The sequence below is a fragment of the Culex pipiens genome, chromosome 1 (assembly GCF_016801865.2).
Source record: "Culex pipiens pallens isolate TS chromosome 1, TS_CPP_V2, whole genome shotgun sequence".
Lineage (NCBI taxonomy): Eukaryota > Metazoa > Arthropoda > Insecta > Diptera > Culicidae > Culex > Culex pipiens.
Window position 1 is genome coordinate 59,540,095 of NC_068937.1, and position 139,398 is coordinate 59,679,492.

At 39.2% G+C, this 139,398-nt stretch overlaps 4 protein-coding genes and 1 long non-coding RNA gene across 5 annotated transcripts; 4 read left to right on the top strand and 1 right to left on the bottom strand.

Annotated features, from left to right (window-relative positions):
* Positions 1-23,471: 23,471 nt before the first annotated feature.
* LOC120425029 (antigen 5 like allergen Cul n 1-like) lies at positions 23,472-24,807 on the top strand. The gene is made up of 3 exons (XM_039589400.2): positions 23,472-23,806; positions 23,927-24,455; positions 24,520-24,807. The coding sequence occupies exons 1-3, from the start codon at positions 23,785-23,787 to the stop codon at positions 24,743-24,745; spliced, it is 777 nt and encodes a 258-aa protein (XP_039445334.1). The 5' UTR covers positions 23,472-23,784; the 3' UTR covers positions 24,746-24,807.
* Positions 24,808-41,673: 16,866 nt separating this feature from the next.
* On the top strand, positions 41,674-65,092 carry LOC120425027 (homeobox protein slou). Its single transcript, XM_039589398.2, has 5 exons — positions 41,674-42,901; positions 46,672-46,984; positions 64,008-64,161; positions 64,312-64,435; positions 64,530-65,092. The coding sequence occupies exons 1-5, from the start codon at positions 41,978-41,980 to the stop codon at positions 64,746-64,748; spliced, it is 1,734 nt and encodes a 577-aa protein (XP_039445332.1). The 5' UTR covers positions 41,674-41,977; the 3' UTR covers positions 64,749-65,092.
* A 44,258-nt stretch (positions 65,093-109,350) lies between these two features.
* On the top strand, positions 109,351-114,751 carry LOC120425032 (uncharacterized). Its single transcript, XM_052706268.1, has one exon. The coding sequence runs from the start codon at positions 113,742-113,744 to the stop codon at positions 114,243-114,245; it is 504 nt and encodes a 167-aa protein (XP_052562228.1). The 5' UTR covers positions 109,351-113,741; the 3' UTR covers positions 114,246-114,751.
* On the top strand, positions 114,750-121,093 carry LOC120425033 (uncharacterized; the record flags this gene model as incomplete). The annotated part of the gene is given in 3 exon segments (XM_039589403.2): positions 114,750-115,143; positions 115,202-118,207; positions 118,210-121,093. Coding segments are annotated over 3 exon segments (5,118 nt in total), but the record flags the coding sequence as incomplete, so codon positions are not given.
* Positions 121,094-134,023: 12,930 nt separating this feature from the next.
* Positions 134,024-137,821, bottom strand: LOC128093662 (uncharacterized). The gene is made up of 2 exons (XR_008212673.1): positions 136,028-137,821; positions 134,024-134,219 (listed from the first exon to the last, which is right to left on the bottom strand). It is a non-coding gene; the product is annotated as an uncharacterized LOC128093662 (long non-coding RNA).
* Positions 137,822-139,398: the final 1,577 nt, after the last annotated feature.

Consider the following 139,398-nt stretch of genomic DNA (forward strand, 5'->3'; position numbering starts at 1 on the left):
CCCCGCCGGATGTTTTTTCGTTCTGTAAAATAGAAAGTAAGGTAAAATCCCAGTAATCTTATACCGAATAAAAAATACTCACTATTCCTGGATCCATTTTTTTTTGCCATAATATTGGCCTCCACAGAAATAGGCACATTCCAAAACGATTTTGGTCGTTTGTTTTTGTTTTGCGAGCGGTGAGCAGGCCAGCTGATTCTGACACTCTGACAGTGTAACGCATTGTGGCTGCGGCAGACTAAACAAAATTAGGTTTTACACCGTGACGTCATTTGACAGCTCGTGTGCACTGTTTACATGGTCTTCGTCGATTGTCGACGAATTTCCCCGAACAAAATCGACGACCGCATCGAACTGTGCTAAGTCCATGTAAACAGTGCACTCCTTTCTAACCTCCAAATCGAGTCAGCGCAAAACCTAATTGCGCCGCAAACAAGATGGTTGCGGTTTCGCAAACAGTTTGCTTCGATATTGAAAACATTTATTTCAATATCGAAAACATTTTTCATGATGTTGATAACATGCATGGTTTTCGAATTCATCACGAAAAATTTTCGGATTCGCCGACCGGATTTTGTTCCGTGCATCCTTACCCGCTGCTTTGTTGTTCTTCAGCTTCTTGATGGCATCCTTAACTTCCCTCATCGTGGGTGCTGGCTCGTCCTCGCCGTCCACCATACCGCTGAAGTCGTTTTTCCCGTCGCCCTGGTACTCCGCCTCTGGGCCGTTCAGGTGTTCGTCGAAGTGCTGCTTCAACCTTTCGATCACCTTACGCTCGTCCGTCAAGATTCCTCCGTCCTTATCCCGGCACATTTCGGCTCGCGGCATGAAGCCAGTCCGGGATTGACTGAGTTTCTTGTAGAACTTACGCGTTTCGTTGGAGTGATACAGCTGTTCCATGTCCTGGCACTCCAACTCTTCCAGGTGGTGCTTCTTATCTCGGAAGTGATGGGTTTGCTGTCTTCGCAACTGTTTGTACGACTCCTTGTTCCCACGGGTGTTGCGCAGCAGCCACTTTTCCCGCGCTGCTTTCTTCTCGTCCCAAATCTCCTGACATTCTTCGTCGAACCAGCCGTTCCGTCGAACTCGGTCCACGTACCCGATGGCGCTCGATGCCGCTGCGTTGATGGCTGCTTCCATATGGCTCCAGCAGGCCTCCAGAGGGGCTTCGGCAAGCTCACCCTCGTCAGGCAACGCAGCTTCGGGTTCCCCATATCTTAAGCATATAAGCAATAAAAATATTATATAAAAATAATTTATTGTCGTCATGATATCCGTAAGTGGAGACGTGCATCACAATGAAATTACAAAGTGAATTAATTTAATTATGTAACAATAAACAAATGCACATTTAAAGTTTTCTTTTTTTTTTTCATAAACACAAATGCTTATGATGCTCAGAAAAGTCAATTCACCTGCACATCTTGTCTAGTCTAGCACGATATGCATTATGATTGCAGATTTGATTTTAAGTTTATTAAAGGATATGTATGTGGTTTTCTGAAGAATATTGTATAAAAAATGGCATGGCCATCCTAGTAAAACCTTAAACATCCTCATCTTCAGACTAAAGGATCATCGTTTTAAACCACAACTTAAAAATTAAGTAAGGGTCGTTTCATTTCAAAATTGGGATGCGTTTAGATTTCCGGCTTAAGATAACATCACTTCTGGCTGGAACATTGGAATGTAGGCACAGACAGGACGAAACTCAAACTAAAAATTAAGCAAACAAACGGATAAACGTGCCCACCAGAGTATGATGGAAAGGTTACCACCTCGCTGAGCATTATTGTCGCGACCAGTTGCTATTGCTGCATCTAGCGAGGGTAATTAAATTACTATAAGTTCCAGTAGAGATAAGCATTGGCGCGAGCTTCCAACCGGAACCAAACCATTCCACGTGGCTGTTATGTTTTATTGTTTGCTGGCACATGTCAACGCTTTTCCGGAAAAGAACACAAACTTAGTCGAGTGCATTTCATTAGGGGGTGTTAATTACCGCGGTCACGTGCAACGAGTTATTGGATGATCTGTTGAATTTGTCTGTGAAAGTATATTGAATGAGCAAATACATTTGTTCTCATTATAAATAAACTATCAGTAACCAATTTCAGTGCATTGGTTTCGTTGATGCATAAAATAATCTTGTTTTTCTGTCCCACCCTCAAACGCCTGCAAACTTTCTGGTGCAGGAAAGGATGTATTAAATCCTAGACATGCTTTAGGTGTTAACATTCCGTAAATTTTTTTGGCCAACTTTTTTCGTTGTTCTTCCTCGCATTTCAGTAGCACAGCATTATACAATTTCTTATGCCTTGCTCCGAACCCGAGAAAGAAAGAAAAAAATAAGTGAAGGAGTCTTGTTAACGTCTAAAGAGGATTTAAAATTTAGCGAAATATGACTCCGTCACTTTCCACACTTCATTCATAATAAAAAAGCAATTTGAGGCCCACCAGCCAGAAGGACCAAGAGGTTTGAGCAGCCAAAAAAAAAAGCTCAACAAGAAATGTCAATTTAAGGTGAGCACGGCGGCGGCGGAGGTGTCGAGTTTTTCTGCCTCCATGATGATCGCTTTTCTTCTAAATGTTTTTATTTCAACTGTTTGGCAGAATTCCGGGTGTTACTGCTTGGGTGTGTGTTTGTGCGAGTTTTTATTTTTATTTGCCCTCAGGAAAAGTGCATTTGTCAAGATTACCGGTCCGGATGTAACACGACACCTCCGGGAGCGATAGGGAACCTCGCAGAGAACCATTTACCTTGTTATGAGAAAATTGCCGAATTTGTGAGCGTTCTTCATCTTTCACTTCCAGTTTGTGGCACCGAGATAAATTTGGTGACAATACAACTCTTAATATGGCCAATTAGCAGTAAACTGGAAGAGTGCTTTCACGGTAATGGGCTTAAAATTCTCTTTTTTTTTTCAAAAGTTCAAATTGGTTTCTTTTCTATTTAGTGTCATTTTTGCATTGATTTATTGCTTACATGATAAATTGGTGATAATAACAAAACGAAGGTCATTTCAATAACAAATTTTAGTCAGAATATCAAAAAACTGTTATAAAAACAATAGCACTTTCTAGCATCATAATAGTAATAGTTTTTTTTCTTTATAATCGGTGCTCAAATTTTTAAATAAAAATAAATTAATCTTTTCAAGATAAACCAACCATTCAGCATTTCAAAAATTAACATTAAAAAAAGCATCCATTCTTCGTTTCACTTGTTCAAAGATTGCCTTCATTTTCCGCAAAATGTCATTGCGCGCGGTTTGTTTTTTTTCGGAAAGAAGCAGCTAATGAGACACGTTGTTTGTTCGCGCGATTCCATCACAGCCAGTCGGTTGATGAGCAGGATAGTACAGCAGAGTAGCTGATTATGCTGATTGGCTGTTGGATTTGTACGCTTACCGCTGGTTTCGCCTTGTTTATTAATATTTGCTCTGAGCACGGGGCTAATAATACAGCTCCACTAGAAAGGAGGTGCGGTTTGCCTGTTGGCTACGAGCAACGAGAAAGTGGCCGCGGGGGGAAAGACAGGAAAAATCCGCAAAATAATCAACTTTCCTTTTGAAGTTTGATTACATAGATAAAAGCCTTCATTTTTGCTTTTGCGCCACATTTTTTTTTGTGTCGCCGTTCTGGCTGGTTGGTTGGAAAAACTTCACAGGAAAGAGTCATCAAATGCTTTGGCAGAAGCAGCGTGGAAAATACCGCACAGATAATCACCATCAGATGAGGAATGCTGCAGATAGGGATACAAAAAAAAATCTGCAAAAGATTCAAATAAGCATGCAATTAACATAACATGAAAAAACAAAAATGTTCTTCTTCATTAGAGCGATTCTCTCTTTTTGAAGAGAGTGGTTGACGTTGTATCGCTTTAAGAGACTATTCACATTGAGCAACATAAAATGAACAAAAAATGTTGAAGGATTTATATGTTAAATCGTCATATTCGGCAATGAATTCAAAAAGATCAAATTTAAATAATTGTTAAGGTATCGAATAACTGAAAAAACGGAAAATATATAATATTGTAAAGTACGTTGAACCTGATGGGACAACTACAAGTTAAAACTATACATGTAAAGCATTAATACCCCATATGGTCCAAAGAGGCATTTAACCAAGTTCAGTTGAGTGACCTTTAACTTCTATAAAACACACTTCAGTGCATCTAGAGTGGAGGTCTGTAGGATTCCAGTGAAATTATTTATAGCCAGAGATAAAACCAAACCGACTCGTTTGTCAGGATAATAAATGAAAATAAGCGCTGCCCGAAAGCGCACCGAAAATCGTCCTCACCATAATCATTTTCCACTTCCAGCCGCAACACAACTCGAAATTAAGGTAGGGCTCACATGGAGAGTGGTGGATGTTGCTCAAAATAGCCTCGTCGACTGCATCAAACCGGTGCTGCGCGCACCGAACAATCTTCAAATTTATGATTATAACTTTATCATTAAATCAAGCATATTTATCGGATTACGCCAGAAGTTAATTTGATAAACGAAAAAAAGAGGCTCGGAAGCCTCGGGAGTGGAAAAGTGCCACGAGAATGAAATTTTCATTTCCTGGCTTAAAAGCTGGGTATGAAATTTCCAATTATAAGCACATTTAAAAGCAACCCCTCCTGCTCGCACCAACAGCACATCAATGCGCAAAGGCAGCAGCAACAAAATACGGGAAACTACCCCTTTGCAGTCGGCAGTCAGCAGTGGCGCGCATTCACGAATTGCCACCCCATTTGAAGGACGTCGACAGGGTAGAGCGTCCCCTTAGCCGGTTTAACACAGTGGCGAGGGTGAAACTCAGAGCCAGGAAGGAAGCACCCAATAAAAACCGAAAAACATAAAATATTTACCCAAACACCACAAACCGCGCCGCGCGTTGATGTCTTATCAATCTGTTGAAATCAAAATATTATTCAAATTAGTGCCTCATCAGGCGAACCATCTAAATGGTAATGTGCGTAGAGTTGAAAAGGTATTTTATTAGTGATGAGGGATTCCTATAAACGTCATCTTGTTACCTGATTGCAATCTATTTTTGCGGAGGAAATGGTTATTTCACTGCACTCATAAACTGTTAATGATTCGCCTCTTGTTCACATGAAATAAGGTTAAATCATTAGTACACCTTTAAAATAATTTAAAAAAAAAACATAATCAAAAGTAATGAAAATAAAAACAAATTATTTCAAAATGGAACAAAGTGATTGACATAATCCATTTGTTGACGAAACAATGTTTAAGTTCGTGTTGCGTAAATATAAACTTCGTGCATAATTTTAATGTTGAGCTCACAATGCAGGTTTTTGAGAAAGTGTCATGTATGCGGATTAAAACTTTCAACCTGAAAATTCAATATCGATATCGATAGCTAGAAGGAAACCCTGTTTAATTATTAAAGTAATATTAACATCAACACTGAAAGTTTTCAACATGTTTAAGTAATGTTTTAGAGTTAGGTAAATAAATTTTAAGAATGTGACTTAAGAAGATTATCTTAATGTTCCTTGAAGTGCATCATTCATGTAAATCGATCAAATTTTGAAGTATTGTTATGAGCCCACATTTGAATATTTTTTGAATCTGTTGAAGAAAGTTAGATACCGTCAGTCGGGGTGACCATGGTTCAAAAAAAGATACACCTCTCGTAATTTCTTAATAACAAAAACAATTTGAATAACATCGAAAATCTTCTATCGTAGAATTAATCTTAGATAGTTTACTAACATTTTCCCAAAATATGGTGTAATTTGATGGACTCTATAGTATACCTTAAATGGCAATCGTTTGAAAATTGACCCAATCTCACCCCTTTGAGGGGGTGACATTGGGTCAAATGAAACTAAAATGATGCTCAAATACAAAGATATAGTAAAAACAAGTCATTCAACAGTGTTTTTTGTTCGAGGGAATCGTATTGACATGCTTTTCAAACATTTGGGTACTTTTTGATCAAAACCAACAAAAAAATTAAAAAGTTGATTTTTCGAGAGGTCATTTTTGGCCAAAAACGTACCTCAACTTTAGAGAGCTGCTAAAATGACAGGATTTGTTCTAGGAACGATATTTTTTTCAGAAAAGTCATTCAACAGTGTTTTTTGTTCGAGGGAATCGTATTGACATGCTTTTCAAACATTTGGGTACTTTTTGATCAAAACCAACAAAAAAATTAAAAAGTTGATTTTTCGAGAGGTCATTTTTGGCCAAAAACGTACCTCAACTTTAGAGAGCTGCTAAAATGACAGGATTTGTTCTAGGAACGATATTTTTTTCAGAAAAGTCATCTTAAGATGACTTTTCTGACATCTTGTCCCTCGCACAACCCTTTTAACAGAATTTAGTTTCATTGAGAAGTACCTGAGAAATGGTAAAATCCGTAAAAAAATACTTTGACCCAATCTCACCCCCCAGACCCAATGTCACCCCCACTGACGGTACTCTTTACTTATGAAAATTCACAAACATCATCAATAGGGACTGCATTTTTGTTCTTTATGAAGATTGACTGTTAAGAATATATAAATCTCGCTGTAGTTTTCAAAAAGTCATATGTACATAGGAAAATTACTTGTAAAAAAAGTACTTAAGATTTATTAAAACATTTAATTTTATACCTTACGTAAATTTGACTCAACAAAATTTGGAAATATTAAGAAATTTTCAGTAGTTTCAACAGAAAAAAGATGGTAATTTTACATCTGGAACCAGGGGAGGGGGGAGGCGGTGAGGTGACAGATTTTGCGTTCAAATTATATATAATTTTTATATTATTTTAATAATATTCAACCAACCAAATTTTCTACCATCCAAATTCATCACTATATTCTGTGTACACTTCATTTTTTAATAAAGTACGAACATTTCATTCTAAAAAAATCTTCAAATAAATTTTAAGCAAATGATGCTTAAGTGCATCTTATGAATTTCAACGAAAATGACTTGGCAACAAGACAAGAGAATTCCACAATACAAACTAATGTGCCCAAAATGTAGAAAACTAAAAGTAATACATACCTCCACTATCTAACACTTTTACGCTACATAAAAAAAAACAATCACTTCATTGCAAGTGTTTTGTTATCCCCCAGCTAGAAACATTTGCTTTCTCAGGTTAGAAAAGGGATGCGGATTTTTAATTTTCTGCTCCGACGTAGGAAAACAATCACCGACAGATGTTTGAGTCGTTTCTGCTGAATTGGCTAAACTCCTGTTGCTATACAATTTGAGCTTCCTCCGTTGACAGGATGTGAGAGTTGGTGGGGTTGGGTTGATTCAGATCTAATCAACTGAAACCGAATAATGGTACTTTTTTGGTCGAATGCTTTGAACTTTTGCGGGTGACAAAGTGAAGCAAACGATTAGGGTCCAATATGAAGATTTTTTTTGTACTTGCTTTCATAATTTGAGTAAATTGTATTTATTTATTTTGCAATAATGATCAATACCCGTTGAATCGCTTCTGGGCAGAATTTCTCAAACTTTAACTCACAGAGTATGAAAAAGCCCTTTCCTTCCAAAAATTTCAATTATCAGTTTTATACAAATTATTCCTGGCATATTTGGAAATGATGCAAACTTATGGTTACACAGCAGGCTATTATTATCGCCAACCAGCCGGCACGTGCCAGATCAAGATTAAAATGTTTCGGTTCTCAGATTTGTTCATTTTCATGTTCCCACCCACAAACGAAAAATCTATAAACACGCTTTCGAAAAACCATATGATTGCATGGGAAAGCCCATTAAATCAACCACTTGTGCACAGTTTCGTTTGCCATGTGAACCACGACGGCGAAAAATATGTTTGGCCAAACGATCAGAAACTCCTTGACGATTCAGAGTAGGACCACCGCCGCCACCACCGAAAAGCATGGCTATAATTAAGAGAGGAATTATGCTGTACACTTTCCATTTAGCTGTCCCTTTAGCAAGCGTGTGCCACCACTCACCCACTCATCACGCTCATCAAAGCAACCGAATAATGTGATTTTTGATCAAATTAATAGCAACAAAGTGTGCGGTGAAAAGAGTTCGATGGGGTAACGGTGCAACACGCCTTCTTCATGGCTATTCGCATAGTTGACTTATGTAGTAACAAAACGTTGGGTAGAAAGCTTTCTATTCGAAGATCACATTTAGAAGCTATATTTTACTTATAGGCTAGGTATTATACAAATAACTAAATAATTTATTTAAATTTTCAGATATAAATCATGTTTTGCAAAGATTCTGGATATTTCAAACGATTACATTTTAGACATTTCAGACAACATGTTATTTACAGTTGAATTCAGAATGGAATTCTGACATATCCGATTTTATTTGTTTTTTGTTTATACATTAGGCTACTTTATGTAATTGTATAGGTTTCATTTACGTGTAGATTTTTTTTGTTATTGGCATTTGTTTAGCTATTATAAAAACTGTAAATCTATTTAACAATTTAACGAATTGACTCATAGGACACACTTGCTTGCACCGCCAGCACTAATGAAAATCACATCCATGTGACCCGTGTTTTCCCCTCATCATAACGTACCGGCAGAAGATGCGCGTGGCGCTGAAGGACTCGTCGAGTTTATCAAGTGCCGTAAATAGTACTCTCCTCTCGGTTCGTTCAGACCAGGAAAAAAACATCACACGCATCAACAACTAACCAAGAGAGGATTATGTTATTACTCCTTTGTGTGCCTGGCCATGTTTTCTGCCGCGTGGCCAAGAGGGGGTGACTGCAGGCTGATACTTGATATAATTATTGTATGTTTATTTGATGTTGTAATTGATACATTACGGTTACTTATGGTTCCGCGCGCGCAAATGGACACGCGCACGGGACAAACTTGATTTAGTGTGGGGAAAAGTTGAGAGATTTCAGCAACAGCATACCAGCGGACAAAACAAGCACTTCCATCAGAACGAATGAACAGAGCACAACAAAAAATTACGCATATCAATTTTAATATGCGTGTTTTCACCAACTTTGGATACCTCTCCAACTTTCGAAACGATTCCGCCGGGAGTACCACGAAATGCAATTTACACGCGTATTTTCCACGGCAACCGATAGATAAAAGTGAAAATACACATCAATCCCGTGGTCCGCGGGTGGCGGTGATGGCATGTGCCGAGTGTGTATGTAAATTAAGGGTGAGATCTGGCACAGTGGTTCAGAATGTTGAAAAAAAATATGTGGTAAAGGAAAACGACGTTAGATATATATATTTTTTTTAATTTTTGTCTCTCGGCTTGGAGACCAGCGGAAGGCAAAACATTTAAATTGGATCAAAACGGGATCAATGTCTATTCTGTAAACAACAAATTGTTGAAAAATTTCACTGGTAAACTGATCATCCATTGGAACCAATACTTGAACATATAAAAAGTCTTGATTTCAGTGTAGAATTGCAGTGCAAGTTGCTAGCGAATGACTCCAATGACTAAAACACAATGAGCCATTGTTGGCTCATCAAAATCTGTTTATCATTATTTTTTATTTAATTGACACTTGACTAAATTAAACCATAAAACAAATAATGTATACACCCAAATGGCGGTCGCATGATTGTGATGCATGGTGGCATGAAAGTATATCAGAATCTGCATGAAAATTGTCATCATGCATTTTTTGTGATATAGAGGTACGACATTTTTGCCCGTTACCGACAGTTATCGACATTACCGACGGTTTTTTGGTTGTATTTCACAACAAAAACCCTTAACAGAACGAGGATTGAACCACCAACTTCTTGGTTATTAATCCGACACGCTACCACCGTGCCATGGACGCTTGATGAAAAGTGAGTGAAAGAGCACCAAGATATGCTTCTTTTTGGAGTGTTGCTCGGGGACGGGCCAGCCTTATATGTGTTGGTGAGAACTACACTGCCCCTGATCGCATAAATGTCCCATATGCATTTTCATCACTTTTGAGTTATTAATGCAGTTTGGTTCAAAATCTTGTGCTCTTTCAAAAGAGCCTATAACATCCAGTACTTTGTTCTAGAAATCTTGTGGAAATCCAGTTTTTTCGTGAAAAATTAACACGTAGCCTTATGTGTGGGACAAACTTGCCTTGCGTTTTTCTCAGTTTGCTGTTTTTGCATATGGGACATTTATGCGAACAGGGGCAGTACAGATCGCTGAAATATTTACACGCGGGCAAAAATGATCTAGGGGCTTGCTTCAAAAAATGTTATAAAATGTGACATTTTCTGCAGCAAGTTCACTGTAGCAGATTTTGAGATATATTTTTCCTTTGGGTGTAGCAAGGATTTTTTTTACAAAAAAATAGGCCACTTTTAAACTGCAAATCTGGTTTTAATTTGCCCTCCATGCACATGAGACTATTTTCATGTCAAACTGCCCCACTATTATCCTCTGCGTGCGTACAACATTGATTGATTAGGATGGAAAGTGATTCATCTATTAACCTCGTTCTGTACACTGAGTGAATTGTTTTGTTGTAGAGTCTCTTTCTGATCCCACCCTACCTTGTGTGATGTACGGCTTTCCGCTCTAGCACACACACACACGTGAAACATAAAACCATTCTAGAATACAGATCATCGTTAAACCATCAGTCGCCCGTGTGCCTCGTTGTTATCTAGGTTTTCGATTTTGATTTTGACCATCTTACGGAACGCTACGCGGTGTTCAAAAAGGCCTCCAAATGGCACGAAAACAATATATGTAATGGGAAACCTTTTGTTGCTCCACGGACAGATGAGAGAACGGGAAAGTGCACGTGATACGCAAGAAGTAAAATGATCGAAATTAATTGATTTAATTGCTGCAGCAATTGCGGCGAAAGTCCGATTGTAAATCTGATCACACTGTCTGATATTTCACGTTTTTATAATTTCATATAATGCTAAAAATATTAAAACCTTGAAAAACCTACTGTACGTTCAGTGAATATTTAGAAGAACTTTCTTTCAGATATTGATGGTAGGGTAGAGTAGTCATCAATAAGACACGGGGGCAATGATAAAATGGCTCTCACAAGTAGTAGTTTCAACCAATCAGGCTCATATTTGGGGGAAAAGTTTGTGTCTACAGGAAACATGTCTGCCATAAGAGTGGCTTTGGTTAAGGACGCTCCCTTGAAAAGTTATTCATAAATGTTTGTTTCCGGGGTGTAAAAGTAAATTTTGGACAAAAATTACTTTTTCGCTTGTAGGCTGCCATTTACACCAAAAGTAACATTTCTTCAGATTTCAGAATGTGATTTTTGGCAAATTTATTGAGTTTTAAAAAATGTAAAGTTATTTGGTATAAATAAATGGAACAAAATTTAAATACTTTTTAGCATAACTTTTGTTTATTAGAATTTCAAGTTGGCAAAATTGTTTGGTCAATGTTAGAACTCATTAAAACAAAGTAAATGCAATAAAAAGCTCATTAAAACATGCTGATGAAAAAAAAAGTTGAACGATAAAAACCAAAAGTGTCTCATTGATGACTACCCTACCCTATATTTTCTTATTCAAAGGGTCCAATTTTCTTTAAAACATTAAAAGCCTATTCGCCTATGCCAAACAAAAGTACCCGTCAACCCTCAAATAGCCCAATAAACTTATTTAGGTACTCGTTGTCCAAACCAAACTCCTTACTGGTGCCAAAAGTAGTCCAAGAGATTAGAGTACGCAACCATAAGTGACACTTGGGAATTCATCTTTGCTGATGGGATTCACGATCCAATCCAAGAGGGGGAGAGAAAAATCATGACACGTGAAATCTGAAGTGATTTCTCTTTCAAGTCACCACCCCACGAAGCGTCTGCTGGTAACAACCCAATTGAAATCAGTTTTCCAGAGTAAATATTTTCCTTTGTGCCTTTTCGTTTGGCTTTTCAACGTTGACACCGAAAGTCCTTTTTGTCAGTTTAGGAAACCACAACTCAACCTTTTAAATTCAATTCTAATAACTGTCGAATTTCCGTCATTTTCTGTCATAATTTGGCTCTCCGATGCAGTTTCAAACGACAGAATTAAGTTTTAGCAAAGCAAAACAATCCACTTTAACGACCCCCGGGTCTTTTGTGGTCTCTGTTGCAAGTTTCTGCTAATTTCTTCACTGAAATAAAAATAAAAGTACCAAATTCCTAAATTCTAGGAATTTTGCCTCCTTTCCTTATTAAGTAATCCAAAAAACCCGATTACTAAATAAGGAAAAGTGGCAAAATTCCTAGAATATAGGAATTTGGTACTTATTTTTATTTCAGTGTTGGCGTCCGAAGGTTATGTGTGGTGAGTCACTCAAATCCTCTTTTACGCAAATGGACCGACGTTTTACTTCCCCATCCGATAGAAGGCTATGTATTAGGTCATTAATAAAAAAAAAAGCTATGGAAAAAACAAAAAAAAAACGGAATCGACGTAACACCTTATAATGTGGCCCTCTTAAACCTTGCGGTTTCGTCAACGGATCCACAGGTGTATATCGTTCTTTTTGCGACAAGACTCCGCCTCCCGGGTCTCCTAAGTGTGAAGGTATGGCACGGGGAGAGGGCACCGAATACCTATACAGTCATGCCTCGGTTTTGCACGCCTCGGTTTTGCACTGCCCAGTGCTTAACTGAAGCACATAGCTTATGGGTTTTTGGCTATATGGAAGACATTGGCTTTAATCGTATGAAAAATCATGCAAACATAAAAAAATTATAGTGTTTTGGAATCTGGATGATGACAGTTATCCATTAAAATTATTATTTCATGAAATTTTTTACAAAAATACGTATTTTTCCTGTATTTTGAAAATGCATTTTTTTTTTCTCTAAAGAATCCAAAAATATATTGTTATTGCAATATAGGTATCAAATGATCAGGTTTTTTTCATACATTTCGGATATAATAACAACATTTTTAGAAAATACTCAAAATATTCACAAAACTACGTTTTTTCGAAAAAAAAAATACTCAAAATTTCAATTTTTACAATATTGCTATAGAACGATCGGGATTTTTTCATTCATTTCGAATGTAATGACAACATTTTTAGAAAATACTCAAAATTTTCAAAAAAAACTACGTATTTTCGAATAAAATGCTCAAAATTTCCGTTTTTACAATGTGGGTATCAAACGATCGGGATTTTTTCATACATTTCGTATGTAATAACAACATTTTTTGAAAATACTCCAAAAATTTTTATCAAAACTACGTATTTTTGTAAAACTTTTCAAAAATTCAGTTTTGTATGAAAAAATCCCGATCGTTTGATACCCATATTGCAATAACAATATATTTTTGGTTTCTTTAGAGAAAAATATGCATTTTCAAAATACAGGAAAAATACGTATTTTTGTGAAAATTTTCATGAATTAATAATTTTAATGGTTAGCTGACATCATCTCGATTTCAAAACACTATAATTTTTTGAAGTTTGCATGATTTTTCGTACGATTAAAGCCAATGTCTCTCCCCCATATGCGGTGCTAAACCGAGGCATGACTATATTTACACTTAGAAAAAAACAAAGCGCCTCCATTGAATCTCTCTTTTCAAGAATAAATCCATGGAGGCACTTAGTTCTTTGAATGATTGCGTAGCATTTACACTCAAAATTGTAGCAACAATTTTCTGTCCGGAAACTCAAATTTCGTTATGTCGATTGGAACAACATCAAGGAGCCAATCCAAAGAGCATAACATAAATCATAAACTAATGTCTTTTACTTTTAAGATGTTGAGATCAAAATCAAACCATCCACATTAACGACCCCGGGTCTTTTGTGGTCTCTATTGCAAGTTTCTGCTTGAACCTAGGAGTCCGAAGGCTTGAATGAGGAGAGCACCCAAACCTCTTTCTACTCCAAGGAACCTTCCACCCCAGTGTTTGAACATGTTGAGTTATGTTATTTTTATTTTTAAATATTTGTACAGCATTACTTTTTATTAAAAAATTAACTTTTAGTAAACTTATTTTTTCTTACTTCGTAACTCATGAGACTTTTTCTAACCGTAAGCTGCTAAAGTTCTTTATTTTTATTTAAGTTTTGATTTGGAAGTGAACAATTTTTTTTGAATACTTTGTTGCGATTTAATTTCCAATTCAAAACAAAAATTTTGTTTTTCTCCTCTTTTGTTGTTCTCAAAAAGCATTCCTGTCCCGCCGCCAACCGTCAGCAAACTCGCAACTGATAATCGAGGGGGAGGACTCGAGGATTTCCAGTGACGATTACCAGATTATGATGCGTGCATTAACAGATTACCCTATAATTGAGCTTGTTCGAAGGCGATCCCCTCCGCAAGCCCAAAAACTCTGTTGGAAGTCTATTAAATCTCTGTTATTTTGTACCACCAACAGCAGGACATCTTGCTTGAAACTTGATTATCCCACGTGGTACAAACGAATCTCGGGTGGTGTCCTAATAGGGGAGGGAAGATACCCGGTAGTGCTAAATAATAAGAAGGGGCTCTGTCTCGTCGAATGCTACCAAACTAAACCCTGAATTTCAACGTTTGGGTATATTATCGTTCAAGAACTGGTTCGAGAATAAATTGCGAGGGAAATGGTTTGATAACTTTGGCATCAAACGGGGAATCTTGCACTTAACCTAGCATCTGTGCAATGAAGGAGGGTAGCATCAATACTAAAAGCCACATATTTACACAAGAAGGTAAGTTAATTTCTGTGTTTAGGTGGAATTTAACGATGATGGCTTTTTTGGGATGCAACTATTTTAAAAATTGGTTCTTTTTATTCCTAAATAAAGCTCGCATTACATACAGATTTAAATTAATAACAAATTGTTGCATTTTGTTATGCCCTTTAGGAGTTAATTTTATGCTACTTCTTCTGTTCTACAAAATCTGTTTCTTTAGTTTTTTTTTATTTTGAAAAGAAAGTATTACCCAACATGGGTAAATAACAAGGAAAAAATGCCTTTCTCTGTTATCAATACCAATTTTTGATATCCTGATATTATGCAAGAGCAAAATTTGGTATCATACCTTTTGGTATTTTTTTTAAAACTTCATCATCCCTGTACGAGAATCGAACTCACGACCTCTGGAAACCCAGCACGCCGCCAGTCGAAACCCATCCCCTACCGGTCAGTATTCCCACACCCAAAGGAAAAATATAGCTCAAAATCTGCAACATTGAATTTGCTACAGAAAATGTCATATTTTATAACATTTTTTGCAGCAAGCCCCTAGATCATTTTTGCCCGCGTGTAAACATTTCAGCGATCTGCAGTTCTCACCAACACATATAATGCTGGCCCGTCCCCGAGCAACACTCCAAAGATAAGAATATGTTGGTGCGCTTTCACTCTCATTTCATCAAGCGTCCATGGCGCGGTGGTAGCGTGTCGGATCAAAAACCAAGAAGTTAGTGGTTCAATCCTCGTTCTGTTAAGGGTTTTTTTTTGTGAAATACAACCAAAAAGCCGTCGGTAATGTCGATAATTGTCGGTAACGGGCAAAAATGTCATACCCCTATATCGCAAAAAATGCATGAGGACAGTTTTCATGCAGATTCTGATATACTTTCATGCCGCCATACATCATAATCATGCGACCGCCGTCTGGGTGCAGTGAGCATATTTACTCTTTTAAGGGATCTGAGCCAGACAGGAATCGAACCCATCATCTTCCGCTTACAAGGCGAAACCCGTAACCTCACGGCCACGGAAGGTATTTTATTAAATTCCTCTGAAACTATGAGAAAAATTGGACCAATCTTGACAAAATAATGTGCTATTTTGCTCTAAAATTGTATCTCAGAGCAAATGCCTTCATTGAAAACCGAAAATTTCAAACTTGATTTTAAACATTTTTGATATACTCCCTAAAGGAATGATTTGAAATTGTGGAAAATTTTCTAAGTCAGGATACCACATTTTGGTATTATTATTTTGGTATTGAAGTGTTTTATCAAATTCCTCTGAAACTATAGGAAAATTTTGACCAATTTTGACAAAACGACAACGGCCTGGGTTTGATCCCAGAAGGTCCCAGTGGCAAATTTTGAGACGAGATTTGTCTGATCACGCCTTCCGTCGGACAGGGAAGTAAATGGTGGCCCCGGCCTAACCTAGAGGTTAGGTCGTTAGCTCAGTCCAGGTGTAGGAGTCCTCTCCCTGGGTCCTGCCTCGGTGGAGTCGCTGGTAGGCAGTTGGACTCTCAATCCAAAGGTCGTCAGTTTGAATCCCGGGGTGGATGGAAGCTTAGGTGTAAAAAGAGGTTTGCAATTGCCTCAACAATCAAGCCTTCGGACACCTAGTTTCGAGTAGGAATCTCGCATTCGAGAACGCCAAGGCAATGCTGTAGAGCGAATAATTTGATTTTTTTTTTGACAAAATAATTAATTTTGCGCTAAAACGGCTTGAAGCCCAAAAATGTTAAAGCTGATTTTAAGTTTTTTTGATATACCCAAATAGATTTTTTTTAAAATCGTTGAATTTTATTTATGTCGGGATAACCAATTACTATAAAAACGAGTCAATTGACAGATTATTGAATTTTGGTGAATTTCAATCCAGTTTCATTTTAATAACACTTATTTTTTAATCTTGTTATTTTTCCGAAGCTTCAAGAACTTCAAGCACAAACCGTTCATTAATAACAAATCCAGAGTTTTTTTTGAATAGGTCCTATAAACATATGGAAGACAATAGCATATTGGACCTTTTCAAAAAAAACTCAAGAAATGTATTCGATGTGGTGAAGAATATCACTAAGAACAACATGGAATCATCAGGTGAGTAGATTTGGCTGTTGCGTACGTATCATTTCCGTTGTTTCACTAAGTGCAACTGGTGCACTAAAGAATGGCATGAAAATACCAAATTTTGGTATTACTTGTGCAAATATCAGCGACCAAAATGTGCCCCTTTTTACGGTATTTTACCATCTATTACTGGGTAAGGCAAGGGGTCCCTGTTATTTGCCCAAGTAATACCAAAATTTGGTATTCCCGTGTTATTTACCCCTGCTCGGGATATAACAAACTCCCGGGAAATAAAGCTCGATCAATTGAGTTTTGCAATGGTTTAAAATAATAGAAAGTTTTATGCGAAACTTGTCCTTTTTGCATCCCGCACTAAGGTAAAGCTATAAAATTAATCGAAAAATGCACTTCTTGAATATTTTTACTCCTAAACCTTACCCAAATGAGCTTAAATTTTGAAGCTAGCTTCTGGGGCCGAATTCTTTGAAAAATTCAGTTGTTGCGTTAGAAAATATTTTTTTGTCTTTCGTGAACCACGTTAATTTCAGGCATACAATCGACTCAGAATGACATTCTGATGCGTTAAGATGCTGTTCAAAAGTGTTTGATTTTCTCAGCGTTGGTCAATTAAAAAAAGGTTGACTTCTAGATAACCTCAACAAAAGAAATAATTTTGGATTTTAAATGGGGCTGAAAATTTGAACTTTTTAGGGAATATTACATCTGAGAAGGGAGAAAATGTGTAATTTTACATCTGAAAATGTGTAATTTTGCCACTTTTCTGGTGTAATGTCACTTTTTCAGTCTAAATTGAGGAAAACTACATCATAAAGAGGTAATATTCAACCTTCCGAAATTACACCTTCTAATTTTACACTATTTCGTCTGTTGTGTGCTATCTTGTGACAACGACCATTTAGTACTTTTACAGAAAATTGTACTACTTGTCACAAGTGTGCACGATCATTTTGATGATAAATTGGTCTATGTCACAAGTGTGTATTGCGATATCCGGGAAACGGAAGTGAGTTCCCAAAATCGGGTTATAGCATTTAGTAGTGTTTGTTAAGTATAGCAAAACGTAATCATTAACTCATTTTCGACCAAAATGGTCGTTGTCACAAGCACACAACAGACGATTTGTTAATGTAAGTGTCGAAAAAAAATGTTTCAATACTGTTATTATTTGTAATGTCAATTGACTAATTGACATTTATAACAAATCCTTCATTACATAGCAGTAAATAAATTACATGACGTTACCAAATACCAGTACCAAACACAAACTAATGCCCTCGATGTCCTACGATATTCCTGCTTGCCTGGAACAACAAACGCGCCAAAAGTGTTGGTGACTGTGCGCGCGCACTAATTTTTCTGCACCGAATTTCCTCTACATGTGGCAGTTACTTCCTTTCAACGCAACGCTGTCCTACATCCATAGGTAGCATGCTCTTTGGCTCACATTTTAGCCACATTTGCCTTCAACAGACCTACCCTCGAACAATGTAGCATGTCGTAAAAATATCCTTGGTTTGGCTTCCACATAGGGGTTGTTTCACCGTGTCCTCGTCCTTTTCCGTCTATCCTGCACAAACAATGCTCCTGATGGATCACCTCCTCTCAGAGCTGCGCTCCTGGTAGATTTTGCACCCTTAAAGTGTCCTTGTTGTTTAAGGGATGATGAAGGTAGTCTTACGATGCATCACTTGCCAGGTTGAGGAGCTGTGCTTTCCCTACGTTGGAGAAACGGTGATTGTACCACTCCCAAGAGAAGAGAAGAAAGTTTGCAATTCGGAAGCTGGTAAAAGATTCGATCTGGTTGGCAATAAGCGACCGACACGGTTCGTAATTAAGATTTAATTGGCAAGTAATTATACAGCGTTGTTTGCAGCACATGAATGCAACACACATGGATTGAGGTGGAATGGCTACATACAAGTGTCGAGTTCGTTTATTATATTGGAAAAATTGCTGTACGCTTGGTATTGTCTACCAATACATGGAATCATGCAACGATATGATATCATATGGAAATGCTAATATGAGAAAAACGAGAGTATGATGTGTTTGTTTTAAAACAAATTGATGGTGTATTGATCTATTGATTCGAAGCATCGGATTCAATTTCATATTGATTATATTTATCCATAAGTTATTAGAAATCATTTATGCAAATTTATGCAGAAACTAACGCAACGAAACGTTTATAGTTCGTATCCTGAAGGATATTGCTATTCCTGATTATATGGCTTTTCTATAATTTACGAATCAAACATATTGCTTATGTTTTTTTTTTAAATCGAGATACTTATGTGTTGCTATGGTTCTGTTTTCATCACGAGTGCACACTTATAAAGGAGTGCTGAAAAAATCGAGTTTCATACTAGTAGTTTATGCAACGAGTTGCAAAAAGAAGATTTTTTCAGGACTAGTCGTACATTTATCCAACGAGGTTCACCGAGTTACTATTCGATTCTGTTATTTTTGATACAGAAAAGTAGGCTGTTTCGTCGTTCAAGAATGACAGGAAAAGTAAGTAGTTTCACAACGGAATTGCAAAAAACACATTTTTTTGCAATTCCGTTGTAAAATTACTTACTATTCCTGTTATTCTCATACTGTTATTCTGTTTTAATCGGCAAAAATAACAGTTTTCAAAATTACTCCATGAGAGTGCTGAAAAGTTCAGCCTTACAGAAGTTGTATCAAAAAGTAATATTTTTCGATCCTTTTTCGGAGTTTGGCACTTATTTTTACGGCAACTAACAAGCGAGGACGTATTTATTCTACTTTGAAAACCTTTGGAGGAATGTACGACTCGTTCTAGAAAAATCTTCTTATGAAACTATTCCGAAAAAAACTTTCTTTGCACGAGATTTCAAATGAGTGATGATCACTTTTGGGCCGAAAAGTTCTACTTACTACATGGGTTGAAAAGTTCAAATTTATAACATTACGTTTCGATTCTGTTATTTTCGGTCTAGAAAAGAAGATCTTTTCGCCATCGAGAATGACAGGAAAAGTAGTTTCATGACGGAGTTGCAAAAAAAAAAGATTTAGTTCACGTCAGTTAAACTTAAACAAAGTTTAAAATCGGATTATATTTGGGGATCCCGAAACGACTGAAACCATTTTAAGTCACTGTAAGTTTTAATTATTAATAATTTAAGAATGCAAAGAACATTTATCAAAAAGCTCAAATTAGACTAACACCACACAAAAAGAAAGAAAATAACTCTTCGTAAGTCCAAATGGTTTTGGTACATTTGCTCTTTAATTATCATTTTTATTCTTTTGTGTGTTTTTGAAAGCAACAACAGAGAAAATAATTATACTACAACAATAATAGTCCAATGTCCTTTGCCTCTTATGATTTATTTAAAATGTAGAACCCAACACAGTGCTACCAACAAATCCAGCAAGAATTCAGCAGCACCCAACGGGACCAATAGGAAATGCAACATGGGAAAAGGGAAGAATCAGAGCAGACCGGGGAGGGATGTCCTTCCTACCTACTGCAGCACACGAAGCAGGACCCTGCCAAAGGAATGAGGCAAAAAAACGGGACGACGCGCAACAAAGTTGCTGTAACAAGCTTTCCCTTCGCGTAGCATTCGTCCCTAGTAACAGGATCGCCGCCGATTACGTCGTAACTTTACAATTTTACACAATGTTGCAACGGCCGGCACATGATTGCTTGCTCTCCTTTCTAATAACACGTGTTTTTTGGCGTGTGCAGTTTTTGGCTTTCGGCATGGCCTCGCCACCATATATTAATAAGCCACTACTCGTAGTTAGAGAGGAGGGAAATAGTAGTTATATTTTTCCAGCAACAAGGGCAACAACAGCAAAACATAGTTTCTCACCCTCCCAGAATGCGCTGCAATCCTTCATTCTTGATACTGGAAAACGGCTGAAAATAGTTGCAGGATACACGTTTGACAAAAGGAGGCAAACACCCGCCACTATTCTATGCCAGCCATGTATAGGGGTAATTGGGGCTGAACTGTTAGCCTGTTTTTGTAAAACTTTTATTTGTCTATGTATCATTTTCATTGTGTTGTTATTTGATGGTATTGATGAAATACTAAAATACGAACAAAATGTAAGACATGGGCATAATCCCGAGAATTCCAACTTCCCCTTTGCGATAGTTTGCTACCCTCAGAACGTTCAACTCGTACGCTGTTCTGCACCCCTGGTACGAGATGGGCGTAACCGAAAGAAGGGTTAAAATGTTCTAATTTATTCTGCACACAGTTCACAGCTCAAACCATTTTCCCTGGAATGTGTATGCACAATCTGCCAGCGAAAAAAACATTTTCAAATCGGCACATTTCCAACACCTCGTGACATGTAAAACTCCCCGCACATGTGTATAACTCTATTACAACAAACCGTTAGAATCTATCGACCAAAGCAATCCCGACTCGACCTTGTGGAAAATAATAAGAAACCCAACTATCCCTCGCACATGCTGCTACCCTATCAATGGAAATAGGTTGGAATGCCGTTTTGAAATATTTTTCAAAGTGTTGGAATGTTGAGGCTCTCTATTTCCACAATCCTCTTGGCGCTCGACAATGTGGTGAAATGAGTGAACTAAACAAATTAACATTACAACTTCTGATCCTTTATCCTTTGAATCATTGAGAGCATAAAAGCTCATGAAAAGCTTGAAATAAACTGTGGTATTTCTAAGCGAGCTTTCTTGCATAAAACATTCTATGCAAGAGTCGCTATGCGGTATGCAAGCTTCCGTCTTGCTGTTGGCAGTTTATGGATAATGTTAAAATTATGCTCACTAGATGGAGTTACCATATTTAAATATGTAGAGTTACCATGTTTAAATATGTATACCCAGTTAACTCAATCGGAATTCTGAAACGGAATACGTAAACGATTCGAATTGCATTCCGTTTCAGAATTCCGATTGAGTTAACTGGGTAGTAGTAAACCATTCCTGTACGATTTTTTTTAGTTGAATTAGGGGAAATTCTCATATGCTTGGCAGGGCACTCGCTCTTAACTCCATACAATTGCCTGATTTTCACCAATTTTTTTTTCAATAAATAATTTTGCAAAACTTTTAATAGAAACTTGCTTGCTCACTTCTTATTGAACTATTTATCACTCGATCTCTGATCTGATATGGCAACATTAGAGGTACGCTGGAATTAGTTGCTGTTCCCCTACTAATGAACGGATTATTTTGCTCTTTAGATTTGGATTTATGATGATGTATTTCCATCAAGCAACTATAGGTTGTTTTATGGACATGTTGATAAACGAATCATGTTCTGAGAACAAACCCCTTCAATATGGCAGCTGTACTTTTTGATCCATAATTACATTTTTCAATTTAAATTTTGTAACTGTCGAATATGAAGGTTTCAAAAACTTTATTTCAAAAAAAAAAAAACACTATGTTTATGTAATTCTCCCCAACAAATTTTCTTTGTTGATGAATGGGTATGATCTTACTTTTGTATTTTTACTTTTGTATTTGTACTTTCATTTGGAACAATCTTATCCTCTCTGAAGGTGCATATTAGGCCAAATTTCAAATTAATGGCTTTTAACAACATTAATCATTAAATGCGAGATCTGCGACCAAATATCAGTCAATTTAAAATTATTGATTGCCAACTGTTGCATTAACAATTGCATTTTCTTAATAGTTTGAACATCAAAGCTCAAGCTCAGCGACTCAAAACAAGAGAACGAGAAAAATCGTGATTTTGGAAAATCTAGGACTGTAATACCAAATAGTTTTAAAGTCATACACACGAAAAATTGATAAATTTATCAAACCATCCTAATGTTTACACAAAAATAAAATATGTGAATAAATTAAATGAATGTTCAAGCTAACGTTTGGATGTTCCTAAGATGCATAGTTTGCCTTGAACTTGGATACTGATCGTGAATAAAAAGTGGAACCGGTTTCCAAAATCCCGCCGTCGATGCACCGAAGCTCATATTTTATGAATGAAAATTGAAGATGAATCGTCGTTCGACATTATGCAATGACCCAAATCAGGTTTCTTGCTGTATACAAAGTAGAACGCACGACTTGTTCATTCAAAAATATTAAACGGAACGGTTCCGCTATCGCATCATCGGTATCGCCAAGATGCTAATTAGAAGGCACGTCACCATCACCTGCCGGCCGGTCAATGGATTCTGCTCGCGAACACGTGAGGAACCGCAGCGTGGTTTTTGGCCCAGCTGTGGTCTTTCCCGATTCACACGCACCGCGACCGCTTGACGACAAGAGTTTTTTTTCTGTTTGGTTGGGCGTTCAGGGTTGAAATGTAATGATTGTAGGTTAATTTAGATGGAACTGAATTGTTATTTTGTTAAACTATCGATTGTTTTTTTATTTCAACAATTCAAAATGTAATCTATCTGAGACAAGTTTTATTTCACACAAAGTAGTGGGATTTATAATCCGATAACCCGCTGCTACCTTACTTCGCTAAACACTTTTTGCGAATACAGACAGCTTGAAAAATCATTTGAAACAATTTAAGTTTAAATTCTTCAAAATTCATTGGAATTTTGTGAATAATAATTGGTCGAAGATGACCGAACTATTTGAATATGGACTGGAAAATAATTTTTGGAATACACTTCACACATAAATAGAAAACAGCTTACCATGGATTCACCCCTTTAAAAAATGAATGCAAAGAAGATGAAGCTCCCTGATAACGAACAGAGTCGACTTTGGAATCGCACCGTTTGGCCAATGATAGTGATTTATATGAGTTCGAGCCAGTTTTCACAAAAAAGAAAAGAAAATCAAACCGGATCGCTGGATCGAGCCGGTTCTTAGAAATGGAAACTTCTCAAAAGTTCGTCGCTTGGTAAGAAATTGGGCAGTCTTCCGATTCGCAAAATGCCAGTGCTGATCGGTGTCCAGTCGCAGACGGACGGTCTCTGCGGGATTTGTTCTTTCATCAGAACAAGCTAGCATCACACGGTCTCTTCCCAGTCTTGACGCACCATCTGTGCTGTATTTGTTTTGGTTATTTAAAATTCTAATTTTACTACTGGAAACCCTGTTCGCCGCTGCTGACGCCAAGATGAGATCTTTAACACTAACTGGTAAGTCAAACATAACAGGAATATCGAACCTGTTTGTTACAGGTGATGACCCCATTCCGGATTTAGCAGAGCACGAATGAAATAATACAATTTGCTTAATTTACTAATCTATAATTCCAGTTATATTCTGCGCTATCATAACCATCTCCAGTGAACATCTGCAGCAGTTGACGACGTACTATTTTCCCAACTACTATTGCAGCCCGTCGATCTGCCCCAACGGAGGTCCTCACGTGGCTTGCAATGCTCCTAATCCGTTCGGTGCTAGCTGCTATGGAAAAAATCCCCAACTGATTCCGATGACCGATGTAATGCGAGCTCAGATACTCGATCAGCACAACCGGATGCGGTCCCTGCTGGCCAGCGGACAACTACCCGGTTACTCTCCAGCTGTGAAAATGCCGACTCTTCAGTGGGATCTTGAGCTGCAGTATCTGGCCGAAGCAAACGCACGATCTTGCGAGTACGGCCATGACAAGTGTCGTAACACCAACTGGAGCAAGTATGTCGGTCAAAATATAGGCGTTTTGCGGTACTTTGGATTCAAAGTTACAAAACCACAATCGGTCAAGTACTTTATAGACGCTTGGTTCAACGAGTATGTTTACGCTCACGCTTACGTAGACAGATATCCACAACACTACTACGGGTATTTTACTTACGTAAAAAAAAACAAATTACCACAAATATATACAATTCCATATCAATTTCAGCCCTCAGATTGGTCACTTTACGCAAATCATCAGCGATCGAACAGTTAAGATTGGATGTGGAATGGTTACTTATCAGACGTACAATGGAGAATTGTGGACACATGATTACTTTGTATGCAATTATTCCTTCACGAATATTATCAATCAACCGTCGTATATAAAAGGACATGCTGGATCGCAATGTTCCACCGGAGTAAGTTCAGCCTATCCAGGGCTGTGCAACTGAATGAGTTGGTATCATGAAAAACAAATAAATCTCAAAATCATGACATTATGAACCGCTTTAAATCATTGGTCTTCTTTTTTACTTTTTTTAAGTGACTGTCCATTGTTCTGATTTATGCATAACAGGATATCCAGCACAAAAAAATAAATGCGGAAAACTGCTTATTGAGTTATTCTAAAGTCACCAGTCATTTTTTTTAAACTAACTAACATTGTAAGGAGTGGATAATACTAGACAGAGATGGAGTTTATTTTCGATTATTTCAAAATATCTCTGGGCCGAGTAATAGAAGATTCGTTGATGTGTGTTCCCTTCAGACAGGTAACTTTTTTTTCTGAAAAAAAAATATATTTTTTTTTATTTATCATTCTAAGAAATCAATTTTCCATTCCAAAATATTATTTTTTGACATTGAATTCAGAATCATCATTGACAGTCATTGCTCAAAGAGGCAAAATGTTTCAATTGGTTGTACATTTATTTCGCAGTTGCTCAAATGTCAGTTCTAAAACCGAACAATATGATTGCAATAATTTCCACCCAATTATGCTTCGCATCGAGAGTGAAAGTGTTTTCACACTGCTTGCCATCAATTAATCACTCAATGCGATAGCGCAGCATCCACTCCTCCGTGAACAAATTTTCCAGTTGCCTGCATTTCGAACAAACTTGAGCTGTCCTGTGCAGAATTGCACAGTCGTCAGTGACGAGACAACGCGTAGACTGGCTCGCTAAATATAACGCGACGGATATGGGAGGAAAACAAGAAAAACATACTTACTCTTGAATGCAATTTTGCGGAATGATTGATGAGTTCAGCATAATCGCTCATTAGCAAACGTGAAGGTGTGATGTTCTGTCTTGCTTCTCTTTGTTCTGTTGGTGTGTAAAAATAAAACTGTTATTTTTCATACACGTTGCATAGAATTCGATATTATTACTATCTAAACTATATCATTTGATATGGACTTTTAAAATAATTTTTTTTTTAAAAAAAAAGCTTTGCTGATTTTTTGTAGGCCAAATAAAAAAAATAACTTTATTTTGTTCAGATAATATATGCGTAATGTGAAATTTAAAGACACAAATAACAAGTCAATAGGCGGACGAAATGACTTATAACTTGTCAATAAATTATGCGTGCATCTATTACCAACGCCAAAGATCAACTACTTATATCGAACAACAAGTCTCCACTCGAAGTGACAACCCTAATCCAAAGATAAAAGCTGTAAATAGAACTTTACCACCTCGTTGAGTGAAAACATCTATCACTAACGGCTTTGCGGCTTTGAGTGACATTCCCCCCACAGGACATTTGCAAAATTGCAACCGCTCACCGCCGGCTGGCCGCTCTTTCGCGATTTCCCTAATTAATTTGAAATTGGGGACAAATTAAACCGAAATAAAATTAACGAGCACTAACCGTCTGGCTTTTTGGCATCATTACACTCCTCTCGCTCGTTCTTTCCCTTCCATCAACAAATATAAAGTAAGAGATTTTTCCCAAGTAATTAAAAATCACTGATCGGCCGCGGCCGCAAACCGAAAAATACTTTGAAGTAAAAAAAAAAGAAAATGGAAAACCCACCCACATTGTTAAGATCATCATCACCAGAGCGACTTATGAGCGGCGTCATCAGGTTGGTTGGATGCGCGGTGCTGGTGAAGAAAAATTAAGCAAAAGTTTATTTATTAGCTTACGAGGAATGTGACAGTTCAAACCGTTCGCGGTAGTCAAAAGAAAGACGACGCGGCAGCGGAGATTGGAAATATTTATGAGTGTATTTATGAACGTGCCAGCATGCTCTCATTAAGTCGTTACACTTCACGCCTTTTCGGCATTCGCTTGTATTTTTGTCAGCCTCATGTGCGTAACAAGGGTGGAGATGGTCGGGTTTGAAAGAAGTGTGCCAAATGATTTTTCTGTTTTGACGTACAGAGGCACTTAGCTTTTGAACGCGTAAATGGTCGAAAATGATAAAATCATTCTAATTGCCAAGCAAAATTAAAAAAGGGTACAAATATTTATAATCCTCACTTCAATTTACAGTCCGATCGCAGCACTTTTTTCTTTAAATTTAATTTATTTCATCAGTTTCAACAAAATTCAAAAAGAACATTTATTACAGTTTTCATCAATAGTTTGTTGACCTTTATTTTATTATACTTAGAAAAAAAAAAATCTTATCTTGTACAGATAAGAGACTTTATAAATCTTTACCATCTCTACACTAAAACTGTCCCTCATTTGTCGCCTTTACTGACTTTCTACTCTCGATGACGAGAATACAGGAGAGACGGCTACAATTAGAACGAGGGGTCTTAGCATGGATGGAATTGATTGGGTACTTGTTTAAATTAGTGAGCCAAAAAAACATATTTTCAAATTTTTTTAATGATGTGACTCTGGTCGCTCCAACCAATCTCTATAAAATAGCACCATCATCATTTAAATTGTAAAACATGCGTAGATGCATAGTCTGGAACACTACAAAAATTACTACATAATTCTTTTTACTTAAATTATAGGAAATGTTAGTTAAAAACACAGCCAAAGTTGACCCCTAGAAAAATGACATTTTTAAAAACATTGGCAAAATCACATAAAACAAGTCAAACCCTAAAATTTTCTAAAATTTTAAGAGTTCTTCTTTCCAATGCTTTTTAAAGATTAAAAATTGGTGGAAAATGGATTTTTGGCGATTTTTTAGATCGAAGCCCGTCTAAAGGCGGGGTAAGGTTTTAAAGGGTTAATCAAATCGGTCGCATTCAACTTGGTTTAGTGTCCCATACATCGCTATTGAATTGTTTGAAGTTTCGATTAGAAGTTCAAAAGATATGTATAAAAATGTGTTTTCACAAATGTCCGGATCTGACTTAAATGTATGTAAACTATGTCCGGATCCATCATTCGACCTATCGATGGATAGGTAATTGAAAAAACTTTCCAACGAGTCCGAAACAATGAATATCTGGCAACCCTGTCTCAAGTTATGGCCACTTGGTTATATTTCTGTACTTTTTTATTCCGGATCAAAAGAAAATGATGAAATTTGTGTCCAAACCCGTAATATCAGTAATTCAGTAAGAAGGCTTCAACTATAGTATACATACGAAGATTTAGTTAGTTTTAATGTTTGATTTTGAATATGCAAAAACTAGAGCATTCGATGTAATCAACAACAAACAGTTTTATTTACCTGTGCATTATTCAAAAAATAGGTTGCCGGAGTCTCAAGATATAATCAAAATGAAATAGACAGTTAACATTATTAGGCAATTTTAGTCAGAGACCACTCTGTCACTCTAGCATGGATGTTTACGTATACGTGCATTGGTCATTTTAAGTAATTGAAGGATTTGTCAAGATAGCACGATCTGTTCTAAACTACTTTCTTATGAAGCGATACATTTGAATATCTTAGGATTGGAGTCGAGCTTTGGGGATCTTTGAAGGTTTTTGGTGAGGCATTAAAAGCTCTACAAAATGACGTCCTAAACTCAATCATGGCCTTAGATCTAGATGCGACAAGATAGCACGAGATCACGACGAGTTGTTCAAATAAACAATGTTAGAGGTTAGTCAAGCACAAGCATGACTTTTTTGTGCATGTGTTTTTTTGGAGTACTTTAGGATACAAATTGCGGCTGAATGCGCCCAAATCAGGTCCAAACAGATTTTGTGAGCCAGTGCTAGCTAGTACAACATCACAAGAACAGACAGCATAACACATACAATAACAGAAAACAGAACATCCAGTGAGTGCCTGGAGTTCTAAGGTTCAATTAAGTAGCTTTGGTCAGCAGGAACCGACTAGCGGTTGGTCATATCTCTGCGAACCGTACTACTGACCAGTTCTTTATTAGACGCAGTAGCTAAGTTTAAGTGTTTACTATCCACTTTTAGTCCGTCCAAACTACTGACCGCGAAATATAACTGACGAATCAAGAATAAATGTTTTCTGTACAACGAGTTCTGATTTGTTAAGAAAGATCCGATTTTGCAAGGCACCGGGAATCTGACGCTAGTAAGTGCGCAAACATCGGCAATCCTAATATTTTGGGTGAATCAAAATTTAACAAATAAATCTCATGTTGTTTTCTTTTTTTTGTGAAACTGGTGAAATATATTTTAAATGACAGATTTGTATTCGGACTATATGATGATGTATCTTTTAATGAACTTTTGTGCAAAGAAAAGTATTTTTAGTTTACAAGGCACATTCAGCTTGGTTTTTGGAAGGAAAACTGGGGAATTTGGATTTCATATTTTTTGTAGGTGTTCAACAATTGGCATAATACGTTATTTTGAACCTTTAAAGGCATACTAATGAGAAATTCTATGAATATGTTCATGTTGAAGAGAAATCATTTTACTCAATAGCGAACAAGTTTTGTGAAAGAAAATTAATAACGTTGTGAGATCAATCTAGGTGACACTAAATGAAAATATAAGCCAAATTTGCTCAATATCAAAATACGTGTTTTTGACTAAATAAATCTAAAAAATACGTTATGACAGTTGTAAGTTGCAACATTAACTTTATATAAATATATTCCAAATTCCGCTAACGTCGTCTAACCCCTCGACCGTTCACATGTCTTTTCTTACGCGCTCTGCTGGATGCCCACAGCCGATGAAGTTGCGAGTTAAATTATATTTATGATAGCGACGTGTCACTTCATCTCGTAATAAGCGAAGCGTGAAAACACCGCCGCCATCGCCACAAGACCATTTCTAACTGTCTTTCACTCATTCAGTCTCACATTCTGTTTCTTCCCGCGAGGACATCCTGTGATGAGGCGGGAAAACCTTACAAGCAAAGTGGAAGAAGAGATAAAATTTAATTAGTATGTCCAATTTGTTTTTAATTAATGATCTTTAGGCCTGCACTGGTGGTGGTGGGTTCACGTTTGCTTTCCCTACAGATGCTTAAATCCGAACTACGACTCAAGTGCTGTTTCTTCTTGGGTGTGTGTTTTATCGATGCCGAGTGTATTTCACTGTAGCCACAAAAACACCCCAAAGTAAAAAATGAGGAAACACGGGTGTTGAAAACATCATCAGCCCTAGAAATCGAGAAGGAGTGGTGAAAATCTTGGAATCGATTCTGCTTTGCTGCAACCAATATAATCCGACTTCATTAATAAGTCATCAACCACTGCTGGAGCAGTTCCCACCAACCTTAGCCGGAATCTGAAGGCAATTCCTAGCACAAGTGAACCAGGCAGGGCAAGAAAGCAAACGAACAACTTTATTGACGAGCAAAACCCGGTGCAAAAGGCGAAGGCAATAAGCCATAATCTGTGCCATCGATAAAATACCACTTTTACGACCGAAATCAATTCTCATAATGCTTATTTGATTCCACGCTGTTCTCGACTCTAGCATTCGTCGGGTCTCCCTTTTTCGCCATTTTATTATCTTTCTAGGATTTGGCGCATCTTTTTGGCAAAGGAATTCGTAGGGAATCTTCACTCCTGATCGCAATGAAAAATTGATCGTGATGGATTCCAAACACAGACGGTAGGATTTTCAAAAGTGCTTGCATACAATTTTCTTTGCCTGAAAAATATGGGTACACAAGCGATATTACAATTAAAAACGTTACTTAATCCACCTTTAGGTGGTTTTGCCTTCCTCGCAATCATAAAGTGATCACACTACACAGCCTCAAAAAAGTGTATCAAAATATCTGAGATCAGGCCTCAAAAAAGTGTATCAAAACACTAAAGTACTTATCACTTTTGATAGGGTTATCAGATCTTCAATCTTTTGGGCTCGTTGGAAAGGTCTTTTGATTATCTATCTAACGGTGGGTTGCATGATAGATCCGAACAACTGTTTTATCAAAATATCTGAGATCCGGCCTTAAAAAAGTGTATAAATAACACCTAAGTGCTCATAACTTTTGATTGGGTTGTCATATCTTCAATCTTTTGAACGCGTTGGAAAGGTTACAAAAACCACTTTTTTTTACAATCTTCCAAAGTTTAGTTTAAATCGTTTTTTAGCATAACTTTTGAAATACTTTTCTAAACTTCATAATATTAAATGAGAACAAAACGGTCCAAATCGGTTCAGCCAGTCCGGAGATAATCGTGTGCATATTGTTCGATGCACGGACTTACAGACATACACACGCACAGACATTTGTTCAGAATTTGATTCTTAGTCGATAGGTATACGTGAAGGTGGGTCTACGAGGTCGAATAAAGAAGTGCATTTTTCGAGTGATTTTCTAGCCTTGCTCCAGTAAGGTGAGGATGGCACAAATCGTTCAGCTCATAATTTTAGTATATCTAGAGATCTTGTAAACTTATTTCAAGGCAAAACTAAAAAAATAAAGATGAAAATCTTTTGTAAAATTATTTAAACAAATGTCACGGTTAAAAAGAGCCAAATATTTAAAAAAGTTCATAAATTTATTTTGAAATCCAAATAATTTCAAAGTTGTTCACAAATAAACACTGTTTCTCATTCATTTAATGTGGAGTCAAGCTACTATTGTTATGTTCTGCAAAAATGAACTTCCTCGCTATTGTAAAATATAACATCATAGGCACCACATGTTTTTGCTCCATTCAAAACGACTTTTAATAATTCTACCCTTGCACACAGGAGCTTGCTTATTTGTAAACGCAAATATGGTGGTAAAAAACTTTTGGTTATTCTTTTTGGATTATGTACGAACGTGTGTGTGTGTGTATTAGGGTGCCCAGAAACTTTTTTTCAAAACCTCGCTCCACAAGCTGAATATTGTTCCTTGACCTATGAGCAAAATCGGTCATCATTTACCTATTAATACTCGGAGGTGAAGTTTGTATGGGAAAAATCGAAAAAAATGTATAGAAAACCCAAGTTTCTCACGGCTTAGTATGCACGGTGCACTAGTTCCTTCCAAATATTCTTAAAAGTGAGATTTTTATTGAAAATGTAATGCTCTACAACTTTGTAGAACATACTAAAGCGGTGACTTGTTCCTAAAAATTATTAGCGATTTAAAAAAGTCACTTTTGTATGAAAAACATTTTTTTCACCAACTTTAGGCTCGGGTATCAATGGGTTAACCTCATCCAATTTCGCTCAAAATTTACACTGATGTTTAAAATAACCCAAAAAACCGTTTTCCGCTGGTGGAGCAGGGGGTCATTTTTTCTGGGCACCCTAGTGTGTATGCATTGAAAATTATTTCATTTTTTTCTCCTTCAACCTCGATCGTTATTGGAAAATCTTTCGTACCCTCTCACACTCTTTCCCATTCGGTATCGCTCGCTCCTTTTGATATTATCGCCGTGATGTTTACAGCATATTTTTTTGTTTCTTATTTCATCCCAAAGTATGAAAAATTCAGCACCCTCACGCGTGTAGATTGCGAAATAAATATTTAATGATGCGTTTCCCCCGTCGAGGCAGCTCTGCCACCATCATGGCCGCGACACGATGGAAAAATTTGGCGATTCACGCCACCTCTCTCTGTTTGGAACACGGTCCCGGTCAGGACCCTTCTTTTTCCCCACTCCACCGGAAAATATGTTTCACGTCCAGTTGAGACTCCGTTGGATCCTACGCCATATCGAGTTCTTATGGGGGGAAATAGGATAAAAATGCCTATGGAAATTTCACATTTATTAAGAAAAACTTATAAACTTAAAGAAATACTTCAATTTCCATACAAAACAAATAACAAATAAAATAATGTGGTTAATGCCTTCCTCACTCTTTACCAACAATGGGTGATATTTTCAAAATCAAATTTTATTTATTTTGATGATGGATCCCGACATAGTTTACATACATTTAATTGTGATTCGGCCTCAAAAAAGTTCATAAATATCACATAAATACCCACTGAGAATTTTGGCTCGAGCTTCGACCCGATTCAGGATCGATCTTGAGTCAGATCTACTCGAGGCTCAAACCACAATTCTCAGTTGGTAGTCATAATTTAAGACAGGGTTTCCAGATATTCAATGTTTTGGACACTTCGAAACTTCGAACAATTCAATAGCGATGCATGCGATTCTAAACCAAGATGAATGTGACCGGTTTGATCGAAATCGGTTCAGCCAGTGCTGAGTAAACTCAGTGAGAATTTTGGTCACATACATACCCACACACAGACATTTGTTTAGTTTTCGTTTCTGAGTCGATATGCAAACATGATCTTCGAACTTTTGATAAAAAGTTCATTTTTAGAGCAGGATTATAGCCTTACCTCAGTGAGAAGGCAAAACTAAACTTTGTACATCAGATTAAGACATAAAAACATAAAGACATAAAAAGAAAAATCGAGCTGATTTGTCCATCAAAAAAAAATATTACAAAAAAGTCTCACTGCATAAAATTTTATAAATCGAGGCGGACAAGAATCGTTTATTTGTTAATTATGGTTGAACAATTTTTAAACGCGTTAAAAAAAATATTGGGCAAATATGTACTTGTGACAGCAGGCTTAGCCGTGTAACCGTTGGTTACAATTCTTCAACGAACCTTCACTTTTCTACTTGATTCCGTACATACAACATCACACAATACATGGCAGTAGAAGGGTTTTCGTGCCGCTGTAACGAGATAGTCCTTGACAGCGATAGGGCAGGACTACTCGAATTGGGTGGAAAAGAAAATGGAGCTTTTCCCCTCCCGTTTGGAATTCGAGCGGGAAATGTCTTCTTGGCCCGCCGATGTTTAGCATCGGCCTCTTTTGCCATTCAGGCGTCCGTGTGTTCAGTCGTGTCCGTTGTACCAGTACCGCCCTCTTTGTGCTGTGTACGTTTCGCCTTCCGGAAGTGGAAGTGCCCACACGGAAGTGTTCCGTCGGCGCGATGGCACACGGGTATCCGGTGAACCTAGCCTTGTGAGTGCGCAGGAGCCATCGGCTACGTTTTACGTCAAGCACCGACCCTGAATCTCTGGCGCGCGGCGCCATAACACGTCAAGGAGATTATCCCCTCTCGGCACGCCCAAATTAGTGGACTCTGGGGCTGCCGAATCCGCCACTGAGGGAAGACGCCTGCCGCAAGTAGGACCAGCAACGCCCGCTGGCCTACCTCTGCGTTCCAGCCCAACCCAGCAGCAGCTCAAGCCATTCGGGAGTCGACGACCAACCAGCAGCTCAAGAACACCCCCCCCCCCCCCACGGGATCGCGGCGGCACAGTCGAGGGCGCTCCTGTGACCGGCGCCGAAGGCGTTCGAGGATTGGAGTGGAGCCAGAAGCCTCGCTGCGAGTCCAGCTGCTGAACGGTACGTTGCCCCTGAAGTGCCTTACATTCCCCACACACACCCACACCCTACACTTATCCAGAAATACACGTTTTGGATAGAAAATTGTGGTTCTTGATTTTTATTTCATCCGTGTCTCACTTGAATTGCTGAGTAGAAATGCTGACCCTGAGTGATGAGTAGCTATGATGGTCTCTGCCCTGAAAAAGGAATGAGGAATGATACTGAAAAGTCATTAGTTTCAGCCGAATGGTTACGCTGTCCGCATTGTAAGCGGATGACCATGGGTTCGATTCCCATCTGCTCCAACCTTCCATCGGATGGGGAAGTAAATTGTCGGTTGTTATTAGGCCGTTAAGTCATTCCAGGTGTGGGAGTTGTCTCCTTGCTATCAGGACAAACAACACACCAAATCAAGCCTGCTCCAGTGGCATCGCTGGCGGCGGTTGGACTTGCAATCCAAAGGTCGTTAGTTCGAACCCTGGGGTGGGAGGTTCATTGGAGTAGAAAAAGGTTTAGGTACCCTCCCCATTCAAGCCTTCGAACTCCTAGGTTCGAGCAGAAACTTGCCGTAGAGACCTCATGGTTTGTAAATTTCTTTTCAAAGGTTCAGTTATGTGAAATTGGACATGGATTTGATGGCGTACTCGAAATTCCGAAGAATGTATTTTTCACAGCCCTAATCTGAGATGACAGTTTTCGTGAGTTGTGCGTATCCACCGACAGCCGGCAATGTTTGCCTCGCCGGAGCTCGTCCGTTAAAAACGTAACAAATTGTAAAAAATATTGAGCAAAACAGCAACCATGTGGAGTATGTATGTTTATACTTTCATTTCATTATTATTATTATGTTTGTTGTTTTGTAAATTCAATCAAACTACATGCATCTGATTCTAAGTCCATCCAAAACCCGAAAAAGAAAACAAGAAGCCAAAAATTTAATGCTTTAGCTCCACTCAGCCTATATAAATCTAAACTGGAAAATCTAATTAGCCCAAACAAAAGAACAAAAGAAAGTCCTTCTGTATGGCCAGAGCTTACTGAAAGCTTTTCTAAAGTGGACCCCATCAACTCCGACTATGTTCCAACCTCTCCTTCCCTAAGAAAACACCAGTGCCGGAGGAAATCGAGCAAAGGAAAATCATTTCCGAAAACAGTCTAATAAGTTGTGCACACAACCCAGCCCAGGCGGAGAGAGAAAAAGCTCATTAAGTTAATCCCACAGAAGTGTTTCCTTTTTGTGTATGAGTGTATGTGAGTGTGAACGCCTGTTAAAATGACTGCGCTTGGTTTACTCTCAACTCAACAAGGCGAAAGTATATGAGACTCGAAATTGAACTAAAGCTTTCTAACAAAAGATCAAATACTAGCTCGCAAACAGGAAGAGTAGCTATTATTATGCCTGAAGAATATCGGATAAATTGGCTTTAGCATGACTTGGAAAAGCTCCTAGACGGCAACATAATGCTTTTGCGATGTGTCATATATCAACGAAGCAACACCTTCCATGTTTATCACACAACAATTCAAAATCCCCCTAACAAATTTTAAAACGTTTAAATTTATCATCCCCTCACCCGCCGCTTGATTCCACTTTCCCTTCATAAAACAAAAGCTGACAAACGACAATTTTCTCGTGCGGTTTTTCTAACGCCCTGTGAGATAAAAATGTCTCCAATTTCCATTTCACCCGCCTGGCAGCAGCCGTTTATATAAAAGCCATAATAACTATGTCAAATATACAGCTTTCATTTCATCCACTTTACCCCACCCACCCACTCTCAAGGGTGGTGCTTTTCCGCACGACTAAATCAACGCTAAAGTGCCCCATTGGAAGTCACACACACACACACATTGGCTAACAAACGTTCACGTTATCCCGAAAATATCCTATTATATTTTAATATCCGTATGCATTTATCGTAATTTGAATCTAGAGTAAATTGCTGTGTAGAAAATTATGACACCAAACTGTGCGGAACCGTTTGCCTTTGCACGACGTCCGTCGGTCGGACCTCGAAGAGAGAGAAGAGCATCGCAGACTGGAAACGAGAGTGAGTGGCAGGTTACGAAAGGATGCTCGAAGGATAATAGTCTTCGCCAAAGTGGTGCTGTAGAAAGGTTGAACCATGCGCACTGTGGAATCTTGTTGGACGCGGTTCTTAACCAACACACACCAGTAGATTCCCACACTGATGCTATGTATTTTTGTATTGCTTGCTACCATAATGATTTTGAATTTAGCTTTGAAGTTATGTTTTAATTACAAATTTTCATCGAAATTTTGATAAAAATGTTTGTCAAAAACATGGGATTTTATTCACAAAGACAAAAACAAAACAAATCATGGAATCAAAAAAAAACTACTTAGCACCTTGCTTATCGTGAAACTTGTTAGTTGTTCACAACAATTTTGAACTTCTTTTCCGTTCTATGATACTATAATCTTCAAGATTTATTTAATTTTTAATTCAATACGCAACAAAGGGACCATCCATAAACCACGTGGACACTTTTTTGGGATTCTCAACCCCCCCCCCCCTTCCCCCCATCGTGGACAATTGTCCATACAAAAAAAAACTTTTTTGTATGCATCGTGGACAATCGCCATACCCCCCCCCTAAAGTGTCCACGTGGTTTATGGACGGTCCCAAAACAGGAAGAAGCCAAACAACAATTCATGCAACGTCAAGAGTCAGTAAACAAACCGCCCGTCCCTGCAGAATTACGCAGAACAATGTTGCATTGCCCACGGATCCGGGAAAACCTCTCAAATTTGAACTTCCAAATCGCTTCTTTCCCCGTTTTCAACCACACCAGCCACAGTTCTTTCCGCAAAGCGATGTTTCCAAAATTGCTCGTAAAACTTTTGCACAGCATCATTAAGTGAAAAGAATTCAACCACAACCAACCGTCCTAGTCGTCGTCCACTAACGCTCTCTCCCAAAGCCACAGCTTAGGATGGTGTCTCGGGGTGGCCAAGACGATGGATCGGTCGCGCGGGTCGTCCCTCAAGCTATAAACGAATTGGAAAGTAAATATCGCAAATTGGTCTCCACGCACATACTTTTTCCACAAACAAAACTCTCACTTTACTCAGGCACACAAACACAAGTACATTCTCCGTCTGAGCTGGTGCAAAGTGTAATTAATGTTCCCCTCGACAGGATTGGCCGCTCCAACGATGGGCGGAACCGAGTTCAATTCCCGTTATCCCCTCCATTCATTTCTGCCAACTGATTCATGAGAGAGAGAAAATCTCACAACCACCAACGCAATTTACCCTCGTCGCGCGCTAAGAGAGCGAAGCACATGGCAAAAAACATCAACCAACATCTAGAGTACCATGCTTCCATCGCAACCGCAATCAGAAGGACTCTGTGAAGAGGTAGCAGCAATTTTCCGAGTGAGTGCGGCCAATGCCTACTACTCCACCGTTCCTCGGCGATCAAAGTTGGTCCACGGATGTTGGCTGTGCCATATGTAGCACATCAAAACTCTCCTGTTGATGAGGCTACAGTGTTTTCCTAAAAAGCTTCGTTACTTCTGTAGCATTTTCACTTCCCGTGTTGAGCAATAAAAAAAAATCTTATGCTCAACCCACTTTTAATCAATTTACTCCCACACAAAACGTCTATTTTTAAGACATCAGAAAACACAAATATTTCTCAGTACAAGCCAGGAAAATTAGCAGAACACGATGGAAATATCTTTTTGAAAGAAATCTATAGAAGTTAATTCATCAAGATATCAACATAACCCAATCTATCATCCATTTACAACATAAATAGAAAGCATTTTAGCTAACCACTTGATTCCACATTTTTAACCTGGAGGTTTAAAACGCAGCACACCCGGCAAGGATTTCGACTTTGCCCGCACGATTACCAACTCAACGATAAGTACATTATGGATCCTCACAATATTTTCCAGAACAAATTTGAGAATCGGCCTTTAAAAAAACGTGATTCGATTATCCAAAAGGGTGCCCAGAAAAAAATGACCCCCTGCTCCACAAGCGGAAAACGGTTTTTTAGGCTATTTTAAGCATCTGTGCAAATTTTGAGCAAAATTGGTTGAGATTAATCAATTGATACCTGAGCCTAAAGTTGGTGAAAAAAATGTTTTTCATGCAAAAATGACTTTTTTCAATCGCTAATAACTTTTCAGGGTCGAGTTTTACAGCTTTGGTGTGTTCTTCAAAGTTGTAGAGCATTAAATTTTCAATGAGAATCTCACTTTTGGGTATATTTGGATGGAAGTAGCGCACAGTGCAGACCAAACCGTAAGAAAATTGGATTTCCCATACATTTTTCGATTTTTCCCATACAAACTTCACCGTCGAGTATCAACGGGGAAATGTTGACCGATTTTGCTCATATTTGTCCCAGAGTCCCAAAATAGCTCAAGGAACAATATTCAGCTTGTGGAGCGAGGTTTTGAGAAAAAGTCCCATATTCTGGGCACCCTATTATCCAAAGTCCCATACAAACCTTCGGATAATCAAACTTCGGATAATCGAAACTTCGGATAATCGAGGCTTCGGATAATCGAGTCTGGACTGTAATTGAATCCTGAAATGAAGCTTAAATTTGTGATATTATTGTTCACAGCGATAAAGCTTATTTCTCTAAGTAAAATGACCCTTTGAACGACCGCAAAGGATTTAAAATGGATTTTTAATTCAATTTTAAAAAACTCACTTCACGGCCTTTCTTGGCAGAAAAGCTTGTACTTGACAGCTAGTTCCAAGGGGACCATAGTTCGAAAAAATGATGTCTTGTCAATAACTTTTATTTTGCATAAATGAAAAAACCGTTATCACATATGGTTTTTTATTGTGTTTCTTACCGTTGTTCATAAAAATTGACAAAGGGCTTTACTACCCAATTTACAACATTTAATCAGCAGCATACACGAAAAGGCTGTTTGTTCGGTAAAATTGAGAAAGAAAATAACTGTTAGTCATGGAAAAAGGCTTTATTGAAAATGATGTTTAGGGGATATGAAAATTTGGGAAAATTTAAATATAAATTGACGGAATTGGTGTCACTTCAGGGAAATGGCATTCAGGGAAATGGCAGATTAGGGGAAATGGCATTCGGGAATATAGCCGATTAGGGGAAATGATATTCGGGGAAATGGCATTCAGGGATGTGGCTGATTAGGGGAAATGATTTTCGGGGAAATGGCATTCGGGGATGTCATTCGGGAAAACGAGCTAGACCCAAGCGATAGATCGGGGTGGTGATTGTTTCCCTTCTGGATTCGATTGCTTAGTAAAGTGAAGGTAGTTTATCATCACATGCTGGACCTTAACTTTTGAAGTATTAAACTAAACATTATCATTTTCAATTGGGACTTGTGAGACGAATCGCATCAGATCAAAACGGTCAAAAAGCTAGTGCCATGATAATCGAGTTTTGCAATTTTTAGTTTGGTTTTTAGTAAAAGTTACCATCATCTGGAGAGAATCACTGTTTTGGAAATGCTCTTGCACAAAATTTTGATATTTTCGATTGATTCCTGTTACAACTGATTCAAACCACGAGAAAAGTGTTCAAATTCCATGGTACGATTTTGAAAAACGTACCATGCAATTTGAATACTTTGTTCGTGGTTCCCAATTTCATGAACGCTTGTTCACGATTTTGGGAACTATTTTTTCTCCGTGTAAATAAAATTGTATGTTTCGGGTATAAATGCTCTAACAATCATGTGCACCCTCTCATAAGCAACCATGTGCACCCCCGTATGTTTGCTACTCCTGCTACTGAATAAACGTAAGTGCGCATGGTAGCTTAAGGTGACTTTATACCATTCAGCTTAACCAAAATTTATAATTTTATTTTTTGGCAGAGAATTTACTAAAATTCAATTCTGTTGATTGACACGTTTTGTTTAAGATCACTATAAAAAATGTCAGAGTCAAACATAACAAATTTTAAAGTTGATTTTCACTCGGTATCATAGTAGCAGTAAGCACAGCTTGTGAGCATATAGACAGCTCCCAAACAAACTGAGCTTACCCGTTTTATGGGGTGCGGGACATTTCACCTAATTTAAAAAAAGAAAAAAAGAAAAAGGATGAAAAAAGTACAAAAAAGGGGTTTGAGAATACTTCTGTGAGTATTTGCATTCTTTCAAACATGAATCGTTCTTTTTTAAATTCGGCGAAATGTCCATTCGGCGAAACGTACCAGACCCGTTTTTATGAGCCTAGTGGGCCTAAGATGGCGGCTTTCGATATTATCTAGCCAAACATTTGAAAATGGCGAATAGTAAATAGCTTCGGTTTAAAACGACAAAATTATCATCTGGGAATCATTGGCTTTAAAAAAATATTTAGATATGTATAAGGCATGTTCAAATATTATTCTAGAACAACTGGAGGTAATTTTCCATCTAAAAATGTGAAAATTCACCACTTTTCCGATGTAATGCTACTTTTTTAGTCTAAAGGTAGGTTAAAAACCTTCTATATCACATCTTCTAAATTTACACATTTTTTAATTTATAGAATATTCTTTTGAAAATATACAAAAACCTGATAAATTTCTTAAATAAATATGTTTCGAACAGACTATCCAATTACAGCATCTTAAACGCAAAAAAATCATTTCGCTTCAACGTGACATAAAGATAACACCGCAAACAAAGGCAGTTAGGGAAGTTTTTACCTCCTAGAAAATTATCTCAACGCTTAAATATCACATTGTAGCAATTACAGTGAGTGGTCGCTATGCCACTTTTTTATTGCCAAGCTAATTAAGAACGTTTCTTCTTTATTTGCTCTGCTAATAGCAAACAAGGCATCATTTCTCGTTTTCCACTGACAAAGAATCACACTTTATGTACATTTGGCTCACGAAATACATAGTGACTTGTCGCTGGGAAAAGCGTCTATTTTCACCGAGTGCCGTTTTGTTTTCTTCATTGGCTTCTTCGGGATAAATAATAAAAAGTAATGTTCCCGCCAGGCTGGGAGACACCGTTTATAACGATGATTATTATACCAGGAAAAAAGTCAGGGACTTTACCGTTTGAGGCTGAATAAAGCAGAGTGACGGGTGAGGTGGGGGGAGAAGAAAGCTTTTAAATTGAGTAGCGCAAGTAAATAGAGCAAATTGCTCTTCAATTTTCCCCAAAGAAGAGTGGGTGGCAGATGAAAAATCCAAGGAAAATTGTTGGCAGAGATTGAGGGTGGCCATGGGGAAAATAATCTCTTAAGAGAAGCGTATATATTTTAATTACTTATCGTACTTAATTTGATGTAGACATTTTCCTCTCTACAGAGATTGTGTGGGCCCGCAGTAGACGAGGGTGGTTGAAAATTGAGGGGGAAAACGAAAGTATATCATCACAGCAAGCCAACGCGCCACAATTTAGTATGTTGACTCAAGTGTGAGCTTGAAGTGGTTCTTAATAGCTTCGCTCTTTAGTCGCCGCTGCCTTGGATGCTGGTTGAGCAAGCATGTGTTGGTGAGGGCGCGCGTGGAAAACTCAATTTGAGGAGAAAATTGGGCGTGGCCTTCTGCACACCAGACATACGGAGAGAGCGGAATCCAATTAGAAATTAAAAATGTAGCACGTGCACGTGCAGTGTGCTCGTGTGGCACCAATACTAGCGCACGCGATCCCTGCTTGTGAACCTCAAGGCAAGTTTTCCTCGGGTTTCCTAGGGAGAATGAGACGTGAAAATTGTACAAACAGTCAGTCGTCATTCGGTAATCGCCAGTCGTCTACCACATTCGGAGTTTCCCTTCTCGGAACGCAAAACGCGCGTTGGGTGAAAGTGAACGTAGGAACTCCAAAGTGGTTCGGAACTCAGATATGTCCTGAGGCTGAAACGTTGAAAAGTTATCGGAACCGAAACGTTGAGTAACAGTGCCAAATAAGCCAAGGAAAAGGATTATGTGATCAAGGTGTACTGTTTAATTTAAGAATAGTTTCGGATTAATTTGGAATATTTAGTGAACAACGAAAACATAACCGAGTGGATACTATGGTTATGATGCAATCGCCGAGATCTGATTCCGGACAACCGGAAAGCCCGTCGCTTTCCCAGCCAAATTCACCCCCACTTCCCAACGAGACGGGTCTCTCGAACTCAACTTTGAAAGATACGCAAATTTCCGGCCCGGTAACTCCGTCGGAACAACCGGAAATACGTTCGCAGCCGTCTCCAAAATCCGACGGACTGCTGATTCGCTTCCAAGAGTTTCAACCGCCGGACCGTAAAAACCATCTCGAACTTAAGGCCAAGTTTCCTCTACTTTCCAAAGAAAACACAACACTTCTCCCAGTGAACAGTGATCATTTCATCTACGCCAAAAGTGACCGTGAACTGTTAGAACCGAGTGCCAAATTCTCCATAGAAAGACTGAAACAGTTAGCAGACCACAACATAAACACCCGTCTCAGTCCATCCGAACTAGATAAGCCACCCTCGGGGAAATACTCCATCGATCATAGTGTAAAATATGTAATAACTAGTGATTCCAACCTGCAACCGCAACCACATTTCCCCACGACCCAACCGGTTCCACTTGGTCCAGCACCGTCGGTCCTATCCTTAGGGCAACATCCGACGCTGATCCCCAACGGACACCAGCTCCAGCTATCGCCACATCACCACCCTCCGCACATGCCACCTCATCCAAATCAGCAACATTCCTTCGCCGTCGCAACCATGAAGTTTCAGCCAGCGCCGGGAAGTGTTTCCCCGTCGGATTTGGACATTGAGCGATTCAAAATCGCTCGATCGATGAGCGGGAACGGCATCAACGGTGTATCAGCGGCAAAGGAACTGTCGGATTTTGGCTTCAGGATACAACTGGGTGGATTGTCTGCCAATTATGCTCGCAGTGATACCAGTGAAGAACTTATCGTGGACGGTAACGAGGACAGTTCACAAGATGCTACCTCGGTGAGTAGAGTCTGTTTGCCATGATTTCAAAAATATACATAATGACCTATCTACAATTACTCAGCAAAGTAAAATAGATAAGTTACTGTGGAAAATTACGCATGTGTGTGTGTGTGTGTGTGGTCCAATCCAATACCCGCTAACCGGTAGCGAAATTATGGGAAAGTATAATTTGTATCAGACTGTGCACATGCCGAATACTGATACAGCTTATCTCAGTCCCGGGTATTAGGTGGTGATAGCCCTCGCGCTGCTTCCAACGACCCGTTTCAGAATGACAGAGCTCCTTGCGGTCCAATTCCGAGGTCGCTGGGCATTGTTTGGCCCCGCCTAAACATAGAAGCAAGCATCTGAAGGAAACTCGATCTATATTTAGACTTCCAATCCCCTCAGGCAAATCAGGGATCAGCGCGTATTTAATAATATGAGAAGAAGAGATAACATGTTTCAACACTACGGATCAATTCACTGCTAGAGTGTAAACCTTCTGATGGCCGACTGCTTAGCGTCCCAGACCAGCAGCAATCCAAAGGTGTGAGTTCGAATCCCACCTGATTCATTTTAGTTTTTATTCATATTCAAATTCCTGATTCCAAATTTCAAAGGTACCGACCGGAATTTGATCCCTGAACCTTCTGCTTGGGAGACAGAAACCGTAACCATTAAGCCACAGAGCCGGTTGATTGGGACGTGGTTCTCTGTATGGCTTTTTGCAAGATGAGAGCAGAGGACAACAATCATCTCAACGTTTCCACTTTACCCGGGCTAACGACCGGCAGTTCCAGTTCACGATGATTTCCCTTCATATGTTAAAAACCACTTATGATTTTGGCACATATTCCGTTTGTCAGCTTTTCCTGTCATTACTGGCGGGAAAAATCTACGTGGAATCAAGTTACTGTGGAAAATTACGCATCTTGTAAAACTTGCTGGGCTGATATACGTTGCTATGCAATTTTTTTTTGAATTAAATATACTTTATTGAATCTTTCTTATAATAATAACATTTGGTTTACATAATAAGTGGTCAGCTGTGGCTCTTCAGCTTTAGTTTGCTTTTCGTGATTTAAACACTGTTCATTTTTATAACTTGAAAAGTATATGATTTATCATTTTTGTAACACTAGGTACAATGAGAAAAAAAAATGTTAAGAAAACATAACCTAACCTAAAACTAACTTAAACTTACCATAAACTAAACCAATCCTTGAATAAAGGGGTATTCAGATATACGTTGCTATGCAGTTGTCTGTTTACCTTACATATGGAAAAACCAACTTACCGCAGATTTTAAAATTTTCCACACCATACGTCATGTTTCTAATTCAGTTACTTTTCTATTGTAGAAGATCAGAATCATTTCCATTGGTTCTAATTCTTATGCTAAGTTTTCTAAGTAAAGTTTTGACTTTTTTATATAAGGTCCTATGAACAAATGTAAACATTGAGTGTATCCCGCTTACTCAGATAGACATTGGCATAAGGTGTGAAAGGGATACATTCAATGTTTACATTTGTTTATAGGACCTTATAAAAAAAAGTCAAAACCTTACTTAGAAAATTGCACTTAGCCAATATCAAGTCATTATTTAAGAATCTGACAATGTTTTAAAACTGTGAAGACTCACAGAATCACACTTACATATCAAATAAAAACTTTGTTTGCTGATTTGAAGGTATCGGAACCAAAAAAAATAAAGAAATCATAGTTGAAAATATTTTAGTGTGATATATCAGAATGTTTTCAGAATGTTATACGGGAATTGTTAAATAGTCTATTAACAAGGTTAAGAGACATGACTTTTTTAACAAGAATGATTGAATTTCGGTATATCAATCGAATTAAAGTACCATGCGTCTCCATCGAATTTAGTTCCTAGTACATTTTGCTGGGGCTGGGACCCGTGAACCAGTCCCGGTGGCATTTTTCGAAACGAGATTTGTCTGATCACGTCTTCCGTTGGATGGGGAAGTAAATGTTGACCCCGGTCTAACCTAGAGGTTAGGTCGATAGCTCAATCCAGATGTAGGAGTCGTCTCCTTGGGTCCTGTCCCGGTGGAATCGCTGGTAGGCAGTTGGACTAACAATCCAAAGGTCTTTAGTTCGAATCCCGGGGTGGATGGAAGCTTAGGTGTAAAAAAAGGTTTGCAATTGCCTCAACAATCAAGCCTTCGGACACTTAATTTCGAATAGTAATCTCGCAATCGAGAACGCCAAGGCAATGCTGTAGAGCGAACAATTTGATTTTTACATTTTACTGGAGACGCATGGTGCATGGTAAGACATTCTGTAAAATCACAGAAAAATATGTTAAACAGTGATATCTTTAGTCCCAAAACATTCAAATCAGCAGTCGGTAGTCATTGTGCTAATTGAAATTGATTTTCTTTAGTTCTGTGGGAAGAGCGAAACCACGTGGCTTTTTATCTCGAAATTAATTGTTTTGTGATCGTAGCTCGGAAGGCATCGAAAAGCCAATATCTTATCCTACTAACCTAAAACAAATAATTATCCCGTGATGCTTAAAGGAGATGCTGTGGATTCAATTGTTTCATGCGGTGTCAACAGGTACAGCACGAAAAACTGAGTGCTTGTTGAGTCTGCAACTTCAACTATTGGACTAACATTCCTCCCTTTCGTTGAACTGCAGGCTTCTTGGGAGAGCGCTGGTATTGACTAATAAAGCAGGGATCTTCAGAGATTAAACAGTGCAAAACCCAACTGATAATTTTTGTTTCATTGTTTATCCTCAGCTGATCCGTCAATAACGGAGTAGCAGCTCATTGGCAGACAACCATGCTCATGCTCATTCTCAATTTCATGTTATCATCCATCAAACCATCCACATTAACGACCCCCGGGTCTTTTGTGGTCTCTATTGCAAGTTTCTGCTCGAACCTAGGAGTCCGAAGGCTTGAATGGGGAGAGCACCCAAACCTCTTTCTACTCCAAGGAACCTTCCACCCCAGTGTTTGAACTGACGACCTTTGGATTGCGAGTCCAACCGCCGCCAGCGATTCCACCGGAGTAGGCTTGGTTTGGTGTGTTGTTTGTACTTATGGCATGGAGACGACTCCTACACCTGGAACGACTTAACGGCCAAACAACCAAGGCCGGGACCGACGTTTTACTTCCTCATCCGATGGAAGGTTGGAGCAGATGGGAATCGAACCCAGAATCATCCGCTTACAAAGCGGACAGCGTAACCATTCGGCCACGCACTGCCACATCATCTATGTGTGAAGTGAATTCTCCGTTCAAACCAAAAATATATCAAAAAACATTACTTTTCCATACTAATGCTGAAAAATTCAACTTCACAATCCCGGGTCGGCATGAATCAGAATTTGTAAATGCGTCCCCGATACTATTGGCCACTTGTTATACAACACTTAAAATACTATGTGTTATTTACACAGTTATATATTCAATTGAACGTTACCTTATATTCGGTAAACAGAGTTTTGGTATGAAGCTCTTCACAGTAAAAAAGTGTAATTTTGAAAGGTTGAATATTATTTCTTTTATGAAGTAATTGTACCTCAATTTAGACTGAAAAAGTTAGATTACACCAGAAAAGTGGTAAAATTGTACATTTCAGAGGAAAAAATAAACATTTTTTCTGACATAGAAGATGTGCCCTCTTCCTAGATGTAATATTACCATGATTTTTCACTGTTTTTTACAAATAATCGAATTTAAATCACACACATACTTGTATAGACCCTTGCAATTATATCTAACCAAATTCAAATCATTATTCCACCAGGGATGCCCAGTTGACCTCACGCGGTCAATGGACAGCAGTAGTGCGAAATCACTCACCGGAAGTGAAAAAGAAACGGCCCCCAGGCGGTTAGCCTTTTCCGTTGAGAACATCCTGGACCCAACAAAGTTCAATGGAAAGCACAATCCCCATCATCACCACAACAACAACAACAGCATAAGCGTGAACAACAACAATAGCAGTAATCAGAACAATAATTCCAACAACCTGCACAGTGCAAGTAGTAATAACAAATTCTGGAGTGGATTCGACCGGGACGATAAGCTGGAGGATGACCAGAGTGACTCACGATCAGGTAATTTAACTTCAAATTTCCCTTCATTCGTTGCATTTTTTACAAAAAAAAATCAATCCCAAAACACCCCTGGTTGTATTGAAATGCGTTTGAATTACACACGTTTTAGCCTGTTTTTGTGCCATTCACCCCTACGCAAAACTGACTTGCATCGTTTGTCGAAAGCTAAGTCGTGTCCAATTGACCTGTACTGCAATTCTGAGTCCTAGGTTTATCTGCCGTTGTAAAACACTTGATCCCTTCTAAGCTCGCTCCGAAGCCTATGGCAGACATTGTGTGTGATGCAGTGAAAGCGAATCGGTCGCCACCAGCGCATAAAAAACTGCAAACTCAATCAAGTTGAACGGGCAGCAGCCAAAAAAAAATATGGCGCTCAAATCGAAAGAATCGAAGCAGGTATGGCCATTCGTCAGAGAGAAAAAAACACACCGTGCATGCTTCGATGCAGCGAATGGGGAATGCGAAATGCATGGCCGACTGCGATTGCATACTTCCGTTTGGGAAGGATGGGGTCCGAACGCATCGCAACGAGTTCTGCTGCTGGATCATGTATGCGAAAATGCAGATAACACTTAGGCAAATAGACGGTCACGGCCAGATAGGATGGCTTATAGTCAATCGCGGGTCAGTCACTTGTGCATTGGCATGGTTCTTTGGAATTACCACGTTGAAAATGCTAGTTCGACTTTGAATAGCTTCAAATACATTAATGCATAGCATTAGCATTAGCATTAGCATTTGGAGGACGCCCCACCACCGGAAGGCTCCACAACGCTTATTCCACTGTTTGGTCTGGTTGTGTTAGACCCTCATCCGGAACAATAATCCAACACGGGAGATACCATATCTTCATCTTTTGATGAGTGTGTAATACAACCCAGGGCATAAGGGGGTCCAGGCCGGGTCCAAGCTATCCTCAAGGACTGGAAGGATCGTTAGTAAACACCTATCTAAAGTGCGCAAGGACCCCTACGTCACCTTAGTGGTATAGATGATTGTAGGGAGGTTTTGGACTCAATGTTAGTAGGAGAGGTAGAACCCTAGGATACACATCGAAAGGCATTGCGGGTTGGTTGTAACAGTATTCCTAATTCCAGTCTAGGCTCATCAAGTCGCCATGGCCTAGTGGTTAGCATTTTTGCTTACCAATCCAAAGGACGGGGGTTCGAACCCCGCCTCCAGTGACTTTGATTTTTCGTTCATATTCAGCATTTCAAGTATTTCTATGTCCTTAACTTTCTCGATGGGAGCAGATGGGAATCGAACCCAGAACCATTCGCTTACAAAGCGAACACTGTAACCATTCAGCCACAGCTGCTCCAGCTTTAAATACATTAATGCAGTTTTGAAAATATATAATAAAAAAACAACTCGAAAATAAATTGATGAATGATTCTATTGAACCGAAAATAAATTAAACACAAAAAACATGAATTTGTGGATCTGTAAAGGTAAAAAATGAAGGATTGAAAGCAGTATAAACTGACACGATAAAGTCATTGAAGCTCAGAATTCACATTCTATGTACTGTACAACATGCCCAATTGTAACTTTAAAAATTGGCTTGCAATGTACAATTTTCGCCATGGAAACATTTTCAGAATTAAAAATTGTTTAAGAGATCTATTTTAGATCCACTCACGGAAACCCATCATTTCATCGATTTGCATAAAAGCTCCTATCTTTGCATTGCAATTTTTCATCGCCATTTTTATGTATCCTCCCCCACCCCCTTGCATAAAGAATGCTAGCCACTCGAGCGAGCATGGCACAAAATCTGATGCATCCTAAATGACCGGATCCCGCAGATATCATTCACTGGGTGAGGAAAGGGTGGTGGAGACCGCCGGAGCAATTTGCTCCTATTTGCCAAATCCCATTTGCGCAGCATTGCCCAAATTTTTTATCCCGTCCCCGAGGACACTGAAAACTTTTAATGGATCAGATCCAGCTGGTAGTCTGACGACGACAAAAAAAAAGTCTGTACGAACTTTGGTAGACCTTTGCGGCTGCACAGTTGGATGTGGAGAGATAAAAAAGCTGCACCACCATCTCCATCGGAAAATTTACATAAAACGAATTGATTTTCCACTCCGGAAACCCTCCCTGAACCTCCATCTTGCTCACTCCCTGCGGAAAAAAGTTCCAATCCAGTTGGCAAGGTCTCTGTTTATTATACACCGCAGTGTATCTGACTGATGTTTTTAATTAAAATATCGATCGATGTGTAAAATTGGGAGGAATAAAAATTAAAAGTGCAAGTCCCAAAATCTGTCTTCTTACGTTGAGCTTTTTTTTTGTTTTATAAATCGCTCCCTGTAAATTGAAAATGTTCGCTGCAGTTATGTGGTTGAATGGAAAGATTAGAGAAGACTAGCGTTTTTGAAAAAGGCTGCTGAACTGATATATGATTTAAATATTAATTACGGCGAATTCAATATCAATTTCATTGCTATAAAGATATTTTGTTGGGATCGTGCACTTGTAGCACTTTCACTTGCAATTTGGAGTAAAAAGAGTTTATGAGAGTTTGATCGAAGTCTAAAATTAAGAAGTTTGATGATGCCTTAGGGTTTTAACTTCTGAATGTAGGTGCGGTGTCCTTATCATGCAAATAATGTTTCAAAATACTACGGGACCATCCACAAACCACGTGGACACTTTTTTGGAAATTTGTATGCCAGCTGCGTGTAAAACGACTGAAATTTTATGTAATATTACACCCTGAAATATGTAGCCCATCAGTATATGCGTTTATCCGATGGTCGAGCGAGCTAAGGCGCCCTTCCTTACTGTTGGTTTGAATCCCGTCGGTTGTATTTTTTGTGTTTAGAAAAATGTTTGATTTTGCCATCACATTTGTCCGTTCGATCTTTCTTGGAGTCACTATTAAAAATTGTAAAGTTTAGTGAAGTACTTTGAAAGTTAAGCTTTAAAAAGATTTTTACTTAAGTCCGGAAAATTATACACCCTTACCAAAAATCATGATTTTCTGAGTTCAATATCCCACTTTTCATACGATTTTTTGAGCTCAGGTACTACAACCGTAAAATGATTATATGGGTTGAACAGGAAAATTTGCACCGAAAGTGGGATGTTGAACTCAGAAAATCATGATTTTTCGTTAGGGTGTAAAAAGGGTGTTTTTATGTAAGAAAACCCATGTCATGTTATACATTTTTAAATGGCATTTAAAAGACCTTCTCAACAAGTCCAAAAGATTGAAACTTTGAAAACCCTATCAAAAGTTATATGCACTTAAGTTTTATTTGTACACTGAATATCTAAAGTTATTTTTTAGTAAAGGTCCTATAAACATATCACAAACAACACCTTATAGGACCTCTTTAAAAACAACTCAAGAGAAATAAAAAAAACTAACATTGGGATTCCAAACCTCAAAGACATTTTGTCAACAGAGAAATAAGGTGGGTGCCTGTGGCTCCTCACCAGGAAGGATAATTAATTTCGAATTTAAATTCCCTAAAGCCCTTCCTCGCAGTCAATGAACGGAACCTGGAAGACCTTTCCTCTCCCCGGGCAAAAGGGGGAAGGTGGCATTCGTTGAATGTAGCACAAGTTTCGCTCATCCGTGTAATTAATTTAATGATTGCGTGAATCTCGGGGAGCTCATCCGAACCCGCCGGTCGATAAGGGGACCCCGGTAAACTGTCAGTTTTGCGGCGACAAAAACGATTACTATAGCACACACACACACAGTAATGAGCGACAAGAATGGGATTGTTAAGGTGAGGGAGGGTTGGGGGTTTTGAGCTAAACGAGTCAAATCTCCGAAACCGGAGCTTCTTTTACGCGCCTCTAGAATTTCCAACCGGAATGGTACTAATTCGAATAAGCCTTTAACATTTTCCACTTCTTTGAAAGTGCCTTCTGGGGGCAAATTATGTCGCAACAAATAAATGCGGTAAGCCGAAAAGGGTAGTTGTTCGCGCCGTCGTTAACAGAACCGATTTCGGGACAAACACTTGTCAACCAAATCTGGAGCTTTGGTGGTTTACAAATGTGTTTATTGTCGATGGTTGGGCAAAATTTAGAGTTTTGATAGGATCGCCTTGCAATTAGCTTTGTTGCTGCGGATTTTTTCTTCTTGCATTTCTTCTTGCATTTTTTTCTAAAGAATAGTCCTACTTTCTATACACATGCATATTTTGTCTAGGGAATATCCATCAACCACGTGGACACTTTTTTGGAAACTGAAACCCCCTCCACCCTAGCGGACAATGTCATATAAAAAAATGTATAGGGCGTGGACAATCCCCCCACCCCCTCCCTTCGCAAGTAGTAATATTACGTGTTATTACTGGGGTCCCGCCCGTGTGGATCAATCGGACCGCGCACTGGACTCTCAATCCAGAGGTTGCTGGTTCGAATCCCGCGGCGGACGCTCTAAAATTCTAATTGTAAATATAGGTATCCGGCGCCGTCACTCCGTGCCGTACTCAAACACTTAGGAGCCCAGGGCGGCGATGTCCTTGTAGTTAAAAGCTATAAAAGTCAACTTTGTTCTTCATTACTTGGGTTTGGATTGGTGAGATTCGAATAACCAAATCGTCTCTGTTGAACATTTTTGAGAAAGCTTTTTTATGTAACAACACTTAATATGAATTGAGTGAAAGACTGTTAAATCCCTCAAATGGTACAAGTTTTCTAGCTTAAAAATCGATTCAGGTGACTTTTCACCTCCGCTCCACATATCCTTTCAAGTGAACATAACGGCCGTCTTCTCGTACATTCAAACTTCCCCACAGTATAAAAAGTCACATCCCACACGTAAAAAAATCGCTTATTGTTTGCACTTTATCGTTGTTATTACAGCGTACAAGAACCCGGCCATTTCCGACGAACCCTCAGCTCGACGTCGAAGGTTATTTTCCACCGCGCACCAGCTATTTTCCCCCAATTTCAAACTGCTTCACTGGCATGCACGGTTTCCCCCAATTTTGACGGCTACGACCGACGGCATCGCGACGCCAAATCGTAACTATGGGAGCAAGCAGTGATTCAGGATGTTGTGGGAAGTGAAACATGCGCATGAACCAGAATTCTGTCATAACTCTCAAATATGGCGCCTGTCATTGGGGGAGTGTATATTAACTGAAAGCAAGTGTTACAGTATATTGAAAATATTTGTTATGAAAATACTTTTGTGAAAAAAAAATTATTTATTTAAGCAATTTTACTTTCATCTAGTCAGAATTAGGCAAAGTTTCATTTGAAGAATGCTTGTATAAGTTCAGCATGCTTTTTGTTCATTAGGGTTGACTTTCTTTCCCTTCCCTGTGGGTCTCGTGGCGCAGGGGTAGCGGCTTCGGCTGCCGATCCCGATGATGCTATGAGACGCGGGTTCGATTCCCGCCTTATCCACTGAGCTTCTATCGGATGGTGAAGTAAAACGTCGGTCCCGGTTTCTCCTGTCTCGTCAGAGGCGCTGGAGCAGAAATCCCACGTTAGAGGAAGGCCATGCCCCGGGGGGCGTAGTGCCAATAGTTTCGTTTCGTTTCTTTCCCTTTAAAAAACGACTGTTTTCAAAAAATGTCACAAGGGGTTGAAATCGATTAGCACTATTTCCAAAATCAATAAAATCCCAACAAATTACCCCCCTCACATAAGGATCTGTCGCTTCTGCAACAAAAGGGCATATGTATTCCAGGTGCCCCAATCAGGCCAATTCATTATAACGCCCTTTTGCTTCCATTAACGATGCATTTATCACGGATTCAGCTCTGTCTGGGCCACCATACGAAATTAATTATGGCAATTATAATAAAACCCCACGCTAATTACTCCACTAAATATTATTCAATATTTTATTTATAAATTGTGCATTTAAAATATTTAACGAGAAAAGCGATAGAGGCGAGTGCAGCAGTCGGTGCTGGCTGGGCGTTCATTGCACCACCGTTTTGTCGACCCGCAAAGCGTTTAGCTTGCACATTGGCATTGTGGACAAGAGGCGAATAAATAAAATGGTTGGTGGGTGTCGAGTCAAATGTGCACCCCACATGCTCCCCATCCATACATACATACATACAAACAAATACATGATTACGGGCCCACCACTCACATTGACAAACACATTTGCGTAATGGAAAACGAATAATTTGGTTATGAGTAAGAGTTTTTGCGGATGGTTTGCATCAGCTGTATCATTGGGGTTAATTTGCTGTTTAATAGCTCCCTTGGTAACAAATAAAAGTGTCATTTATATGAAAGAACTATAATCAAAAAGTGATTTTTGCCAGGTATTTTCAGGTCTTTTCTAACAACTGTTGAGCTACTTTCAACCCATTTGACAAAACTGATCTCAAGACGTTTTTTTTCAAATTTCGGATTTTTTTTTCGGACGTCCAACACGGCGAAAAAAGAGTTCTCAAAATCGTGAACAAGCGTCCATGAAAATGCGAACCTCAAACAAAGTGTTCAAATCCCATGGTACGATTTTGAAAAACGTATCATGAAATTTTAACACTTTGTTCGTGGTTCTCATTTTCATGAACGCTTGTTCACGATTTCAGGAACTCTTTTTTCTCCGGAAAGAAGATAGCAAATAGAAAATTAAGAAAAAATATAGAATAAATATTTGACTAATCAGGATTTCGATGCCTTTGTGCTTTTTTGTACTATCGTCTACTAGAGCGAATCAGGACTACAGTCTGAATAGGGAGAGCAGTTTTTAGAGCACTTAAAAGCTTGAAATTTGGAAAACGATGCACTATTTTAGATGTTCTATGTCTGTTCTATCCGAAACTAATCAAAAATATCCAAATACTGTACAGTAACAAGGCTAAATCAGCTGTCCCAATTCGCCCCATGTGTCCCGTTTCGCCCCAGATGACGGTATCTAAATATAAATCCCAGCAAGATTTCTTCTTGACATCATACGGGCAAGGCTATCATAGACGAAGGCTTAAAAAACTTGAAAACAAATGTTGAAACATCAAAACCTATCATAGCATGCAGGGCACTTTTAAAATATCTGTGAATAAAATTTGTTAACATGAACTGTAAGTTTTCTAATGATACGTATTCATTAAATGGTGAGATAAATCAGCGTAGCTTGAGAAAAAATCAAACCGGGATCCTCCATCGGAGATTCTTATTTACAAACCATAACGAGAATAAAATAAATATTTTCATAAAATTCGTGGGTTTGTTAACCAACGGAGACGCAAGGTACAAACATAATTTAAACAAATAAGACTTCAAAAAGAAAATTAAAATTTTAAGTTTAGTTGGCAGCAAATATAATAAAATGTCGCTACATAGCATGTTAGTTTTCTTTTAAGTATGAAACTTAAGTTAAGTTATGTTAAAGTTTAAGCTTAGATTCTCACCGATACTGCAAGTTTTCGAAATTTTATTTGGCTAGTCAAACATAAGCCACCCCTGGCTTTCATAGTCAGCAAATTTAATATTTCTGTTCTGTTCTCAAGAAGCAAGCTAGTTACTTAGTTGTTTCTTACAACTGACTATCTGACTGGAACTGGATTCCGAATATGTCAAAATTGAGACCAAAAAGAGCCGCTAGCCAAAATATTTGGTCTCACTCGTTTAAATTTCCATGTTGAAATTTATTGACCTGTTCATATGCAACGGATTCAACAAAGATGAAAATCTCTAAACTAGTGCAATCAGCTAAAATATTAGCAATGCAAGTGGTCGAACTCGTGAAATATAGTTTGCGATAGACCGTCAGAGGATTTTGGTAACTATGCTCTCATTCCGATAAATTTTCGATCCAATTTGAAACCAAGCGCTGCTTTCACAACACACAGTTCGTGTGGAGTTCAAAATGGTGCAGCTATTTGCACACTGCATTTGCATAAATATCGAAACGAGCTTCAGTTTGCAGTTTCGGTCAGATATTTCTACGATGCACAGTTTCAGCTATAGCTCTAGAGATGCATCAGTCTTTCGAAAAGATGTGACACTGCTGATGACGCAGCAGCATCACTGTGTGTACGGATCAAGGAATTAATAATTGAATAATTGATGATTCTGTCAGATTATGGTCCTTCACTCGTCCGTCGGAATGAATGGGCCCAACTGTGTGCGTACGTGTGAGCTAATTAAAGGATTTTACTTCAACCTGTCTGTCTGTCTGTCCGTCTGTGCAAATAACCTCACTTGCATGTCTAATTAAATAAATGCACCGGAAGCGAGCCAATTGGTTAACCGATTTGAGTTTTGCAGAAGATTAGGTCCTGCATTTCTAATGACGGAATGTTTGAGAACAATTTCTGAAATCCCCAGCTGGTCATCTTCTCTGATTGCGATTTTATTATTCACAAAATTGGTGTCCAATTTGTGGCCTCTTTGCCTTTGCCATACTACGTCCAGGTTGGAATATCCAGAAAGTGGAGGCCTGTGCGGCGGGGTAATTGACTCCAAGTGGGACTTGTAACGTTGGTGGCTTTTTGAAACTTTGTCTTTTGCATTAAAACGAATCTCGATGATAATTATGCAACATAAACACTGCCGATCCCTCGCGCTACCATACTGTCATTTATGTCCTCGACGTTATCTCCGTGCGCTCCGTTATCGATCCCCAAGGACCGGTTCCAGAGTATTTTGTGTTTAATATTAATTCTCTCTGTTTTTTCTCGGCTGACAATTTGGAACTTTCTCTTGCCCTATAAGTCGGATACGATGTTCCACCAACACAGACATTCAACTTCAAACTCGCACACACAGAGGCTACCATCGTTCCTTGTAGATGTGACTTTCCCTCCCCTTAATCGTACAGCAAGCCATGCTAAACGAACACAACGATTACAGCGGCAGGCCATGAGACGACAACGACGAAGGAAACCCATTTGGGAGGGGGGCGATCCAATTACCCACGCCCCCACCTACTTGGTCTGTCTGCTACGTCTGCATGGCCTCCCCTTTCGGAAGCTTGTGTTGGTGAATCCCCTCTTCACACATACACACAAAGCCACACGCAAGCAACCCAACTCTGGTGATGGTGCAAAAGCGTCCCACGAGAGAAAGTGTGATCGCTGTAATTTCGAAATTTAAATTTTTGTTTGTTCATTTTGGCCCGTTTCCTGCGCGACTATGGCGATGGCGACCGACGGTATCTTGACTTACCCAGCCAGGGGTTTTCCCTCCCTAAATCGTGTGGTGATGGGATGTTGGAAAATGAAGGGAAAGCCACTTAACCAAACACGCCACTAAAACTGGAAGTTTTTGGTTTTTGGCAGAGGACGTCGTGGTCGTAGTTGGTGGTGATGGTGTCGCTCTAGAGCAGCGTGTTAATTAATCGAAATTTTATAATTATCATCCCCACGTTCAACGAGGTTTGAGGAGAACGGCAATTTTCGGTTTTTGCCCTCTCTGATCACCGTCACGGTTTACCGTCGGCTCAAGTTCCCAATTTGGAAAGACGAGGGGCTCCATTGTGCTGATATGATAATAAGTTTAGTTTTCACACAAAATAAGCGGTGTGATGATAAATTTATAGTTTAATTACGGCGCACGTTGTTTGTGGCTGGGTGTGATGGCGTCACTTTTGCCAGGAGTGGAGTGAGTTGAGTGAGGAAGTTGATGAGCATAATTATGAAGGATGGTGTAGTTTGATCATTAGAGTGAATACTTGAGCGTGATTGGAGCGTCAAAACACGTACCATTAGGGTGTAATATCAAAATCGATTTTCCAGCACAGCAATTTTTCAGTTCCTTTTGGGGTCCTAAACAACTCCCCAAAGTTTGGGAACGATTGATTTAGTCCTCACTTTGTGCAAAGCGATTCAATTTTCCATATAAATTTGTATGGGAAAAACCATGTTTTTTTGGATTTTGATATTTATAAAATTCACGTTTCATGCTGTACTAAAACTGGATTCATATTCGGATGCTCTGGAAGGTGCTCTACAACTTTCCCGAAGAGAGTATGGTGCTAGCTTGTCCCTAAAAGAAGATACAGCGCCCTCAAAACTCGTCTAAAACGTGATTTTCGAGCAAAAAACACATTTTTGACGAGTTTTGAACACGCTGTATCTTTTTTAACCCACCGGAGGTCGCGTACGTGTACTTTGTACACAGTTTGTAAGGGCACTTGTAAGAAAGGCGAAAACACGCGACTTCCCGAAGGTTAAGGGGCAAGTTAGCACCATACTCTCTTCGGGAAAGTTGTAGAGCACCTTCCAGGGCATCCGAATATGAATCCAGTTTTAGTACAGCGTGAAACGTGGATTTTATAAATATCAAAATCCAAAAAAATGGTTTTTCCCATACAAATTTATATGGAAAATTAAATCGCTTTGCGCAAAGTGAGGACTAAACCAATCGTTCCCAAACTTTGGGGATTTGTTTAGGACCCCAAAAGGAACTGAAAAATTGCTGTGCTCGCTAAATTTGGACAACTTTATTTTTTTCGAATCTATGACATTTCCCCGAAACCCATATTACCGAAGAGACATTTCCCCGAATGCCACTTCCCCGAAAAGACACTTCCCCTAATAGTCATTTCCCCGAATTCCATTTACCCGAATTTCCCATTTCCCCTAATCGTCCACATCCCCGAAAGTCATTTTCCCGAATAGGCCACAATCCCGAATGCCACTTACCCGAGTAGTCATATTCCTGAATAGTCATTTCCCTGAATGCCATTTCCCCGAACGCGGTCAAGCGGAAATGCCCGGTGCCCCGGAGCGCGCGCGTGTCCTAAAATTAAGCTGATATTAGTGTTCACAATGATAAAGCTTATTTTTCTAAGTTCAATGACCCTTTGAACGACCGCAAAGGATTTTAAATGGATTTTTAATTCAATTTTTAAAAATTCACTTCCCGTCCCTTTTATCAGAAAAGCTCCTACTTGACAGCTCGTTCCAAGGGGACCATAGCTGATCCATCGAAAAAATGTTGTCTTGTTAATAAATTTTTTTTTGCATAAAAATGAAATAAAAAAACGTCATCAGAAATGGTTTTTAATCGTGTTTCTTACCGTTGTTCAAAAAAATTGACAAAGGGCTTTACTACCCAATTTACAACATTTAATCAACAGCATACCCGAAAAAGCTGTTTGTTCGGTAAAATTGAGAGAGAAATTAACTGTTAGTCATGGAAAAAGGCTTCAGCGAAAATGAAGATTAGGGAATATGAAAATTCGGGAAAATTTAAATTATAAATTTTAATATATAAATTTAAATAATATATAAATTTAAATAAACGGCAATTGGCGTGAGTATCACATCGGGGAAATGGCATTCGGGGATATAGCCGATTAGGGGAAATGATATTCGGGGAAATGGCATTCGGGGATGTGGCTGATTAGGGGAAGTGGTATTCGGGGATGTGGTCAATTAGGGGAAATGATTTTCGGGGAAATTGCATTCGGGGAAATGTCATTCGGGGAAATGAGCTAGACCCATTTTTTTCCATACAACCATATTACACCCTAACGTACCATATTTGCGACTTGATACGCTGCGTTCTCCATGTTTTTGTTCCATACCAAATTGTTCTCATCTCTCCAGGGCTGCCAGGTCAAAATTGAAAAAAAATCTGGCCAAGTACTAAAACAAATATATGGAAAAATCTGAAAGACGAAAATCATACAAATTTGAATAAGGAAGGGAGGGAGGATATGCATTAGTTCAAAAGTTTGTTAAATTGTGATGTTTTAATTGATTTTTGGTCTCAAATTTATTGTATTTATATTTTCAATAAAATACATATTCTCAAAAAAAATCGATTATAATCATTCATTTACATCAAAAAATTGATTTAAATAGGCAGACAATGACAAAATCTGCCAAAATCTGTCAAAATCTGCCACATCGGATTAATCTTTAATCTCTAACTCTTGAAAAATCTGGCATTCCCAGACGTATGTGGCATCCTGGCATCCCTGCATCGCTCAGTTGAAATCACGGGTAACAATTCAAAAGAGTTTCAAACTGATTGTTTCGCCTTTTTGAAATGTTTGTCCTGAATTAATAGCACTATTCTAAGGCTCTATTAAGAAACCAATAACGCAAAATGGCTCGGAACATCAAAAAGCTATGTGCGATAAGATACCATAATTTAAATATTGTGTTTGAACAGATAAGGATTTCACCTAACAAATGTATAACTATTCGGTATCCAGATTTTTAAGCGATGGCATGGCAAGCGATGGGTGTGCACCATTCGTAACGCCATCTTTGCTTAAAAATCTGGATACTTTTTCTGTGTACACCCATAGAAGGGCATCGCCATCCGAAAGGAAAAATACTGGTAGTAAAAAGGTAATGTGAATGGGCGGAGGTTTATTTTCAAAAAAGTTTACCCATGAAAAAGTAAGTGCCGATATCAATCGAATGAACACAACTATTTGTTGGTACACCCAAACGGTGGTCGCATCATTTTGCTCCAAATCTGCATGAAAGCATATCAGTATCCGGTCCTCTTGCATTTTTTGCGATTTTATGTCAATTTCAATTGTTATGCAATCCAATTGTTATGTGTTTTTCAGATGACTTCTGTATGTCCCAATAAGATTCCCATTTAGAGAAATCATAGCCCTAATTGAAGAAATCTGATTCAACCCGCACTGGACAGCTTCAACGAATCCTCTAACGAGTCCCGGGGGAAATTTACAACTCCGGTGACACTGCCCGCTCATCGGGAGACTGCCGCAACGCTTATTAACGCTGAAAGGCCCCGTAATCTGTGCGGCATTCCCGAAAAACTACAAGCTGTACCCACCATTTGTCCACTTTTCCTATACTTATACGGATCCTCAGGGCGATGTTGGATGTTGGAAAATGGAATGAGAAGGGAGTGACAGGAATAAGATAAATGATGGTCTCGTGTGCGTTTGTCACATTTGCGCCTCCTAAATGCTCGGAAACGTTGCCCTTTCTTCATTGAAATCGAATTGAATTAATTTTCGGCAATTTATACACCCGGGAATCGACGCGGTGTTTTTGTGGTGGGTTTGCTCCAGGCGTATCAGCGACGCAGCTTGAAGTGTCCATCCACTGGGAATTCCGTCGGACCGTTACGGATGTCTGACATGTTTTGGAAAGTTGTCGTGTAAAAGTGCTTTAATTGATGGTAAGCGAATCTCATTATTGTATAGAAAATTGTAAACATGTGGGATAGGATGTAACAAAACGGGTCAATTTTGCGGGCATTTCATGGCATGATGATACTGAGCCCGAATCCCAAATATGAGCTTGATTGGTTGCGACAGGACCTGGCGCTTTGACTTCGAATTTTAAATGGAATTTAACCCGTGAAATCGGTGCGTTTTGGTTTTTGTCAGTTTTGAGAAAAAAAAACAATTCACTTTTCTTCTTCTTCCCCCTCTCCCATATGTCTTCCAAAAATTTTGAAGCCATCCCCCACGGTCCTGATTTACGTTCATAAATACATTTCAATACTTCTTTAAAAAATCTTTAAAAAGAAAAATCTCGGCGATTGGTACCAAGAAGTTAATTCCAAAGAACAAACTTTGATTCGATGTAAATACACAAGCAGTTTTACTTTTGCGCAAGAAAAATCATGCGGTTTCCCGGGCGTCATCACCAACGGCAACACCAATTGTGCACGAAGCATCCTGGGGCAATCAGCCGGAAATGGCACCCATCAAACCGTGAATCTTAATCCGACGGTGACTGACACTGGGCGCTAATTAATTAGCTGTAATTAATACAGCCCGACACCTTCGCCAAGAAAACCAGCTAATTAGTCACCATTTGCAAAACCACAGGAGAATAATCGTTTCGCCACTGACCGGCCTCCGCCACTTCACTCAGCACCATCCGGCCTGCAGCTGGCCACGTCCACCAAAGGCAGGGCGCAAGGCAAAAGGGTGGAAGGCCATTTCACGGTCAGTTAATTTCACCGATAATTATTTCGATGTAAATTAATTATATTATCAACACTTGGGCATTAAAACAAAAACACGCAACCGCGTGTGCGTGCGTGCGCGAAACGGTGTTAATGGGGGTGAGGGTGGTACATAGATTGATGCTGCGGAATCTAATGCCGCCCGGAGAGCATAGATTGAGTCACGTGTGTATATATTTGGAACGCAGTGCATGTTAGGATGATGGTCATAGCATTATTTGAAACTCGGATTTTTTTTTCAGATTCGTTTCAAACAAAAAAGGAGAAATAAAGAAAATTGTGCTAACTTTTATTTGAGCTATTGATTACATTAAGACACTCGAAAACAATTTTAGAAGACATACATAAAAATCCAGATTTTTCAAGTCTTCAAATTATTATTTTAAATTGATAAACACTTTGGCTAATTCAATCCGATTTTTGTCTCCTGATTAATTTGCGATAATTTGGAGGTTGAAGAAATGGTTAATTGAAATGACCGTTCAAAAATTTTAAAACTGAGGCTGACTACTTTTATAAATTCGGCCACTATTGCTAGTACCAACCACTAGTGTCTTCTGTTTAACTACAATGACTTCGCCGCCCTGGGCTCCTAAGTGTTTGAGTATGGCACGGAGCGACGGCGCCGGATAACCATATTTACACTTAGAATTTTTAGAGCGCCGACAGCGGGATTTTCATTACCCTTATTTTAAAAAGTGTTTCTTTACGTTGTAACCCGTTTTATATGAGAAAGTGAAGAATGTCATACAATAATCAAAAAATCAGCGCTCAAGGGTGCACAGCAACCAAGGAAGTTGTTTTCTTCTTATACCAAAATTGTCAAAAATCTGATTGTAGAAATAGTCAAACTTTTGGTATGAAAGATTAATCAAAAATGTATATTAGAGTGTAACAAAAATGACTTTTTGGCGGGCATTCAGGGGTTTGTTCCGGTGGGCATACTGAGCCCAAATCCCAAATATGAGCTTGATTGGACGTAACAGGAGCTGGCGCTCCGCCCTTCAATTTTAAATGGTATTTAACCCGTAAAAAAAAATATTTTTTAAAAACGCTTCAGTGGCCAAAATGCCTCAAAAATTGACATTTTTGAAAAAATCTTTTTTACGGGTTAAATCGCATTTAAAATTGAAGGGCGGAGCCCCAGCTCCTGTTACGTCCAATCAAGCTCATATTTGGGATTTGGGCTCAATATGCCCACCGGAACAAACCCCTGAATGCCCGCCAAAAAGTCATTTTTGTTACATCCTAATGTATATCGATAGTTCCCGTAGTTTTGACGATACTAAAATGTCTGTAATAAAAATCTCGGTGCAAAAGCTCTGGTTGATGTGCACCGTTAAATAACGCCAGTAAGATTTAAATTATCTAAGGCTAAATACATTTTTATTAAGGAAGCCAAAGAGTTATGAACTAGTTCTCTTTTTCTGTTTCTCTATTGTTTTATTTTTTCAGAAAAACAAAAACAACAAAAATCATGCATATATATAAAAAATCAACCTTTTTTGCAATTAGTTTTTTAAATGCATAGTGCTCACACTGCTTTAAAGATATCAATTTTAGAGAATACATCTTTTAAATATCGATAGTAGTATTTTTAAACTATACGAGTTTCATAAGAAAGCAATTCTGAAAACGCGCCCACGCGAATAGTCAGTTCACCTCTTTGTGATCCAGGAAATTGTGTTGTAATCTTTCAATACTGTGCTGATATGTTAAAAAAAATTCCAGCTGTCATGGTAAACTTCACAGCAACTTGACAGAAAGATGGAGGTCATAGTGACATAATGACCTACTTATCATCGCCAAAAATAACAGCGTTAAAAAAATCATTAAAGCACCCATTTGAGTGCAACAAAGTTCAACTTTGTAGCACATGTTTCGAAAAGTAATACTTTTCGACACTGTTTTAGTTTTTGAGTTGACCAAAAATACGGACGCCAAACTAAAACGGAACAACAAATTCCAGCAAGCCATGACAAGTAAGTTGATTTGCAACGGCAATGCAAAAGAAACAACGAAACGTTAAGATCTTTGAACGCATAATGAATGCATCAACCATGCATCAAATGGATCATAATTAGCTTGTTACTCAAATTAACTGTGAATCTTAAACATAATACTAAATTAAAACATTTTCCAAAATTAGAACCCGGCATCTACATTTTCGATCCTCACTCATTTGCCAAGCCAACGACTCAATTTCAAACATCAACACGTTCTTCCCTTAGAAACTCTTTTGCAACTCTTTGCGTGTAAAGAAGACTGACTAAAAGGAAGCATAACTTTGTCAACAGCTTCGTCTCTTCGCAACTCTTTGAGCTCAACTCGTTTGCTCCCGTTTACCGCCTGCTGCGAGCTGTTTTACGCTTTCAACTCGGCTCTATTTTCCTCAAAAGCTAGGCAAATTGATATGTTTACTGTGATAATAAAATATTGGAAAATTTGCTCCACAAACTGTTGACAATTATTTTGGGGGCGCCTCAAGCCACTCAACTGATGAACATCTAGTCACTTCAACACCATCTTTCACCTCTGTTACCAAAGCAACAGACGCACGCGCGAAAATGATAACGATGGCGATGAAATCATAAAATAATTGCCATAAATAATAATCTTCTTATAGCTTTCTCTCGTCGGCCCGTAAGCAGCAGAAGGCGGAAGCGTTTTCCACTCGAAAAACACCCTTTCCCATGCAAAATAGTGTGACCCTAAGAAAAAATCGTATTTACAATCAATGTTTATGGAAAAATTCCAATCTGGCTTGCCACATATTTTTGCTTTCTGAAAAAAAATTACGCAATAAAATGTTGTGCATTTGTCTAAAAATTATCTAGAAAACTAGTTTTATAGCTAAACTGAATCTTTTTTGGATTTCACCACAGTTTTTGCGTATTTTTCAACGCTATTATTTTTTAAAATATTAGAACGGATGCTCAGTACAGTCTAAGGAAAACATGGCAACTTACCAACAAGTTATTTTCCTGTCACCCTAACGTACAGATACACACAAACAATGATGTCGCACTGAGCTGAGCCTGGATAACGATGCCACGCGCTGCTGAAGCGTGAAATTAATTAATGATCTGTTTACTGATTTTTCTTTTCCGTTTTTTCCTTTTCTCTTTTTCATGTTGCTCCGTGCTCCGTAAAACGACAGTGAAGGATATGAACGACATCGACCAGGACGACATGGGTGACGACACGATGGGCAGCGACATCGATGACCACGATGAAACCGACTCCAAGAAGGACGGCGCCAGCAGCCGGTCCGGCGACGGCAAGTCCGGGGGGAGCAGCTCCAAGCCGAGACGGTAAGGGTTTTAGTTTTTTAAGCTAATTAATAATTGGAACATTAGATTTTTTGCTTCAACGACCTTTGGAAAAAAATATTGTATCTGACCATACAAATATTTAAAGGGTCTTAAAATAAAACTAAAATATTGTTTATTCTATTTTTTCAGAGCTCGAACTGCATTCACTTATGAACAGCTGGTTTCCCTCGAGAACAAATTTAAAACCACCCGATACCTATCGGTTTGCGAGAGACTGAATTTAGCATTAAGCTTAAGCCTTACAGAGACACAGGTGAGTTTCTACTAAGCCATAGTTTTAAAAAAACATTAACTTCAAACCAAAAACCCTACTAAATTGTAATAATTCTTTCTCTCCTTTCTCTTAGGTAAAAATCTGGTTTCAAAACCGCCGAACCAAGTGGAAAAAGCAAAACCCCGGCATGGACGTCAACAGTCCGACGGTGCCACCGCCGAACGGTGGCGGAGCCTTCGGGCCCGGTTCCTACGCCAGCAGCCTTCTGTATCCGCACGCGGTGCCCTACCCGCCGTACGGACCTTACTTCCACCCGCTCGGCGGTCATCATCTTGGCCACTCGCATTCGTAAAATTCAGCAGACATGATCTCCGCATGTCTGGAAATCCTACGCTCTCAAGGCAGATTAAAACCTAATTCGTCACGGTCGGGTTGTGCAAACGCAAAATATTGTAAAGAAAAGAATGTCTAATTTCGAAATCAAAATTGAAAAAACGCGCGAAACTTTTCCTCCCCTTAAAGCTCCCATGCACTGTAAAAACAAAACAAAATAATTTAAGTAGTTAATGCTAGCGGGCTTGCAGATAAATTGTAGTCAATTTGAAGACATTGTACAGTACTGTAAATAGTGTAAAAGATATCAAAATCAAAAATCTCCAACTATGATTCGAAAATAAATTTAATCTAACAATTTCATACTTTTTATTTTGTTTTCATTTCCAAATATCACATAACCAACGCATTTTAATAGTACAGACCTTATAGGGGGATGGCGTCGCTATTTTTAGACCACGTTTTCCACTTTTTCTCATCGAAACCGCCTACTTTATCGACTTCATTTTGCTGGGCGAGATAGGACGCCGTCTATTTTTAGACGATGACTCAGCACTTTTACACTCTTGCGCTTAAAAAACCAGGTGGCAGCACGATGTAACGCCACATCCCTATAGAGCTTTATGACGTTTCGCGTACACACACTAGCGCACCATTTGATTTTGCTGGCCGGACAAAATTTAACCTCAATCTTTTTCGTGTACGTACACGCAATACATGCGCACGTAGATAACTCTATTGTTTGAAGACGAACGATTCACACGTCGGCCATTTGGCGGCCATGTTTGTTTTAGAAAAAAAAACATTCAAACCTTGATTCAGAATGTATCAATCAATGTATGGTTTTCTTTGTGCAGAAGCATTTTACATATCGTGATTCATTTCTCATTTCAATTTAATATTTCTGGACTCTGAATTCAGAACCATCATTGACAGTCATTGCCTCAAGAGTGAATGACACCATCTACGACCTTAAAGTTTAAATCATTCTTCTCTTTCCATGTTCCTGAGAGAAACACCCGTGAAGAGTATCGGGGCCGGCATATACTGCCGTTTTACGGCGATATGATGTATACGCCATTGCGGTGATTTTGCTGTAGACACGATTTTCTGTTTTTGTTCATTTTTTCAATTTAAAATGAACAATTTAAGGTCTGCTCTGTAGAAACTGTTAAAAAGTACAATAAAAATGTGGCCCCTACAAAATTTCTTGATTTTTCCTATTCTCTACGATTTTAAACCACAAACATCATTTGGCCGTAAAAATAGCAATAAAAAATCACTACTTTTCCTTCCCAATGATGTATGTATACATTGCTCGATCAATGCAAGCTATATGTTTTGTGCCAGCTATTTTGACAGCTGAGCGGATTAAGGGAATGCATTGTCCACGTGGATACTTTAAGGGGGGGAGGATGTTAGGGAGCGTTCTTTTATTACGTAACGCAGTTGGGGGGAAGGGGAGCGGGGTCGGAGGCCGTGTTACGCTCCATACATTTTTTTAAAATTTGAATGGAAATTTTGTTACGAGGGGGAGGGAGGGGGTCTAAAAATCCGATTTTTTGCGTTACATAATAAAAGTACGTTCCCTTAGCGATAGTCTACCCTACATAAAAACATTTTTGCATGAACAATTGTCCGTAAGAGAGGTGGGTAGGTCCAGAATTTTCAAAAAAGTATCTACGTAGGTGTGGATAAGGTGTCATCCATTAAGTACGTCACATTAAAATCAGCCAAAATTTACTACACCCCCCTTTGTCACGATTTCCCTATGCTTTCAACGCGCAATGTCACGCTTGCTCAAAGCCCCCCTCTTTCCTCAGAACGTGACGTACTTTATGGATGACGCCTAATAGATGAGCAGTTCTCTCAGATTTCGGTCATTCGATTTTTTTTGTATTTTTTAATCCGACTGAAACTTTTTTGGTGCCTTCGGTATGCCCAAAGAAGCCATTTTGCATCATTAGTTTGTCCATATAATTTTCCATACAAATTTGGCAGCTGTCCATACAAAAATGATGTGTGAAAATTCAAAAATCTGTATCTTTTGAAGGAATTTTTCGATCGATTTGGTGTCTTCGGCAAAGTTGTAGGTATGGATACAGACTACACTGGAAAAAAATGATACACGGTAAAAAAAATTGGTGATTTTTTTATTTAACTTTTTATCACTAAAACTTGATTTGCAAAAAAACACTATTTTTAATTTTTTTTATTTTTTGATATGTTTTAGAGGACATAAAATGCCAACTTTTCAGAAATTTCCAGGTTGTGCAAAAAATCTTTGAGCGAGTTATGAATTTTTTTATCAATACTGATTTTTTCAAAAAATCGAAATATTGGTCGCAGAAATTTTTCAACTTCATTTTTCGATGTAAAATCAAATTTGCAATCGAAAAGTACTTTAGTAAAATTTTGATAAAGTGCACCGTTTTCAAGTTAAATCCATATTTAGGTGACTTTTTTGAAAATAGTCGCAGTTTTTCATTTTTTAAAATTAGTGCACATGTTTGCACACTTTTGGAAAAAATATTTTTGAAAAGCTGAGAAAATTCTCTATATTTTGCTTATTTGGACTTTGTTGATACGATCTTTAGTTGCTGAGATATTGCAATGCAAAGGTTTAAAAACAGGAAAATTGATATTTTCTAAGTCTCACCTAAACAGCCCACCATTTTTCAATGTCGATATCTCAGCAACTAACGGTCCGATTTTCAATGTTAATATATGAAACATTTGTGAAATTTTCCGATCTTTTCGAAAAAAATATTTTCAAAATTTTTAAACCAAGACTAACATTTCAAAAGGGTCAAACATTCAATATTACGCCCTTTTAAAATGTTAGTCTTGGTTTAAAAATTTTGAAAATATTTTTTTCGAAAAGATCGGAAAATTTCACAAATGTTTCGTATATTAACATTGAAAATCGGACCGTTAGTTGCTGAGATATCGACATTGAAAAATGGTGGGCTGTTTGGGTGAGACTTAGAAAACATTAATTTTCCTGTTTTTAAACCTTTGCATTGCAATATCTCAGCAACTAAAGATCGTATCAACAAAGTCCAAATAAGCAAAATATAGAGAATTTTCTCAGCTTTTCAAAAATATTTTTTCCAAAAGTGTGCAAACATGTGCACTAATTTTAAAAAATGAAAAACTGCGACTATTTTCAAAAAAGTCACCTAAATATGGATTTAACTTGAAAACGGTGCACTTTATCAAAATTTTACTAAAGTACTTTTCGATTGCAAATTTGATTTTACATCGAAAAATGAAGTTGAAAAATTTCTGCGACCAATATTTCGATTTTTTGAAAAAATCAGTATTGATAAAAAAATTCATAACTCGCTCAAAGATTTTTTGCACAACCTGGAAATTTCTGAAAAGTTGGCATTTTATGTCCTCTAAAACATATCAAAAAATAAAAAAAATTAAAAATAGTGTTTTTTTGCAAATCAAGTTTTAGTGATAAAAAGTTAAATAAAAAAATCACCAATTTTTTTTTACCGTGTATCATTTTTTTCCAGTGTAGTCTGTATCCATACCTACAACTTTGCCGAAGACACCAAATCGATCGAAAAATTCCTTCAAAAGATACAGATTTTTGAATTTTCAAACATCATTTTTGTATGGACAGCTGCCAAATTTGTATGGAAAATTATATGGACAAACTAATGATGCAAAATGGCTTCTTTGGGCATACCGAAGCCACCAAAAAAGTTTCAGTCGAATTAAAAAATACAAAAATTAAAATTGAAGAAAAAAGACCGATTTTGTAGAGAATTGCTCAGATGTCCCCTTAAGAATTAAATCGAAATAATGTAATAAATTATTTCCCAGTCTTGATTTGGTCCCAAAACCTAAAATCAACATTCAATCAGTATTGAATTTGACTTCTATCAATTCTCAATGTATACATACATCATGATGAGTAAAATTGGCGTATACATCATTGTTTGTTTGCTTAATAAAATGGGCCCCAGAGCAGCTTTTTGAAAAATTCTTTCGTCAGGAGGTAGCTTTTAAGATTCTTTATCAGACTGTACAATAAAATTGAAAATGTCCAAAATGGCGTATACATCATATCGCCGTAAAACGGCAGTATACAAAGCAGATTCAGTGACAGTTTATCAATTAACTTAATGTTAACATTCCATAGGTTGTCTTCCTAAGGTGTTTGTGACGATACACTAGCTTAGGTTTGAACCCGGATCTACCGCTTACGAGGCGGAAGCGTTACCACTGGGCTACGTGGCTCAGGCGAATTTAATCATTCGCATTGAAGAATTATAGAAATCTGTTACACAAAATACACAGACAAACTGGGTGCCCAGATTATGAGAAAATGTTTCAAACCTTGTAACCTGACCACGATCTTCATATGCTCAGGTTTGACAATCGTCGACCGCTTATCCCACAGAGAACCATGAAGGCTAATCTTTACAATCCTTAAGTTTTTGTATTGCACTACACTTGCACAACAAACCTCACCGCGACCGATCGTTCGCATCTGATGTCCGTACATTGCCCAATACCATCTCGCTTGCGTACCCAAGTAAACCGCGGGACACTAAAAAGTAACACTAAATCCACTCTATATCAAAATATAAAGTAAGCTAAACAGCTATAAACTGTAAACACAGTCACATAACTCTATATCATCTTGTAAAGTGAGATAAAAGCCAAAAGTGGCGACGTTTAGAGTTAATATACAGTCATCCCACATGTTCGGAACACCCACAAATTCGGAACACTTTTTTGATAATTTGTCAATAGCATGCCAAATGCAGCTTTTCTGTCGAGCCTACTATTTTTATGACCTTTATTTGGACATTCTCTTGCTATTTCTCTAGTAAAATTACTACGTTTAAAACAAAAAACTGCATCTGAAGACTATTTCATTCAAAGCAGCAAAACACTGCCTCCAAATTGCCTGTTCCATAATTGTGGGATGTTATTGTGCCTCCCACAATTGTGGAACACCTGAATTTAACTGATATTTTTACAAAAAAAGTTATCAGACCACTTATAAAACATAACTAAGCTTGAGTTTCGTTGGTTTCAGTGCGAGAAGTCATTATTTTGTAAAAAATATGTACTCATGGAGAGGACATCCGTAAGAAAAAAGTGTTCCAAATTTGTGGATTTCAAGGGTTAAAGTTTTTTTTCAAAAACTTGATAAAAAAATTAAAATTTTCAGTTGTTCGATACAGCATTCGAAAGATCGCAAGAAAAGCTTCCAAATGAAGATAAAAGCGAATCGTGAAGTTCAATTATCGATTTTCTATGATTTTTTGAACATTGGACGATCTGTAAACTGTTCCGAATATGAGGGATGACTGTACAGTAACTTTTGAAAATGTTGATAATATCAACTTATTTAAAACGCAGCTACAAGGCTGGTTTTCGGGAAGGAGTGAATACGTGCTGAACCGAATTAATCGCGATCACGTTAGGTGTGAAGGAAACATGTAAAGTGTAGCTGAATACTAAATTGAGCGATCTTTTGTTTAGAGCAATTGGGATCACCTATAGGCCGGACTGCTGTCTGCGGCAGGATTAAGCGCCAAAGCCTCCTAAAATGGCTTCTGAACGTGCATCGATGCTGTGAGCAGGAGGATTGATTGAGATCAGTAAGATCAGTGAGGATGTTTGTGGCGAAGAGTTATGGGATGCATTTGTGGATTTTTGCCTTTTATAAGGGCTTTTTGTTGGTCCATGCCCTATAGAGTTTTCTACGTGCGCATGTATTGCGTGTACGTACACGAAAAAGATTGAGGTTAAATTTTGTACCGCCCAGCAAAACAAATGGCGTGCTAGTGTGCGTGACAGCGGGCTTAGATAACTCTATTATTCTCTTCCAAACATGTGCTACAACTACAAAATGGCGGTGGCTGGAGCGAACGCTGATCCACTGTAGTGGATCTACGTCGCGCTGGACTGGGCCGCGGATGTGCCCAGAGAACCGGCAAGGAGTCGGTGACGAAAAGGTGATACGGCGGGCAGCTGGTACGATGGAGGGTCGGGGACACCAAACCAATGAAAGCCGACGAACGAGGGCGTAAGAACGCCGTACTGCAGACAGCGGCGTCGAGAGATTTACACTTCCACACTGACACATTTATACTTAGGGTAATTAACATAGGTTAAGTATAACCATCTTGTTCGTACGTTTAAAACGGCCTGATGAAGGGGCCTCTTTGAGTGCGATTAATGGATTCAATCATGAATAATTCTTGTATATTTCTGATTTTTCCGTTCTTTTGGGTCAAATGAAATTTGAAAACTCATAACTACAGATTTTATTGTGCACTGCAAATATTCTAATATTTCGGTTCTGTGTATGGAGACGGGGAGAGGATCTTTGGAATTTCTGATCAGCGGACGCAAACCTCAACAACTGGACTTGTGAACTTTTGTTATTCAAGTCGCATACACATCTGGTTAGCTGGTGACAAAATTGCGCCCAACGTAAAAAATGTCTGCTGGATTTTCATTTTCGATTTTTCTCCTCAACATTCACCATCTTCGAATGAGTGTTTTGTTGATATTTGCCTCTAAAAATCTTAATTTTGCAATTGCAATGATATTTTTCTGATTTGCATCCCCTTTTGATCGTGTTTGCTTCCTAATTTACACATTTTTCTTATAATTAATCAAATTTAGCCTAAAAATTAGGACGAAGCTATCATTTGATTAAAAAAAACGAAAAGAAACAAACAAGCACCTCGTCCCATGTTTACCTGCGTCAGGTACGTTTTATTCACATTTCATCAAATGCATCGCGTGGTAGGTATTTTCTGAAACTGCAAGCTTTAAAAAATTGATTCTTATGTAAAATCGTCTGGGGAACACGATGGTGAAGTTTAATTAAAAATTTAATCGCATGTATATTGAGAAAACTGTGTGTAAAGTTTCCAATTGCATAAAAGCATCAAAGTTTGATTCCATAACTTTTAAGTTTTACTCTACCGTTTCATGTTTCCGAGATATGGCCATTGAAAAAAAGGTTCCGCAAAATGTCTGTGTTCAGGAAAATCATAGTTTTTCTACTATAGCAAACCTAATGGTTAGAATCATTAAGCCCAACTGCACATTTTATAATCAGTTAACTCCCCAGCGGGTCAGATGGTTGAAATATTTGCTCGTGTGTGAATGCAATTATGTCAATCATTAATTTTTAATGAATGATATAGGGTGAAAAACGAAGAAGGGAGCGACACCAAACCTCCTCAATTCACTGTTTAGTTGAGTTGTGTTTTTCATGTCATCTGCACCGAAGAGAAAAAAAATCGTAGTCCCAAGGGGACACGGGATGTTAGAGGTGCCAACAAGCATCCTCATTTTAAAAGGGTTACAACATGATCAGAAAGCTGCTGGGCAAAAAGATTTCAGATCAAACTGTTTTATGTGATGTCCCAAAGCGTCCTATTTTACTGCTTTTTTTTTATAAATGAGGTTTGATATTTGCTCCCGGCAATTGCAGTTTAAATGCACAATTACAGTAAATTAGGGGAGGAAAAGAAGCACACAAGATAATTTATTGCTTTTGAGTTAACCTGAAATCTGTTGCCTTGGCGGTGCTGTTTGTTTTTAAATAGAGTACCTTGATGTTATTCAAACACATAAAAAAAGCAAAGCAATCCACTTTAACGACCCCCGGGTCTTTTGTGGGCTCTGTTGCCAATTTCTGCTCATTTCTAGGCGTCCGAAGGTTATGTGTGGTGAGTCACTCAAAACCTCTTTTTACGCAAATGGACCGACGTTTTACTTCCCCATCCGATAGAAGGCCAGGAGGATAAGGCGGGAATCGAACCCGCGCCCCATAGCAACTTAGGGATCGGCAGCCGAAGCAGCTAACCACCGCGCCACGAGGCCCTCGCCCTATTCAAACACATGCGTTACACAATTTAAATAGAACCTTAATGGGACCATCCATAAACCACGTAGACACTTTAGGAGGAAGGGGGCGATTGTGTACGCTCCATATAAAAAGTTTTTTTTTATATATGGACAATTGTCCACGAAAGTGGGGGAGGGGTCGAGATTTCCAAGAAAAGTGTCCACGTGGTTTATGGATACAACAAGGAAACAAAGTTAAATCGTGAAACGAGTTATTCATGCACCGCATATGTATGCAAAAAACGAAACTATTGGCACTACGCCCCCCGGGGCATGGCCTTCCTCTAACGTGGGATTTCTGCTCCAGCGCCTCTGACGAGACAGGAGAAACCGGGACCGACGTTTTACTTCACCATCCGATAGAAGCTCAGTGGATAAGGCGGGAATCGAACCCGCGTCTCATAGCATCATCGGGATCGGCAGCCGAAGCCGCTACCCCTGCGCCACGAGACCCACATATGTATGCAGCAGTCTCTTATACATCAATGACAACAATGATTAGCGGTGGGTGCAAAAATATGTGTTTATACATAAATCCCAATATATCTACGTAGAAAGGTTACACACCACCAGCAGGGAGAAAATTGCCCATATTTCATTGCTCGTCCCAGCCCACCAAATACAAAAACCTGGCGATGTTTGCTTTCTTTCCTTGCCGAAGGCCGCTTGGAAATTAAGAGTTAATTTTTAATTGGAGCCAGACCCGGGGTCCCCTTCCGGTGGTGGCAATCGGATACAGTTGGGTTTGAGAGAAAGGGAGATGTACCTGAAAAGGCAGCAACGCGTTGGATGTTGATTAATTAGGTAATTTAGTTACCTTAATGACTCTAATTATAATCCCAAAAGTTGGTCTTTCCGGGAAGGTCAGATTTGCACCAAATCCTTGGTAAGCTAAAAATTTCAACCCAAAACCTCCAGCCACCCACAACAACGGTGGTGAGTGTGAGAACGAAATTTACAAGGCGCTGCTCACCTATAGCTACGAAATGAAGGACAAGGAGCTGACTATCATTAAATCCCCGCTCTAGTCGTAGCAAAAGCTCCACCCTTGGCAATGAAGCACTCTTAAAACGGATGGTGGAAAGAAAGACTAACCAGCACGTTTATTTATTTATCCAAATAAGATTTCTTCTAGGTAAGAATTTCTCTAGAAAAACGAAGTTCTTTCTAATATTTTGAAGAAATTTTGACGACATCCCTAGTAACATTTTAGGTTTTAAGTAGGCCATAAAAGCCTATTTAGGCCGTATGAGATTTTTTTTCTTCAGAACCATGATTAACCCTATTAGTTTAAACATGATGATTGTCATATAATTGTCATTAAAAAATAAAAAAAAGCAAATAAAAGGACTACCCGTAGAAAAATTTAAGAATTTAGCCTATAAAAAGAATTCTCATTAATGTTGTTGCAAATGGATTACTCTTACTCTCAGGACTATGGATTCAGGTTGTTTCGAACTTTTAGAGCATTGCGTCACTGTAACCAATTCTTTAAAAGCACAGGACTGATAAATCTGATAGTGGGAATTATGTATGCAGTCAAAAAACAATGAGACCATTTGCACGAGAACCCACAGGTCTTGACAGGATCTCTATTAAATAACCGTTTCGTGTTTTACATTTCGTATGTTGTGTCGTTTTCGTAATTGCAAGTTTTTGAGTGCTCTAAAAACTGTTTTCCCTATTCAGACTGTAGTCCCGATTCGCCCCAGTTGACAGTAGTGTTTGTTAAGTATAGCATAACGTCACCATTAACTCATTTTCGACCAAAATGTTCGTGGTCACAACATGGCAAACAACGGACGATTTATTACCAGTTTGAGAACTTTTTTTCTCGGATGAGTGCTTCGCTTTTCTAAAAAAAAAAAAAAACTTAAATGCGCGTTTATTTTTCATACATCGGTACAAAGTTTTTCTGCGAAAATATATCAGCAATTCCCCACGAAAACAGCTTGATTCGAAAAAAAGTTCTCCGATCGAGCTCAATTTTTTTCTGGGGGATCCTTGGCCGAAATAATTAGACCCGTATTTTTTGTTTGGCCATTAGGGTGACCTATGCCGTGTTAGGGTGGTTCGAAAAATGGCTATTTTCGTCGATTTTCGCAAAAACCACTTTTTTCAAAAAGTCATATCTTCGCGCCATTTCATCCGATTTTAGCTGTCGTAGACGCAAAAGAAAGGTGATTAGTTTGGCTATTTGGGAAAAATAGTAAGAAGTTTCAAAAATCTAGCTTAATATTTGAAAAGGTCGTATGAAAACTTAAAATGCTGTTTTGAAGGTCTCGGGACCTTCGATTCTTTGAAAATAAAAACTGGATTTTTCGACGCGCCACGCACAAAAATTGGAAAATGACGAAAACGGGAAAAAATTGACTTTTTTCACTAAAACTGCGATAACTTTATTATTTCAGCGATGACCTATAGATGTAATGGTACCAAAAGTTGCGTTAATTACAAATTACAAAAATTTTGGTATCCTAACTTGTATAGGTCATCGCTGAAATTTTAAAGTTATCGCAGTTTTAATGAAAAAAGTCAATTTTTTCCCGTTTTCGTCATTTTCCAATTTTTGTGCGTGGCGCGTCGAAAAATCCAGTTTTTATTTTCAAAAAATCGTATCTCAGAGTATCGAAAACATAACTTCACCATTTTTTGATATGTTATGTGAAATTTTCCGAGAAATCCGATAAAAATATTTTCAGACATAGGCTCTTTGGTCCCGAGACCTTCAAAACAGCATTTTATGTTTTCATTCAACCTTTTCAAATGTTAAGCTAGATTTTTGAAACTTCTTACTATTTTCCCAAATAGCCAAACTAATCACCTTTCTTTTGCGTCTACGACAGCTAAAATCGGATGAAATGGCGCGGAGATATGATTTTTTGAAAAAAGTGGTTTTTGCGAAAATCGACGAAAATAGCCATTTTTCGTACCACCCTAACACGGCGTAGGTCACCCTAATGGCCAAACAAAAAAATACGGGTCTAATTATTTCGACCAAGGATCCCCCAGAAAAAATTTGAGCCCGATCGGAGAACTTTTTTTTCGAATCATGCTGTTTTCGTGGGGAATTGCTGATATTACGAAAAAAATATAATTTAAAAAAATATATTAGGATTTAAAATTTTGTCATTTTGCCAATTCTCAGAGAATTTTACAGGTGCTTTCAACCACTAAAATGGTAATCACGAAATAGTGGGTGGAGTTCCACGGAACCCAAGAATGGGTACACCCAAAGGAAAAATATATCTCAAAATCTGCAACATTGGATTTGCTGCAGAAAATGTCATATTTTATAACATTTTTTGCGGCAAGCCCGTAGATCATTTTTGCCCGCGTGTAAAAATTTCAGCGATCTGCAGTTCTTACCAACACATATAATGCTGGCCCGTCCCCGAGCAACACTCCAAAGAGAAGCATATGTTGGTGCTCTTTCACTCACTTTTCATCAAGCGTCCATGGCGCGGTGGTAGCGTGTCGGATCAATAACCAAGAAGTTGGTGATTCAATCCTCGTTCTACTAAGTTTTTTTTTGTGAAATACAACCAAAAAGCCGTCGGTAATGTCGATAATTGTCGGTAACGGGCAAAAATGTCATACTCCTATATCGCAAAAAATGCATGAGGACAGATTTCATGCAGATTCTGATATACTTTCATGCCGCCATGCATCACAATCATGCGACTGCCAGTTGGGTGTAGGGAGAACTCACCGTTGGAGACACGATTGCACTCCTTTTTCTTTGTTCAGTTGGAGAAAAACTCATTTCTGAACGCTTGAAATTTCTCTCCCCCTAACAAACCACACCATTTGCTAGCCGGTGAACGTTAAAGTCATTGTGGTGTGGCTGGTGGCTTGGAAAACGACCTGGACTTTGGAACTAGGGGGAAACAGCTTCGGACTTGAGAAATTTGTAGAAGTGTTTTAATTTACCTTGCGGTGTCGTAGCTCTTGATGATAACAATAAAACTTAGCCTTTATATCCTCCATCTGCAGTGTTCATAGTTGAAAGAGCATTTGATGATGCTTGATGTGTTTGGATCAGCTAGATTTTGAATACATTATAATAAATCTACAATTTTCTGAGCAATTCCAAAAAGCTTTTCCCTTTGCATCCATTTTTTTTCATTAAAACACACAACGCTAACAACCCTCGGTGGCCATCAATCAATTTGCGCTGGCTTCGACACTGTTTGCGAAGTCTAAATTGACTCCGTGAGCTGGTGACCATCCTGTGCTGTTCAAGCTGTAGAAGCTACCACACCACGTAGTGGACACGACTGTTTCGGCGCGATAGTGAACGACCTGGGGGCTGCTCAGGAAGAAAAAAAAAATGGCCAACAATTTTTATTCGTCTCAACGTCCACTCCCGCAGTTCAACGTAGCTGGTAGTGGTCAAATGTGAGAACTTATATTAGGTTTATGGTGACATTAGTTTGCATAAAAATCACGTTCTACGCTGTTATGACCGCGGCATAGTGTCATGCCTAGAGAGCCTAACGATGGCCGCATCCGGATTGTTCTGGTCGCCGTCATGGCTGACTGACTGGCTACAGGGGACACACCGGGATTAGTTTGGTAACTTGGAAAGTGATGACGTCGTAAACCTGCATATAAATTCTGTTTCTAAACAAACGCGGTGCGACTTTGTGCCGGACTAACTAGTCTAGTGATTTGAGAAAACTAGGCATATTTTGAGAGTATAAGATATTTGCTTTTAGATTGGGGACCCCATGAGTTGGAAAGGAACATGAAAAAATAATTAAATTGAAAATACTACAAACATTGCACATTAAGTAATACTGATTCAAATGACAAACTATAGAACGCGGAACTAACTTAGTTTAGCTATCAATTAATTAGAAATGCACAAGCTTCGTGCTGAGGATACAAACAGGAAAACTTCTCATTCGGAAAGCTAACAATGTTTCCGAAAATCTATGCCAACGCATATCCCCCTGCTCCTTTTTGTACACGGCCAATCAGTTATGGCGGTTGCGTTGGATTGATCCGCAGTGCCACAACGTAATACGAACAGTTTAATGAATAAAGTTCACTTCCGACTAATTGGGATGAAAATGCACAATCAAGCCACCAAACTCAACCGGCGCGGTCTGGACACGTTCGTCGGTTGTTCCGGTAACTCATACGGAAAATTATTATTTCACAGAGTTCATTAGAAAGTTGGTAATACTCTCTGCGAGCTGCTGCCGTTGCGGCTAACGACGACGTCGATGACTATGGGTAGATGCAAGAGTGCGTACGCCTTGCTTATTTGCCACCGGCTTCTATCGTTTGCACTGAATTCATATCATGATTTGATGCGATAGATTAACAGGACAGCAAGCAGGAAGTGTTCACGACAAATTCTGTTCATATACTCGAAAGAATTTTGACTTGTTCTTTTTTAAAATCCCATCATACATAACAGAGACATCCATAGTAATCGAGGACAATCAAAAGTATTCAAACAGATCAAAAATCAAATCAAACCATCCACATTAACGACCCCCGGGTCTTTTGTGGTCTCTATTGCAAGTTTCTGCTCGAACCTAGGAGTCCGAAGGCTTGAATGGTGAGAGCACCCAAACCTCTTTTTACAGCAAGGAACCTTCCACCCCAGTGTTTGGACTGACGACCTTTGGATTGCGAGTCCAACCACCGCCAGCGATTCCACCGGAGTAGGCTTGGTTTGGTGTGTTGTTTGTACTTATGGCATGGAGACGACTCCTATACCTGGAATGACTTAACGGCCTAACAACCAAGGCCGGGACCGACATTTTACTTCCTCATCCGATGGAAGGTTGCAGCAGATGGGAATCGAACCCAGAATCATCCGCATACAAAGCGGACAGCGTAACCATTCGGCCACGCACTGCCACACAGATAGTTATGTTAGATATCTCGATAAGACCCCAAAACTCGACGAAGTTCCAACGAAGCTGCCTAAAGCAGAGCTGCTGATAAAAACATCGGGAAACCGTTCGATGTTGTTATTCACAGTTCTTAAATTTCCAATACGTTTGAAATACTGCTGTCCCTATTCAAACTGATTCGCCCCAGTTGTCGTTAGTGAAGTTTTATGATACTAAACTTCAGGTGAAGAATATGAGTAACAATCGACCAAATTTTAACGTGTTTACCAGTTCACACTCCCATGATCGCCTGAAAACTGCTCCTCGATATTGTTTACTGTTTTAGAAGCACCCTTCCCAGCCCAGTGCGGCTCAAACCCATCGAAGCTTGCAAAACATTGGCGAACAATGTTCCTCATTGTACGCACAACCTCCGCTTCCTCTTGAACACTTGTCGGTATCGTCCTCGTTACCGTTACCGGAAAGAGCAATTCCAGTCAGCCAGAGGTAACAATAAATTTATTGAGTGATTACGACCCATACGATGAGTAGCTAATAAATAAGGATCTCCAGGCATACTAAATGCTCTGGTGCTAGCGTTTGGACCATGATGTTGCTCAGAGTTGCGAGCTCAGCAGGCATCGGCCTACTTTGCTACGGTTCCGGACTACTGTTAGCGATACGCAGGGGGTACTTGGATTGAACGAAAACAGGCGTGTAAAATGGTAAATAAAATTTCCTCCAGGTTTTTACTCCATTTATTCGATTACACCTGGGGAGAGGGATGTTTTGCTGTTGTATGTGCAAAGTATTGTTCGTCACTTCTTTCCAATAGGGATAGTTGTTTCCCTTTGATGTGCTGAACACCTGATGCATACAATGTGATAATCGCCCTCGGTGCATGCAGTTGCTCATTTGTATCCCATTTGTCTTGATCGCTAGGGTGATGAGCAGAATGGAAGTATTCGAAAATCAAACTGCTCATTGTTAATTGTTAACTAATCCTCAACAGGGCAGGTTGTAACTTCCATCCAAGTAACACACTTTTTTCGAAAAGAGCATTCCTTACGGATGTTCAAATTTTGTAGGAATCAAGCTAGGGTACGTTATCCATTAGTGGACCCCTTTCCTATAGTGGACCCTCTGAAGGTTTTTGCCTTCCTCACTGAGGAAAGGCTATAAAATCACTCGAAAACTGAACTTCTCAATTAGACCTCTTAGACCAGTGTTTCTCAACCGGTGAGGAATTCCCCCCTGGGGAGGAATTTGGCCATTCTAGGGGGGGGGGGGGGGGGAGGAGGGTTCAATAGAAATTCACTGTCATTATCAGACACATTTTTTGCAACTTTCAGTTTCTTTGATTAGTTATAACAACAACATTTTTTCCCATACAATAATTATTAAAGTTTCAATTTCTGTTAATTTTGACATGTCTTGAAACAATAAAATGATTTTTTAAATATTTTTCAGGCATTTGTATTTTTAAATTCGAATTTTTTTGTGACTGATTTTTATGCAGAATTCTATGCGATTTTTGTACACTTTTTAACAAAAACAGTTTTTTGAAAAATAATTGGAAATAGAAAAAAAGTTTTTCAAAAATGATTCAAGATTGTTTGTGTTCTTCACTTTTTTGAGAGTAATCTGTCTTCTGCCACAGATAATTATTTTTATTTTTTATATTTGTACTTATTTTATTTATTTTATTTATTGTAATTTAAACGAAAAGAAGCCTAGAATAGTGGCTTTTCTTGTTCAAGAAAAAATGATCGAATAAACAAACAATCGATCAAATACAAACCTGCGATATTGTCAAATTGTCAGTAAGTTATTTTTTAAAATAAAAATAAAACGTTTTTAAATACCTACTATAGTTTATTGCGTACTTTACAATTTAATTTGTTATGAAGATTGTAATCTATTTGCAAATCTAAAAAAAATATATATTTGTGCATTGATACCAATAACTTAAAAATAAAGGAGGGGGGGGGAATGAAGCTAATGCAAATCAGTCAAGGGGGGAATGGATCGCAAAAGGTTGAGAAACACTGTCTTAGACCCACCTTCATGTATACCTATCGACTCAGAATCGAATTCTGAGCAAATGTCTGTGTGTGTGGTGGGATGTTGACCAAAAAATTGTCACTCGATTATCTCGACATTGCGTGAACCGATTTTGTCCGTTTTGGCGTTATTCGATCCGTTTTGGGGTCCCATAAGTCGCTATTAAAAATTATGCAGTTTAGTTAAGTACTTCAAAAGTTATGCTAAAAAACGATTTTGACAAAAGTCCGGAAGATTGTAAAAAGGGTCCTTTTTGTATGTTATACATTTTTAGAAAGGAATTTAAAAGACCTTTCCAACGCGACCAATACATTGAAGATCTGACAACCCTATCAAAAGTTATTAGCACTTAAGTGTTATTTATGCACTTGTTGGAAGCCGGATCTCAGATATCACGATGAAAACGTTGTCCGGATCTATCATGCAACCCGTCGTTGAACAGGTAATCAAAAGACCTTTTCAACGCGTCCAAAACATTGAAGATCTGACAACCCTATCAAAAGTTATAAGCACTTAAGTGTTATTTATACACTTTTGGAGGCCAGTTCTCAGATATTTAGATGAAAACCTATTCCAAATACAGTCGACTCTCTGGCTGTCGATCTTCTCGATATCAATAATTCTCCATCTATCGATGAATTCTTCAGTCTCTTCAATCTGCATACTTCAATTATCTTCATTCCTCGATATTTTCCCTTGCTTGAAGGATCTCTTCCTCGACGGTCCCTTGGATTCTGTTTGCTTTAAAAATCTCTTCCGGTTGTCAATAATTTCACTTTCTCATGGCTTGCATAGACATTTTTCTTGGTGAAACGAAGCTTTGAAGGGTGTTTGACATTAGTTTGTTTTTGTTTGATGGACGTTGCCATGATTCTCTCCCATAGCTGGGTATCAAGAAAAAAATATTTACAATCGAGTCTTCATTTTGCATCGTTCTGTAAACTGATGATTATCTTCCTCGACGGTCCCTTGGATATTGACAACCAGAGAGTCGACTGTATATCATGCGACCTATCTTTGGATAGGTTATTAAAAGACCTTACCACGAGCGTGTCTATTTTGGATAGCATTACCCTTTGAATGAGAAGAAGGCACCAACCACCTAAGGGTGGATTAAGTAACGTTTTTGATTAAAAATTCAATAAAATCACAATTAAAAGCGTGTTTTATCTACAAATCTTTTATTTGGCATGTTCAGCACTGTCCACAATTAAAAATTCGGCTATTATGCCAAATCAAGTATTCCGAGAAAAACGCGTTTCAGTGTTTGTCACAAAATCTCCGTCAAGGCCGTTTTTGCCAAAAGTATATATTAGCCGTTTTTTTAAATGGAGGGCAGAGCATCATTTAAAACAATGTTGACTGACATTGACGTGTCCTTTCAGCCAAAATAAGTATTTTGAGTTCGACATCTGAAATCATCAATGGCCACTAGCATTTTCACAACAAAACAGAATTTCCATTTTTTGATGAAGAAAACTGTGTATTTAAGCAACAGTTTTTCTTAAACATACAATGAATGCTTTTTGTAATCAATCAATATATTATATAGATGCAGCAATTCCACACGAAAACAGCATGGAAAAAACAAAAGTGCTAGGATCGTATGAATGCATCAAAATGCCGTTTTGACGGACATTTTTACGTAACATACTAAAAAATGGGAGGAGTTCATTAACAGGATTCCGAGATATGATTTTTTGAAAATAAAATCCGTGTTTCTCGACGCGCCGCGCACAAAAACCGAAAAATGATGAAATCGGCAATAAATCAACTTTGAAAATGTAAAACTAACAGAGAATAATAATTTTCAATGTCTCAATTATATATTAACCTGCTGCAACAGGTAGAAAAAAATGAAAAAAAAAACTCGAAAAAAATGTTAAAAACGTTGGTCGTACAAATCATCAATGACTTAATTTCTGAAACAAACATCTTTTGGTATTATTTGAGCTATTAAAAAAAATATTTGCACACGTCAATTTTTCGGCTATTTAGTTTAGTGCTCAAGATGTGTGGACAATGCCCACTGGACATATGAGGAACTACAAAATTAAAAACAACATTTTCAAAATGAGAAAAAAACGTTACTTAATCCACCTTTAGGTGGTTGGTGCCTTCCTCACATTCATAATGTCAATACATTCAGTAAAAATAGCAACATTTCATTTGACAGGGTTCGCAGACATTCAATATTTCTGGGTCATCGGCAAGGTCTGATAAAACGATAGTTCGCATGGAAGATTCAGACAATATAGTGTGAATAAATAACACTTAAGTGCTAATAACTTTTGATAGGGTTGTCAGATCTTCGATGTTTTGGGCTCATTGGAAAGGTCTTTCTGAAAATGTATAACATGATAGATTTTCTTGCAAAAACCACTTTTTTACAATATTGCAGACCTATATCAAAATCGTTTTTTAGCATAACTTTTGAAGTACCGTCAGTGGGGGTGACTATGGGTCAAAAAACGATACACCTCTCGTATTTTCTTAATAACAAAAACAATTTAAATAACATCGAAAATCTTTCAACGTAGATTTGTTCTTAGATAGTTTACTAACATTTTCTCAAAATATGGTGGATTTTGATGAACACTACCTTAAATGCCAATTGTTTGAAAACTGACCCAATTTCACCCCTTAGAGGGAGTGACATTGGGTCAAATGAAACTAAAATGATGCTCAAATACAACGATATGGTAAAAACAAGTCATCCAACAGTGTTTCTTGGTCGAGGGAATCGTATTGATATGCTACAATGTTTGAAGTGGAGATTTTCAAACATTTGGGATCATTTTTTCGAAAAATTGACCCCAGCAAAATAAAATGGCGTCTAGGGCGTCGCGAGGCGCGACGCATATCTTTTTTGCCGGGGCCGATTTTTTGAAAAAATGCCAAACTTTGAAGGTCTGTACCGAGCTCCAGGGTGCTCCAAATTAAAATTTTATATATACCAAAAGATGCGCAAGGATTTGGCCTACACGCCAATGATGTTGAAAATAAACGCTTCCGTGGCCAAAATGCCTCAAAAAGTGACATTTTTGAAAAATATTTTTTTTCGGGTTAAATCCCATTTAAAATTCAAATGCAAAGCGCCAGCTCCTGTTACGTCCAATCAAGCTCATATTTTGGATTTGGGCTTAGTATGCCCACCGGAACAAACCCTTGAATGCCCGCCAAAAAGTCATTTTTGTTACATCCTAATGTATACGTGAAGGTGGGTCTAAGAGGTCAAATTAATAAGTTCATTTTTCGAGTGATTTTATAGCCTTTCCTCAGTAAGGTGAGGAAGGCACAAACCTTACGTTTTAAATGCAAAAGTACTCAAACGTTTTCACTGTTCAAACACATGCTAATAGTTTTTTTTTAACTACCTGAAGTTTTTAAAACACGTCCGCTTACCTCAGATGTGTCACATTTTCTTGGTCCGGCATGTGGATCAAAAGGCTCAATGAACCAGGGGTCGTGTTTCTCGACACTCTAATAATCACCTTCAGAAGTATGGTATCAATATCCTGCGTAATTTTTCTTCCCCGACTTGTCACGCTAGAATCCAGCTCAAATGCCGGGTAAAAAATTCATTAAAACAACAACACAACATTATCTCGTTGTAATTGATACCAAAAGCCTCTAATTGGCAGTTTTCCAGCCGGGAGCGTCAGGACCATTTCCCCCAGGGAGCAACCCCAGCCTGGCCAAGTAGCCGCAGTGAAGAGTGGACGAGGGCGAGGGTTTCCAATCTGTGCTTACGTCCAAATTCCCCGCTGTTGGCAAACCGCAAAAACGAACAGGAAGCTAGAGCTAGAGTCAACATCATCACACGTGTGCACGTGGTGCGGAATAAGAGGGGTCGGACGAGAGGTTATGTTGCTGCTGCCGAGATTGAATGTCCATTATATGGGTTGTTGCTGATGATGTCGGTAATCGATTCGTGTGGAGTGTTTGCGTTGTACCAGCTAGCTTGGGGAGGTTGAAACATATCCGCAGCATCCAGCACCGTGTTGTATGGTGGGTCCTCCCCTAGGTACACACACACACACTGGCTGGCGGAGATCGCTCCTACAGACTACAGTACTTCAAGCTGCGGGTAATCAAATCATCACTTGGTCCTCGCAATTTGCCACACCGTTCTTCGCGCTGTTGCCATTCCCTAGCTGATGCTCCATCTAATCGCAAGAGTTTTGTTGGCACTTCTGCGGGGATCGCTTTAGCGGTACAGACAGATTCGAATTATGCGTCACGTTTCTGGGGACTCTTCTAGGGAAAGTTGGCACTTGTTTCTAATACTAATTACTAATTTGGAATACATTTGACTTTTTTTAAGCAAAGCTTTTGCAATCTTGTTTGTATATATTTGCATTATTTTGGTTATTTATTCCATTTTCGCGATATTTCGCGATATATTTCGATCCCTACCGATATTTTTTATATAATTATTATTTTAATTCTTTAACTATATATAGTTTGGAATATAGACATGTACAGGATTTATGATAAATTCAGCTCTATTTTATAATGTTATATTACGGATCAAATTTATAACTGATAAACATGATTAGTGTTTGAATACTTATGCTTTAAAATGCTTTATGCTTTAAAAAAAAGAATTTCCTTTATGAGAGCATTAATATAAAAAAAAGTTTTTATTTTTTTGTTGGGTCACCTTAGGCTAAGTTTTTCACAAGCATTTTCTATATTTTATTTAGACATCAATATGCAGAATTTTTTGGTTTGCCTCAGACTATATCGCTATGCATTTTCTACAATTTAAATGGTAGTGAGATCATTCTATAGTAGAAAATGTGAACAACAAGCAAACAAAAATGAAAAAGTGGCTTCAAAAACTAATTGATAGGAGGGAGTAAAATTAGGTAAATACTATCAGAAAAAAAAAAAAAAAAAAAAAAACAAAACAAAAAACTATAAATGCAAAATAAATGCAAATCAAAATACTTAAATAGAAAAAAGAAAAACATAAATCAGGAGAAGAAAAGTTTTTCAAATATCTTTGAATCTTGTTTGTCCAAGACTCACTACCAAGATATCACTGTACCAGCAACCTTACAAAACCCTCCCCCAGCGAAAGCTAGCATGACTTTACCATTGGGAATGGAATTTGCCCTATGGAGAGGAAAATGTATAAAAATAACACCACATTTATTCGCTTGCTCTTCGCGCTCGATCTCAACCCCCTCTTCTCTTCGGTAAACTCAATTCGTTTCGAACGTAATCTCTGTTTCATAAATAATTGAAAATCTGATAATAGGAAAGTGGTAGTGGCTCTGAGTGCTATTGTGGGAGGGTGTTTCCTCTGCTGTATAATGCAGTGAGCAATATTTGGAAACAAAGATGGGATATTTTTAGTATTGTTAACTTCTGGTTAGAATATTTGATGTTCATATTACCTAAACTGGAATATAGATAGGGTTATGAAAAAATCCACTGTAGCATATAATTGTACTTTCCCGATTTAAAAAAAACTACTTAAATTTAAGTTAGAATTGCGCTATGTCCTCCTGATTTTTCTCCGTGTTACTAGCTTCTAATCATGCCACATTAATTAGTTTCAGGTGAAAAGGCGTTTCATAAGTTGTAATATTTTAGTTAGTCTGTTTAGATTTTTACCTAGCCTTCGAAAGAAAATGAAGATGCACGTGGTTCTGGCGAGCTTCTAGTGCATGCTTCCCAATTGATTAAGAATGTCTAGTCACTTTTTCATTTTTGTTGGCTTGTTATATGCTTTTCGGTATGATGCAATTCCGTCACTCGTTAAAAAGTGACATCCTAATTATATCTAAACATAACGACACACTATTATGCGCTTCATCGGTGACATCGAATTTGCCCCTGAGTTGTCACTCTCAAAATTGAGTATCACATTAGTGCACGACAGGCAATTTTTTAAATCCAACAGCCAACTACCAACATCTCTTCTCATCATATAATGCTTAATTTAAAATAAATACTAGCGCGTCAAAATCCATCGCATTCCCTTCAAATGGAAAAAGAGACAACCACGTGGCACCGCGATAGCAATTCGCGCGGTTTTTCTCTATCTTTCAATTAATCAAAAATAAACAGCTCCACAGTTGGGAATAGATGAGGTTTCTGTTTTAATTGTATATCGTATATATTTTCGCAAGCCGACAGACATTATCATTTTCAATCATCAGCCTGCCAGCAGAAGGCACATGCAGTTTAAAATTGATTACAGTAGGCCGCTTCTGATTTTCCCGTGAGACCAAAGTAAAGAGTTCGACAAACTACTAATCCATCATTTTTTTTTTCTATCGGGTGACATTTAACGGTTCACGCTGCCTGAATTTCAATTTTCGTTTCATGTCATTAAAAATTAATTTGAACCGCCCAAAACGCAAAACCGTATCTTTTTTCTGCTGCTAACCGCAGCAGACCTAGAGGAGAACCCAACCCGTGCGGTTACCATGGAAAACCCGCCTACTTTCTCGGTGAGATGGGTGCGTACATTATAACGCACATATCGCAGGTTACTGCGTTTTTACCCGGCTCTTAACTGTCTCTAACGATGTTTGATGACGTAATTAGCTTGCTCTGGTGACACTTTTTTTCCCCTGCGGCGGCACCCTTTGTGAAATTTGATCTATGTCGGGAGATCGAGTCCTTTTCTTTTTTTGTTTCCTAATCATGAGGCGTGCAATATTTGGTAGCATCATCAGCTACCAGGACTACTAACAAAGACAAATAGACAGTCATAGTCCCTTTTTCGAAAGTTTATGTTTAACTCAAATGCAAATTATTGGATTATGAACATACGAAAATCCAGTGACCATGTTTTAATTATATTTTTCAATTGAACTTTGAATTGAAGGGTATGGTTGGAGTCTGATGCTAAGAAATCAGAGTTGGAGTCATAGAAAATTATTCGACTCTACAGTAGGGTGCCCAGAAAAAAATAACCCCCTGCTCCATAAGCGGAAAACGGGTTTTTGGGTTATTTTAAGCATCTGTGCAAATTTTGAGCGAAATTGGTTGAGTTGTTGGTTGTTTTTCATATAAAAATGACCTTTTTAAATTTCTAAAACTTTTCAGGATCAAGTTTTACAGCTTTGGTCTGTTCTACAAAGTTGTAGAGCATTCAATTTTCAATAAGAATCTCACTTTTGGGAATATTTGGAAGGAAGTAGCACACCGTGCTGACCGAGAGTCGAGTTTTCCATACATTTTTTTCATTTTTCCCATACAAACTGCACCTTCGAGTATCAATGGGTAAATGTTGACCGATTTTGCTAATATTTAGCCCAGAGTCCTAAAATAACTCAAAGAACAACATACAGCTTGTGAAGTGAAAAAGTAAAGTAAATCTTTCCCAGTTCCTGAGGGGAACACCCATGAAGAGTATCGGGGCCGGCATTTACAAAGCGGATTCAGTGGCAGTTTTTCACTCAACTAATGTTAACATGTTTAGGTTAATGTTAACATTCCATAGGTCGCCTCCCTAAGGTGTCGTGATAAGGTCCAGTTTGTGACGATACACTACCTTCCCTTTACTAAGCAATCGAATGCAGAAGGGAAAAGATCACCAGTTGTGTTGGTCCGAGCCGGGATTTGAACCCCGATCTACCGCTTACGAGGCGGAAGCGTTACCACTAGGCTCGGTTGTGGCTCGGTTGTGAAGTGAGGTTTTGAGAAAATGTCCCATATTCTGGGCACCCTACCCTACAGCCGTGTTTGTTTTTGTTCAAACAAGTTCCACCAGATATCGCTACACAGCTGCGTGTAAAAGGCCTGGGTGTAAAATAAATTTTGCATTATTTTATGAAATTACAAGCTCTTCCCGGCAAACTTCGTCCTGCCTTTGTTTGGTTTCCTGACGTTTATTGCTTGTTTGCTAATTCAGCCTCCTGTGATCAAAATTTGATTTTACGTAACTTTTCCCATACAATCTGCAGATTTTCCGGAATCGGTTCAATAGTGGCCAAAGTTGTAACTTTTTGGCGTAAGAACCTTCCTTGGACTTATACGAACCCAATGCAACAAAGAGCAGATCGATCCGACATTCCGTGTTGAATTGATTCGCGTTCGAACAAAACCGTCGAAATCTATACATATAAAAAATTTCGATAGTTTTGTTCGAACGCGAATCAGTTGAACACGGAACGTCGGATCGAGGTGCTTTTTGTTGCGTTAGGTTCGTGTAAACCCAAGGAATGTTTATATGCTAACAAAATGCCACTTTGGCCACTCTGGGACCGATTCCGGAACATCTGCAGATTTTATGGGAAAGGTTGCGTAAAATCAAATTTTGATCACAGGAGGCTGAATAAGCAAAAAGGCAAAACAAGCCAACAAACGAAAAAAAAGGCAGAACGAAGTTTGTCGGGTAAGGCTTGTTTTTATATATATAGAGATTTATATAAGAGATGTTTAATATTACACCCTGAAATATGTAGTCCATCAGTATGGGAAACCTACTTGACCGAAATGTCAAGCTCATACATATACGTTTATCCTTTCCATTTTTCATCGGTCTGATGGCCGAGCGGGCTAAAGCGCCAGTCCTAACTGTTGGTGCTGGGTTTGAGTCCCGTCGGTTGCAACTTTTTTTTTTGTGTTAACAAAAATTGTACATGCAACGTGTAATATTAAGTGTTTATTTTGACGAAGGTGATGTGCATGCTTTTGCATGCGATTTTACCATCGGATTTTTTGCTGTGTAGTGGATTCCACAAAGTGTTCAATCTGTTTGTCTGAGACCAGAGAACGCGCGCGCCGGGAACTAATCAAAAGATGAAATTTGTCTGGATCATGTTACTTGTTCCCAGCGGCACTTTCTTTGGCACCCGCCCCGGTTGGCACCCGAGCATGAGGTTGGGGAGAATAAATTGATTTTTAACCTAAATTATGCTTTGTTTTTGAACTTCGTCATTTTGGAGATGTGAGATGTTGGGTGGGAGGTTGGCTGAGTGATGAACGGCGTTCTACTGTCATAACGATAGCGGAAAAGAGCCGCTGGCAGGGAATAATTTGTTTCGTTGTCTACGGCGGTTTTTACATGGAAAATTGGCTCACTTACAGTAGTGTTCATTGAAAGGTAAACTCTTTCTTTTTTCCTTTTTTTTGTGTATGAGATTTAGGATGAAAACATTGTTTTTTTAGTTTTGCAAATATTTCTGCAAATTTGGATGAACTGAACTTACATCTGGTGTCGGCCTTTTTCATTGATAAAGACAAAAAGTCATAATTAAGCCATTAAAATGTAAGCCCATTTAGCAAACAATTTACCATTCCCAACCGATTTGAATCGATTCATCCCGCACAGTCCGTAGCAAACGCTGCTAAACCGGTGCGTTATATTCTAATTTTTATCAATCCGTCACAGCGTTCAAATCTCCATTATGAACCGGTAATTGGATTGCCTTTGTTGCCGGTCGATGGTGTGAATAATTCGAAAATAGGTTGACAACCGTCCCGATAAATTTCACGGCTCGTGGCAACGCACGTCCGGAATTATGCGCATCACTGCGAATCAGGGTGTCAAAGTCACGTGGACTGAGTCAGTGCTGCCTGCTTTTGCCGATTATGGCGATGAATCCTTCCTTACACACGAGTGAAAAGTCAGAGCTCAACGATGTTCGCTCCTTAAATGTGCTCCTGTCTTTCGTCAGGACTCAACAAAAAGGTCCACAATTGCATAAATATGTATTCTTGTTATGTTTTGGGACGATGCGGTTCAGTTTTTTTTTTTTTTTTTTTTTGCTTTCGCCAGAGACCAAACCATTTCTCCGGATCACCATCATTTGATGGGATTTTCTGTCGTCCCTTTAATGGGGTACTCCCCCGAAGGAACATTTAATTTGTATACGATCAACGGAAAAACTTTTTCGTATCCCTCCCTGCTCTGGGTGGAAATGGAACTCTGCCTTGAAAGTTCTGGGACAGACGAATTATATTCTGTCCTTCCACTTATCCTGCAGTAACAAGTTGCTCACTTTTGCCCATCCTCGTCCTGCCTGGTCTGGCCACAAATGTACAGTATTTAAATTTGAGCAAAAAAAATCATACATAAGTAAGTAATGCATGGGAACGATATCATGTGTTTTTTAAAAGGAAACCGAATAAACATACATTAAAACATTAGTGCGAAACCCAGAGAGAGCTGAACGAGAATGTTGTAGAGTGAGAATGAGAGGCAAGTGTTTCACAGTTTGTTCGCTTTTCCCGTTCTAAAGACATAGAGTGCAAGTATTACCCCTGCTGTGTGACATTGACATAATCGTCTTTGCGACTGTTTTTTCTCGTATTTAAAAGCAGCACAATAACGATGCCACGAAGGGTACTCGATGCTGTAAAATAGAGAGAATCATTTATTTATGCAATTAAAACACCAACTTTACATTTGACATCACATTCATAAGGTAGAAACCTGCCAAAATTACGTTTTTCTGCCGGCAACAATTCCAAACTAATCATCATCAAATCCCCAACATTACAAAAGACTACGGCCTTCTTCTTCCCAAATCACACCGGAGTCGTAACGTAAAACGGTAAAAGGATATTAGAAGAGTGTTAATAATGCATTTATGACCATTAGGGTGTAATATCAAAATCGATTTTCCAGCACAGCAATTTTTCAGTTCCTTTTGGGGTCCTAAACAACTCCCCAAAGTTTGGGAACGATTGGTTTAGTCCTCACTTTGCGCAAAGCGATTCAATTTTCCATATAAATTTGTATGGGAAAAACCATTTTTTTGGATTTTGATATTTATAAAATCCACGTTTCACGCTGTACTAAAACCGGATTCATATTCGGATGCTCTGGAATGTGCTCTACAACTTTCCCGAAGAGAGTATGGTGCTACACGCAAAACGGACATTAGGTATAAATTCCTAATTTTTAGGTATAATCGAACCTGACTGCAATAAGGTATTTTATTACTAATCGGCTATTAGTAATAAAATTACTAATAGCGTTTTAGTACGAGAATTCCTATATTTTAGGTATAATTGTAGAACCAAAATACCTTAATTTTAGGTATTTTCTGGAAAAGTGAGGGAACCAAAATTACTAATATTTAGGTATAATCCAAGATGGCGGACCATTATTATTCCTAGTTTTTAGGAATAAATACCTAAATTTGAGGTTTTTTCAGAAAAAGTGAGGGATCCAAAATTACTAATATTTAGGTATAATCCAAGATGGCGGACCATGATTATTCCTAATTTTTAGGAATAAATACCTAAATTTGAGGTATTTTCAGAAAAAGTGTGGGATCCAAAATTACTAATATTTAGGTATAATCCAAGATGGCGGACCATGATTATTCCTAATTTTTAGGAATAAATACCTAAATTTGAGGTATTTTCAGAAAAAGTGAGGGATCCAAAATTACTAATATTTAGGTATAATCCAAGATGGCGGACCATGATTATTCCTAATTTTTAGGAATAAATACCTAAATTTGAGGTTTTTTCAGAAAAAGTGAGGGATCCAAAATTACTAATATTTAGGTATAATCCAAGATGGCGGACCATGATTATTCCTAATTTTTAGGTATAAATACCTAAATTTGAGGTATTTTCTGGAAAAGTGAGGGATCAAAAATTACTGATATTCAGGAATAATCCAAGATGGCGGACCATGATTATTCCTAATTTTTAGGTATAAATACCTAAATTTGAGGTATTTTCAGAAAAAGTGAGGGATCCAAAATTACTAATATTTAAGTATAATCCAAGATGGCGGACCATGATTATTCCTAATTTTTAGGAATAAATACCTAAATTTGAGGTTTTTTTTCAGAAAAAGTGAGGGATCCAAAATTACTAATATTTAGGTATAATCTAAGATGGCGGACCATGATTATTCCTAATTTTTAGGAATAAATACCTAAATTTGAGGTATTTTCAGAAAAAGTTAGGGATCCAAAATTACTGATATTCAGGTATAATCAAAGATGGCGGACCATGATTATTCCTAATTTTTAGGTATAAAACCTAAATTTTAGGTATTTTCTGGAAAAGTGAGGGATCCAAAATTACTGATAATCAGGTATAATCAAAGATGGCGGACCAAGATTATTCCTTATTTCTAGGCATAAATACCTACATTTGAGATATTTTCTAGAAAAGTGAGGGATCGAAAATTACTTATACTTAAGAATAATCAAAGATCAAATTATGTATTATCCAAGAGATATGCAGGCAGAAGAAAACAATGGTTTGTATGATATTAATATTTTTATTTACATCAAACACAACTATTTCTTAAATGTTCACACCTAAAAATAAATATTAAAATTTAAATTATATTTTAATTTTTTGATGTATCTATATTTTTAATATTAAATTTATCTATTTTTTATATTTTGGTTTTTTTATGTTTTAATTTTTTAATATTTTAATATTTTAATATTTTAATATTTTAATATTTTAATATTTTAATATTTTAATATTTTAATATTTTAATATTTTAATATTTTAATATTTTAATATTTTAATATTTTAATATTTTAATATTTTAATATTTTAATATTTTAATATTTTAATATTTTAATATTTTAATATTTTAATATTTTAATATTTTAATATTTTAATATTTTAATATTTTAACATTTTAATATTTTAATATTTTAATATTTTAATATTTTAATATTTTAATATTTTAATATTTTAATATTTTAATATTTTAATATTTTAATATTTTAATATTTTATTATTTTAATATTTTAATATTTTAATATTTTAATATTTTAATATTTTAATATTTTAATATTTTAATATTTTATTATTTTAATATTTTAATATTTTAATATTTTAATATTTTAATATTTTAATATTTTAATATTTTAATATTTTAATATTTTAATATTTTAATATTTTAATATTTTAATATTTTAATATTTCAATATTTTAATATTTTAATATTTTAATATTTTAATATTTTAATATTTTAATATTTTAATATTTTAATATTTTCATATTTTAATATTTTAATATTTTAATATTTTAATATTTTAATATTTTAATATTTTAATATTTTAATATTTTAATATTTTGATATTTCAATATTTTAATTTTTAAATTAGGTATTTTCCAAGAGATATGCAGGCAGAAGAAAAAAAAAGTTTAAATGATATTAATATTTTTATTTACATAAAACACAACTTTTTCATTAATGTACTTACCTGAAATAAATATATAATGATTTGAATATTTTAACATTATAATTTTGTATAATATTATATAATATCCCAAGTAACCATCCAGCACTAAAAGAAATCATTAATAGGCTGTAAACCAGCATTCAACAGCTAATCTGCTGTAAAACAGCTAATGTGAGAGCAAATCAGCTCTAAAGCATTTGCTCTAGCAACACTGTCATAATGTTTCAGGTACTAGCAACACTGTCATAATGTTTCTAAAAAAAACTGGCATCACGTCTGCCATTTTGAGTGAGTGTGAGAGAGAGTGAGCGAGAAGGAGAACAAAGCAAAACACAGCTCTCGCTCACTCGTTGAAAAATCAACATGGAAAGCAAGATCCGGACTGGAAAAAGCTGCAACTGAACACCTTTTTAACAATTTTCGTAAGTACTACAAAAAATAAATAGTTTTTCTCATTAATAAACAAACAATTATGTTTCAGGAATCAAAACCCACGTCATGGAATTCCAACATGACATTTGTGTCGAGGAAACACCAACCATTGGAATCGTTCTGACTTGGAAGACAGCGGACAGCGATCTAAGCGGACATTTCGCGATTGCGGTGCCACGGTTGCAGGTACGAATAGCGAGTATCATGTAGTGTTTTTTAGGTTCGTGAATTGCAAGGTGATGATATGTAATAAAAAAATGTATTCAAACCCAAATCCAATTAAGTTTTCCTTTCCTCTCAACGAAATTTATGTTCTCTTGAAATCGTGCGGCCGAAATCTTTTACAAATTTTGAGTGTTTGGTTAGAGGATGCAACGGCAATTGGAGCTGTTCAAACACACAAGTAGCACATTTCCCAAACAGGCGTGACGACCCGGGCGCAGGAACCATCAGTTAACATCGAAGACCACTTCTGATATCTGGCATCACATCCCCAACAAAGCAGATTCAATCAAATGAATAGGCTTCTCCGCTCGAACAGCTGAGTCGGTAAAGTGGTAAACAAACTAAAATTAGAGTTGAGAGAGAGTGTGAGAGAGCAATATTTTTGCCTCTCCCAACTTTGTTGACATTTTGCAGGGGTGGAACAGCCACAGTAGGGGCCCAGCTGGAAATCAGAAATATAAAGTCTAAACTTAGCTGCAAATCGGCTGCAAAAGCGCTTTTGATGCAGATGTCAAAACACTTTAGCATTAGCTTGCAGCTGTAAAAGCGCTTTTAGTGCTGGACAGTGATTTGTTTTAGTGCTGGATGGTTACTTGGGATGTTAGTTCTTTAATATTTTAATATTTATTTATTTTAAATATCTTTTATTATTTTAATATTTTAATATTTTTACAACTTCAACATTTTAATCTTTAAATATTTGGGATTGTAGAATATAAGATTTTTTGGAGTTTTATAATGTTTGGAATTAAAGATTTTTAAAATTTTCTCTCTCTCTCCCCTCTCTTTCTATTTTCTCGCTCTTCCTGTTCCCTGCTATCTCTCTCTTCCCTTCCTCTCAATTCAACTTTTTCTCTTCCTCTCCTACCCTCTCTCCCTTTCTTTCTCTCTCATATTTTCTCACCTCTCTCTTTCCCACTTTCTCTCTACCTCTCCTACTCTCTCTCCCTCTCCTACTATCTCTCTCTCCTACTATCTCTTCCTCTCCTACTATCTCTTCCTCTCCTACTATCTCTCCCTCTCCTACTCTCTCTCCATCTCCTACTCTCTCTCCAACTTAATCTCTTATCTCTCTCTTTCTTCATCTTTGCCCCTCTCACTCCCACTTTCTCTCTCTTACTTTCTATCTCTCTCTTCCTCTACCCTCACCCTATCTCTCCCACATTTGCTTTCCCTCTTCCCCTCCAGCCTTCTCTCACAAACTCCCCTTTTCTCTCCCTTTCCCACTTTCTCTCTCCCTTTCCCATTTTCGCTCTCTTTCACTCCCTCTTCTCTCCCACTTTTTCTCTCCCTCTCCTCTTCTCTCTCCCACTTTCTCTTTCTTTCTCTTCCTCTACCCCCACTCTCTCACTTTCAGTCTTTCATACACACACACACACACACACACGAGCGCGCGCACACACACACAAACACTTTCACAAACGCATACATACACCCACCCGCAACGTCCAACCAAATCACAAAAAGATAAAAATTGGTTCGTCAAACTAAAACTCGATACAATTTTTCATTCACACAATCGCCACGCAAATATCCGTCCCGAGATCCGTCCTCCAGAGCACGAGAGGGAAGAGGCGGCTTTTTTAATTTCGCCGGGAGTTGAAGTTCCGTCCTCCTCCTCCTCCTCCTCCTCTTCCACAAGCACGCGAGCCACACTTCCTCTAATAAGGATGCTCCGGGTTCCGTTCTCCGTGCAGAACCGGAGAACCACTTTTCTTCCTGCACAAAACTTACCTTGCCAAAGTTCCTAAGTTTTCAGCAGCACTGCGGAACAACAACTCACAGTCACGAAATTATTTTGTTTTGACTTGTCAAAACGTGAATCGCAATTTTTGAACTAAAAAAATACTAAAATTTAGGAATTTTTAAGAAGCACTTCAGTGTTCTAAAAAAATCCTAAATTTTAGGAAGAAAAAAATACTAATTTTTAGGTATAATTTGACAAGCTAGAACATAAGTTCAAAAAATACTAAAAAATAGGAATTTATACCTAATGTCCGTTTTGCGTGTAGCTTGTCCCTGAAAGAAGATACAACGTCCTCAAAACTCGTCTAAAACGTGATTTTCGAGCAAAAAACACGTTTTAGACGAGTTTTGAACAAGCTGTATCTTTTTATAGGAGCAAGTTAGCATCATACTCTCTTCGGGAAAGTTGTAGAGCACATTCCAGAGCATCCGAATATGAATCCGGTTTTAGTACAGCGTGAAACGTGGATTTTATAAATATCAAAATCCAAAAAAATGTTTTTTCCCATACAAATTTATATGGAAAATTGAATCGCTTTGCGCAAAGTGAGGACTAAACCAATCGTTCCCAAACTTTGGGGAGTTGTTTAGGACCCCAAAAGGAACTGAAAAATGGTTGTGCTCGCTAAATTTGGACAACTTAATTTTTTTCCATACAACCATATTACACCCTAATGACCATATGTTTAATGATACAAACTGACAGCATGGTCGTGCCTCAGCGGTCCCAGTCAGTGATGAGATGAGATCAGATGAGATGGATGCTGAGATGAGAAGCGGAAGCACCACTCCGTTTGGACGGAATGCGAAATTAGGAACTGTTTATGATTGGTACGCTTAGCACACTTTCACACACGTTTCCTCAACATTTTACGACGGTACGCGGCAACCTTCCGGGATGATGCAATGAGCAGAGAAAGGGGATCACATATGAACAAATCACAAGAGACACGAAAGGCCATCATTTATTCAAATCTCATTTTTTGTTTACGATGTGGTTTTTATGAGCACGCAACTTATGATAAATTCATTGGCTATCTTTTACCTCAGGTTCGTCATACAATAATTGCAAAACTTTATTTTCCGTTTGAATGTGATTTTCCTGCTAATAATTCCAGTTGAACCTGTACCTACGCAAACTGGGCAGCCTTCGGCAGGACGTCTTCTTCGTGAGGTTTGTTTTGGTAATTCGCGAAAACTTATCACGTAACTTATGTGTGGGACAAACAAACCCTAATTTAATTTTTAAAAAACATCAAAATTTCTTGAAAAATAGATCTTCGAAAAGCATGTATTCTTGTTTTCAAGCTATGCATGATTTTTAAGCATTTTTTTTTTGTTTTTGCTTTCAGGTTTTAGGGTATCTCCTAACTATAAATTAATGATTTACATTTGAGTTAAACTCTTTAAAACCTTGTGCGCAAAAATCAACTAAGTATATAAACCGTCTCTCAAAATGTAGATAGGGTTGCCAAATATTCAATCGATTTTTTTTATTCAACAAGAGGTCGAATGATTTACACACAACACACGGTGGTTGGTCACTCTTTCGTTTGATTTTTTTTATCTTTTACCCCGTTGTTTTGTCAAAATCAAACTAAATAGTGAAGAATTGTTACTTCAATTATTCAATTCGATTCCCAGTCACGAATTCCATTTCTGGATATATGCTATTAGATACAGTGAACACTCTCGTTGTTGATATTGAAGGGACCGTCGAGAGAGGGAGTTATCAAATTATAAAACGAAAAATCAAAACATGCTTCTTGAAGGGACTGACAAATAAATTTGGGATCATCACTCAGTTTAATTCATAAAACTTTCAAGAGTGATTGAAAATCATCTCTATTGTGGATTTCTCGATTAAATTTTCAAAAGGTCCTATCTGCATAGGAAACCCATGAGGGATAGGTTGTTTTGAAAATTTAATCTAGATTTAATAAATTTTACGTAAATATCTATGAGCTTTATGTTATATGTTCATTTTTATAGCAGGCTTGTAGTCTAACCTCAATAAATAAAGCAAAATATAGGAATGGAAAACTATTTTCTAGAAAAGGACCTAACACTATTTAAAAAATTAACAATATTACAATATAATTGCTAATAAAAATTATAACAAGCATGAAAACATTCAACAACGTAGAACAAAAACATCAACCCTATGCAGAGTCACATTTTGAAGGACTGATGCATTAGGGTGTAATATCAAAATCGATTTTCCAGCACAGCAATTTTTCAGTTCCTTTTGGGGTCCTAAACAACTCCCCAAAGTTTGGGAACGATTGGTTTAGTCCTCACTTTGCGCAAAGCGATTCAATTTTCCATATAAATTTGTATGGGAAAAACCATTTTTTTGGATTTTGATATTTATAAAATCCACGTTTCACGCTGTACTAAAACCGGATTCATATTCGGATGCTCTGGAATGTGCTCTACAACTTTCCCGAAGAGAGTATGGTGCTAGCTTGTCCCTGAAAGAAGATACAGCGTCCTCAAAACTCGTCTAAAACGTGATTTTCGAGCAAAAAACACGTTTTAGACGAGTTTTGAACAAGCTGTATCTTTTTATAGGAGCAAGTTAGCATCATACTCTCTTCGGGAAAGTTGTAGAGCACATTCCAGAGCATCCGAATATGAATCCGGTTTTAGTACAGCGTGAAACGTGGATTTTATAAATATCAAAATCCAAAAAAATGTTTTTTCCCATACAAATTTATATGGAAAATTGAATCGCTTTGCGCAAAGTGAGGACTAAACCAATCGTTCCCAAACTTTGGGGAGTTGTTTAGGACCCCAAAAGGAACTGAAAAATGGTTGTGCTCGCTAAATTTGGACAACTTAATTTTTTTCCATACAACCATATTACACCCTACTGATGCATACTTAAAAAAATGCAATAAAAATGTCAAGAGCAAATAGACCACCTCATCCCAACCTCTATGTTATTGCCACTTGGTATATCTTCCTTTGGGGTTACGAGACACGCTTCTCAAACTTTGCCAAGGCTGAGAGGGGAAAAAGACATGCCCGGGAACGTTTAATCCTTTTACCAATTTGTCGTCCATTAAAAGTACTAGCTATGGCAAGCAACCCCGGGACCTGGCCCACAACCGTAGCAGCAAACGTATCAACACATGTGGCTTTCACATTACCGAAATGAATTAAAATAAATATCTGCGTGTGTACGTACACAGCATGCTCGCAAGTACGAGAGCAAACTGGAAATTTTCTTTCTTTGAGTTTCGCATTTGATCAAATATTTGGCACAGCATGATTGTGGTGCCACGTGTGGTCGGTTGAAAGCTAGCCAGTGAATTGGGTTTTTTTTATTGAAATGTTTGTAACTCAACTAAACCAAATAAAAAAAACCGGAATGATTGCTGATGTTGAAACCAGGAAAAAAAGTGTTTAGCCAGGGTCGTGTATTGGGAGTTGGTGAAAATTGTGTACATAATTCCATTTATTTGAATAATGTTAAATTATTTCATGTATTTGCCATTTTGCAAACCAATTTGTGATTTCAAATGTCCAATTGAAGACGTATAAAAAAACGAAAAAAAATCACTTTAAAATACTTTAAAAATTTTCCCGTTACTAGCTGTAGAAAATATGAAAGGTGTAATTATTAGGGGAATTCTTAGTTTTTTCAGCACTAGTACTAGTACTTTTTCTAGTACTAAGTAAGTAGGAAAGTTTCAGAACGGAAATGCAAAAATAATAAATTGGCTCTATAGAAATTTGATAGGTAGTTCATTTTAAGAAAATCAAAACTAGAAAACTAGAGCAAAATGTCCTTTTAAAACGTTTAAAAATCAACTCCGAGCAATGCATTCATGTTATCCATTGAAATATGCTTCACTCAAAAAAATATTCACATTGAAGTTACGTGAAAATTTATGTGGTTTTTTTCCACTACAGTTTTCACGTAACTTTTACGAGGTGGCCCTAGTAGAAACGGGATTTGATTGGCCAGATTATTTCACGTTGATTCTACGTGTATCACACGTAAAAGCTAAATGAATCAACCAATGAGTTTTACTTATGCGTTTTAGTAAACATTATATGAACTTTATAGTAAAAGGTTCTTGTTTTTATGGGTTTTTTCTTCAAAAACGTTACTTAATCCACCTTTAGGTGGTTGGTGCCTTCCTCACATTCATGAAGTCAATACATTCAGTAAAAATAGCAACATTCCCTTAACATGTTTAACAAATCAACTTTATTACTAATTTCTTTTGATAGGGTTCGCAGACCATTAATTTTTCTGGCTCATCGGCAAAAAAAACCTATCCAACGATAGTTCGCATGGAAGATTCAGACAATATTTTTATCACAATATCTGAAATCCGACCTCTAAAATGTGTATAAATAACACTTAAGTGCTAATAACTTTTGAAAGGGTTGTCAGATCCTCGATGTATTAGGCTCATTTGAAAGGTCTTTCGATTGTCTAACTAACGACAGGTCGCATAATGGACCCGGACATCATTTTTACTAAAATATCTGAGATCCGGCCTCCAAAAAGTGTATAAATAACACTTAAGTGCCAATAACTTTTGATAGGGTTGTCAGATCCTTGATGTTTTAGACTCATTTGAAAGGTCTTTCGATTATCTAACTAACGACAGGTCGCATGATGGACCCGGACATCATGTTTACTAAAATATCTGAGATCCGGCCTCCAAAAAGTGTATAAATAACACTTAAGTGCCAATAACTTTTGATAGGGTTGTCAGATCCTTGATGTTTTAGGCTCATTTGAAAGGTCTTTTGATTATCTAACTAACGATGGGTCGCATGATGGACCCGGACATCATTTTTACTAAAATATCTGAGATCCGGCCTCCAAAAAGTGTATAAATAACACTTAAGTGCCAATAACTTTTGATAGGGTTGTCAGATCCTTGATGTTTTAGGCTCATTTGAAAGGTCTTTTGATTATCTAACTAACGATGGGTCGCATGATGGACCCGGACATCATTTTTACTAAAATATCTGAGATCCGGCCTCCAAAAAGTGTATAAATAACACTTAAGTGCCAATAACTTTTGATAGGGTTGTCAGATCCTTGATGTTTTAGGCTCATTTGAAAGGTCTTTTGATTATCTAACTAACGATGGGTCGCATGATGGACCCGGACATCATTTTTACTAAAATATCTGAGATCCGGCCTCCAAAAAGTGTATAAATAACACTTAAGTGCCAATAACTTTTGATAGGGTTGTCAGATCCTTGATGTTTTAGGCTCATTTGAAAGGTCTTTTGATTATCTAACTAACGACAGGTCGCATGATGGACCCGGACATCATTTTTACTAAAATATCTGAGATCCGGCCTCCAAAAAGTGTATAAATAACACTTAAGTGCCAATAACTTTTGATAGGGTTGTCAGATCCTTGATGTTTTAGGCTCATTTGAAAGGTCTTTTGATTATCTAACTAACGATGGGTCGCATGATGGACCCGGACATCATTTTTACTAAAATATCTGAGATCCGGCCTCCAAAAAGTGTATAAATAACACTTAAGTTCCAATAACTTTTGATAGGGTTGTCAGATCCTTGATGTTTTAGGCTCATTTGAAAGGTCTTTTGATTATCTAACTAACGACAGGTCGCATGATGGACCCGGACATCATTTTAACTAAAATATCTGAGATCCGGCCTCCAAAAAGTGTATAAATAACACTTAAGTGCCAATAACTTTTGATAGGGTTGTCAGATCCTTGATGTTTTAGGCTCATTTGAAAGGTCTTTTGATTATCTAACTAACGACAGGTCGCATGATGGACCCGGACATCATTTTAACTAAAATATCTGAGATCCGGCCTCCAAAAAGTGTATAAATAACACTTAAGTGCCAATAACTTTTGATAGGGTTGTCAGATCCTTGATGTTTTAGGCTCATTTGAAAGGTCTTTCGATTATCTAACTAACGATGGGTTGCATGATGGACCCGGACATCATTATCATTGAAATATCTGAGATCCGGCCTCCAAAAAGTGTATAAATAACACTTAAGTGCCAATAACTTTTGATAGGGTTGTCAGATCCTTGATGTTTTAGACTCATTTGAAAGGTCTTTCGATTATTTAACTAACGACAGGTCACATGATGGACCCGGACATCATTTTTACTGAAATATCTATCTGAAATAGATATCTGAGATCCGGCCTCCAAAAAGTGTATAAATAACACTTAAGTGCCAATAACTTTTGATAGGGTTGTCAGATCCTTGATGTTTTAGGCTCATTTGAAAGGTCTTTTGATTATCTAACTAACGATGGGTCGCATGATGGACCCGGACATCATGTTTACCAAAATATCTGAGATCCGGCCTTCAAAAAGTGTATAAATAACACTTAAGTGTCAATAACTTTTGATAGGGTTGTCAGATCCTTGATGTTTTAGGCTCATTTGAAAGGTCTTTTGATTATCTAACTAAAGACAGGTCGCATGATGGACCCGGACATCATTTTTACTGAAATATCTGAGATCCGGCCTCCAAAAAGTGTATAAATAACACTTAAGTGCTAATAACTTTTGATAGGGTTGTCAGATCTTCAATGTTTTGGGTACATTGGAAAGGTCTTTTTAATACCTTTCTGAAAATGTATAACATGATAGGGTTTCCTGCAAAAACCACTCTTTTTACAATCTTCCGGACATACGCCAAAATCGTTTTTTTAGCATAACTTTTGAAGTACTTTACTAAACTTCATAATTTTCAATAGGGACTTATGGGACCCCAAGACAAATCGAATGAGACCAAAACGGTCCAATTCGGTTAAGCCAGTGCTGAGATAATCGAGTGCATATTTTTTGGTGCACAGACCCACATCCCTACACACACACACACACACACACAGACATTTGCTCAGAACATGATTCTGAGTCGATAGGTATACGTGAAGGTTGGTCTACAAGGTCGAATTAAGAAGTTCATTTTCTGAGTGATTTTATAGCCTTTCCTCAGTAAGGTGAGGAAGGCAAAAAGAATAAAATTGGTGTAAAATTGTTTATTGATTAATTAGCATCTCCGGAACAATCTCGCTATAAAAGCCCCTCATAATAAACTAACATAACACATAACTCTTGCTGGGAACAAACAGATAAACGCATCCGGTATTTCCAAGATCGCGGGACGTAGTCTTCCCCCCAGGTCAACGCAGCTCTCGACGTGCTAGCCGAGTACGATGACGTTCGTGCGAAGTTTGCCGATTCTGTTGACCTGCATGGCCGGAACCCGTTGTCTTCTGCCTTGACCTTCTGGCGGCGGAAATAGCCGGACCATGGAACCGACGGAATGGTAATCCGATGTATGAAATCGACGTCAGCCAGGTTGCCTTCCAGGAGTCCTTCAGGTCACCGGCCAGAAATCCAACGGCCATCGGATACGAAAATGCTGGGTCCAGAATATAATTAATAATTAGTTATTGAAAATACTATTAAACTTAATTAAACATACCGTTTATGACATTGTAACTAGCACAAGTTCGGCAGCAGGTCTTCACCGTACGCCATCAATTTTCATACTAAAAAAATCACGTAGAAATTTGGCCGAATGACGCACTTGAATCTCGTTAAAGTTTCATTTCCAAACACATAAAAGCTACATGAAAGATCCTAGTGGAAAAATACTATGAGGGTTTTCACGTAACATCAACGTGAAATAATTTTTTGCCGGTACACTTTCACATTGTTTTTACGTGCACTCAAAAAAATCCACACGTAGATGCTATCTGAAAAATCACGTAACCCCGATTTTCCCCTCGCAAGGCTCGTTTTACGTGACACACGTAAAAATAATGTGAAAGTGTACTTGCAAAAAAATGTTTTCACGTTGATGTTACGTGAAAAGCCTTATGATATTTTTCCACTAGGGTTTTCCATGTAGTTTTTATGTGTTTTGAAATGTAACTTTAACGGAACTCGAGTGCGCCATAGAGTTATCTAAGCGCGATCTCACGCACACTAGCTTACCATTTGTTTCTGCTGGCGGGTACAAATTTTAACCTAGAAATCCATCGTGTACGTACACGCAATACATGCGCACGAAGATAACTCTATTCGGTGAAGTTTCTACGTGATTATTTTAGTATGAAAATTCATGGCGTACGGTGAAGACCTGCTGCCGGACTATGCTTGTTAAATTTAGTTGAAAAAGAAAGAGACGGTAAGTTAAATTAACGGTACACATCAACCATAGCTTTTGCACCCAGATTTCTGTTACAGACATTTTAGTATCTCTAATACTACGGGAACTATCGATATAATTTTTTATTCATCCCCTAAATCACTGTCTTCAAAGTTTGACTAGTTTTACAATCAGATTCTTGCAGGATTGGGTCCGTAAGTTTGACAATTTTGGAATAAGAAGACAACAACTTCCTTGGTTGGTCAAGATCGTCGAGTCGTTCCTGACGAATCGGTCGTTTACGGTGACGGTGAATGGCGAGCGTTCCTCCGTCCACAACATCCCCTTCGGCGTGCCCCAAGGATCAGTGCTGAGCCCGACTCTCTACAACATCCTCACCTCCGACGTGCCGATGATCGATGGAGTGTCGTACGCATTCTTTGCGGATGACACTGCATACTTGGCATCGGATAAGGACCCGAAGATCGTCGTCACCCACCTACAAGCGGCACAGAACAACCTCGAGGAGTTTCAGCGGAAGTGGCGCATCAAGCTCAACGCTGGGAAAACCCAGTCCATCTTCTTCACCAGGAGGCGTGCTGCTCGGCACCTTCCCCGCAGATCGATCAGCGTCAACGGCCAGCCTGCGACGTGGGACGACGAGGTCAGGTACCTGGGTGTGGTGCATGACAAGAAGCTGAAGTACGACAAGCACGTGAACAACATCATCGAGAAGGTGGATCGTTCCACCAAGGCGCTCTACTCCCTGCTGAATCGGCGGTCGAAACTGAGCATCAAGAACAAGTCGCTCGTGGTCAAGTGCATCATCCGTCAAATGCTGACCTACGCTGCTGCGGTCTGGGGCAACTGCGCCAAACGCACCGTAAGCGTCTCCAGGTGAAGCAGAACAAGCTGCTCAAGATGGTGCACAACCTGGACCCGTGGTACCCGACCGACGATCTACACGAGCTGGCCGGCGTCGACACCATCGACGCAAGCATCGAAAAGGCAACGAGAACCTTCAGGACTTCCTGTGGGATGTCAACGAATCCGCTCATCGAAGCACTCCTCCGTCAACAACTGTGATATTAGTCTTAAGCCAAACATAGATCTAGGGTTTTTTCTCAAAATTTATTTTCCCTAAAAGAGCACGCAGCTAGCAACATCTAAACTTAGAAACATGTACCCTCCCTGTAAAGGCTAATGAATTGATCTCAGTTGAAAGGTTCTCCAAATCTCTGAATTGCAAATGTAACATCCTGGAGCAGAACTGTTAAATTCTAATAAACACCAATTGAATTGAATTGAATTGAAAAACTTCCTTGGTTGCTGTGCACCCTTAAGTTTGAATAATTTTATATGTAATTAATGAAAGTTTTTGCAGAAGCTGATTTCTGATAGCAGCAACTTTAGTTTTTCGGCGGCCACTGGCACCAAAACTGGTCATCTCCAGTAAGCAAAGTTCGTGAGCCCAGGAAATCCGATCCAGGTTGCTACGCCGGGATTTACCCAAGGTCTTGGCCATCAGCAGCAGAATTATGAAGAGGTTAGTTTCTCAAAAACATAAAAATTTATACAAACTGTTACTTTATGAACCTTTGACGTCATCCATAAAGTATGTCACGCTCTAGGGGGGGAGGGGGGGTCTGAGCAAGTGTGACATTGCGTGTTGTAAGTATAGGAAAAGCGTGACAAAGGGGGGGAGGGTGGGGTAAATTTTGGGTGATTTTAGCGTGACGTACTTTATGGATGAAGCCTTTCTCTTTTCTCAACAGCGGCCGATTAACCATTGCCTGGTACCGCAACCGGCCATCTCCAACAACCCCCGGTTGGCTGAGGTCATGGGCACGGAATATCTCGACAATGCTCGGTTATAAGAGTGACGGCCGAGTAGAAGTAGTAGTAAACATGGTGCACAAAGCACTGGCCATCGGTGGCGATTCTGCGCGTGGCAAACGGACTGGACTACTCGGAGATCCTTGGGGAGGTGATCGCGACCATTTGGTCAAGCACATTGTCGAGGCAGCGCCGACCTGGTGGAAAGGTCTCATCCGTGTTTCCAGCAAATGGCATTTTTTACGATTTACTTACTAATGGTGAGATCTTTCCAAATATTGATTAAATAAAACAAGTTTATGCAAATTTAACTGACTTCATTATTATTTCTATTCGAAAAAAAAGTGAAACGAAAACCAAAATCTACTACTACAAAGTTCATATAACGTTTACTAAAACAAACACGTAGATATCATCGACGTTCCATTTAGTTTTTACGTGTGAAACACGTAGAACAAACGTGAAATGATCTGGCCAAGCAAATTCCGTTTCTACTGGAGTCTTCTCGTAGAAGTTACGTGAAAACTTTAGTGGAAAAATACCACAAAGGTTTTCACGTAACTTCAACCTGAATGTTTTTTGAGTGTGTGTCACGTAAAACGTGCCTAGCGAGGGGAAAATTGGGGTTACGTGATTTTTCACATAGCATCTACGTGTGGATTTTTTTGAGTGTTCGCCATGATTCACTTTTCAACGAAGACTTTAAAAAATAGGGTGCTAGACATCCTTTAAAACTAAACTTTTGTTGACACAATCAAATATGTATGCAATCGGATTTCGGCTCTATCTTGATCTCTTCTCTAACCCAGCAATTGATCTCGTTTTCCGAGGGTTCGACTTCGGCAAGGGAAGCTTCACTGCTTTCGGCAAATACCAAACCACCGCCAACAATTTTACAGAACGCTTATAATTTGATGAATATGATATAAATGTGCAAACATTCAACAAAGACTTTACAAAAATAGAGCCATTTCCTGGAGGGGAAAACCAGCCGACAGCCGCAACTGAGGGTGCAAAACCTGAACCCGGACAGCACTCAAGTGGTACATACACTTCTGTTTTGCCTTGTATTCTGGCCTTTCTGCATGATGATGATGATGATGATGAAGATGATGCTGATAAAAAACAAGAGCCAATACCTCGGGAGTCAACTGGCTGGCGTATTTGTTATCTTACTAAATTGTAATTTAATTACTTACTGGCACAAGGCAAGCTTCCTTCCCCTTCGTGCTGAGTTCGATCGGCTGTTTGTTTGCGTACCGAAAACCACCAGCCGCAGCGTGATGCATGGTTTCACTGTATTTGGTTTTGTACGGGAAACGTTGAGTGGTCAAATATTGACACGATAAATTAGAAAATGTTGTGATGTTGGGGATAGATTTGTTTGCGTCACGATGTAAAAAAGTTTTCTATGAAAAAATGATTAAATTCCTAAATTTGTTACGAAAATAATGCCTTCCAGAAATTTCGCGTTACTAGAACCGGATCACTTGTTAAGCTAAGAACAAGATTGTCTGGGCTGCTACAATAGTCGATGCAGACTACGATGGCAGTCGCAAGATTCTACGTAAAACTTGTTCTTAGTTTTAATGGCACCTGATAATTTTAACTGTATTTTCAAGTATGTATAAACTATCATATTAGGAGCACCGGGGTTAACAACTTGACAGAACTAATTTTCTTTCTTAACAAACCGTCACTTGTGTGCTATGTTGTGACTCGTCTACTTTAGGACGTGTCGCAAGATAGGACATAAGTGACGAAATGGTAACATAATAGTGGCTTCTTTTTTGTGGGTACCAAATATTTATCTACTAAAAGCTACTCAGTAGAATGCTTCTGTGGTTCAACATCAAAGAAACCGCCGTTTGGCAAATTGTCCGTGATTTAAGCAATTTTCTCATTCTGCTAATTAACGCAAGTCAATTGCCAATTTTTGCGCCATGCGCCAAAAGGTACACCAGGAACCCTTTTCCTTTTTACTTAAAACGCACATTGCCGCTCGAAAGGAAAGAGGGGAGAACATTTCAATTTAACGCGTAGTGCACCGTAAGTTGTGGGGGGTTTAAAAGAATGTACGCCCAATTGATTACGTGCCTTTAGCTGTGACCGGCAACAGTCGAGCCGGAAGACGAGTTATGGAGGGAGAGGGGGACAGTAAAATTGCAATGGCGCGTGCCGGAAACAACGTGTAAAACTGGCTTCGTCACCGCAAACATATAAGGTTGGAGCACACTCTCGTATGGCAGAATAATCACCGTCAGACAGATGCGACTAATTGACTAATTAATTATAAGGACTAACGGCATAATGATGGGTGCAGGAATACAGTGTAGGCGGTAGATCAAAAGGAAGAATATGTCACTTGGAAGACTGTTTTCAACTGTTGATTCTATGCTAATATAATATTAAAATTGTTTCAATTTTCAGACATTGAATGCGATTCTTTGCAAGAATATATGAAATCTTATTTAATTATTTTATAAACACTCAGAGTTTGTTTTCTTTTTGGCAAATATCGATTGCTTTAAATCTTTCGTCAATTAAAATTCCGATTCCATGTTGGAACTTTCAGATTCTGTTTGGCTCCTTGTAATGCTTGGAATCTTTCACAAGCTAATTATAAAGCAATTAATTTCATTAAATTGCAACAAAAACACTTTCCACGCTTAGAGCCTTAACACGTGGCTCGCGTTAGCGTAACGAAATCGGCAGTGTTGTTCGCAATGTAGCAGCGATAAAATATTCCCACTCAATAAAAATCACGCCACTGGTCAGACAAAAAGTGTGCGTGCTTGCAGATTCCCAGAAAGAAAAACAGCGACACGTGGCTGCTTTTGTTTGCAACGCTTTTCTAATTTCCTCACCAATTTACCCATGGCAATCATTTTGTGGCCAACCAACCAGTCCGTTTGGGTTTTTTTAATCATAGCAGTGGGAAAGGGAAAAAGGAAGCGATTGATTCATTATTCGGCAACAATGAAGTTGTTTGACTACACTGAGCCACGTGTCGGGATCCTTTTGGTTTGTGGTGAAACGACTGAACGTAGGTTATTGCAGCAACTTCGTTTTAGCATATTTTATTTTGACAATTTTTAAGAGTTTTTAATAATGTTACAATTTTTGCTATCACTTGTTTAACGGCAGTTAACAATTTAACCCGATTGTTTGACAACCGGGAATTCGAGATTTTGACAGCTGTTGGTCATTTGAATTCGGATTCGCTGGTTCAAGTGCTGTTTGATACAAACTAGTTAAATTATTTTGTAAACCTTTTTGACGAAGAACTTCGTCTTAGGGCTCTATACAGGGTAGCAATCCAAAATTTCGCGGAGCGAAATGTAACGAAAAGAAAATAAACGCGACTGCAAGATTTGCAACAATAATATCTCAACTCCTGTTCAACACACGTAAAAGTGGTACCCACCAAACGAAAGGGGAGATTTCAAGCTTTCTTAATATACCTAATTAATGGCCATGAAATTTAGTTGAAGCACTTAAAAACTGAGTTTAAATTAATAAAACTGCTTCCACACAGCAAGCAAGCACGCACACAACACACACACGCGCACACTCTCTCTCTTGACTCCGCCCCCAAAGCCTTGCCTGCGTTTGGCCTTGACACAATTTGGCGATTTATTCCTTTTGTGCTGCTGCTTCGTCAAACGCCAAAACGATTTGATATAAAAGGAGGTGCCGATACAAAATCAAGTCAAATCAATTTTGGACGCCGACCTGGAAGGAGCTCCTGCTGCTGCTGATTCGGGACCTGCTGCTGCTGATTGCGGGACGGAACCAAGGAAGGACGCGCGGGGTGACGGATTTCACAGCTCGGCGAGCTGCCTTCACCCCGCTCCCCCAAACCGGTGACGCCGACCCGGACGGAGCTCCTGATGCAACAGCAGCAGCAGCAGCAGAGAACAAGAAATGCACTCGGTGCAGCGGAGGAAGAAGCGGCCAAAGGATGAAAATCTGCGGGAGGAGAGGACGAATCTGCGGGAGGAGACCACCGTGTTGCACACGAAGCCGCAGCAGTAGAGGCGCGGGAGCCAACACTTGTGCTTGCCGTAATGGCCTACCACCAACCAACGGCCCTTTTCAGGGCCAATAATACCCTCACGAAAGAGTTATTCTCGAATATTCAAAAATCCTGGTAATGTGGAAAAAGTAAAATGAAGCACCCAGAATAGTGTTCAAAATGAATTAATTTTGTTACACTTGGATGGGTTCTCTCTCTCTCTCTCTCTCTCTCTCTCTCTCTCTCTCTCTCTCTCTCTCTCTCTCTCTCTCTCTCTCTCTCTCTCTCTCTCTCTCTCTCCACGACTTCGATTCCACGCCACGACTTCGATTCGGTGGGCTTGGGACGCGACGGAGTGTGTGTTCGTATGCACACGTCGCGGCCTCCAAATGTGATGCTATATTTCGTGCGCTGCGTTGAGCTTCCCGGTGAAGTTAAAACAGCCAGATGCTTTAAATGGCACTTTGCTGGCAGAAATCCATAACCAAGAGTTATTTCTTAAAATTGAAAAAAAAATCAGCTTGCATTCCCGCGAAAGTAGTAAATGCTCGTCCTCACACACATACACACTCCCCGTTTGATGGTACACGCTGATTGGGTTCTACGCGTCGAGTTTCCCTTCCGCGGACGTTCGATTCAAGTACCTAAAATCGTCTCGGACTTAGCAAAGTTTAATCAACCCCGAGACCACTAAATCGACCAAAGCGCGCTTAAAATGGACGTCGGGCTGCCTCGGCAGCAGATGTAGCCAGTTTTGGGACTTCAGATAGTCCTTTCCACAAAAGAGCAATCAATTAGCGTTCAGAATGTGCGTGCACACACAAACACACACCTGTTTGTTGGTACACGCTAAATGGAACTTAACAACTGAGCTTCCCCTCCACGGACGGGACATTCAAGTACCTAAATAGCCCTCAAAATTCTTTCTTAAAGATATCGTCCACCGTCGAATGAGCGTTTGCAGAAGCAGCGGTCACCACCAGGGGACCTCAAATCTGCGACGGTCAAAAATTCAAGCAGCCCGATTTCAAACCTGCGACGCTAGGCGTCATAATGCTTCATAATTTAAGCGCTCTGCAGAGCAGAAGTGAAAGTACAGTCGACTCTCTGGTTGTCAATATCCAAGGGACCGTCGAGGAAGAGAATCATCAGTTTACAGAACGACCCAGCTATGGGAGAGAAACATGGCAACGTCCATCAAACAAAAACAAACTAATGTCAAATACCCTTCAAAGCTTCGTTTCGCCAAGAAAAATGTCTATGCAAGCCATGAGAAAGTGAAATTATTGACAACCGGAAGAGATTTTTAATGCAAACAGAATCCAAGGGACCGTCGAGGAAGAGATCCTTCAAGCAAGGAAAAATATCGAGGAATGAAGATAATTGAAGTATGCAGATTGAAGGGACTGAAGAATTCATCGATAGATGGAGAATTATTGATATCGAGAAGATCGACAGCCAGAGAGTCGACTGTAATAAATTTCGACTTTTGATTTTGCTTGCTTGCCACACACACAGCACATGATAATTTCAACATGCAAGTGGTTGCAGTGGTTTTTTAAATGTTGTAAATATAATGATTAGGCTCAGTGAAAATTTACGCATAATAAATAATGTTAACCTTAATTTAGAATTGACAAGAATAACTCTTTCGTGAATATTTTTATGGCCCTGAAAAGGGCCGTTTGATTTTATATAATTGAAGGAAAAGGAAATATTAATTTCCAGCACATTTAATCCGATCACCGCAGTTGTGCGGTCGGATGAAAACGAATGGAATTCTGGGGGAAATTAACATTTCCGTCCGAGGGTCAATGGGAGGCAGCCCAAATAATGGTGCAAAGTTGCCATGTACATCGTCCATTCTGCTGGCTTTGCTCGCTGCTCGTTGTTTGCTGCTTCGTTCCGTTCGAATGAGTTAAGAATGGCTTGCAAAGCAATCATATTTATGCGCCAGAATTGGGGACGCATGAACCGCCTACGTCAATGGAGACTCCACCCTCCAGCGCAAAATCTGGCTCGCGCGAAAGTATAAAAGAAAAATCCCAACGCAGAAGCCTCTTCATTCTATCCGGACTACCGACGAGTGAAGGTCGAACCGCGGAGCAGCAGCAGCAGCAGCAGTACCAGCAGAGGAGAGCAGCAGAGAAGAAGAGCAACACCAGCAGAGGAGAGCAGCAGAGAAGAAGAGCAACTTCAAGTGTTCTTCACTCTCGTTCGGGCCAACAAGGAAGAAAAAGTAAAAGCTGAAAAACAGCCGGAACTGTCCCGGATCAGTCGCGGATTGCATTGTAAATCTGCCGGCACACCGCTTATGAATTCAAACGGCCCTTTTCAGGGCCAACAACACAATCACGAAAGAGTTATTCTTCAAATCTAAAATTGTTTTTGTGAAGGGGAGGTGGAAATGCACTTACTAATGAGAAGCAAAATTGGCTCAAAATGGGTAAATGTTTCTAATTCCTTTAATTTACATTTGATTTTGCTGCTCGTCATTTACTGTAACAAACACACAGACACACACAAACACAGTAAAATTTGCAAGCCCACACACACACACACACACACACACACTCACTGTCTCATCTACCGCATTTTATCTAAATTTTAAAACAAATCCATGACTGATTTCGGTCGCCTGAAGAATGTGGACTGAGAAAGAATAAAATTATAAAATATTTGACAATTTTTTGCCTTGGCTCAATTTTGCACACAATCAAAGCTCTTGGAAATTCTTTCCTTGCAAGTGGCAGGCAAAATTGTTTGCATTTGACGACAAAAAGCGACTAGCACATCGCCCAAGCAAAACGACGAGTGGCGAGACAAAATCACCTCACCTAATGGATGCTCGCAGATTGAAACCGAGTCTCTGCAAAGCACTAATACTTATGCGCCCGAATTGGGGACGTATGAACCTCCTACGTCAATCGAGACTCCACCCTCCAGCGCAAAATCTGGGTCGCGCGAAAGTATAAAAGAAAAATCCCAGCGCAGAAGCCTCTTCATTCTATCCGGACTACCGACGAGTGAAGGTCGAACCGCGGAGCAGCAGCAGCAGCAACACCGACAGAGAAGAAGAGCAGCACCAGCAGAGCAGAGGGGAAGAGCAGCACCAGCAGAGGAGAGAAGAAGAGCACCGCTTATAAAATCAAACGGCCCTTTTCAGGGCCAACAAAACCCTCACGAAAGAGTGATTCTTTAATTTCAAAATGAATTGCCTGCCAAAAGGCCACATGGTCGATTTGTGTGTGTGTGTGTGTGTGTGTGTGTGTGTGTGTGTGTGTGTGTGTGATTGTGTATGTGTGTGTGTGTGATTGTGTGTGTGTGATTGTGTGTGTGTGATTGTGTGTGTGTGTGTGTGTGTGTGTGTGTGTGTGTGTGTGTGTGTGTGTGTGTGTGTGTGTGTGTGTGTGTGTGTGTGTGTGTGTGTGTGTGTGTGTGTGTGTGTGTGTGTGTGTGTGTGTGTGTGTGTGTGTGTGTGTGTGTGTGTGTGTGTGTGTGTGTGTGTGATTGTGTGTGAGGGAGAGAGATGGGGGTAGAGAGAGAGGGAGGGAGAGAAAGAGAGGGAGAGAGTATATTTTTGCGCAACTATATAAGAAATATCGCCCGCAAAACTGCAAACACTTTGCTCTTGGCATTCAGCTAGTGAGGATGTCACGACACCTGGCGGCGAAATACCTTGCGAGTCATCGCAAGCGGAAGCGTGAGGAGAGAGAGAAGGAGAACAGAGTGGTGGCGCCACTGAGGCAAGCTGAGGAGACGATTGCTGATCGTGATGAGGAGGGAGAGCAGGAGATGGAGAAGGAGGAGGGAGAGCAGGAGATGGAGGAGGAAGAGGAGATCAAGGCACCGAAACCGCGGAGGCCTGCCAAGACGAGCGCTGAGCGCGTCAGGGAATTCCGCCAGCGGAAGAAACTGAAAGCGCAAGAGGAGGCCGAGCGAGGAGGTACAGTAGCGGCCGGTAACCCAGCAGCAACTGTGAATTTGGAGCCGATGCCCGGCCCGAGCACGGGGCCAGTACGGTTCTACCCACGACCTGACCCGGTACAGATTCCGTCGGGTTCTGGAAGGGGCACGTTCCAGGCCGATTCCGAGACATTTCTTGGTGAGTTTTTAGCAAAAAGTGATAAACTGCAGAACAAAGATTTGCTTTAATTTTATTGTCTATTCTTTTAAGACAAGATAACGCCAAACTGTGAAACCAAGATTTTTAACTTTCGCTAAATTCAACAAAATTTTACAACTTAGCAATATAATGCTGATCATGTTTGAAAGTTTTCACATTGCATGCACAATTTGTGTTCTTGAAATGAATTTTCTCTGTATAAAGCGGATATTTTAACGTATGAATATGAATTTAGTTGGCAGAATAATTTAATTTTGTTCTTAAAACAAACACAGTTAATATAGCCAATAAAAATAATCTGTTTTAGAGTTTTAGCATGAGATAGGCATTTGTTCTACGCACTGTCTAACTTTGAATTTTGGGTTTAATATTATACAATCAAAAGCAACTATTTAGATCTTCCTGTATCTTACAGGAATCGTACCGACTCGTTCCGCTCTGAACGAGTCCTCTCAGGTATCAGTACCCAATAGTCAGGGTAAGTCTGGGTAACTTAGGGAGGTCTTTCAATATTATCCCCAATTGTTTAATGTTTTGTAGAGACGGGTACGACTGCCACAGCTGGTGGCAAGCCAGATTGCGCGAAGGCCGACATTGCTTTTCACAAAAAGTTTACCGACAACAAACTGGGTGATTATTGCAATGTTTGTGAACGCATCTGGTTCAGCAATGACTTGAGGTCCATCACAAGCGATGGCGGGAGAGTGTTGGTCGAGGCAGGCCACTTTGAGTCAGTCGCGGGATTCAAGGTGTGCCAGACCTGCCACAACTCTCTGAGGAATGGAAAAGTACCCACTTTGTCCACATCGAACGGATTTACCTACCCGGAGAAGCCAGCGAACCTTCCACCACTGGATCCGATCACCGAGCGGTTGATTGCGCCAAGGCTGCCGTTCATGCAAATTCGTCGGCTCAGTCATGCGCGAGGTGAAAATTGTTTATCAACTTTGAATTTTGTAGTTGGTGACGTGCTTTGAAATTTTAGGAAGCTACACAATCATCGGGCAGATTATAAATGTCCCTGTTGATGTCAACGAGATGGTTCGGATGCTTCCGCGTCAATTGGAGGATGATTACGCCTTTAATGTTTGCATTAAAAAGCAATTGATCCACAAGTCCAACTACCTGCAGGGATATGTCAAGAAGTCTGTCGTTAAAGCATGGCTTCGCTATCTTATCAACACTCCGTTGTATAAGCGCGAAGGTATCGTTTTGGATGAAAGCCTCATAGAACCAGATGTACCAGAAGGTACTGACGGTGAGGAAATGGTTGAGCTGGAAGTATCGGAAGTCGTGGATGTCCCAAGAGATGTCCCAAGAATTCCCCAGCAGAACGACCAAATTGCACTTGACGTACTCGAAACTGAAGCGGAATTGTTCACAGGACAGCAACAGACCGTCTTATGGAACGAGGACATGAGTCTAAATATTGCTCCTGGTCAGAACCGAATGCCGACTTCCATCGTGTACGATCAGTATGCAGAAGAGCTTTCTTTTCCCGGAATCTACCAAGGAAAAATACGATCGTACAGGAAAGGGGTTCGCGTTACTCCTTACGATAAGGCTACCAGTGAAACTAGACGACGTGACCGGCGTGGAGCAAAGCCGACTCACATCCTGTACATGGGTGTTAAGATCATGCGTCTTCGGGTTCACGATGGAGTTTCGAGCTCCTTTAGGGTCCAAGGTACGAACAATGTGACCCGTGCTCAACTCAGTGACCCGCAGTTCATGCAGAGCCTTATCGAGAGGAACTTCGCGTGGCTGAAATCGATTCCGAACTCGGCATTGTACTGGCAGATACGGGAGAAAGATTTGTTCGCCATGATTCGACAGCTGGGAAAGCCAACGGTTTTCTTGACTATGAGTGCTAACGAGACTCACTGGCCCGAACTGCTGAAGATACTGTACAAGCTCTCGGATCAAGAGAACAGGATCGACTTGACAGAACCGATGGAGCAACTAACAGCACTTCAAAGAGCAGTATTGGTCAGTGAAGATCCAGTCACGTGCTGCCTCTATTTCAACAAGCTGATCGAAGTCATCCTCTTGATCTTGGGTTCGAAAACTCATAGTCCGTTCGGGAAGTACTACGTCGTCGATTACTTCAAACGGATTGAGTTCCAGCATCGCGGTAGTCCCCACTGCCATGCAGTGCTTTGGCTCGCCAACGATCCCAAGGAACCTGCTTCCGAGCACATGCCTGCTACTCTGGAACTGATCAACACCATCACTTCCATTAGATTCGAGGACCTTCCCACGCAGACGGCTACTAAGCAGGTTCATCGTTGCACGTTCACTTGCACAAAGCGAGGGGAAAAGCGCTGTCGGTTCAATATACCGTACTGGCCCATGAAAGAACAACGGGTCCTGCTTCCTCTTAAGGCTGACGACAGTCGCCGCAAAGAGTTGAAGAAACGCGCTGAGGAAATGCGTGATGTCCTGGCAACAATGGTATTCGATACGATTGAGGACTATCTGGCCCACTGCGAGTGTACATACGAGTACTACCTGGATGTAGTTCGTGCATCGCTGAAACAGCCTACGGTCTTCTACAAGCGCTCGATGGATGAAAAGGAACTGCGAACGAATCCGTTCAACGCATGGATTGCGGACAAGCTGCGTTCGAACATGGATCTCCAGTTTATTGTTGACGAAAAGAAACTTTGCCACTACCTGGTAGAGTACGTCAACAAGTCCAATCGTGGTGTTAGTGGATTGCACCGAGAGCTGATCCTCATGCAAGAGCAGAACCCCGAGATGGACTACGGCGAGATGCTGAAGAAGATCAGCCTGAAGATGCTTGGAGCCGTGGAGATGTGCGCTCAGGAAGCAGCCTGGTTCCTACTGCGATTGCCGATGTCCGAGGCAAGTAAGAAAGTTGAGTTCATTCCAACTGCGTGGCCCCAAGACCGGACAAGAAGCAGGAAGCACTTCAAGACCATGGATGCAGAAGGAGTTGGCGATGACTCGACAGATGTGTGGAACAAGAACATCATCGAGAAGTACGAAGAGCGTGAAGGCCTGGAAGACGTCTGCTTGGCTGAGTTCGTAGCTTGGTATTCTCAGGAAAGAGGTAAAAAGAGCTACAAGAAAAGGACACAGCCAAGGGTGCTGCGTTGGCGCGGATTCGGTATGAGCGAGCTTACTGAGTATAAGCGCGAATCTGTTCTCCTGTTTCTGCCATTTCGTAATGAGGTGGTGGATGTTCTCGACCACAATAAGTTCCTCCAGTTGTACGATTTGCATGAGGAACAACTCTTGGCAAAGCGTAAGGAATACGACTGTGAGTTGAATATGGAGCAAACGGTCGAGGAGTATCTGCGCACTATTGCGAACTTGGAGGATGGAGCGGAGAACAACGCAGCAACCGAAAAGCACGACGAGCTGGTGCGGACAGTCATCATGCAGCCGAATAATGATGACTTTGAGCTGCTGCCCACAAGAGGTTTAAGATCTGTCATCAAGCAACGCACAAACGTGTTGTCGAAGGAGGCATATTGTGAGATGATGCGAGCTACGAATGCAGAGCAACGGGCATTGATTCTGCACGTAATCCATCTGATGCATTGCTACGAAGAGCACGAGCCGCTGCAGGTTTTCTTGACCGGTCCGGCAGGAAGCGGCAAAACCTTCGTATTGCGTGCGCTTATGGAAACGATCAATCGGTACAGCCAAACTCACAACTCCCGCGACAACGCGTATGTAGCTTCAGCTTCGACTGGAAAAGCAGCCAGCGCAATTGGTGGAACCACCCTGCACCACGCTTACCACATCACCATGTCTCGCCAGGCAACGAAGATGAATTTCGAAACGCTCCAGATGTACAGGAACGAGATGCAGAATATCAAGTTTCACATCATCGATGAGGTCAGCATGGTTGGCGCCCACACCCTGAATACCGCACACATACGCCTCCAGGATGTTTACATGATCTATGATGTTCCATATGGAGGTGTGAATGTGTTGGTGAGTGGAGATGTGATGCAGTTGCCGTGTTCAAGCCTCCGTCTAACACCATATGTGGCGCTGTGGTGTGGCAATCGTTGATGTTTCACGAGCTCAAACGGGTTATGCGTCAGGCGGATAAGCAGTTTTCGGACATTCTTACCAAGATTGGTAATGGGCTGAAACTGACCGCCGATGAAACCAAACTGATCGAGAGCCGTTTCTTCACAAAAGAGGATCTGAGCAAGGAGGACACTAGCGGGGCGGTACGACTGTTCCATCGGAACATTGACGTAACCAGCTACAACAACGAAGCGCTGAGAAACATTGACGGGCTAGATTACACAGCAGACGACACCTTTGTGGGATACAAGACTGCAGAGCAACTGGCAACTGCTCGTATCAAACTCTACAAGATGAGTCTGGCTGAAACGGCAGGTTTGCAGTATACAACTAAGTTCTGTCCTGGAATGCCTTACATGGTCACCACAAATGTCAATGTGGAAGATGGCATAGTGAATGGTGCAATTGGGGACTTGATGTATGTCGAAGAGGGCGTTGATGACTCAGAGGATCGCATCATGAGACTTTGGATCAAATTTGAAAACGCGCAGATCGGGATCATTGCGAGGAAAGAGGTGGAGCCTATGATACGCACACGACCCGACATCTTGCAGTCAGATTGGACTCCAATCGTGAAGCGATCCGCAAACATCGATCTGGGTAACCGCATTAAATGCAAGCGCATACAGTTCCCGGTTGTACCAGCTAATGCCCTTACCATACACAAATCTCAAGGTGGAACCTTTGATAAGATTGTGTACGACTATGATAAGTCCCAGGATCAGCAAATGGTGTACGTCGGTTTATCACGTGTGAAGTCGCTGCAGGGCCTCTTTTTGACCAACTCAAAGGGAGACTTCAAGTTCCACCATGCGAAAGGCTGTGACAGCCCAAAAATGCGAGAACTGCGTAACGAGTACAAGCGTTTGCAGAATAACCGTTTGCGCACCATTGTGGACGAAGTGGGTGAGGTCTTAGAGAGCAGCGGACCTGCCACCACGTTGATGACCATCAACGTACAGAGTTTGAGAGCTCACAAGTTGGATATAACCACCGATCCCATACTTCCCAAGGTTCACTTTCTAGCACTGAGTGAGACGTGGCTGGATGACCACTCCTCAGAGGAAATAGAAGGGTTTACCTGTATCATCCAATCGAAGCGGGTTGGTGTGCGATCGGGAGGTGTTGCAATCTACCAGAATACGACCGATCCGGATACTACCTTGGCAGTCCCTCATACGCTTGAAGTGGTGGGCAACGAACGCGACCAAGAATTCGGCAAGGCAGAAAAGTACGGAGATATTTGTGCAGCAAAGGTGATGGTGATGGGTACTGAAGTACTGCTGGTATCAGTATACATCTCCCCAGGAACCACAACGAAGCAGAAAATATGGTTCCTTGCTCGCAATTTGATTCGTACTGCCTATGTGGATACGCCAATGGTGGTTACCGGAGACTTCAATCTTGACATCACCAAGCAGGATAGTGCAGACTTCGTGGGTTATATGCGAGAACATTTCATGCTGAGTTTGTGCAATGATACGAAGAAGACGACCACACTTGGTGGTACAGCTCTTGACCTTACGTTCACAAAGAACATGACGGCGGAGGTCACGCGGTACATTGCATATTTCTCTTATCATCGGCCGATGTTGTCTCTCCTAAGACCAGCAGCATCCGAACCATCTCAGGCGATCTGAACAGCTGTCCTCTGCGCATGACTGATTGCGCACAACTATAACCTGGATTTGACTACAACCTGGATTCGACTACAACAACTACAACCTGGATTTGACAACAGCATCTACACCTACAGAAGACAAAAATGAAACCGAAGAAGAAAATTTATTGTTAAATTCTAACCTCACTGACACTAACACACACTCACAATGAACTGTTCATTTATTAGATTAAGGTCAAATTGAATTCATTGTTACTATTGAGACATTGACACAACTACATAACCTCCTTCCCCTTACAATAATACACAAACACATAGGGATCCAATGAAATGTACATAATAGGTTAAGCTGAAGTGAACAGTGCATACTTTAAAACTAAGTTATGTTACACTTAAATCCCCCCCCCCCTCCTTTTCCACCACCCAATGATATTTCTCCCATTGATTAAATATTTAAACTCTTCTACACACACATACAATCACACATACACGTAAACATATACACACATACATACGAATTCACATAAATAACACCTCTACTAATTTCAACAAATCTACCGATCGAGATCTTTGCAGAGATCATCCATTTATTTTCAGATTTAAACCCACTATAACGATGACGATTGACAGGAAGGACGAGCGACAGGAAGGACGAATGACAGGAAGGACGAACATCCCAAAAACACCACAGACGACAGCCCCAGGATCACCACTAATCAAATTTTCTTTTCAGGGCACTCAAAACAAACGGTCCTTTTCAGGACCACCAAATATCTCACGAAAGAGTTACTCATCGCAAATCAAACCAAAGCAAACTAATGAAATGCAACACAAAAAGAACAATCTGGAATTAATCTATTACTTTATTTCGTTCCAGATTAACCATTCATACTTCCGTAAGGAAATTAACGGACGGATATCTCACGACTGGAAGATTTTGAATCAATTCTAGTTCTGCTCTCAGAATTTCATATACATCTGTTCTATTCAGGACTATTGCACCGGAAATCACGAAAGAGTGATTCTTAAACAAATAATTGTTTATAAATAAATAAAATCCAACATTAAATCCCCCTTTATGAATTTCATAAAATTATTCAATGGACTAAATATGAAGGAATGCAAATCATAATTCTTAAAACTTTTCATATACGTTTGTGTCCGAAGTTCTTCGTCATTATGGTTATGCCTGTAGCATTACCACTGCACCTTTTTCTCCTGGAAATAACTATACTGTCGGATGTAGATGCGGTAAAAATGAAAGCAAACACAAATGAGGGTAAACTGTGATAATTTGTGAAGCGTGAAATGGAACAAAGTTTGAGATCGGTGACGAAAACGGAACCCAGTTTGATACTTTCTCCACTTCTCGACTAGAACTATTCACGCTTGTTAGTTGATTTGTCACTCTTCTGGCGGGGTATCCTCGCTCGGAAGTAATAACATAAGCCCTAGTATACTGCCAAACTTCAACTTTGTGTCACCACATTAACTTTTACGATGAGATTTCACCTAATTAGGAAGATGAGAGGGATTTTTAGAGATTTTTGAATTTGTTATGGCGCTGCAAGGTGTTATTTGAATGTCGCATTTTCCAAGAATCAAATTTCGTTCAACAGCACTTGAACGAAATGAGAAACATTTAGGGGTTAAATATCCCGTGCTGTATGGATGTATTCCACATGTTGGGCTGTTAGAACATGAAAGGACCACCTACAATTTTTACAACTTTGTACAGCCCGACTCCGAGCAGTGCATGGCCGAATGGTTACGCTGTCCGCTTTGTAAGCGGATTATTCTGGGTTCGATTCCCATCTGCGCCAACCTTCCATCGGATGAGGAAGTAAAATGTCGGTCCCGGCCTTGGTTGTTAGGCCGTTAAGTCATTCCAGGTGTAGGAGTCGTCTTCATGCCATACAGTGAGTCAAATATTTGTCCGTACCCCCCCGTACGGAAAATGTTTGTGATATAAAAGTACATAAAATTCGACTAAAGTGCCATGTTTTATACATCAATCGACGCGGCAGAATATCCTCTTTAAGACACTGTCATTGGATTTGCAAAAAACTTTTTCTTAAAAAATACAAAAATAGTTTACTGAAAAAAGTCAAAAAAAGAGGTCAAATAATTGTCCGTACCCCTAGTAAAAGTACACAATCTGAACGATTCAAGTGAATTTATAAATGAAATGTTGTTTCTGTGTCAAATACTAGTACCTCTAGCCAGTTTGTGACAACTTTGAACTTCTGATAACTTTGTTTAGTTAGTTTATATTAAAAATTGGTTTAAATTTAGTATTTTTAAGTAAAACTTATCAAAACATCAGTTTATAAACAACTATTTTTATAAAATTGCTATTTTATGTTGTAAGAGTCTCTATTGAACAAGTTTCGACAATATTTGTTCAAAATATACATAGTTTTCATCTTTTTTATTGACATTTTTCGATCAAAAATACTGTTTCGGAACAATACCGTTAAACAATCCGGATTGTCCCGGAACCGGTATAACCCCTCGGGGGGAAATTTTGTGGTGGTCAGATAGAGGACAAAAAAACCCACCTCTTGCAATTTGAAGCATCCAATTTCGTCCACTACAGCCCGATTACGAGTCCCTAGTCTGAAATTTGAAATTTTCAAATTCCTCAAGCAAAACATTCTGACCCAGGACGGTACAGAAATTCTCAGCACGGAAAGTGAAAATTTAAATTTTCAGACTAGGGACTCGTAATCGGGCTGTAGTGGACGAAATTGGATGCTTCAAATTGCAAGAGGTGGGTTTTTTTGTCCTCTATCTGACCACCACAAAATTTCCCCCCGAGGGGTTATACCGGTTCCGGGACAATCCGGATTGTTTAATGGTATTGTTCCGAAACAGTATTTTTGATCGAAAAATGTCAATAAAAAAGATGAAAACTATGTATATTTTGAACAAATATTGTTGAAACTTGTTCAATAGAGACTCTTACAACATAAAATAGCAATTTTATAAAAATAGTTGTTTATAAACTGATGTTTTGATAAGTTTTACTTAAAAATACTAAATTTAAACCAATTTTTAATATAAACTAACTAAACAAAGTTATCAGAAGTTCAAAGTTGTCACAAACTGGCTAGAGGTACTAGTATTTGACACAGAAACAACATTTCATTTATAAATTCACTTGAATCGTTCAGATTGTGTACTTTTACTAGGGGTACGGACAATTATTTGACCTCTTTTTTTGACTTTTTTCAGTAAACTATTTTTGTATTTTTTAAGAAAAAGTTTTTTGCAAATCCAATGACAGTGTCTTAAAGAGGATATTCTGCCGCGTCGATTGATGTATAAAACATGGCACTTTAGTCGAATTTTATGTACTTTTATATCACAAACATTTTCCGTACGGGGGGGTACGGACAAATATTTGACTCACTGTATGTACAAACAACTCACCAAACCAAGCCTACTCCGGTGGAATCGCTAGCGGCGGTTGGACTCGCAATCCAAAGGTCGTCAGTTCAAACACTGGGGTGGAAGGTTCCTTGGAGTAGAAAGAGGTTTGGGTGCTCTCCCCATTTGTAACCGTTGGTCACAGTTCTTGAACGAACCTTCACTTTTCAATTTATTTCCCGTTCATACAACACTACACGACACAAGCAATGAAGGGTTATGCGTACCGCTGCAAACACGCAGATCCTGACAGCGCTAGGTCAGGACTACACGAAAAGTGGGAGGGAAAGAAAATGGTGGATTTTCCCACCCAAAATGAGAAGGTAATGTTTACCTCAGCCGCCGACGACAAGAATCGGCCTCTTTTATTATCAGGCGTCCGTGCGGAGTAGTCGAGGATCCAGGTGCCAGTACCAACTTTGTGCTGGACACGTCTAGGCCTTCTGGAGGAAGTGCCGCGGAAATTACTCTCCCGCTCCGGAACTCGATCCCGTACGGGTTTGGTCAACCTAGCCCTGTAAGTGCAGAGTGCCGTTGGCTACGTTTCCCGTCAAGGACCACGACAATCTCTGGCGCGCGGCGCCATAAACGCAAAGGAGATTCCCCTTCTCGGCGCGACCGGATTGGTGGAAGCCAGGTCCGCCGATTACGACAACGAGGGAAGACGCCTGCCGCAGGAAGGATCGGCAACGCCCGCTCGACCTTCCCTCGCGGTTCCCAGCGCAGCAGCAAAAACAGCCGTCAACCGTTATTCGGCTGCAACGACGACCCCCCTCCCCCCCCCCCCCCCCCCACGGGACTCCACTTCTAGACAGGGTAAATAGGGTCCATACCAGTGAACGGCCCGAGCGGTTTAGGCTCTCAGGATTTTTGTGATATTTACTTGTAGAGACAAAACAGATCAGTAAACTTCACTTATTTGTACACAGAAAAAAAAAATCCGGTAAATTTACATCATTTATGATGTACCAAAAGTGCACGTCATTAATGATGCGAATTTACATCTACTTCATTGTAAATTTAAATGCCATCCGATGTAAACTTGTGGAACAAAAAGTTCTTCCAAAACATGTAAATTTCCGATGAATTCGACGTAAATTTACCCAACTGAAATTTTTTTTTACCCCGTTGAATCTAGAATTCGATGTAATTTTCAAAAGCATTGTGATTTGTTTTGGTACATGTGCATCTTTGAATCATATGCATACGGGATTGTATTGAGTTAATTTAAGCTCAATACAAATCAAAAGCGTGCATTTCTAAGTGCTTTAATACAACACAAATTTAAGCTTTTGAGAATTGCATAACAGTTCTAAATTCAACGAGGTTTGAAGTTACTTAATTTGTTTGTTTTGGTTTTTTACAGAAATAAATACTTATTTACTTACGGTTTCATTTGAGAAGTCATCAGTTGACCCAAGTTGAAGTCGGCATCGTTTCGTAGCTCGAACATTGTACGACGGACTCGGTGCTGGTTTGTTCTTCCAGGTTGGACCCGCTCCACCGGCGCATGTAGCCGGAACTCCTTAAGTAGACGGCACTGCTGTGGTCGAATTCATGCCAGCGCCGTGGAATGTTGCTGCACACCGTCCACGATGAGAACGCAACGTAGCAACTTCCGGGTTGCTTCCCGGCAATCAACTTGCGAGCTCTTCGAAAACATTCTGGAGATGTAGGCTTCTGAGAATGATCTCTGGGGGATTTGAAAAATGAACAAAAATGTCAAACAAACTGCTGAGGTACTACTACGCTTTAGCTTACCTGACGTCGTAGGCGTGCAATTAATGAGCGAGCCACGGAACAAAGCACCACCGAGGACAGCTCTTCTTGGTTAAGAAATGGGGATGGATCAATAATCGGCAGCGGAACGGTCATACTTCTTCACTGTTGTTGTTGTTCATGAACCCGCTCCGGTTAAGATGTCGAGCACGATGGGACATTCCAAGTGAAGATCGCTAAAAGCTGTTCTAGGTCGGCAATGTTCAGCGGTTTAATGAAAATATAAATTTTCACGATGCGCCACTCCGGCGTGGTTGAGGATTTGTCTACGTCCATTAGCTGTTAAAGAGATGGTATGTTTAAAATGTTTGTGTTACGTTTCATCTAAATTGACTTACGTTAAATTTACAATTTATACCGCTCTGCTCGACAAACGGCAGCACCCAAAAACTGCGATTACTCCTACTGGTTTGTTACTACTAGAACGTTCCAGCAGCAGGGGAATTACCGGAAGATGAGTGCAACATTGTTCGTGTCTGGTGTGCCGTACATAGCCATGTTGAACAGCTCACGCGAAAAGGACCAGGATTCTTGAGTACAAAAATAAACCCACTCACGCAATTGTCAACCGGTGAGCCACAAATCCGCCGACTATCGCAGAATGTACACCGGATGAGGCCGTCCTTGGCCTAGACGGTTGACCGGCCCGCTCTCGCCCTAAACAAAAAAAGTTTGCGAATCTTAAATTACCTTACCCATGGTAATTTGCTTATAAAAAATTGACCAAATAAAAGAAAAAATGAAACTGACCAGTAAATTCAACAAATTTCTTCAACTGTTGAAGTCTTGCTTCTGCAAAACTAAAAAAATACGAATTTAAATTGCAGCTAACGTCAAACCAAAAGACAAAAATAAATATTTTGTTTGATGTCTAAAAGCATGACGTTTACGACCCTGCGGCTCAAGGCTGTATAGAGGTTTCTACGTGCGCATGTATTGCGTGTACGTACACGAAAAAGATTGAGGTTAAATTTTGTCCGGCCAGCAAAATCAAATGGTGCGCTAGTGTGCGTACGCGAAACGTCATAAAGCTCTATATCATAGGTACTCGCGATCTTGGTTTGCATTAGTGTGAGTTCACCACTCCGTGCCACGAAAACCATAGAGTTATCTACGTGCGCATGTATAAGGCTTTCTAGTCAGAGATTTACCAATACATTCAAAGTATTTTTACATTACAGCTGGACGTTTGTTTGCATCAGGTTTCCTATCTCTTTCTAGCAAAAGTTTTCTGTCAGGCGACTTCTAGCTGTTTTTTTTGACTGGCCGCCCGATATGTCAGAAAACATACTTCACAGGGCAGTGACAGCTCGAGCTCGATCAATGTTTGCATCAGGACACTGTGACGAGAAGTTCGTCATTTTTGGGTTAAATTATATATTTTTTCACTGGGCCTAGAAAGCCTTATTGCGTGTACGTACACGAAAAAGATTGAGGTTAAATTTTGTACCCGCCAGCAAAACAAATGGGGTGCTAGTGTGCGTGAGCTCGGGCTTAGATAACTCTATGCCTGCGGCTGAGCTTGTTTATCAGTACAGTACGTACAGTATATTCGAGATCAAGGTACAGAATTGTTGATGGTTTGAGTCATGGATGGAAATTAGAACGTTTCTACACAGTAACGGAAGTTTACACTTTGACAAGTCCGATATTTTTCTTAGACTCGATTTTTTTGTGTAAACCCAAATAATTTTGTTATGTTCTTGTAGTTGAACTTAATAAGTCGTGTGAAAATAGGAAAGGCTCCATCAACAAATGACGTAGCCTTTTTTTGCGAGAATTTTAGTATGCTGTTCTAGTATTTTCATTTTTTGTCTGGTAATTCACCATATTTTAAAAATATTTTCCAAATCAAGAACAAATCAGTTCACCCAAAGTTCAGCACACTCATTTCAGTAAGCGGGATGGTAACAACCAGAAATAACTAAATATGGATAGTGTTGCATACAATATTGCATCCCGCACTGATAGGAGTTAGATTGGACGTTTAAAAACAGCAACATTTTAAAATAAGGATTTCTTAACTTGAAACAAACCAGTTACCGTACACAATAAAAAAAATAAAAATGAGATCTTTGGAAAATAGATTTTTTTTTCAGCGTACTTATTCTGAAGGATTATTCAAAGTGTCAAACTAAATTATAAATCGATTTTAGCTACTTACAAAATTAAAAAAAAAATAAAAAGTTCTAAATGCAATTTGGTATTAATCAACCAACCAAAAAAAAATGGTAAAAAAAGTGTTAAATGCTCAAACTTATACCTAAAGCAATTGGTTAAATAGACCAATTTGGATTTGTAAACAATTAGTCTATCCTTATCATGTTAAATCAAACTAGCCGTACAAAGCCTTAATGACTCATGGACACTGTTTTGATAGCAATCTAGAGTTAACAAAATGATCCAATAAACAAAATTTATTTCTTTATGCTCTTTTTGCAGAAACCGCCTTGAGTGAGGGATATTCAAAAACACCCAAAGAGCAAAAATATGAAAATTTTGTTTATTGGACTTTAAAAAAATATTGAAATGCAAAATCCACTGCTTGTTAACAAATCTCCATTGGCCCAATTGGATTGTATTGCTCTAATCACATTTTTTATATTAAATAATTCAAATATTTTCCCACATCAAAATTTTCATGTACTAGAACAGCGATTCTCAACCTTCTTCTAGGCCGGTATCCCCTGCCATGTAAATCAAGTAGGCCCGGTACCCCCGTTGAGAATCGCTGTACTAGAATTATACAAATATTAATTGCAAAGTTAAATTGGTGGAACTTTAAAAACACGTATGAAAGAGTGGGAACCTTGAATTGCAAAAAGTCAAGCATGACCCGATTGATCCACACAGGCAGAAACTAAATAAAGGGTTAAAAAATAAGATATTCCAACAAAAATATTCAATTTTAACGATAATTTTTAAAATGTTTTTGACAAAGAATTGCAGCATCACGCGAATACCTTAGGTAGGTCATAGAATTTAAGAATCTACGAAAACAAATCTAATCAAAAATCTTTAATTATTGATTATTTTACTTAGGACAAAAGAATCAGCGTAGGACAGCAGTCGACAAACTGCGTTAGGTAATAAAAGAACGCTCCCCAACCACTTACCTTTATATAACACCGCATTGATTCGCCAGCACTGTGACGATTCCAGTCACAGGGGCACACACCTGATTGAAATGTTTACATGCATCAGTTGAATCAAACTGTCAAAATTTAATTACGTCGTCGTTGATCGTCGAAAAAGGTAGAAAAAGTTTGCTCTTTTTGTTTGGATTTTGGAATGCACCTAAAATTTGTGAAAAATCAAAAAAATATCTTAATATTTCATCAACTGTAAGTACATAATGCACTCGATCAAACTATTTCTACCGGAAAAGAAAACTTCCGGAACTGAATCGGCAAAGATTGCCGGCAAATGTCAGTTACAACATATTTTTTATGTTTCAGCGAACGAGACGTGTCTGGATCAAGAAATCTCTTCCAATCTTAGCCATGTTCCCGTTCCTGCTCCTTCCCTTCACTCTCGTTCAGCAGAGGTACAAGTGGGCAGCGGTTTTCTTCGGGTCTCCAAGTAACCCGCCAAGGGTGTTCGTGGCCATTTGTGGATGTCCTTTCGATTTAGATGCTGCTGTCCCTGGCGGAAGTTGGAGGTAGTGTAAATACGTTGGGGGTCTGGCCGTAGCACCTTGAGGTAAGGCTGCTTTCCGTGGAGTTGAACTGGAGAGGCGGTGACATTCCACAAGCAAAACTGGGTTCGCCCCTAGAGGACGAGGCATTCTCTGAATGAAATAGGTCCTGCTTCCAGTTGGGAAAGTTTACTCCAGGGCAGGTTGCGAGTATAAATGCTTTTGGTAGAATCTTAAACAAACAATTTATATTATTGTTGACGATCTTCAAATGTAGTGTTTGAAAACAAAACTTACATTTTTCGTCCCTGATTCGACCATAGAATCCCATGGTTTTGACAGCGGTTACGGAAGCGATGATTTTTTAACTAACATTCAAACAAAAACCTTTTCAGTCAAAAATTGGCAGTTCTTCCGAATCCTCCATAAGCCGCACTTAAAAACAACAAACAATAATCATAACAAACAACAAAAACTTGCTTTAGATTGTTTGATCTTAGATTTTCAACAATAACATCAAAATTGATGATATTACTCTTGCCTGACTTGCCCTCAACTGTAAATGACTAGTTTGTTTTGCTTTAAGCTGTCATCCGCTGCAATCGTCAAAAAAATGAAATTTACATGATTTTTTGCATTTCAGTAAACAAAATTACGATAGATTCGAATTTTACATGCATTCATGAATTCAAATTTTGCGGGAATTGGTAAACAAAAATTCATTCACATGAAATTTGGCCATTACGTTGGATTAGAGTTTACATAATGGTTCTTTAAATGGAGTTTGGCTGTTTACAACGGTTTTGAATTTTACATTAAGCGAGTTTACGTTTGAAACACGGTTTACGTGTCGGGTAAATTTACATTTTTTTTTCTGTGTATATTACACCTTTTTAAAGATTACATTTTTGCGGTAACACTCTCAACTTTTACGCGCACGATCACATCACTCAACTTTTTGTTGCTAATTTCATTAAGACTTTCGTCGAGCCAATTCTCTACGTTGAAGCCAAACTTGTCCTCCAGACCTCTTCGCCGAGCCATGCCAAACCCGAACTCCTAAGTCCCGGGTGGACTCTTCACAGCGGCTAAGTCACGACGGACTCTTCACAGCGGCTAAGTCCCGGCGGACTGCGGCCTCCACCGCTAAGTTCGGCTGGACTGGGGCCTCTGCTACTGGTGGCTGCTGGCGGGTCCGGCTGGTCTGGGGCTTCTTCAGGATCTGGAACTGGACTGGGCTTGAACTGGCTGGAACTGACTGGAACTAACTGCCCTCCTCAAGAATTTTGGGGTTTTTATAGACAGTCCCCGAAAACTCTACTAAATTTTGTTCTACTAAAAGTGGTCCGTTTCGATGAGAAGCATCGATGAACCTCATGAATTAAATTATGCAGACCTCTGCAATTCTTCAGAGCGAGTCCACGAACAGGGCATACCCCTTTGTATGGGACGTCGTTTGGACCTCTCCAATCTGCCTGAAATTTTCAGGGGTTGTTTGTACATATGAAACCAGCATCTGGCCAAAATATGAGCACTCTAGGTCAACGGGAAGTGGGGCAAATCGGGACACGAAGTTTGAAGGTTCAAAAACGTCAAAAATCTTAAAAAGGCTATAACTTAGGCAACATTCAATTTAATTTCAAAATTCAAAATGCATCTGAAAGGGCTTAAAAAATGCAACAAAATGCAGGGTAGAGCATCCCGATTGGTTAAATCTAAAGGGAGTTATTGGCATTTTAGTGAAAAAATAGCATAATTTTCAAACTCAAATAAAAAAGTGTTCCATCCAGATATCAACTCGGTTCGACCTGCAGCTTGTAGGGGACATCTGGGACTACCAGAACGCTTTGGGTAAGGTAGTTTAACATATTAAATAGACACTTTTACTTTTAGTGAATTTTTTGGTTGTAAATTTTTGCTCGGGGGACCCCTTAGATCAAATTTTTCGGTGTTAATTTTGTCATATTCGTGTTCCTGAGACAATTTCACAATAGAAACATGCATAAAAATGTTTATTTTCATCCATTTTAACCCTTTAAAAAATGAAAGTTAAAAAAAATCTTCGATTCACATTTATTGAAAATCAAGTTCGTTTCCAAGGATACTAGATGACACCAGAAAAAAGCAGCTTCTTAATTTTTTTTTACTTTCATTTTTTAAAGGGTTGAAATGGATGAAAATAAACATTTTTGTGCATGTTTCTATTGTGAAATTGTCTCAGGAACACGAATATGACAAAATTAACACCGAAAAATTTGATCTAAGGGGTCCCCCGAGCAAAAATTTACAACCAAAAAATTCACTAAAAGTAAAAGTGTCTATTTAATATGTTAAACTACCTTACCCAAAGCGTTCTCAGTCTCAGATGGTAGTCCCAGATGTCCCCTACAAGCTGCAGGTCGAACCGAGTTGATATCTGGATGGAACACTTTTTTATTTGAGTTTGAAAATTATGCTATTTTTTCACTAAAATGCCAATAACTCCCTTTAGATTTAACCAATCGGGATGCTCTACCCTGCATTTTGTTGCATTTTTTAAGTCCTTTCAGATGCATTTTGAATTTTGAAATTAAATTGAATTTTGCCTAAGTTATAGCCTTTTTAAGATTTTTGACGTTTTTGAACCTTTAAACATTGTGTCCCGATTTGCCCCACTTCCCGTTGACCTAGAGTGCTCATATTTTGGCCAGATGCTGGTTTCATATGTACAAACAACCCCTAAAAATTTCAGGCAGATTGGTGAGGTCGATGCGAGATGGGTATGCTTTGCTCGTGGACTCGCTCTTCATGACTTTCCGTATGGTGTAGTGAGTACACCTCAAAATCGGAAGTCATGGGTTCGAACCATTGTCGTGAAACTTTAAATTATGTTATTGGAATATCAAAATTATGTTCCTAAAACATTCTCAAAAATGTTGGTCAATAATGAGAAGGTCGAATTCTCCATTGAACAAACATGCCAAAAAAATGGTTAAGCCACACCCTCAATTTCCCCTGTGTAATAACATCGCACATTCATAATTGAAAGCTTAACCATTTTTTTGATTGCCTAACAATTGGCGAAATTTAATAAAGGGCTTTTCAGGTGAGGATGACTCATGATCCACACCTGTACATAAGCTTAATTATTTGTCGCGCAACGCGAGTCGACACTATTGAAGCAGAGCTAATTTGTTTAACCCAGACAAAGAAGGTAAACTACACATCGTATTGAAATACATTACACCAAACAATTAAATTCTGACATATGCAAAGCATTCTTATCATGGAAGGGACACGATTATATTTTAAACTGCGTTCTGTAACCGTTGGTTACAGTTCTTGAACGAACCTTCACTTTTCAATTTATTTCCCGTTCATGCAACATTACACGACACAACCAGTGAAGGGTTATTCATACCGCTGCAAACACGCAGATCCTGACAGCGCTAGGTCAGGACTGCACGAAAAGTGGGAGGGAAAGAAAATGGTGGATTTTCCCACCCAAAATGAGAAGGGAATGTTTACCTCAGCCGTCGACGACAAGAATCGGCCTCTTTTATTACCAGGCGTCCGTACGGTAAAGTCGCGGTTCCGTGAGTGTCAGCATCGCCTTTTGCTGGTCACGCCTTGCCTTCCGGTGGAAGTGCCTGCGGAAGTTACATTCTCCCGCATTCCGGAACCCGGCCGTGCGGTTTGGTCAACCTAGCCCTGTAAGTGCGCAGTGCCTTTGGCTACGTTTTCCGTCAACGACCACCACAATCTCTGGCGCGGGGCGCCATAAACGCAAAGGAGATTCCCCCTCTCGGCGCGACCGGATTGGTGGAAGCCAGGTCCGCCGATTACGACAACGAGGGAAGACGCCTGCCGCAAGAAGGATCAGCAACGCCCGCTCGACCTTGTCTCGCGGTTTCCAGCGCAGCAGCAACAACAGCCGTCAACCGTTATTCGGCTGCAACGAAGACGACCCCCCCACGGGACTTCCGGCGGCACAGTCGAGGGCGCTCCTGTGACCGGCCAACGCAGAGGAGAACGCCGAAGGCGTTCAATCCCGGGAAGCTGCTGCTGGAGTTACGGTACGTTTAGTCCCCGAAGTGCTACACTAAACACACACACACACTTTACACGATACAGAAAAATACACGTCTTAACCTTCGGGAAGTCGCGTGTTTTCGCGTTTCTTACAAGTGCCCTTACAAACTGTGTACAAAGTACACGTACGCGACCTCCGGTGGGTTAAATAAGAAAAGTGTGGTTCTTGATTTTTATTTCCTTTCCGAGTCTCTCTTGAATCGCTTAGTAGTAATGCCGACCCTGAGATGAAGAGTAGTCAGTAGCTTAGGCCTACGACTACCTTTTAATAAAAGGTCTCTGCCCTGAAAAAATGGAATGAGTTAGCCCTCCTTGACAACTGATCAAGCCATGAGTTTCAATTGGCTTCCTAGCGGAAAGCACACGAAAAGCGATCAAGTTTGACCGGCTGGATAAAAATCTAAGGATTTTTCCTTCGGGAGGTGGCAGGGATCCGTGTTAGCACGGCTTTCTATCACCTGCACACTTCCCTGCCCCGGCCAAGAATTTGTGTTAGTGTCCCTTGTGGACTTAAATCGTCTGAGAGTTCTCGCGATTTACTTCAATGCTTTGCATTGCCGTTTTTCGCGTTGAAAAATTCGTGGATTTGGGCAAATTGTGTTGTTCGGAAACCGATTTGAAACATTGAAACATAATAAAACATAGATTTTGAACCTACACATACTCCGCTGTGATAAATAAACAATCAACACACAACACAATATCCCACCACCAAATTGACCTTTATTGCTTTACGATCAAGCTTCGCGCTGATCGACGACACACACAATGACAAAGAATAAGAACAGACGAAACTTGCAAAAGTGGAATGGCACACACAGGAGTGTGACGTGGACGTCTCGGACGGTAATGTGCTATCTGAGAGGCCGAGTCCCGTCGACCCTGGCCAGCAGAACAATTGTTGTGTTTATTTCGGGCACCGGTCCCGAAATTAATTTAGCCGGTTTATGACCGACGCACGCAGATCGTTTGATCCAGGCATGGAGAGATCTTGCAAAATGAAATTAGGAAATTATAATTGAATAATGAACCCACGATAATCTGTGATAACTAGGAGTACTTTAATTACTGTGATATTTAATCAGTGGAAAACCCAAGGAAAAGTTGAAACATTTTCAGAACTGAATGGTTTTGGATTCGATTTCGGATTAATTTTGAGATTTCCGGATTTCCCAATCCTAAAGAGGTTGGTTTGAAATAAAATGAATCTTTATTCATGTTAATTACAGAGTTTAGTAACACTGACTAACTCTAACGTTGTAAGTCGACCGAGGGTCGGTTAACCGCAGCAGTTGGTGAGGGGTTTAACATTGGTTTCCCTCGGAACTCGCTGTCGGTTCGACCCGAAGACCCGATGAGCATCTGCGGAGAAGGTTAGTCGTTACTAAACACCTGTAAAGAAAAAGAAAAAGGAATGAAATTATTACACCGTACTAATTAATGTTATTGTGTGTAAAATTGTGTTAAATGTTTGTGAAAAACAGTTTGTTTGTAAATTATGTTCATGCAGACTTGTGGATTTGGAACACCCTAGTCGTAAACATGGAGCATAGTTTATGTTGGGACTCCATAGTTGCACTGGCGGAACTGTGGACGGCAAAGGGATGATCAGTTTTGCCCTTCGCCGTATCACTGTCCGTGGAGCTGTCGCGAGTGGAGTTCGCAACGACCAAAAGTGGTCAAAAGTAAGCCAAAATTCGTTAATTGAAAAAGTGCTTATCTTTATGCTCATGTTGGAGGTCCATAGCTGCGCTGGCAGTCCGACGAGACGACCAAGGGGTTATCCGTAGTGCCCTTGCGTCCGAGCGTCGACTGTGGAGCGGCAGTGAGGGGACTCTGCCAACCAAAATACCGGCCAGAAGTGCCACACGCAGAGAAATACTGCCTTATCAAATTGATAAATATCATTATCAACTTCAATAACTTTTGATTATTGTTCTGATAACGTTGAATTATCGTTTTGATAAACTTTTAGCATCGAAACGACAATCTTCTTTATCATTTTGATAAATAACATTATTGCTAGAATTTTTTCCGCATGCACGTTTTTGCCTGTCATTCGAAACATAAACAAACAAACCAAAATGAGTGAGGAAACGTACAAGTTTCTTTAAAGATGCTGTACCCGGAGGATTTGGCCAGCTTACAAAAAAGGTCATTTGCCGGTCGAGTCCAACTGTGTGTAAAGGTCAACGTGCTAAAATAAGTTGAGGAACCGCCGTCCCTCTCTTCCTACTGTCGTGGTTTCACCGGAGAAATAGGAATCCTCTAAACTCACGGTAACAATGATCGAGTCCGCAATGGCGAGTCCTGCTGCTTCCGCAACTAAAGAGACGCACCCCTGCTGGCCATACTGGAAAAGCAACTGTTTTCCGGAGGAACCTGGCACCCAGGAAGAAGAGGCTGGCTGACGTTGCCAATGGAACCAGTGAAGGATATGTCCGATTTGCGCTGAATTTCAATAGGTGAGTTTTAAAATAAAAGTTAGATTTCTAATAGGTCGGGCTAAACGTGCTTCTTTTCAGTTGCGTGTTTCCTGAACCAAAAAATCTACCAGAAATCTGGACACCGTCAAGCCGCTTTTCGACGTCTTCGGCCTTGTAATGGGCAATGTAGATTTCAAAGTCAACACAACGCACCCGGTATCGAAAAATTCCTCCAAGGCGGAGATTCAACCCGATGGAGAGTCCAAACCTCTGTCACAAACGGCAGCAACCGATGGACCATTCAACGAGTAGGATTATCTTCTTATGGTATTACATTTTTGTAACAAAATAAAGTTTTTGAAGCAGCATATATTTTGTTTGGTTTTATTTTATAAACGAAGAACTAGCAGTGGGAGGAAGATAAATAACATTTTCAATTTGACAAAATACTTTATCTTTTCTATAAACTTATTTATCAAAATGATAAATATTTTTATCAAAATGATAAATTTTGCTTTTGACGTTTCTCAAATGACGTTTATAAAGCGATAATATATTTTGTCAAATTGATGCACATTGTTTATCAAATTGATAAGAAAAATTATCAAATTCGATAAAATAAATTATTGGTTGCCAACCGATAATTTAATTTATCGAAATGATGGCAGAAACTTATCGAATTGATAATTCTTTTTTCTGCGTGCAAGCCTAAAATTTTACGATCGTCAATCATTAATTGATTTTTAATTTACAAATTTTAATGTGTACAATTACCTGGTGCTCATCTTGCTGTGTCAAGATGGCCAACCACGGTTCATCCCGGGATTATTTGTGGGTTTGTGCAGGCTGATCTTCCTCGGGAAGATTCAGAACCTAGCAGCAAAACACCACCACTTTTCAGGCTCACTGTGAGCTGAAAAGTAAATAAAAACTTAACGAAGATGCTCTTCGTAGGACTAGTCCAAAAACTTATACGACTTACCTGAACATATCGGACGAAACATCGTCAAAAACACACCGAAAACGACGTAAAACGATCGCGCACTTGATTCCGTCGACCGAGCTGATTTTTCAGTTGTAAACATTGCGTTATGCTCTGACAGCTCGGCGACGTGTCAGTGTGGACGTTTTGGCATCTGTCAACTGCAGAGACAGTTTGCTGCAGGGGCTTCACTTGAGGTTGAATCACCCCTTGGAGATCGAAAGTGATCCAAACTTGTAAATTCTGTACATAATTATTTTGTTGCGCAACATAACTATAGAGTTGTCTACCCATAATTCGGGATGATTTTTAATAATTATTTTAATTTGTTTTTGCATGATTTATGTTAACTTATTTATTTTAATTTGGTGTAAATTTTGTAAATATTGAATGTTTTTGTTTGTATTATTTATTATTTGAGTTGTTTTGTGAAGGTTCATTATCTCGCGCGTTGTAGCAGTAATGTACCTGAGAATTGTAGGTTGAATTGTCCACACCCACGAATCTAGTAGATGCCGACGATGGTGATGCAAAGCATTGTTGTAAAAAAATGCGAAACCTCGTCGTGCTTTCACATTTTTTTCGCCGGGGTGGTGGATAGTGTAACCGTTGGTTACAGTTCTTGAACGAACCTTCACTTTTCAATTTATTTCCCGTTCATACAACATTACACGACACAAGCAGTGAAGGGTTATTCGTACCGCTGCAAACACGCAGATCCTGACAGCGCTAGGTCAGGACTGCACGAAAAGTGGGAGGGAAAGAAAATGGTGGATTTTCCCACCCAAAATGAGAAGGGAATGTTTACCTCAGCCGTCGACGACAAGAATCGGCCTCTTTTATTACCAGGCGTCCGTACGGTAAAGTCGCGGTTCCGTGAGTGTCAGCATCGCCTTTTGCTGGTCACGCCTTGCCTTCCGGTGGAAGTGCCTGCGGAAGTTACATTCTCCCGCATTCCGGAACCCGGCCGTGCGGTTTGGTCAACCTAGCCCTGTAAGTGCGCAGTGCCTTTGGCTACGTTTTCCGTCAACGACCACCACAATCTCTGGCGCGGGGCGCCATAAACGCAAAGGAGATTCCCCCTCTCGGCGCGACCGGATTGGTGGAAGCCAGGTCCGCCGATTACGACAACGAGGGAAGACGCCTGCCGCAAGAAGGATCAGCAACGCCCGCTCGACCTTGTCTCGCGGTTTCCAGCGCAGCAGCAACAACAGCCGTCAACCGTTATTCGGCTGCAACGAAGACGACCCCCCCCCCCCACGGGACTTCCGGCGGAACAGTCGAGGGCGCTCCTGTGACCGGCCAACGCTGAGGAGAACGCCGAAGGCGTTCAATCCCGGGAAGCTGCTGCTGGAGTTACGGTACGTTTAGTCCCTGAAAGTGCTACACTAAACACACACACACACTTTACACGATACAGAAAAATACACGTCTTAAATAAGAAAAGTGTGGTTCTTGATTTTTATTTCCTTTCCGAGTCTCTCTTGAATCGCTTAGTAGTAATGCCGACCCTGAGATGAAGAGTAGTCAGTAGCTTAGGCCTACGACTACCTTTTAATAAAAGGTCTCTGCCCTGAAAAAATGGAATGAGTTAGCCCTCCTTGACAACTGATCAAGCCATTAGTTTCAGTTCGGTTAACAGCAATTATGAAGCTAATGTGGAAAATGTCCCACCAACATTACAAAACCTCGCAACACTAGAGGGGTGCAATATGCCGACAACAATTATGTCGCACACAAGCGCAATGCACATTGTTCATCCGGCAGAGTTGTTTGCATAATGTTCACAAACATCCCGAGACTCTTGACTCCCTGATGGATAATTTAATTGATTTATGATTACGATTATGTTTGTCAGCCTCGCAGGACAATCACGGCGATACAACCACTCTCCCTCCCAATCCCTGATCTGTCAAAGTCTTGAAATGTTTGGGCTTCCGTTCTTCCCCCTAATTTGTACTATGTTTTTGTGCGAACGAAAAAGAATCAGAGAGGAAGAGAATGGGCGAAATGGAAAATCCACCACTTTTAAGTGGGAAAGTGTCGCGGAAATTAACATAATCCTCTTTCCGACAACCGCTTCATTCCATCGTGCTCTCGAGCACTCGAGCAACTCTACAACCCACTTTTCGATTATCTTCGTCTTGGTTGCTTGCTCCTTGTTGTATATCTTTATAGTACAGAAGAAATAGCGCCATCAACCTGCTAGAATTATAAGGACTTTTGTTTTTCATAGATTCATATACCTAGTGTTGGATTATTTTTTTAACATTAAGAAAATTGTGTTTTACCAACATCTATTCTTAGTTCAAGCTTACAAATTATAAAACAAGACTTTTATTTTTCATTTTAGATGTTTAGAACCGTGGTCACAAATTGGATACAAATCTGTTATCTGACAAAACTTAATGTTGTATTCATGAACCTTCTGCGACCTTTGATAACATCACAAATAAGATAATGCCTTAAGGTGAAACTGGACATCGACAATTAAAACTTGAATCATTTTTTTAACTCGACATGTTTGCTTGCGGCTTATTTACCGTCTGCCAATCAGAGTACTTTCTAAGATAAGGCGTTTTTCTTAATACAGTCCAGACTCGAAGGCTTCGGGAAAATTACACTTTGGATAATCGAATCAAGAAATATTTTTTCTGTCGTCTTATTTAGTTTTTTTTTAATTCAAGTTTTTATGTAATTGAACTATTCAAATTTTACTGAAATGGGGTCGCAGAACTCGAATTTTATCTTAAAAATAAGAAAATAAAAAAACACGAAAAATTTTTGTTTGTTCATGATTTGATTATCCGAAGACCCAAACAAACCTTCGGATAATCGATTCCGGACTGTACTGCTTTGAAAAACGCGAGTCAGGATATACGTATTATCGCGATTACAAACTCCTGATCAACTTAGTTAGGTGTCTGAACTCGACAGTTTGCTTGCTATCGTCCATTTTCTCGTCTGCAACAAACAGAACACTTTTTCATTATGACATTTTCTTTAAAACTGCTATTGAAAACATTATGGCAGATCTTTCCGTAGCCCCTTAAAAATTTTGTGATAGAAAACATTTATTTTCAATATTAAGTAGAATTTATTTACAATTTTAAAAATACATCCCTTTGAGCCATCAAGGAAGAATTGTATATTTTTTGAAAAT

What these genes read in the sequence shown, in the direction of transcription:
- LOC120425029 (XM_039589400.2), top strand. Translation starts at nt 23,785, where the DNA reads ATGAGATCTTTAACACTAACTG. An exon ending in GAGATCTTTAACACTAACTG is followed by an intron (nt 23,807 to 23,926) that starts GTAAGTCAAACA and finishes CTATAATTCCAG; the next exon opens with TTATATTCTGCGCTATCATA. An exon ending in TATCCACAACACTACTACGG is followed by an intron (nt 24,456 to 24,519) that starts GTATTTTACTTA and finishes TATCAATTTCAG; the next exon opens with CCCTCAGATTGGTCACTTTA.
- LOC120425032 (XM_052706268.1), top strand. Translation starts at nt 113,742, where the DNA reads ATGTCACGACACCTGGCGGCGAAATACCTTGCGAGTCATCGCAAGCGG.
- LOC120425027 (XM_039589398.2), top strand. Translation starts at nt 41,978, where the DNA reads ATGGTTATGATGCAATCGCCGAGATCTGATTCCGGACAACCGGAAAGC. An exon ending in GTTCACAAGATGCTACCTCG is followed by an intron (nt 42,902 to 46,671) that starts GTGAGTAGAGTC and finishes TTATTCCACCAG; the next exon opens with GGATGCCCAGTTGACCTCAC. An exon ending in AGCAGCTCCAAGCCGAGACG is followed by an intron (nt 64,162 to 64,311) that starts GTAAGGGTTTTA and finishes CTATTTTTTCAG; the next exon opens with AGCTCGAACTGCATTCACTT.